At 37.4% G+C, this 139,176-nt stretch overlaps 1 non-coding gene across 1 annotated transcript; it reads left to right on the top strand.

Moving 5' to 3' along the window:
* The first annotated feature begins 5,251 nt into the window (after positions 1–5,251).
* LOC18429995 (uncharacterized) lies at positions 5,252–120,382 on the top strand. Its single transcript, XR_016058575.1, has 38 exons — positions 5,252–5,532; positions 5,642–5,876; positions 6,029–6,380; positions 6,473–6,586; positions 20,039–20,134; positions 20,267–20,340; positions 23,336–23,462; positions 23,540–23,763; positions 23,878–24,105; positions 28,546–28,651; positions 28,809–28,909; positions 31,082–31,180; positions 31,266–31,402; positions 31,573–31,641; positions 48,947–49,434; positions 49,555–49,894; positions 58,905–59,036; positions 59,332–59,445; positions 59,829–60,013; positions 64,207–64,315; positions 64,414–64,525; positions 67,870–67,901; positions 72,744–73,019; positions 73,225–73,914; positions 78,283–78,314; positions 78,488–78,783; positions 78,909–78,993; positions 86,359–86,682; positions 87,136–87,524; positions 87,620–87,938; positions 88,152–88,310; positions 88,382–88,545; positions 88,729–88,909; positions 89,002–89,271; positions 89,357–89,563; positions 92,825–92,879; positions 95,592–95,704; positions 120,064–120,382. It is a non-coding gene; the product is annotated as an uncharacterized LOC18429995 (transcript).
* Positions 120,383–139,176: the final 18,794 nt, after the last annotated feature.

Consider the following 139,176-nt stretch of genomic DNA (forward strand, 5'->3'; position numbering starts at 1 on the left):
CGTATGAGGGAGAGGAAGAGATTGGATGAGAGAAAGAGAGAGAAAGATTGGGTGAGGGAGTATGATTGGGGAGGTAGAGAGAGAGAAAAATTGGGGGAGAGACAAGTGTGACTGTGAGAAGAGAAAGAGAGAAGGTGAGATCTTGGGGACAGTTGCGTTATTTTGAATTGGGGGAGAGATGGAGAGCAATGAGAGTTTTGTGCAACAAAGAATTCCGTGAAAATAGAGACAGAGAGCGATTGAAAAGATTAAGGGAGAGATTAGTTAGAGAGGGGGAAAGAGAGACAGGGAAATTTCGGAGTGAGAGCATTAAGGGAGAGATAATAATAAGGGAGGTGAGTGAGAAAGAGAGAGAGGGCCTCAGGTCGGATCACTTGAGAGAGAGAGAAAGAGAGGGGAGGGCTGGAGCCTTTCCCTTAGCTCGATGTCGACCCTTAGGTGGTACATCATTGATAGTCCCTTGAATGCTCTTGAAAGAGGGCCCGAACATGAGGGTAGGGTCTAGGTTTGGGTGTGAGTGAGCCTAAGTGGGTTAGGTTAGATAGACTAGACTAGGGTATATGGGAGGATGATTGTATGTTTAAGTGAGTATGATGTATGAAATGATGTATTGTATGCAAGTAAAGGAGAGAACATATTATCTCGATTTGTGTTTATCAAGTATTTGAAATAAAACATTCAAAAAAATCCCAAAAACATTCTATATAACGTGTATAAAAAATTATATTTAATTTTTTAATTTTTGATAAAGATTTGTGAGTTTTTTGTTATAATCTTTATTTTTACATTTTTTTTTTGGATTTTTAAAATGTCCCTAATTATGAATTAATTGTTTGAGTCTATTTTTTTACACTTTTTTAATATTTGGAGTTTTTTAAGTTTCTCTTTAATTTTATATAAGTTTTGGTATCTCCATTTTATTTTTTAAATTTTTTGTTCTCTTTTCAATACATCTATAGGTTTTGGCCCACTCAGGCGAGTACACTCGGCTTAGTAACTCGTCTTGGCCAAGGGCGACCCAACCAATTAACTCATATCATCCAAGGCCTTGACTTATGTTCATTAATATTTCTCTTTCTAGACCCAGATGGACCTAGACCCAATGCAAGTCTAGATCGGGTCCCGAACCAACTGCGTAACATTCCTAATATGTATCCAAGGTCGGTTGAAACTATTTAGGGAAAAATAAAGAGATAAGCATGGGAAAGTTATTCATGGAAAAGATAATAAATGAGCTTCCTAGGAAAATTAACTCCCCATTATTTCACCATTCTAATCAGCGCATGTGGTATACATAAGTGGGGATTGGAATAACCAGGTTTTAATCTTCACAACTGAGACAGCCATGTCTGTTCTATTTCAATTTTCATCACACTGCTTTTTCCTCACCATCATCATCGCTTTCCAATGCTTTTACTCTATGTTAACAATGCCTGATGGTGCGGAGGTGTCGCGCTTTCCGGGCTTTGATGGCCAATTTCCTTCTAAACATTATGCAGGGTGGGTAATCATCAAAACTCTGGCAAAAAAACTCTTCTATTCTATTGTTTTGTATTTGGCCATGAGATGTTTTAGGAGTTATTTATTTTTGTGGACATGTTTTAGGGTACATTTGTTGGAAGTTGTGGACCGGCAATGAGTCAGGTGGCCCAGCCCTAAAAAGTAGGGCCTAAGCCATGGGCCAGGTCGGTCCAGCCCTCTGTTTTTTTTTCTCTTTTATTCATTTGTTCATAGCTCAGCCCAATTCCGCTTGGGGGCATGGGCCAGAGGCTGGCCACTCTTGGATTCTCCACAGAACCCTTGAGACCTTATTTTGTTGCATGAATAATGTTTTTAGAATAACGTTGATGCATAGTACGGTTGCATACTCTTGTGACAATGTTTGCATCTTTCAGCACCATTAGTGTAAAACAAAAAGGAAAAGTATATGAAGAGATCATGTACTTTTGGTAGAAGGAGGTCATAATCACGCTTGTCTATCAAATTTCAACTCGGATGGTTATAAGAGTGTCATTGACAAGACCCAAAGCTATATATATATATATATATATATATATATATAGATATTTGGATCGTTATAAGAGTGTCATGGACTAGATCCAATGTTAAAAAAAAAAAAATTCTGAACTTTGTGACATACCCATCTAATTTTACATCTAATACCTATGAGTAATTGTGACCATCTTGTAATAAATATAAATAGTCTTGTAATATACAATCCCAAAACAAAATTAAAAATATTTTGCACCTCTGTCTACCGGGGAAATGTTCAAATGCGGACCTATTCACATGCAATGCCCTTCCAAAAATTTGTGAATTTTCTTTTGTGAAGTACGGTTGCATAAAACATCCATGTTAGACATGGATTTAGGATCATTTTCAATCTGAAATGAATCTTAAGTCTAAATGTGTTTTAGCATTGGATCCATGATTCTGGATCTAAAAAAAAGGGAAGCTTTCTATGCTTCCCCTACAACATAAAACTTATATACTTCCCCTTATCCATTTGTCCATTCTGAATGGAGGGCTAAGATTGCCCCAATCACAATATCACGTCTCTACACTATTTTATTTTTAATTTTATTCTATAAACTATTTTGACATCAAATTTTGGACATCCATTCCTCTATTAAACTCGCACTTACGAATAATAATAATAATAATAATTTTTAATAAAATAAAATGACCAAAATACCTTTGAAAGTTTCAAGGGTATTTTGGTCATTATATTTATCGAAATATTTTTTTAAATATTTTTTATAAATGCGCCCCAATGAGAAGATGACACGTAAAAAATCTCATATTCATACAATTTTTATAAAAAAAAACTACAAATAAAATACTTTGAGACATCAGATCTAATATCAAATGGTGAGTGGCTCTCTTGATCAAAATTGAACGGTTGGATGGTAGAAGGAGTATAGAACTTCTATGCTGTAGGAGAAGTATAGAAACCTTTCTCCTAAAAAAAATATTATCAATTTTGTTATCTAGAAGAATTAAAAGGAACCGTCCAAAACAAAGTTCAAAATAAATTTTATTATTCTCTTTTTTTTTATATTCATGGGCCATAATTAAAATTATCAACCTATGAAATTTTCAATCCAAAATTCATCTCTACGAAAGATCTTCTCATGGAGATTGCATTTAGAAGGAGATGCATTGAAACCTCAAGTTTGCTAAAAAGTTGTTACCATGGACTATAGACCAACTTCAGCTTTACCACACAACTCTATATAATTTGTGCTGTACGCATGTAAGTTATTATGTTGACAGCATACTAAACAATGATCACATCACCCGACATATATGGACAAGTGTAGGGGACATCACCACAAAGCTCAATTAGGAATGTCCAGGAAATCTTAGGGCAATAGCTTTAAGAAATCTAAGGGCAATAGTTTTTGCACCAATTCCTTGGCAACCGCTACCATCCATTGTACACTGACCTATCCTGTGCTACTACTATTCTCTTAAAGGGAATGTTTTCATCATTCATGAGCGTGAATGAATGCTAAGGAGGTGGTTGTAAAAATTAGTCTTTATAATCTAATTAGGTAAAATGATTTATGCTGTTTGGTTAATGTATAATTTACAGCTGGCCATTGTTAATATGACAGCTGGACATTATGTAGAACTAGTAAGCAGCCCGTGTGTTGGAACCTTAGACGATATCATCTAATGGAATAATTTATGAAGTAAAATCTAATAAATTGATATATATATATATATATATATATATATATATATATATATATATATATATGTTATATTAAGAAAGTAATGTTGGTTATCAAGTTCAGATTTTGATACTACCTTACATTGTGTTTGGGAAATCCTGCATTGTGTTGCATTTGATACTGTTCCAAGGCAACTTGTGGCAGTTTTTCTACCTTACATGGTGTTGCATTCTTATTGTTGCTAAACAATTTTTATTTTTTATTTTTTTATATTTTAAATTGTTTAGCGACAATGAGAATGCACATGATAAACCTAAATCTGTCATGACATGGAAACAAACACGTATCAGATTTCTGCTCGTTATGAATAACAAGGAAAGAATTGTTCAAGAAAAAGCTGAACTTGATAACTACAGGTTGCCCCTGTAACAGTATCAAATGCAACACAATGCAGGATTTCCCAAACACAATATAAGGCAGTATCAAAATCTGAACTTGATAACCAACATGATCCAAGCTACTTGGTGGCCCACTAACCCTGATCAAGGCATGCACACAGGAAATTGTTTTAACATAGTAAGATTGGAAAGGAATGCATGTTCGATAAACCCTGCTTGAAAAACTAAAAGCCATCTATGAAACGAGCTAGGCTCGCTACATATGGACAATAAAATCATCCCCAAAACAAAGCTTTACAAGCATGATGTCTATCCACCTTTTTTCAAAATGTAGTATATAAATAGCCATCTATGAAACCAGCTAGACTCACTACATATGGACAATAAAATCATCCCCAAAACAAAGCTTTACAAGCATTATTTCTATCCACCTTTTTTCAAAATGTAGCATAAATATTTATTCATCTATTAGTATATATATTAAGCGAGATGGTGACCCCTTTTATTCTTGTGATGAGTGTCCTTTCAATGCCTCTTTTGCCCTCTTGCTTTTATATTATACTGATTTTGTTTATTTTTGTTGTCAGTTTTGCTCACTCTATCTTGATTCTCTTTCACTTGAATCTCTCTTTATCTCTATGGTCTTCCACGTAGATTTCCTTCCCTTTTCCTTTTCTACAATTTTGTCTTCTTGAATTTTGATTTTATTTCAATTAGTCCTTTTTGTCCATGTAGATTTCTCTTCCTATTCCTATGGGATTTTCTCTCTCTCCTAGCAATGAGTCTGTGTGTGTATGTGTGTGTCTATGCCCCCCACACCACCCCCCTTTCCCCCATACATACACACACCCACACATCTCACCTAAACCTATCTTATCACGACCAATTGAGGAATTCATTGACATTAAAATGATAGAAACTTATATCACCAATTCATTCATGTATTGATTCAGCCAATATGTACTTCCAAGGCCATGTAAGTCTTGCCTCTTACATTTTTTATTTTTATGCATATGTTTATTAGGAATAATCTATGAATTTGCTTTTAATGATGACTATTTTATTTCTTCATACTTCCGTTAAACAATTTTTATGTAGTTTTTCTTGAATGCATGCTAACCAATGAGGAAGAGTGGATGTGCTATATAACAATTTATTATCTTCATCATCATCAGAGCTTTTTCTTTTTAAGCATTTAAATTGAATTCTAGCATGCCGAGTGCTTCATTTCTAACATTCCATTGCCATCCCATCTCATTTTGATGTCTACGCTATCATGTTATTGCGGATTACAGCTACCGGTTTTCTTGGGATAGAGTTTGTCATTTTTGTCAACTCCGTCGATGTTACATTCAACTTTATGAAAGTTCACTACAACAGGCAGATGGTACTGTCAGCACACAATTGAGACAAATAGAGAGGGACCTCGACTCCAAAGTTATCCTTCTTTGAAGGTTTGCAGAGATTCTGTCCTTGCGTCATGATTTTCTATGCTTGACCACTGCTTTTCCTGTTTTAGGATTATCACTTTCCAATGTGATATTTGGAACCTTATTTTTCCAGATTAATTGCACATGCTAAGGTTGAGAGTGTGAAATCCAAGGAAGCAGCTCAAAGTAGGCGTCAGATGAAAAGAAGCTGGTGGCCTTTTGGGTGGTATGACAAAGCTGCTTTCCAGGAATTTTTTGGAACCTTATTTTTCCAGATTAATTGCACATGCTAAGGTTGAGAGTGTGAAATCCAAGGAAGCAGCTCAAAGTAGGCGTCAGATGAAAAGAAGCTGGTGGCCTTTTGGGTGGTATGACAAAGCTGCTTTCCAGGAATTTTTTCTTCTGACTAGTCTCTGCAGTTGCTAATTTGTTACCATTCACAAGCATTATATTTCACAATCTTTGTTAGCCAAGCAATGATTGGGAAGTCTAGATTGCTTATCTGCAAATACTTGTGCAGGCGCTCTTCTTCTGGAGATACACCGATTGTGGAATTTTCTAAAGAATCACATTTACTAGAAGACAGGCTAACTAAAGAAGAATGGCTCGCAATTAATAAAATTTTAAGTTACCAATCAGATGAAGAGATGAATTTTCCTTTTGGAAAGGACTCACAGAATACGATACATTTTCTTGTAAATATTTCAATTGGGCAGGCCGCAGCTCGGATAATTAATATCAGACAAACGGAAATTATCTGTGGTAGGTTTGAACATCTTCAAATCTGCACCAAGTTTTGTCCTAAAAGCATCCAGTGTAATATAAAGTTGAGATTCTATGGATTATCATCTCCGGAAGGCTCAATTGTGCAGGTTGGTTTTTCTTTTGTATTTAACTTGCCATAGTTAGATGCATGCTGGTGATATCAGGCATTGAAGTTAACACTGTGAGCTCTATGTTACAGAGTGTAATCAATGAGAAAAAGGCTGATGCTTTATCTGCAACTTTTGTACACTCACCTCATGGAGAAAATGTAGATTGGCAGCTCTCAGCGACTATTGCTCCATGCCATGTCACGGTGCTCATTTGTTTTTTGTTTGTTTGAGCTTTGTAGCCTAGCATCAATTCCTAATAACTATATTGAAGAATGGATTTATGCTATATTGAAACTGCTTATAACTGGAGATCAATGTTTGTTCAAGGTTGTGGTGACTTGTAGTTCACGAAACTGAAGTTTTTTTTCCTTGAATTTAATGTTGTCAATTCCATCTGACTTATGTAGTTATATGCTGTTCTCTGCTCCCATGTAATGACAATAAATCAATCGTCTTTATCAATGTTGGAGAAGTCACTAGGCGGTGCCTAGGCAATGGGGGTGCTTAGGCAGACGCAAGGGTAGCTCTGTGGAAATGAAGACAGAGAGAGTGCATTGTTTTTATTTGTTTTACTAATTTTAAATTGCTACTTGTATTGTCAATAAATTACTTGTTTTGTAATTCCTTTAGTTATATTTGTCTTGTGATAACTTGGATCATATTATATTATTAACTTTTGTTTTATGGTATCGATAGTCAACGATAGTTAATGTATTTGTATTATAGTATCAGTAGTATATTAGTTTTAAAGAGACATGATTGACCCATGTACTAATGACGTGACATTGATAACATTTATTTATATATTTGTTCTATAGTATTAATAATATTCTATTTTTTTAAGAAGCATTATTGGCACATGTTGACATTGATGCAAATAACAATAATATATTGATTTATTTGTACTAGGGTGCTATGACTATATGTAATATTATAAAGTAGTACCATATAATAATACTTTGGAGGGCAAAAATGATCCCCTAGATTCTCCCCATAGTTTTCAAACAAAAAAAATAAAAGCAAAATGATTAAAAACGACCTTAAGCATGGGGCATTTTAGCCCCATTCACCGTAATTCGTCATGGGCCGCCTAGGTGGGCGCCTCGCCTTAGCACCCACCTTGTGGACAACCCCTCTACCTGCCCGACTAGCCGCCTAGGCGGACCGTCTAGGCACTCGATTAAGCACCTTTTTCAACAAGGATTTTTATATGTACATACTCTCTGCAGGCTAGTGTCTTCCATTTGTTGATGCTTCTCTGTTGATCCTATCCTTCCTTAGCATGCACGAAGTAGTTTGCATAATTGTAATCATTTGTTTTAATTTTCTACAGAGAACAATGGATAAAGGGATATATTGTCTTTTATAAATAACTTTTAGAAAAGGCATAAATGAAGTTGCATCTGGCCTGCAACTAAGGGGCGAATTCTAAATGGAGAAGGTTGTGGGTGGGCAACAGCATCCTAATTGAAAAGAAGGTTTCTGCCTTTTTCTTCCCAGCAAGGGAATCAACCATGTCATTATCTTTAAGCACACTGAAGTAATAGAGGTTGGAACTCCCTTCACATTTCTGCTCAATAATATTGCTAGTATCCATGGCTACTTTGCTGCGTTCTGTGAGCATCTACATTTGTGAGACCTAATAAGAAACAAAATAAAACCTTTAGTCCTGTTGACAGGATTTGTACATCCATATTACTTACTGCCAGTGCTGCAAAGGTCTTTGAATGCCATAAGTTTGTCACACAGGTATCTCGAAAAACTGCAAAATATAAATGGGTTAAGATTCTCGAAGAAATTTTCATCAAAATTAGGATTAGGGTCTTTGACCATTTGGATACAAAGCCCTTGGTCTAAATGTTGGAGTCTTCCAGCTCAAACCCTTAACCAAATCCCTTTACTGAATTCAGCTATTGTAATGGAGTACGATATCTGCGATAGACACCTTTGTTGGAAGTACCACAAGGTATTTCTGTGATTTCATTAGAATTACATATGTTTTCTTGATTTGTCCTACATCTGTGGGAAGTGTTGCAGGCAACACTGCTTTGGAAGTGATAGACCTTCAGTTAGAAATTCCTAGAAATGTTTTCATATACAATATCTACATTTTTCAGTTGCTGTGTCAGACACTCGGACTTATTGAATGTGGATACTCATGGTAGTTACAATCATCTCATATATGAATAAACAAGTTCAAGTTTCTTCTTCATGTTTCTCACTATGCTTGGACATACATCCTTGTGTTAATGACCTGGAAATTCTAGTTTGTGACACTTCTGATTTCAATGCACTCTTTCTTCTTGCACGCTGATTGAGCATTCTCGTGTCACCCGACTCTCAGCACCTTGCTTGTGGTTTTCCTTGTTCCTCATACTTTCAGTTGTATTTCCTCACTCTCACTCGCCATTAGCTCTTCCGTTAGGAGGGAATATCTGCCTCCTCCAAACTACTTATGCTTCAGGAGCTCCTAGAACCTGAACATGGCTCATAATCTAGTGTTCCAGCTATCAAATACAATGCCATGCATTGCCAATAAGCATTCCTTATTCCTCGCATCCAACAAGTGAAGTTCTTGAAGTATACCATTTGTCCTAGCTTCTACGGATACTTCATTTGGATCTGATTCTCTTTCAACTGGTCTGCTTGTAGATTGATATCTTAATATTCCCTCTTCCTCCTTTTTCTGTTTTGTTCTTTCGTCGTTCTTTCATGGCTTCACTTTTGTTGTGAAAGGGCAAAAAACTGTATGCACTTTCGATTGCCTGAGTTTGATAGTAAAGTAGACACATCTGTAATGGAACAATGAACTCCAGTGGGAGTATGGTCCCAAGGGATCAACGTTGGCAGTATTGATGCCGAGACTCAAACTAGGCTTCTCGAGCTAGGCTAGTTGAGTAATAAAACCCTAAGATACCTGGGCATTGAGCACAACCGAGAAGGGCTATCAGGGTTACCCCTTGATGAGGTCGGAGATGCCCTGGGTAGTTTGCCAAGGGACTGTGTAACCCTTGTGTGTGATTGGTAGGCCTTAAGGGACAAGGGCTAAATCATCATCATAGAGTATCATACGACATGTAAAATGATTTCCACATCGGGAAGCAAAGCACCATTGAGGGTGTTGTGTGTACATGTGCAAGAGATAGCCCATATGCACCAAATTGCAACATGTGTGCAAAAGTCTGTGTGACCTAGACTTGTCCCTAGGGGGCGGAATCTGTAATCCATAGGCTAAGGATTGTGTACTGTTCCCTCACCTATTGGCCGACTTTGATAGCCCAATCAGGAATCCCTGTGGTTCATGGTCTCTAGTAGAAGGTGGAGTGCCTCAATATTTTCACGTTTTCCTTAAATCCTATCAAATTAATTTAAAAATAATTAATTGGACTATAAATGATTTTTAGATTGATAAGGCAAATTTTTAGAATTTTCTTTTATCGGTTTTTAAAAGTCTCTGGATATTTTATTCTCTCAAAGCTGATTTATAAATAGGCTCAAACTGAATTTTCAGAATTTAAATATTCGGAGAGAAAAATAAAATATTAAATGTTCTCTAAAAATCATTCATTAATTTTAAAATTGTTAATACACATGGGGGCCCATTATACTCCATGGGCCCTACCAATTTGAGCATGTGGGGAAGTGCGTGGGGCCCACTTGAGGCCCCATGGGTGGAACGTCCCACTTTGTGCACCTCCTTCCTATTTTGTTAAGGCATGTAATATGCCATTCATTTGGTTGAAATGAAAAAGGGATGTTTTTGAAATGAAAAAAGGGGCACGCCCCAACCATTGAGCCTAGAGGAGCACGCTACACCCACATAGTTTTTAGACTTAGTTTTTGTTCCACATTGCTCTCATCATTGAAGGGTTTCTAGCCAAGGATTCCCATAGTTGTGAGTTCTAAGAAAGACCTTGATCCAGTGCACCATTGAAGGAGGAGATCCTAGTGGGGTGTACCAAGTCCAATTAAGAAATTGTATTGATAGGTCTACAATCTTATTTCCCTGTGTGCTGAGTTGTAATCTGGAATACTCACTTTTTAAAGATCTCCAGGTGCTTTGCTTGTACACATGTCCATGGGTATGCTATGTTGTGGCAAATCTATCTAATGATATCGCGAATCACTTTCCATTTCCAAAGGCGCTGAGAAAATATTATAAAGCTGGTCCAGAATGTGCTCTCATCTGTCATTCTAGAATCACTTTGTAAGCTATCTTAGGAAGGTCAAATGAACTCGCTGTTTTAAATGTTCTACCTACATGTAAGGAACATATCGGAGGTCCCATCAAAAACTTAGTTTGAGGGCTCTTACAAGGAGTGGGGTCATATTTAGCAACAAGCTTGGGTGATTAGGCCCTGTGTCCTTGTGGGGATTGTGGCCCTTAAAGGTCGTGAGAGCATGTAAGTAGAGGATTATAGTGGATTGCACACTTTAGTGGGAGTGTGAGTATTGGTTGACTAACCTAGGGTTTGGTGGTCTATAGCCGTAGTCATGCACAAAACACTTACCCATGGTGATATGGCACTATTGATAAGGGTTTCTAGAAGGTCATCTCTTATTGAGGTCATAAAGATACCCAAAGGATGGTTTATAGGCCAGAAGAGCTTCTTGGTCTCCTGTATGTGGATGTAGGCTTGTGAGAGAGAGGGCTAAATCCTCGACAAACATTCGCACTGCATGAACTCATGACGAACACGATATTATGAACCAAACCTGCAAGGCTACGTGTACATGTGTATAGAGAGAGTCCCCCTTGCACTTTACTAATTTGTGCGTTTAACTTGGTCTTCATGGGGGACTTGTAATCCACATTCTAGGACTGTGGCTCCACTATTTATTGGCCACCTTTGATGTGACAATCATGAGCCCTTGCATGAGATTGTGGATAATGAGTCTCATTGGGTTGGTTTGAGAAGATAGTCAAGTATTACAATAACTTTTCTTGACCCATTGGTGCCAGTCCTCTTCTAGATATTTGTTTTTGTTTTAAGTGTACCAAATGTTTATGTGAAATGTAGGAAAAATTTCAGAATTTTTAAATTTATTCAGCTGTAGAAACCCATAAAAAGGGTTCTGAATTTTTTGTATTGTGGAGGGGGTTTCTGAATTTTTTGGATTGTGGAGGGGCTAGTAGGAACATGTGTGGGGGCGCCCCCCTCCTTGTTTTTTATTTTGAATAAGTGTTTGTTTTTAGTTGGAAAGCTTAAGGAAATCTTTTGAAAAAGATTGTGTCCATATTTTGTGGGAGCTCAGAATAATTTGTTTTTTGAAAATATTCGTCAAATCTTTGACCAAATCTTTTAACTTTTGAATTCCTAAAATCTTTGTGAGAGATAAGGGTGTTCCAGGAGATTTGTTTTTGGTTGGTCAAGGGATAAGGTTTCTAAATTTCTCCCAAAATCATGACGGCTGATCGTGGGTTGGATGGCTTGGATTTGTTGCTCTCTCACCTCACTGATTACCTGAAATCCTATTGGTCATGATGAGTCATAATTAGAAAAGGCATACCTAGGGCCCTTGAGGCATATATAAGGTTGGAAACCCCCCCCCCCCCCCCCCTTCTTTTGCCTCTCTCTTTTTCATTCTGTACATACAAGTTGCTGGTCTCTTTCTCCCTTTCCTTCTCTCTCCTCCCTAGTCTTTAGAGGGTGGCATGCACCAACCTAGTGTACTAGGTGTGGAATGCGACCTATACGTTAGAAAAGAGGGGCATACCTAGCTTTAGGAGGACTAAGGAAGGTGCCACTTGTGCATGTCCTGTAGAGGTCCGTAAGGGGCTCTAAGAAATCATAATTCTTATTTATGCTCTAAAAAACCCTAGACTTGAAAGTATTGCCTAATGAAGCTTCCTGACTTGAAGATTTCAGCAAGGCCAAGAGGATCAGAGTGCACCATCTGTTAGGTAATGGGGTGTAGGGTATACCGAGTCCTAAAGGTGTGACTGTAGGCAAACTCAAGTTAAGTCTGCCTGGCCTTAGTTTTATTCTTAGTTTTATTTTCAATCAATATTGCTCAGTTTATTTCCATTCCCGTAGACATTGTTTTCAATTTTCATGGACATTGTTTGCATTAGAGTTTATAGTTAAAGCTTGTTTTTCAGTCTAGTTAGGTTTATTTGGCCGTAAAAAGGAAGATCTTAGGTTATATTTTGGTTTTTGTTTCTTGCTTATTATAGTATATAGTGGCACTTGTAAGTGGAATTCAGATGCATTAATAAAAGAAAAAAAGGAAATTTTTATTTTACTACTTGGAGTTCCATAGAGCCACTACTTTCAAGCTTGCCATTGTCCTCAATGCTAAATACTTGGAGACAGTGTTTCAAAATGCGCTAGGCGGCTGGGCGTTCACCTAGAATTGCCTCCCTCACCTCCCCCTACTTATTCTTCAAGAAGTTAGTCTGCTGGAACATCAACAGTCTGGGTCAACCTTCGAAAAGAAAGGCCATTAAGGACCTCACTTCCAAACACTGTTCCACTATTCTAGCTTTAACGGAAACTAAGTGCCCTAACTCAAGTTCGTCAGGTTTGGGCTAGGAGACCATGCCAGCGGGTAGTCCTACCTGTGGTAGGAGCTTCAGGGGGTATCTGGGTTATTTGGGACCTTACCGATCATCTTTTGAAATCATCGCATCTAGGGGACTGCTCAGTCATCATTCTGCTGTCCAAACTCTCGGACGGCCTTGCTTGGAAATTCTCGACCATCTATTGCCCTTGTAACTCGACAGGTAAGCCGCGATTCTGGTCCGAATTGGATTATATCGCGAACCTACCTCACCCTACCTGGTGCTTGGGTGGGGATTTTAACATTACCAGGTGGTCCCATGAACGGAACACCAGCAGTCGGGTTTACCACATAATGTTGTACTTCTCTGATTTTATTTCTAGGACTAACCTCCTTGATATCCCTCTTCAAGGAAATAGATTCACCTGGTCCAGTCACTCTTCTCAACACTCTCTATCCAAGTTGGATAGATTTCTGTTTATTCCAGAATGGGAGGAAGAGTTCCGAGGCTCTTATGCGATGGCCTTGCCTAAGCCTTGTCTCTGACCATTGCCCTATTCTCTTGTCAACCTTACCTCTCCATAGGGGACCTAAACCCTTCAGATTTGAACTGGCCTGGCTGGAGGAAAGATCTCTCTCAACTCTGATCCCTACCTGGTGGAATTCTTTTTTTGCCCAAGTTAGAGGTAGAGCTGGGTTTAGACTGCAATTGAAAATTCAACTTCTTAAAGTCCTGGAGGTCGTCTGTTTCGGGAAACTATTCCCAGATAAAGTCTGACCTTCTTAAGACCCTGCAGGACCTAGACAACATTGAAGAATCACGCCTTCTATCTTCTTCTGAAGCTGAGCTCCGAACCCAAACCAAACTTAATTACTTGTCCACCTTGAAAAAGAAGAGATCTACTGGTACCAAAGGTCAAGAGTTAACTGGCTCAAAACTGGGGATAACAATACCCGTTTTTTCCATAGGATTGCCAACTGTCGCTGGAGGGACAATACAATCTCTACCATCAAAGTAAACAACCTTGTCTTAGACCAGCCGGAGGAGATTGAATCAGCAATCTTAAATTTTTTCATGAACCTATACTCATGTCCCTCTGGTCCTAGACCAGGTATGGCTGACCTAGATTTTCTGGCCCTCTCGGAAGAGTAAGCGACTTGGCTAGAATGCCCTTTCCTTGAAGACGAAATTCTTAAGGCTTTGGATGACCTAGCCAAAGGCAAAGCCACCCGTGGCACCATTTAAGATTTTTTGGGATACGTTTTGTGAGGATTTCTTAAATTTCCTTGCAGAATTTTTCTAGCGGGGTATTCTCAACAAATCTATCAATGCCACCTTCATCACTCTAATCCCTAAGGTCCAAGGGGCCGAGGAAATTAAAGATTTTAGTACCATAAGTTTTCTCAACTTGTGTTTATCCTTTCGATCAATACAAATGTTAAGAGTTATCAAAAAAAAAAACGCATTAGGCTGTTGGGGGGGTCCAAGCTGCTCAGCGCCTAGGCAGGCGCCCAGAACCTGGGCGGCCCAGTAGAAAGAAACATGTCTCAATAGTTTAACAGTTTAAGTATAAATGTATAACACATGAGAATTAGGGATTTAGGGCACATCAAATGTATAGTACACAAGTCCACATAGCACACATTCCTCCATACTCCATAACCATAATTCCATATCCAATTATCCATAGTCTGAGAGTTCATACTCTACAGTCCACACATAGTTAAAACTTAAAATTTACCAACCAAATTACCAAAGTTATCAAACCAGCGGACCACAAATCTGTAATACACAACCAATGAACCACAAATCTCCATAGCCTCATATATGTAGCCCATAGAAGCCTTGTTACTATCAACCATACAAAGGACTTTGACAAGAGGAAAAAATACCTTAAGAAAGCCTTTTAGCCCACACTAAAAAGCCTTAAAAAGGATAATATCTCTCACATTCTTTCCATCCTGATCCTTGGACCACTTTCATGCTTTCCACTCATCTGAGGTAAACATCTGGCTCAGCTGAACTGTCCTCGAATGTATGCTAACTAGGCATGAGTACCAGGTCGCAACTCTTGTGAGCCCAGGCCTCACAATCTTCTTCTTTGTAAATCTACACATCATGCTGAGGGTGAGAATGTGGCTACAAATAAAATTCGTAACTGACTTTGCCTTCTTCATTGCACCTAAAATTTCGCTCAAACCACCAATAGCCTTCAGCATGATGTCTATACACGTGGTGTCCAAACGATTCCAGGGTGTGAGATGCTCAACAAATTAGGAGCAACATTATCTATGACAACCTGTATAACATGCTGCTCCCAACCTCCTTGATTCCCTTCTCCTTAATTTGGAATATATAATGGGCATGACTATGATCAGAAGCATCAATAGACCTAAAAAAAAAGTCCTTAAAGGACAATTTACTAGTAAATTCATCGGACTTGTTCTCTTCCTATCACTCCAAGCATTAGTCATAATGGAAACTCCATATTGAACCCATGCATCCTTTTGAACTTCAATAGCATCCCTTGTGAGACTCACCGTTTTTTCAAAAGAGGCTTTGAAAGCTCATATAGGGTCGGGGGTTTCATCTAAGGCCCAAATTGGCCAATTGCCTCTACCAAGGCGTAGAAGTTGCTTAGGCAAGCGGTATTGAAAGGAATGCTCGCCTCATAAAACCATGGAGAAATATATTGTGCAGCTCTATCTCTCTCTACCTTCTTGATTTTATTTTTAATGGTGGTTTGCTTCTTTGTTTTCTCTCCTACAACCTCAGGGTCAGACTGGGGCAAAAAACAATCCATAGGGCCTCTAACCCAAGGCCTCTTAGGCCTTGAACTCCTAGAAGCCATTACAACTCCCTTTCCCTTCCCCCTAATCTTGGATTGTTGTGGTTCTACTTCTACCTTTTGAAATCCCTCCCCGTCCTCATCAATGTCATCGTCATCATAACTGACTCGAATCCCAAACCTTATCTCTATTATGGATGCATGTCTCCCATCTTTTTTTATTTTTACAAGACTCGAAAATATTTTTATCTCCTCTTTAATAACATCAGGAGATTTTTTACGTGGGACAACATCCCCCTAATACTGGCAAGATGTTTTTTGAACAGGTTTATGCCCCTTTTTGTATCCTTTTCACAAAACTTGCGTCTTATGCAATTTTTATTTAAAAGATTCAGGTTGTAGCCATATTTCCAACCCGGATCACCATTTCGATTAGATCTTGAAAAAGACATCTCAAAAGAAGACAAGCAATCAAAACAAAAATCACTAACTTTGATTGCTCGATCTCCAAACTTCTACCTCTAAGATGTTTCTAAAATCTCAAAATATTCTAAAAAACCTTCTAATATATTTATAAAACATCCAAAACTAAATCTAATATCAATAGGTGATTTTTAGATCAATTTCTCGTAACTTTGAGAAACCCTTCGATCATATAAAAATTACCGTTTTCGGTTTCAAATGAGCTAAAACCCACAATTTTGCCTCTTTAGTATTAAAAAACGAGCAAACAATGTCCTCAACGAGGGGCATTTCTGCCCCTGGGTGGCAGCCCTCCTTGACAGGTTCCCGAGTGCGTAGGTGGGCACCCAGGGATATCCCGCTTAATTTGGAGGCCATCGCCCAGGCCTTCTGGACTGCCTAAGCGTTGGGCGGTCTGCTTTTTAAGTCATCGCTTGGAGAATGAGGACCCATGGTTTTCCCCCTTCTCGAACTCTGTCTCTTACACTGCCTTGAAGTAGAGTATGACTTTGCAAGACTTTGCTAGTCTTTTCTTTTAGGATGTCATGAAGGATGATTAGAGGGCACTGACTCTAGATGATCCATCCCTTCCAATGAAAAGGAGATGGTGGTCATCGACATGAGAGCAAGCTAGGAGATGTTGCCTCACCCATGGAAGATCGAAGGCTTCTAGGAAAGAACTTCAAATGGTTCCTGTTAATGATGTTTAGTAACTCGCTGATGTAACTTGGGACTCGCCTGAGTTCACTTGGATGGTGCAGGTCCTTAGGATGTATGCGCCAACATTCTTTGGGGTCTTTTGTAATTAAATGCCCAAGTCCTGGACAAGCTTGGTGATTTTTTCAATCTAACTTTACTGTCCTGTGTCTCACCCATGTTGTCAGGGATTTGTGAAGTATGATTGTTTTTGTTTATCAGTTTTTCCTCTAGAACTTTCAATATTCCAACTTATTTGTGGTTTTGGATTGCAGGAGAGGTGCTAATACCATTTTTTCGACCCCTCTCAATTTTGACGATTTGGAAGAACTAATTGGCTAAAAACTTCAGAATGGATGATTTTCAGAGTCCGGTTTTTACTTGGAAAAGTTTGCTAGGGCCGGATCTTCAAAATGGATTTCTAATGGTTATAAAAGCTTGGGTGAGGGTTCTATGAGGATTTAGAGCTGCAAGACCTAAAAGGGGTACAAGTAACCTTTTGATTGGGTAAATCTAGAGATTGGCCACCATTGTTGACTTTGGGTACATACTATGTATTTGTTCGTGATCGTCTTTCGTTCAGGTACCATTTTCATGTTAGTTGTTTCTCGAGCTACAGTTGATCTCTGCGGATCTATGGACTTTTCCTCAGTAAACTAATTCTCAAGCTTCCTCAGCAGTCTTTTATTTTTTAAGATGAAAACTAGAAAATCACATTCACCCTTGGCCATTACATGAGAAATTGGACAAGTAGGGATGTGCTGTTAACCTCCCTCAAAGTCCAAAAATTTTCTCTAGCTTTATGACACACCCCTAGCTATTTGATTTCATTCCTAGCAGCTAGGAGAGATTGTGACACTCTTTTACCAAAAATAAATGGCCTAATAGTACACAATCAGAAAAACCATTTGTAATTATAATTTATTTCAAACATTGCTAACACACTACTAACAGTTGCATTAAAAAAAAACGAGTACTCTATTTCATTTTCTGATTGAAATATTTCGCCTCTCATCCCAATTTTCTCTTGGTTTTTTGAAATTTTTCAATTTTTCTTATTTTTTCTGTTTTCCCTTTTTATTATATTTTATATTTGAGCTTTTTAACACTGTTGTGACTTGCTCTATCAACTTTGGACTTGGTGAGTCAATGCTAGCTGGGGACGAGAGTCCAAGGGTGAGTCCATGTTCTAAAACATTGTCGACGGAAGATCAAGCATCCAAAAAAGGTATGCCGATAGCCAGACACCCCGTTCCTCGATACAGTCATATGTTGGAAATTGGAACTGTGATACCATGCATGGTCATAAGGACCTTATTAATTAACTGAAGGTTTGTTGAGAGAACTTCAGTGGCATATCCTCGTAACAGACTCAGGGCCTGTGGGCCATGGAGATGCAATCTTTTGCCTATTCCCTGACCCATCTGATTGGTCTGGGAAACTTAAGCTGCCAATGGGACGACAACTTGCACATCAAGGGCGATTTGTCGAACTTCATGACATGGGCCAGCAAAGAGACTAACCTTTCGATGGAGACATAACCCAATATTCGACAAAATCCATCACCTTTGCTCCTTGCTTAACCTTCTGACATGAGAAGCTATCTCCTCTTGGATGTGCTATCCAAAGAAGGTACTGCTGGCCTGTCCACATGCATTACCCCCCACCGCACCCAAATAGAGACTAAGATGGCGGGATACCTACTGCCACACTCTTGTGTGCCTTTTTCATTATCCTACCAAATTTTGCATGGAAAACTTAACACACAAATTTGTCCCTCTTGATCCCATTATTGTTACCTGACAGGCTTAAAAGGCCAAAACAGATATAGTTTTGCAGTGAAAAATAGAGAATTTTCAGTGGAGTTTGGATGAATCCAATGAATCTTGCAGGGATAAGTCATTCTCTGGTTGCTGCAACCATACAACAAATGACAAATGCTGTACCATGATATCTCTAGGTTAGAGCATCCTTTTGGACATAATGCTTCACCTCAACTGGCCGCCCCGTGGGCACCCCCACAATTGTCAGTTTGTTACATGACAATCCCTCACAGAAACACCTTATAAGCTAGTTCCATGAGTACTGGGAAATGAAAATGAAAAGAAGCTTCCTCATATTAAATGTCTTGCCAAAGATGAAATACGCCCCTCATCCACCCTTTGCCTAACTCATTTGAGAACTTCACATCAATTGCACTGTACCCCTTTCAAGATCCTATTGTTCCTATCCAGCTTTCTCAAGTTCTATCCCCAATTGAGTCTTCCAACCAACTGCTAGCAGATCCTATCCCAATAACTGAGCTTAATTGCTCGATCTTGGAAATGGAAAGAAGCTGGTAAGTGCGACGTCCATGATCATGCTTGAGACTCTTTGCCCCTTGGATGCAAGACATGCTGTATACAGAAGTATACTCCCGACACATAACTTAATTGCCTAACTAATGGTCTTTACTCTGTCAGTAAACCTCCGGCAACTCTACCTGTTGGGCAACATTTGATATGAGGAATGGATCTTCATATTTGACGAAGTGAAGACAGCTGACCATCATTCTACTGGAACATATTTCTCGCCCTTGTTTTGTCCAGTTTTAACTTTTTTTTTTTTGTTTTCATTTACATCTGCAATCAATCGAGTGCTGTTCTCTAGGTTGCTCCCGAATCATATAGAGCCATGCTAGTGTATGCCTCCACTGAATTTTTCCACATCATTTTTGAGCATGGCATCACCCTCTAGAGATGTGTAAGATCCCCTCTTTGCCTGCTAGTCACCTGCGTTTTTCATTGCATACAGGCGATAGATACTCTACACACTGACATTATCATTATCAATTTTCAGTGGTTTGATATGTCTAGTGGTCTAAGATAAGATTTTTTCATCGGTTTGTCCAAGACTTTCATCTATCTCTCTTTTTTTTATTTTTTCTGGTAATTATTTTAAAACACCTAACACCTGCCTTGATCTTCACCCTTTGAAGAACATCATACTAGAACCACGAAAAGGCTTGGGAAAATTGTTTTAAGTACCTTGAATTTCATATGAATTAGCTGACTATTTGTTATGCTTTACTTCATGGAAACTTACAAGTTTTGAAATTTTAAATTTTCATTGTGTTCTGTTCTTTGGATTTCATTAATGAGTTTGTGACTTGGTTCTGGTGCATTTTCCTTATCTGTATGTTTGACATTTCAATTTTATTTGTAGGTCCTGATGGCAAGTTATAATCGCTTTGTAGATTTTTTAAATAGGACTCATGCTGTGTGTCCCACTGTTGCATCTGAAACTGCCACAGCTTTACAGGTGACTGACCTGATTTCATTTGACTCCAAATATTTTATGTATACATGCTGATGTTTTAACTGCTATCCAATTTGATCTGTATTGAAAGTTTTTCTTTGTTAGTAACTTACTTTGGGATGCTCTCTGGTGCAGTTGAAGATAGAAAAAGTAACTCGGAAAGCTCAAGAGCAGTTTCAGTTTGTATTAGAAGAACAAAGCAGGTGTTTGTGTCATATTTGCTGCGTCTTAGGTTTACTGCTTTTATTCCTGTTTGATTATCTTGGATGATATTTTTCACTGTTTTGGCTTCCTCTATCGGATTGATTTTGGCTGTCTGTTGTGGTTTCCTTACAATGGAGTTGAGATGTCCAGATTTGGTACGTGCTAATCATTTTGTAAATGTTCAGATTTGGTATGTGCTAATCATTGTGTAAATTTTTTTATCAACTTGACCAGGTGGTCTTTTGCAATTTGTAGTATTATATAATGTCTATACTGAATTGCTAGTTGTAATTGCTTGTTGTAATGTCGCCGGAGTGGTTTATTGTTATTAAGTACTGGTTATTTACCTAGTAATTTTTGGATTTGGGAATTATGTGTCCTGAGTCTGGGATTAGGTGTGTAAGTGGGTCCGGCCTGAGCCGACCCGGCCCGGCCTTTTAAGGTCACGAGCCTTGTTTGCAGGCCCTGTTGGGCCAATGGGCCCTATGAAGGGCCATGGTTCCAGCCTATGACAGGATGGGAATTCAAGGTCTGTTGGGCCGGATTGGTCCTTTTTCATTATTTGGAACTACAGAAATTTTACCTTATACTAAGGCCTGGGCCCTTCATGTCTCAACGGTCCCTATGATGGGGCCCAGACCTGGCTCATGACAGGTCAGGCCTGGCGCAGCCCAGGTGCACCCCTATCTGGGATAAAGTGAGTCTGAAATGCTCTAAGCATTTGTGTTGGAGTCAGCAGGCTTATGTACGTGAGTGCAAGAGGGCAAAGACTTTTAATTGTATTCCAAATGGTGATGTAGAATCATGTAATGACCGGAATAGAACATTATTAGTAACTTTATTATGTACTGTGCATTCATGACTTAGTGAAATATTCAAGCATATGTACACTGTAGTCCATCTCAAACTGAAGAAGGCATGGCAGAAGTGTTTGATATGGGTCTTTGATCTTCTTCTGTTGTTCTTTTAACAAGTCATAGAGATTTAAAATTGTACACATAAATGACTTCTGTGCTTGGTCGGTTTCCTGGAAACAACAGATGGTTCATCTGATAGTGATTGCTTCCACCGTGTCATTGCTATTAAAAAGCAAACTGAAAACAGCATTGCTCGGTTTCTTGGTCCAGCTGGTCCTTCTTTTTACCTATATGCAAAACGTTTTTTTTATAAGCCCTTAATTTTACTTTGCTTTGCTATTTATTAAATGTAGGTGGTGGTTAGAACAAAAATCAGCAAGAAAAATATAGGTTATAAACTAATAACCTGTTTGTGTGCTCTCATTCTGTTTTGGGACATGTAGAAATGATTGTCCTAGTGAGAGTAAGGCTCCACATACAACTTTAGATGGATTTCTAGTATACATATAATAAAGTAATAAACATGCAATTCCCAACCCCACCCCCCCTCCTCTTCCCCTCTATATATATATATATATGTGCGTGTGTGTGTGTAATGCGTGCATGCATGTGGAAGAAGATTACACACACTAGAGAAACATGTACAAGTACTTCTGCAGGTGGAACCTACTTAGGGGTTTTCTGGTGACCTAAATTTTGGGGATGCTCTTTACTCATCCTATTGACCAACCTAAAAGAAAAAAAGTTGAATTCTTACCCTAAAATTGCCTGGAAATAATCTTTCCCCAGGATTGACCATCAATTTTTTCACACTAGCAGATCCAGGTGTTAGGGACTCAAAATAGTTTTTCAACTAATTCCTTTGACATTGTTCATTTGGTGACTTTAAGGTGTTGGGAAGGAGATGGGGCCAAACTCTTATCATTCCAGAATGACAAAGGTGCAAGGATTTTTGATAATTGTATCCTTGCAGTGGACAACCTTACTCCTCCTCGCCATTTTATCCCTTTGTAAAGTGGGCCACTGCTAGACTACAGGCAGCTAGAACAGATGCTTACTGCCCCACTCTCTTCCTTTGGGAAACCAGGCCTTCAATTTTAGCTTATCTTTCTTTACCTCTTCTAAATTTCTTTGGAGGTGTTATGTGAACTTCTCAAGCAGGACATTATTTTCCAAAAATAAAAATAAAATATAGAAAAGAAAAAAGAAAAGAAAAGAAAAGAAAAGAAAAGAAAAGAATGTCAAGCACAATTCTTAAGGTGATGAGATCTTGTCAATGGCTTTTAGAGTTTAAACTTGGGATTGGTTTGTAACTTGGGGCTTGGACTTGGCGTGTCTTGTTGGATAGCATTAAAATTACAAAAGCTAGAGCAAAGCCCAAAAAGGGAAAATAATAAAAAATAATAAAACTTAGTGGCTGAGTATGGGTTAATTTCCCATGTCCCTTGGTAGAAACCGAAGAAATTCATTTCTGTTTCCTGCAGATGAGAAACCTAGAAAAATATAGTACTTGCTGTGTCTCTGGATACTCACTTAGTCCTTCATGAAGCTTGGAGGAATTCTTTAAAATTCTTTTCCAGTATTATAATCCCATGGTACTCGGGATAGAGCCGAACTGAGTTGGTCTGTGTGAGTCCTAAGTCTCATGATGGAGTTTTGAATTTGTGATTGTTTCCCATGAACATACTTTCAACAAATGATGGAGTTACCTGAATGATGGAGTTACTTGCAACTTGGCTTCGTAGGTTTCTCCCATGACATTCTGGTATGGGAACACTTAGAACTGAGTCTTTATTCTAATAATTAGGGATGTATTTCTCTAAAGCTGATGTATTACGAATGCATTTACAGTTGAAGATGAGGTTGTAGAAATGATAGATGCATTTGGTATATTGGAGATCATGCTGATGTATGTGAAGCTCTAACCTTAGAAAACTGAACCACGTATGGACCCAAAGATGAATGTGATTATCATTTGGTTTTGTGGCCTTCTGATGCTTGTTATTGAAAATTGATTTTGCCTTTCACTGGAAGTAAGCTTCTCATTTGTGACTTCATTATTCACAATGGGTTAAATGATTTAGAATGTATGCTTTGAATTATATTATTCATTTTTTAAATATATATTATGCAATTATTCAAGCTTGAAATTTACGGTTGATATTGATTTTGATGCTCCCAAATTGAGGATCCCCCTTGAGACAAATGAAAATATACCATCAGATGGGAGTTTTATTTTAGATTTTGGTCATTTCACTTTGCATTCTAAAGTAAGTATCTTATGTTGGTGTTAACTATCTATTTTGTGTTGCTTTGGTTTTAACTAAGAATTAGTAACCTTCTGCAGAATCACTTTGATGAGCAAAGGCAAAGTCTGTATTCACGTTTTTATATATCGGGTAGAGACATTGCTGCTTTCTTCGTGACTGGATTTGAGAGTGCAGATAATAGAGATGTATATCTGAACCAAGCAATTTTGGAAGTCAAATCTGTTGCCTTCCTCTTCCTAAGAATGTTAGTCAGTTCTATCCACTAATTGACAGATGCGGAACATCAGTGATTGTTGACCAGGTAGATGTATAGCCAGTGGATAAGCTTGTTGGTTTTTTGTGTAAAATGTTTAAACTTGTCAAGTGGATTCCATGGCTTCTTCCTTCCTCATTTATCTTATGTTTTGATTACAAGATCAAAGTGCCGCATCCAAATTACCTATCAACCAGAGTTTCATTTCAAGTACCCAACCTTGGTATACACTTCTCACCAGCAAGATATGGACGAATTATGGAGTTATTAAGCATTTTGTATGGCACTCTTGAAACGAATGATCCAGCAGATACAAAAGACTTCCCAACCTGCCGAGTTTCTTGGCATCCTGCAGAATTGTCAGCTGATGCTCAGATTCTTGTTTGGCGGGTATGCTTTTTCCTTTTATACTATACGTGTGTTACTGGTAGTTGTCATTTTTAACGATTAGCAAATCACAAGAAGATGAATAAAAGAGAAGAAGAAAGGAAGAAGTGAGACGAGAGAAAGAGGAGAAACAAGCGAGAGAAGAAGATAGGAAGAAGTGAGATGAGAGAGAGAGAGAGAGAGAGAGAGAGAGAGAGAGAGAGTGAGAGAGAGGTGTGTGGAGGATTCCCTTATGGTTGAATACTGCTCCATGCACCTCGTAATATTTTATTTGTAATAAATAATTGTCAAAAAAAAACAAATCTATTTATAATAGATGATGTTTATACATATCACAAAAATTCCCTTTGTAAGTAATTTTGCTGTAAAGATGATATCATCAGCATAACACACCAGAACAATAACTCTAGTAGATTGTTTCCGGACAAATGCTGACTGTCACGGGACTCCGTTGAAACTCTTATGCTATAACAATTTCTCTAAACTTCTTATATGCATGTGGGGGTTGCTTAAGGCCATTACTTGCTTTCATCAACTTACATACTTTGTCTGACTACTCTTGAGCAACAAATCGTAGTGGTTGCTCCCTATACACCTGTTCTTGTGAATCATCATGTAGGACTGCATTCTTGATATCAAGTTGCCGCAATAGTGACCCCTTATTTTCTGCTACGGATATGAGCACTCGAATAGCATTAAGCTTGGCGACTGGAGCAAATGTCTCTGAATAGTTAATACCAAAGGTTTGTGTGTACCCCTTTTCCGTTAGCTTGGCTTTTAACCTCTCCAAATCCATTTAGCTGATATTTAACTATATACACCCAACGGTATCAAACTAGTCTCTTTCGTGCCGGCAGATCATTATGCTCCCACATGCCATTTGGTTGAACTACAGCCATCTCCTCGTCCATTGCTCTCTTCCATCTGGTATGTGAAAGAGCTTCCTAATAGGGCTTAAGTACATAGATGGAGGAAGTGCGAAAGCAAAGTTCCTATAGGAAGAAGGCATATTTTCAAATGTAACAAAATGAGGAATTGGATATTTAGTACAAGATCGCTGATCTTTACGAAGTTCTATCGAAAGATTAACATTATCATATGCCCAGGAGTGCATTGTGGGGCAAGAAGTGGACGTAAACAAAGATGAAGTTTGATTGGTTGGCTGAGCTGGTGGTGATGGCACTTCCTTCACTTTCCTTCTTGTATATGCTTTGAGGGGTGGGTCCTGTGGAACATTAACAATAGGAGGAAAGATAGACTCTACAAGAGTAGACACTTGAGGTGGTGAGAAGAGTCATCAATGGGAATAGGAATGGGGATAAGAATGGAAGAGGAAGAAGAAATGGGTTTTTCGTTGTGCAAATTCTCTCCTTGAGTGGGATCCCTTAAGTCAATTAGAAAAATATGGAGTATTTAAAAAAAAGGTAACATCCGCACAAACAAAGCTTTTCTTGAATATAGGATGATAGCATCAATAACCTTTTTGTCTATGAGAATATCTAAAAGACGCACACTTAACAATTGGAGGAGTACCAGGGCCCAGAACATGGACAAAACAAACTCACCCAAAAATTTGAGGGATCTTAAGCAAAGGTCCATTGGGAAAGAGTTTATGGTGTGGTGATATTCTATCTAAAACAGAGGAAGGCATGTGATTTATCAAATAATGAATAGTCAAATGCAACATCCCCCGCTATTATATGAGAAATTTTCCTCTATCTCCCATTCTGTTTTGAGGGGTGCGCACATGTGATATTTGATGCAAAATAATATGTGTGGCTAAATATTTCTAAGAATCTTAGGATAAACATTTCATTGAAAATATCCATGTCATCCAAGAGAAATCATCCACAAGAATTTAAAAAATACTTGTAACGTAACAAAATCTAAACTCTAGAAGGACACCAAATAACTGAATAAAAAATACCTGTAACGTAACAAAATCTAAACTCTAGAAGGACCCCCAAATAACTGAATAAACAATTATTAAAGGAACGTACCTGCGTGTATCGACTCTTGGGTGAAAAGGAATCCTATGATGCATGCCTAACTTTCAAGCCTCACAATCTAGGGTTGATACATATTCTATCAAAGGAATTAACAACTTTGAAATTATTGATAGATGGATGACCATACCGGCAATGCCTTGGAAGAGGGGAAACACTGGAATGAAGAGCAATACCAACAAAATTCGGTTGAAATAGTAGAGTCCACTAGACTCACGGCCACCACCAATCGTCTACTTCGCCTTTAGATCCTAAAAACCAAAGTATTAAGGATAGAAAGTCACTGAACACCAAACAGATTTGGTTAATTTTCCGACTGGCAACAAGCTGAATGGAAACTTTGGAAGATAGAGAACAAATGGCAATGAAAGTGAAGAAGAAAGACAAACAATGTCTTTACTAGACACACTAAATAAGGAACTAATGTAGCAAAAGTAGTAGAATCTGATGGCTTGAGAGAAGAAAACACAAAAGACTCACTCTAGTCATATGATTAGAGGCTTATGAAACAATGACCCGGGGAGATGGCCTCTGAGATGCAATAAGTGCAGTATCTATATTTGCCAGAGTGGCAGTGGAAGAAGAGGGATCAGTAGATAGCTGTTGACTTTTCATCGGCTTGTTGTATTCTTCACATTAGAGCAAAACTGTCACTAGCAGAATTAAGAGCTCGGTTTTGATCATTGGATCCAAGTAAATGCATATTATCACTCTTAGAATAGGTCGCCTGATTAGCTCAAGTGGGCTATTAAACTTATCCCTACATTTTTCAGCCGTTTGGTTGGTCCGTCCATAGAGAGTGCACTTCCTGTTACCTCGGCCTCTACTACGACCTTCCTCTGAATCACAACCACGTCCTCTATTTTCACCACCATGACCTCTACCGTCACCTCTGCCCATGGAGGAAGTCAAGGCAGATTCATCACTAGTACTGGCAGCTGTTGGAGGGGTAGATATGGTAACTTGTTGAAGACAGGAATGCACATTGTTGAGAGAGCTTATTGCTAGCTAAGATTTGCTCAAGAACAGAATGGTACTCACCCATATGGCCGGACAAGAATTTTGCAACTCTAAATTCTTCCCTTTTCTTGTTTAGGAGGTCTGTATCATTTGATAGGGGTGGATTCATGTTTAACTCTTCCCACGTACCTCGAAGAATATTGTAGTAGTCACTATGGCTCTTGTCACCTTGCTGTAAAAGAAATATGCTCTCATAGAGTTGATAAATTACAGAGATAAAATATCAGAAAACTATATCTCATGCATTGCCTCCAACATTTCCTTGACAGTATCAAAAAACATAAAATTAGCACTCTCGCATGGGTTCCATATTGTTCCATAACTAGGTCATAAGTTGATAATTTTCCTTAAGCCACTTTTCATACCAAGGATCTGACTCTTTCGCCCCATCTTTAGTTAAAAATTTCATCGTACTCCTTGCACTTGAAATAGCGTTATAGACTGGGCCCTTAGGAGGTAATTCTGCTCATTTAATTTCATATTAGTTGCTGGAATTCCTATCTTGTCATTTATGAGTAAAAAAAATCCATGCTTAATTTCTTCAGCCATAAGGGCAAGACAACCACTGGAAAAAAAAGGTGTGCAAGGATATATCAGGTCGAGCACACTATTAGAAGCCCTAAACCCTAAAACACTACTTGAACCTTATTATTCAATGAATCACAAAAAAAAAAAGGTTGCGTGGCAAAGGACTGAACAAACAACATTTCAGTAACTCATGGAGAGAATACTTATTATTCTGGTGTCAATAAATAAAGATCTCTCTGCTAGAACTCGCGGATGAACCCCAACATGCCTTCAACAGCTTCAGCCACTCACGTCGAGACATTTCAGCAACTATACCTCTTGGCTTTCGACATCCAAGAGAGGGAACCTCAGTAACACAAACATTCACAGCACCCACAGGCCAACATTCTGGCCTTGCACACACAAAAAAGGAAACTAGGTACCCATTGACGAAATCAACTCCAATGCATTTAGGGTATCCTTTTTTTCCCCCCTTTTGAAAGGAAAGGGGAAGACAAAATGAGAGGGGAAGATGAGAAAATCAGTTTAGATTTGCTCAGATACCATGTTGACAATCAACAAATCACAAGAAGATGAAGAAAAGAGAATAAGGAAGAAGTAAGACGAGAGAGAGAGAGATTGTGACATAATAGGGTGCATCGAGGAGATCTAATTCCCTTAGGTTTGAATACTCCTCTGTGCATCTAGTATTTTATTTATAATAGGATAGTGTTTATATATATTACAAAAAAAGTCGTTGTATGTAATTTAATGAAACCTAATTTCTTAAAGTTTATAAAAATGACAAAGATAACCACACTGCAGTGAGCACTAATAACCACAAAATAATTTAATCTTTAACAGTCTCCGACTTGTTTTGAAACTAAAAGTTTTTTGTGTGCTTTTCAAGGGAATAGGGAATTCAATGCCTGAGTGGCAGCCTTGTTTTGTTGTGCTTGCTGGGTTATACCTTTATGTTCTAGAGTCTGAAAAAGCTCAGACCTACCAACGCTGTTGCAGGAATGTGATCTTTTTTTCCTTAATTCAATTTGGTTTCTTGCTGTCACTGTGATCCTATGGCCAATGGTTTCACTTTTATCTGTCTTGATAGTTATCCAATTCCTTTTTTGCTCAAAAGTGACTTTCTCAATTTGGAATTACATTTCTCTTCTAACAGCATGGCTGGTCGACAAGTTTTCGAGGTTTCTCCTGCAAGTGTTGGAGGATCACAATTTTCAGTTGCTGTGAGTTTTAGGGGCCTGGATATGCAGAAGGTATTGTTTTCTCCAGGTTATGTTGCTTGAATGTGAATCTCTTTTTTATTCTTCAAAGCTATTAGTGGTAGAGAAAAATTGAAAAGTATTACATGCAGGGACAAGTAAATAAATGATTTAATGGATGGTGGAAATCCTACATCCAAATTTGCTACACTAACCTATAACCATTTACCCAGAAAACACCAACTAATAACCTATTTGCTTTTTTGACTATCATTCTCATTTCCGTGCAGGTGCCTTATTGTTTCTAAATATTATTGTCCTTCCTCTAGGGGACTTGACCAACATCTCTTGACATTGGGCCTCTCCCTTTTCAGTTAGAGCTTGTTCAAAATGCTGATACGAATTCTTACTCCACTTGCAGAACCTATGGCCAAGACTCTTCCGGGCTAGGTTCCTGTTGAGTAGCAGCACCTTCTCTCATAAACCAGGCTATTGCAATGTCTCACTTTGCATGTCCTTATGTTACCCTAGGAGAAAACAGTTGTTTCTTTATTTCTATACCCTGGATAACCAATATGCAGATCTTCCATAGAAATTTATCCCTTCTATTCCAAGCCAAGTCTGCCCATTCTTTCATTAAAGAACATTTTACCAAACAGTAAACCCATTAGTGATGAAACAGTCATAGTCATCATCGTAATCATCGAAGCCTTTTCCCAACTAATTGGGGTGGGTTACACGAATCTTGGTCCGCTATTCTGCTCTATTAAGGGCCAAACCCTCAATGAGGCCAAGTCTCTATATCTTTCTTCACTACTTCCAACCATGTCCTTTTGGGTCTACCCCTTGCCCTTTTTTATCCTTCTTCTTGAACTATTTCGCACCTCCTAACAAGTATTTTATTGAGTTTTTTCCACAAATGGCCAGCCCACCTAAGTTTACTCTCATCTTAGCGCGTATTGATATCACACTTAAATTCTCCTGAATGTATTCATTTTGAAATCTATCCCTAGTCTTTTTGCTTATCCATCTCAACATCCTCATCTGAACTACACTCATTCTATAGGGTTGTTGTTTCTTGATCTCCCAACATTGCACCCCATAAAGTAAATCTGGTCTGAAATATGTCCTATAGAACTTGCCCTTCAGCTTCACAGGTATGCAGTTATCACATAAAACTCCGGTTGTGCAGCACCACATTCCCCCACTCTGCTGTAATTCTATGTGCAACATCTTCCTTAATCTCTCCATTTTCTAGATTATCGACCCAAGATATCGATAGTGCACTCTACTACCACAAATTCCTTTTGAGAAAAGATCAGTTAATGTATACTTTCTTCCTATACTCTTCTCATTCTTGCAAATTCGTTTCTTCATTGGGATGAGCAGGGATCTGAAACCAAGCCTGCATGGATATTCAAACTTCTTTGGGAATTCTGCCTAACCGCAGGCTTTATTTTAAATTTTTGGTGCATGGTTATAATATGATCCTGTTTTTTCCCATTCTACCTTGATATTGCTTCTTTCTTTGTAATCTTTCCATGCAAACTCCAATTAATAGGGCTGGCACCAAAGAACGGTCGGTGAAAATGTTTAGCTGGAAGAGGGCAGTGTGAAAGTTAAAAATGAGTTATGCTTAAGGAGTTTATATTTTCTCAAAGAATTAGGCAATTCGCTGCCTAATTTTTTCTAGGCTTATATGTACCTTTTGTTGTATAATAGTGAAGAAGTTCATTCTTTTTGGCTGTTAATTGCATAAATTAAACAATTTTTTTAATGCTGTTTGTGATGATATTTGTTAATTTTCCTTTGTTGATCAATCCTTGAATGATTTCAACTATGTTAGCACCCATTGCCTCAAGTGTCAATTTTTTCATCACTGCGCATTGTAGTTTTTGGAAAATTGCTATTTTCTCCTTCACCCATTGCTTGTGAATTTGATTTGTCTTTGACTTCTACTTATTTGTGTTTCCTGTTTTTCTGGTTCGTCATGCTTATTTTCCCTTTGAAGTCATATCTTGTTCTACTTATTTTCTCAAAGAGAGTGTTTTGTGGATAGAATATAAATTATTTGGAGATACTTGTGGAACATTTGCAATATAGGTGAAATACTTTTCATCATTTTTTTTTTCTATTCATTTGATCAAATAAATTGTTGTTGATGTGAACAATTTTGATCTTTTGTTGTTCATTTACCATTTTGTTAACATTTTTTTGTGTTTCCAGGCTTTGGAGTCATCAAGTACTCTGATTATAGAGTTTACAGATGATGAGGAGAAGGCTCTTTGGATTAGAGGCCTTGTCCAAGAAACGTACAGAACTTCTGTAAGATTTAATCTGAGCTCTTTCTCAAGTCTCTCATATTCAAGTGCTTCCAGAGTCAGAGCTTCGTTTCTAATTTGGCATGTAGGCACCTCCTCCCATGGACATGCTTGGAGAACCTTCGCATGGCATATCTGACTTGAGTGGGCCCCCAACACTACTGAAGGAGCTGATCTTGTTGTCAATGGTACCCTGGTAGAAACAAAGCTATCTATATATGGAAAGGTACTAATTGATATGGCTATGACACCGAAAATGACATACTTCTTGTTGAAAAAATGCTGGAGTGAACTGGGATATCATTGGTGGTTGATTTCCTTACATATGGTGATAATAATATTGCAACAGGAGATCCTAAGCTGCCTTTTCTTTATTATTTCTGCAATTGTTTCCAGGTCCATGATGAAGATGGTGAAGCTCGTGGGGAAACTCTTGTGCTAGAAATCCTTGCAGGTGGAGGAAAGGTAAGAGTCATTTGTATGGATTTCTGAATGGATAATGTGTGTAATGTGTGAATCTTCCTAGTAGTTATGTTACTTGATTTCCTTAACCATGAACTGGTTTCCTTTGAGAGAAATTTAAAGTAATTAGCTTCTATAAGCTATGTTAAGAATTGAATCGACAATTGCTCCTCTCGGTAATCAAGTTTTTTTCATGTTTACCTCTGGTATTGAACTTTCTGTTTTCTACTGTCCATCACACCCTTCTTTCTATCCTTAATCCTCATATTAGCAAGTACCAAGTTGTTCGATATTTTATCTGTTTGTCATAATAGAATTAATACTTTAGTGTGGGCGTTGGAGACTTTGACCGTGAATATTCTATGACTTTGGTTGCCATAGCCTTAAGGGAAGTTTGTGTGATATGATGATAAGGACCATACTGGGACTCTCTCTGTCATCTTTGCCCTTCCTATACCAAACCTCTAATATATTCATTCAGGGAGGACAAATGAAAATCCAGGCACTCTTTTTAAATGAGATGGATCCCGTATGTAGGCTGCAGTTGATTTTGACCATCACTAGAGGCCATTTTCTTCTTTTTGAGATTGGTTTGTAAGTTCTAGCTGGTGAAAATGGAGGACAGTAAACTAGATGAGAGTTATACTATCTGATAATTTATGTGGGCAATTATTGTTAGTTATTTTTTTAAATAATCTTTAGCCTATTTTATTTTAGAGAAATGACCTTGTGAGACCCTCCCACACCCATGTGTGTAGGACCTCAAAGGATCATCATTAAATTTGACACATATCCCTAGAAAAGTCAAATCACACACTCATGTGATAACTTTTTTAGAGATGTGTGCCAAATTTCAGGGTGATCCTTTCGGATCCTATATACATGGGTGTGGGAGGGTCTCATAGGATCATCACTCTTTATTTTATAAACTATTCAATAAGCAATTAAGCATGACAGAATTATCTTATATATATATATATATATATATATATATATATATACATATATGGAAAAAGATGGGATTAGCCCACTAGCTCATATGAACGTATGAGCCCAACGTTCCAGATTGATTCTGGGCCGATCTGACGATCACAATTGTTCGGTAGTGCTTGAATTTTAGTTTTTTTTCTACAAATCCAAATCACTTGAAATTTTAGGCTTGTGTTCATAAAAAATAGATGAATCTTCGAAAAATATCAAAAAAATATTTTACATGAAATAAATTGACCAAAATAGCCCTGAAAATTTTGCGGGGGTAGTTTGGTTATTTGTTTTTGCGAATAATATTTTTTATATTTTTATTAGTTGCACCTTGATGAAAAGAACACACACCAAAAATTTCAAGTGATTTGGATTTGTAGAAAAAAAAAACTAAAATTCAAGCACTACCGGACACCCGTGATCGTCCGATTGCCCAAGATTCAATCTGGGCCGTTGGGCTCATATGTTCATATGAGCTAGGAAAACATTACGCAACGCCTGTAGGCGAAAATGAACAGTGATTTCTCCTACCCCCATCACCGTCCAAAGTTCATCGCGCGGTCACGATTGTCCTGTGGTGTTGCATTTTTCATTTTTTTTCTACAAATCTGAATGATTTGAAATTTGGAGTGTGTATACATCAAAAATAGGGAAATCTTTGAAAATTATAAAAAAAATATTTTATATGAAAAAAATGACCAATATACCCCAGAAAAGTTTCAGGGGTATTTTTGTCAATTTAGTTTTCACGAATAATATGTTTTATATTTTTATTAGATGTGCCTCAGTACGATGTACATACCCTCCAAATTTTAGGTCATTCCGACTCGTAGAAAAAAATTAAAAATAAAACCCTACCGAACAATCGTGACCTCGCAGTGAAATTTGTACGGTGATGAGGGCAGGCGAAATCACTATTCATTTTTGCCTATAGGCGTTGGAAAGACTTTTCCATATATATATATATATATATACTTGTGGTGTAGACCCTTAAAGTCCTGAACAGTTTTAGACATTTTGATACCCTTATCTTATAGTATAGTAACTTTTAATTTAGCGGTATTTTAAGTAATTAGTCAAAGGTAAACTAGAAATTCCTAATAGAAACAAAAATATTTATTAACAATAGTGGACAATGATATTATCGATATGGTGTGTGACGTCACCCACAAGATGCATTAATTATTTATAACTAACAATAGAATGCCACTATTTTCTAATAAAAATATCCATTCTAACCTTCTAAATGACAAAAAATGCTCCTACTTGAAAAATTTTGTATTACAAGGTATTTTTGTGTCTAAAAATGTAGAGCACCTTAAGGGTCTATACCACCAAGTGGTGTAGCCTAACAAAACCCATTTATATATATATATATATATATATATATATATATATATATATATATACAAGATCTACCCTATCTTATCCTACGGATTTTATCGTAAATAAGCAAAGATAACAGTTATAAGCTATTAGTTGTTGGAAAAGTGTAACATAATACAGAAAAGCACATATGAGAATTAAAGCAGAAATCCAAGATATATCAAGAACAATCCACGAAGTATGAGTAGGATTGCGAATTTTAAAAGTAAATACAAATTTCAACTGCATCATAGATTAAGAAAGAAACAACATAACTTACTGTTTACATGTACATAAACTGGCAAAGTGTTTCCACTCGGAGGGATAGTAAGAAGGTAGAGAGGAAATATTACAATCACACATTTAAAGTAGTAAGAAGTTACCGACTTGATGTACAGACGGCTAAAGGGAATAAACCTATTGTCTACAGAAAATAGAAGAAAGCAAAGTAGAAGAGAGAGGAAAGGGAGAAAGTATGAAACTATGAGTCCATATGCTGAGCTTGCTTCAGATGCTTTCTTTGTAGTCCTTGCGAAGTCTATTTTTCAATGAAGCGAGAAGAGGTATTTATAGGCATAAAGAGAAGCGGCGTGCCTTTGAGATGAAGGAAAGGATGTGGCTAAAGGAAGTGCTGTGAGGGAGGAGATAGCTGACGTGGGATGCGTGGCTAAGAGCGGTGCTGTAGTGAGGGAGGAGATAACTGACATGGGACGAGTGGCGGAGAGAAATGCCGTAATGAAGAGGGTAACCGATAGGGGACACGTGGTAGGAGAAGAGGGCGGCCGTGCGTCGGTGGCAAATCTTTTTGGCTTCATACGTGCGGGAGTAAAGGAGTTGGCTTCGTTTGTGCGAGAGTAAAAGGAATAAGAAGATGACACGTGGCTGTGATTGTGACCTTCTTACTGTCGTATGTCTATCCATGGAATCTTTTTACTGTAGGATGGCATCTGCGGCGCCGGATGAAGGAAAAAAGAAGAACAGGGAATCTTTTTGATTATGGGTCATGTCAGAGGATAAGGAGAATCTTTATTTGCTTTATGTCATATCTGTCGGGTTGTCAGATCATGCATTTGGATCTTGGCTGAAATCTTCTAGCATTGGATTTCCTGACTGGATTGTTTCTTCGGATGTAGTTGGTCCTGGATTTGAAGTGGCAAAGATTTGCAAGAGATGCTCTTCTAGCTCTTCGAGAGTAGCATTTGGATGGGATAGTCTCATCTTTTTGAGATATGCAGAAAATGTGGGAAGGCTGACAGTATTATTTTTTTGGGGTTGAATTATGTCAAATTGAGGAGGTATTTGTTTGAGTGTCAAAGAGGAGGGTTTAGTACTGTAAACATCCCACCATTTGATTTTGATGGTTTTACCAAGGCGAGGGACATATTCAAAATTATTGGTATTATTTTCAGAAAGGGAGTAATCCCATTTTAGAATCCATGGGATTTGATAGATAGCCATAAAGTATAGGTGATAATTATCTTGGGGAGTGCACGTATTATGAATGGCAAATTTTTCTTGAAAGGCTTGAAATTCATCTGGTAATATTTGAGTATGTGATCCCCATATTAGGAACCAATGTCGGAACCAGCTAGGGAACCGTTCCAAGATAGGGAATTTAAACTGGACATACTAAGAATGAGTATTATTTGGATTTTGATATACAAAGACATTATGCCAGGCCTCAATATACTCAGCATACTTATAATATTTGTATTGGAATTCAGGATTGGCTAACTTTTTGCCTTGCATAGGGTTATTACCCCAATCTTCATAAGATAATAATTTTTTAATTTGTAATTTAGAATATGCATATAGTTTAGTATTACCTTGATAGAAATGTACGATGGATACGGAACCAGTTTCCATGAGTACAGCCTCATACCATTCACGAGTCTTGGCTCCATTAGTAGGGTTCAAGTGATTAGTGAGATATAAGGGAGCTAATTTATTTGGGTCAATGTTTATATGCTTGTCGCATATGGGTATATCAGCCAGAAATGCGGTTTCAACATAAACTGACTTTGAAGCGGAGGAAGTTTGTCTATTTGGGTAGGCTGCTGAAGTAAATGCCGGACTAGGGGTTTGTATTGGACTTTGAGGAGGAGTCTAGATGAAATATTCTGGTACATTTGTCGATCGCATGGGTGACATGGGTGTTATTGGTAAAGAAGAACTGAGCATAAGAGGCCCAGATATGGGACAGGGTACCAAGTCCATTTTTTGTTTGCCATGAATGTTACCTTGAGATGTATTCATATTTGTATGAGTATTGTGCAAAAATAACTGTAAACCGTAAGGAATACTATCTGGTTCAGGTAGTGGTGGTAATATACGGCCCCCCCTGCAAAAATTCATGGGTAAGAAAGTCAGGTAACGAATTAGTAGAGCCAGGAAGATGTTCAATAGAAAAATCAAAAGCGGATAATATCGCTTGCCAACGGGCAAATATTTGTTTTGAAACAAGATTTTGAACATCCTTTTGCAGAATGTCCTTAGCAGCTTTACAATCAGTACGTATCAAGAAATGTTGGTTCAAAATATCACTTTGAAACTTAGTAACACAGTGTATAATGGCAAGTAATTCTTTTTTGATAGTAGAATAATTCTTTTGTGCAGGATTCCATGCTTTAGAAGTAAAGCGAATTAATTGCTCAGTAGAATCATACCTTTGTTTTAGTATGCCGCAGAGACCTAAGTCAGAGGCATCGCATTCAATGATTTTAAATGCAGTAGGATTGGGAAGTGTTAAACAAGGTAATTCTTTGGCTTTTTGCTTAAGTCGTTGAACAGCCAAAGTATGGATCTCAGTCCATGGTGGATGATTCTTTTTTAACCTATCATATAAATGTTTGGCTTCTATGGCAAGATTTAGATAGAAATTACTAATATAATTAAGACATCCTAGAAATCGTTGCAATTCGGTTTTGTCTACAATTTTATCAGAGAATTTATTAGTAAATAAAATTGATCTATCAATGGGGATAATTGTACCTTGGTTAATATTATGTTCTAAAAATTGGATTTTGGTTTGGAATAAATGAAGTTTTTTAGCAGAAACAACTAAACCAGCATGTTTGATAGTATTGATAAAAGTATGAAGATGTTTGAAATGTTGATCTAAATAATCAGAATAGACCAGTACATCATCTATATAAACAATCATAAATTTATAATAAGGATTGAAGACATCATTCATAATTTTCTGAAATTCAGATGGAGCATTTTTAAGACCAAATGACATTACATTCCATTCATATTGTCTGAATGGAACATTAAAAGCAGTTTTATATTTGTCTTCTTCTTTTATTTGAATCTGCCAGAATCCGGATTTTAAATCAAATTTTGAGAAGATAACGGCATGTACTAATCGATCCAATAAATCTTTATTATTGGGAATAGGATATCGAATCCATTGTAAGACTTTATTTAGAGGTTTATAGTTGATGACTAATCGTGGAACTCCTCGTTCTTGCTCAATATTTTTATTGACATAAAACGCAGAGCAGCTCCATGGGGATAAGCTTGGACGAATAAGCTTCTTTTGGAGGAGATTTTTGATTTCCGTATGACAAGTTTGGAGTAATTCCGTATTCATCTGAAGAGGACGAGCTTTTGTTGGAATTTTTGTTTCATTAAAATCGGGTTCATATGGTAATACAACAATATGCTGTTTTCTGTTCCAGAAAGCAGTTGGTAATTCATGACATATTTCTTGTTCAATAATACTTTTTAGTTGTATTTTTTGTATCATATCTTTCGTTTAGAGTTTTCAATAACAACCTTATGTTTGATTTCAAGTTGTAATGATCCTAGAAAATCCTCTTTTTGTTTGATATGATTTTTAACTGTATTGATCTCTTTGATTTTTGGTTTATCAAGAAAATCGAATTTTATATGAGTGTCATGAACAATTGTTTCAATTCCTGATTGAGTAATTTTCATTTGTACTTCATGTAGACACTCGAGGACAGACTATATTTTTCCAAACCAATATAGAAAAATCCAATACCATTATACCAAAAACAATATCCTGGTCAGATATTATCTTACCAGAATCATGGTCTATTCATAATGAAAACCAACCATCCCAAACATCTATACAAAATATTCCAGATAAAATTATAGAACATACAGATGGAAATATTGAGATCCAATTTACTAATAATAGAACTACTATTCCTACTGCCACAACAGATTCTATATCTTTTCCTCAATTTTTTCCTAAAATTGAACCGCCAAGACAATCTATTACCACATGCACCCATAGTCCACATCTAAAGATTCCTTCATCCACAAGTAGTACTCCTCGGAGACTACAAATTGATGGATTAAGAAAAACACCAGATAATATTACTATTCCACAATATAAATAGGCTCAACAAGAACCTGACGAATTTGACTTCCTTCAAGTCATACAACTTGAAGAATAATTCGATAATCAATATATCGAAAATGACTATTTATCTGTTGAAAACACAGATATAAGAGAATGGTATCTCGACTATTTTGAACCCAAATTAATATCTTTATTTCATAAAAAATATAACAAATTCTGCAAACAAGGAAACAAAAGTACTTGTTTTTTCACATGGTTAAAAGACATTTTACACCAATACTCTATTCCTATACTAGAATTTCATCTTCAAACACTTGAATCTCAATATACTGTATTTAATACAACAGAGGGAAAACCGATTACTTCAATCCATCCTCCTGAGAAAAGCCTCAAAATCAAGGGAGCACCTTCAAAAACTCCCACAGACACTGACAATGAAGATGAAGAATCAACCTCTAAAAACCAAATGGTCATTTATGAAACTGTAGCTACTCCTTATAAATTAAATAATGCAAATATGTCCCGTATTGAATTACTTCCCCATATAATTGAACAAAACAATTATACAAACTTTTATCTTCAAACTCTTGGAAAACAAACGGTTAGAATCGAGAATTTGTTAACTCCCACACGACAAAATGAACCAAAGAAAATTCTCTTTAAACCTCCTCCTAAAATAAATAAAGACAAATTCTTTATAGGAGATGATGATAAAACTCTCATGGATCAGTTAATATCCAAATTAGAACTCAAAGAACCCAAGAGAACACTTATGGAGACAAGCGCTAGAGTCACTTCAGAAGACCGAGGAAAAGCTAAAATTCCCGTCCATGATAATATGGCTCTTCAAGAAGAAGACCCTGAACCTCAAATTAAAATACTCTATCGAATATGCACAAGGCTTCACAGAACATAGTATTTCTTCAGACAATATTTATCAAATCAATTATAGTAAAAATTGGCAGCCAATAAATGCTAAACCATATTATAAGAGACCAACTCCTGTTAATATACAATTAGAAAAAGATCTAGTTAGCCATACATCGACTTATACTGGTAGGACCATCAGCAATTGGAGTATTGATGGAATTTCAGATCACCAAATACTAGATACTATGCGACATATGACAATGTACGCATCAGCATGTAAGATGGCTGGAAGCCATGACCAGGAAATAGCAAAAGCCATTGTATTTGGATTTACTGGTTGGCTTAGAGGATGGTGGGATTTCCACCTCAATGATCAAACAAAACAACAGATTTTGACAAATACCCGAAATTGGACAGCAAAGAATGAACACAACCAAGCAGTGTTATACACTGAAAGTGATGTTGTTAATACTTTAATATATACCATCGCCCTACATTTTATAGGCAATACTGCTATCTTAGCAGCAAGATCCGCTGATCTTTTATCAAACCTTAGATGTCCTAGATTATCCCATTATAAATGGTATAAAGACGTTTTCTTCTCTCGTTTACTTATACGAGAAGATAGTCATTTAGATCATTGGAAAGAAAAATTCGTAGCCAGTTTACCTTATCTATTTGTTGAAAAGGTAAAAGAACGCTTGAAAAATAAGCATGGAGGTACAATCACCTACTCCCAATACACCTTAGGAGAATTATCAGCCGAAATTTGGGCGGAAGGATTAGCCTTATGCACAGATATGAAATTAAAGAAACAAATCGATAAACAAAATATAAGTGGTAAAAAAGAATTAGGGGAATTCTGTGAACAGTTTGGTTAAAAATCATATCAAACAAAAAGAGGATTTTCTAGGATCATTACAACTTGAAATCAATCATAAGGTTGTTACTGAAAAACTCCAAACGAAAGATATGATACAAAAAATACAACAACTAAAAAGTATTATTGAACAAGAAATATGTCATGAATTACCAACTGCTTTCTGGAACAGAAAACAACATATTGTTGTATTACCATATGAACCCGATTTTAATGAAACAAAAATTCCAACAAAAGCTTGTTCTATTCAGATGAATACGGAATTACTCCAAACTTGTCATACGGAAATCAAAGATCTCCTCCAAAAGAAGCTTATTCGTCCAAGCTTATCCCCATGGAGTTGCTTTGTGTTTTATGTCAATAAAAATGCTGAGCAAGAACGAGGAGTTCGACGATTAGTCATCAACTATAAACCTCTAAATAAAGTCTTAGGATTCGATATCCTATTCCCAATAAAAAAGATTTATTGGATCGATTAGCACATGCCGTTATCTTCTCAAAATTTGATTTTAAATCCGGATTATGGCAGATTCAGATAAAAGAAGAAGACAAATATAAAACTGCTTTTAATGTTCCATTCGGACAATATGAATGGAATGGAATGTAATGCCATTTGGTCTTAAAAATGCTCTATCTGAATTTCAGAAAATTATGAATGATGTCTTCAATCCTTATTATAAATTTATGATTGTTTATATAGATGATGTACTGGTCTATTCTGATTCTTTAGATCAACATTTCAAACATCTTCATACTTTTATCAATACTATCAAACATGCTGGTTTAGTTGTTTCTGCTAAAAAACTTAATTTATTCCAAACCAAAATCCGATTTTTAGGACATAGTATTAACCAAGGTACAATTATCCCCATTGATAGATCAATTTTATTTACTGATAAATTCCCTCATAAAATTGTAGACAAAATCGAATTACAACGATTTCTAGGATGTCTTAATTATATTAGTAATTTCTATCAAAATCTTGCCATAGAAGCCAAAATTATATTCATCTGAAGGTTTGATTAATGGAATAGGTTTTGATTTTGTTTTAGCTAGATTGATAAACTGTGTAATTACTTCTCGTTTTTCATCAGAGTCAGAAATTTTCTCTATTAAATCTAATATGAGATTATCTTCTTTTGTCAAAGTATGAATATTAGAAGTAGGAATAGGACATTTACATATGTCATCATCATTTTCGGAACTACTAGATGTATTTGACCAATAAAGGTCTTCATCATGGATATTACCAAGAAAAGATGTATTATTACTGGATGAAGTAGTATCTGAATCTGAACTAGATGGAGAATCGTAGATTTGGATAATATCATATATTTTATTTCTTATTTCTTCATCTAAGATTACAGCAGCAATTTTCTTTTTGACTTTACATTAGCTTTTGTAATGACCAACTTTTCCACATTTAAAACAGACAGGTAATTTTTTATCCTTTCTTTGGGAAGATTTATTAGAAGCAAATCTTTTTGTAAATTTCTTTTTCTTTTTGGAAACACTTGGCGGTTTATCTTGCTTTTGTTTAGATTTAAATTTATGTTTGCGTTTATGGAATTTATGTAACTCATGAGGTTTATTTTTATCAATGTAATAACCAAACTGTTCACAGAAATCCCCTAACCCCTTTTACCACTTATATTTTGTTTATCTATTTGTTTCTTTATGTCATATCTGTCGGGTTGTCAGATCATGCATTTGGATCTTGGCTGAAATCTTCTAGCAGTAGATTTCCTGACTGGATTGTTTCTTCGGATGTAGTTGGTCCTGGATTTGAAGTGGTAAAGATTTGCAAGAGATGCTCTTCTAGTTCTTCGAGAGTAGCATTTGGATGGGATAGTCTCATCTTTTTGAGATATGCAGAAAATGTGGGAAGGCTGACAGTATTATTTTTTTGGGGTTGAATTATGTCAAATTGAGGAGGTATTTGTTTGAGTGTCAAAGAGGAGGGTTTAGTACTGTAAATATCCCACCATTTGATTTTGATGGTTTTACCAAGGCGAGGGACATATTCAAAATTATTGATATTATTTTCAGAAAGGGAGTAATCCCATTTTAGAATCCATGGGATTTGATAGACAGCCATAAAGTATAGGTGATAATCATCTTGGGGAGTGCACGTATTATGAATGGCAAATTTTTCTTGAAAGGCTTGAAATTCATCTGGTAATATTTGAGTATGTGATCCCCATATTAGGAACCAATGTCGGAACCAGCTAGGGAACCGTTCCAAGATAGGGAATTTAAACTGGACATACTAAGAATGAGTATTATTTGGATTTTGATATGCAAAGACGTTATGCCAGGCCTCAATATACTCAGCATACTTATAATATTTGTATTGGAATTCAGGATTGGCTAACTTTTTGCCTTGCATAGGGTTATTACCCCAATCTTCATAAGATAATAATTTTTTAATTTGTAATTTAGAATATGCATATAGTTTAGTCTTACCTTGATAGAAATGTACGATGGATACGGAACCAGTTTCCATGAGTACAGCCTCATACCATTCACGAGTCTTGGCTCCATTAGTAGGGTTCAAGTGATTAGTGAGATAAAAGGGAGCTAATTTATTTGAGTCAATGTTTATATGCTTGTCTCATATGGGTATATCAGCCAGAAATGCGATTTCAACATAAACTGACTTTGAAGCGGAGGAAGTTTGTCTATTTGGGTAGGCGGCTGAAGTAAATGCCGGACTAGGGGTTTGTATTGGACTTTGAGGAGGAGTCTGGATGAAATATTCTGGTACATTTGTCGATCGCATGGGTGACATGGGTGTTATTGGTAAAGAAGAACTGGGCATAAGAGGCCCAGATATGAGACAAGGTACCAAGTCCATTTTTTTTTTGCCATGAATGTTACCTTGAGATGTATTCATATTTGTATGAGTAATGTGCAAAAATAACTGTAAACTGTAAGGAATACTATCTGGTTCAGGTAGTGGTGGTAATATACGGCCCCCTTGTAAAAATTCACGGGTAAGAAAGTCAGGTAACGAATTAGTAGAGCCGGGAAGATGTTCAATAGAAAATTCAAAAGCGGATAATATCGTCTGCCAACGGGCAAATTTTCGTTTTGAAACAAGATTTTGAACATCCTTTTGCAAAATGTCTTTAGCAGCTTTACAATCAGTACGTATCAAGAAATGTTGATTCAAAATATCACTTTGAAACTTAGTAACATGGCAAGTAATTCTTTTTTGATAGTAGAATAATTCTTTTGTGTAGGATTCCATGCTTTAGAAGTAAAGCGAATTAATTGCTGAGTAGAATCATACATTTGTTTTTGTATGCCGCCGAGACCTAAGTCAGAGGCATCGCATTCAATGATTTTAAATGCAGTAGGATTGGGAAGTGTTAAACAAGGTAATTCTTTGTCTTTTTGCAGCCAAAGTTTGGATCTCAGTCCATGGTGGAGGATTCTTTTTTAACCTATCATATAAAGGTTTGGCTTCTATGGCAAGATTTTGATAGAAATTACTAATATAATTAAGACATCCTAGAAATCGTTGCAATTTGGTTTTGTCTACAATTTTATCAGGGAATTTATCAGCAAATAAAATTGATCTATCAATGGGGATAATTGTACCTTGGTTAATATTGTCTTAAAAATCGGATTTTGGTTTGGAATAAATTAAGTTTTTTAGCAGAAACAATTAAACCAGCATGTTTGATAGTATTGATAAAAGTATGAAGATGTTTGAAATGTTGATCTAAAGAATCAGAATAGACCAGTACATCATCTATATAAACAATCATAAATTTATAATAAGAATTGAAGACATCATTCATAATTTTCTGAAATTCAGATAGAGCATTTTTAAGACCAAATGGCATTACATTCCATTCCATTCATATTGTCCGAATGGAACATTAAAAGCAGTTTTATATTTGTCTTCTTCTTTTATCTGAATCTGCCAGAATCCAGATTTAAAATCAAATTTTGAGAAGATAACGGCATTTGCTAATCGATCCAATAAATCTTTTTTATTGGGAATAGGATATCGAATCCGTTGTAAGACTTTATTTAGAGGTTTATAGTTGATGACTAATCGTCGAACTCCTCGTTCTTGCTCAGCATTTTTATTGACATAAAACACAGAGTAACTCCATGGGGATAAGCTTGGACGAATAAGCTTCTTTTGGAGGAGATCTTTGATTTCCGTATGACAAGTTTGGAGTAATTCCGTATTCATCTGAATAGAATGAGCTTTTGTTGGAATTTTTGTTTCATTAAAATCGGGTTCATATGGTAATACAACAATATGTTGTTTTCTGTTCCAGAAAGCAGTTGGTAATTCATGACATATTTCTTGTTCAATAATACCTTTTAGTTGTTGTATTTTTTGTATCATATCTTTCGTTTGGAGTTTTTCAGTAACAACCTTATGATTGATTTCAAGTTATAATGATCCTAGAAAATCCTCTTTTTGTTTGATATGATTTTTAACTGTATTGATCTCTTTGATTTTTGGTTTATCAAGAAAATTGAATTTTATATGAGTGTCATGAACAATTGTTTCAATTCCTGATTGAGTAATTTTCATTGGATATAAAAGGGTGAGAAATGGTACTCCAAGGATTACAGCTTGGCTGAGTCCTTTGACCATTATGAAAGTAGTTGGGAAGCAGTGGCCTTCATTGCAGATTTTTGCATTTGACAGTTTGTATTTGATAAACAATCTGCTTCCATCAACAGTATTCAAGATTTGGGTTGTTTTATCAAAATATTTTGTAGGAACTGGTCCTTCATTTAGGCAGTTGAGATCTGCCCCTGAATCTACTAATGCTAAAGATTGAAATTCATATTCATCACTTATGACTATTGTTACTAAGATAAACCATTTTTGTGTAATGACTTTATTCAAAACATTTACAGATTTACTTGTTGATATTGATACAGATTCAATAATATATATATATATATATATATATATATATGTGGAAGATACTTCAAAACGCCTATAGGCGAAAATGAACAGTGATGTCGCCTACCCTCATCACCATCCAAACTTCATCACACTGTCACAGTTGTCAAGTAATGTTTCAATATTTATTTTTATTTTACTACTGGAAATGAATCGAAATTTGGAGTGTGTATACATCTTATTGAGGCATACTTAATAAAAATATGAAAAAAAATAATTCGCAAAATAGAAATTGACCAAAAAAATGAAAATTGAAACACTATTGGACAACTGTGACCGTGCGATGAAATTTAGATGGTGATGAGGGTAGGCGAAATCACTGTTCATTTTTGCCTATCGGCGTTTGAAAGAGTTTTCTTATATATATATATATATATATATATATATATATATATATATATATATATATTTATATATCTTTGGCTATTCAAAGTTATACTATCTGGTAATTTATGTGGGCAATTATTGTTAGTTATTTCTTAAAATAATCTTTAGCCTATTTTATTTGATATACTATTCAATAAACAATTAAGCATGACAAAATTACCGTGTATATATATATATATATATATATATATATATATATATGGAAAATGATCTTGTTAGCCAGTGGGCTCAGAAGTAAAATGAGCCCATTGACCCAGATTCTATCTGGGCTGATCTGACGATCACAGATGCCCGATAGTGTTTGAATTTTAAGTTTTTTTCTACAAATCCAAATCACTTGAAATTTTAGGCCCATGTTCTTAAAATATAGGTGAATCTTCGAAAAATATCAAAAAACTATTTAACATGAAAAAAATTGACCAAAATACACCCATAAAGTTTCGGGGTTATTTTTGTCAATTGTTTTTTTGCAGATTATTTTTTTTATGTTTTTATTAGGTGTGGCTTGAAATTTTAGGCTTGTGTTCTTCTCATCAAGCGTTTTGGATTTATAAAAAAAAAATTAAAGTAAAAAAAAAATTAAAATTCAAATACTACCGAACATCCGTGATTGTCAAATCGGCCGAGATTCAATCTGGGCTGTTGGGCTCATGTTTTCTTTTGAGCCCACTGGCTCAGAGGATCATTTATATATATATATATATATATATATATATATATATGTATAGAAAAAGTCTTCCCAATGCCTATAGGCGAAAATGAATAGTGATTTCGCCTATGCTCATCACCGTTCAAAGTTAATCGCACAGTCATGATTGTCCGGTAGTGTTTCAATTTTCATTTTTCTTTTTATATATCGCAATGTTTTGAAATTTGGAGCGTGTGTACATCTTAGTGAGGCGCACGTAATAAAAATATGAAAAAAATATTTCACAAAATATAAATTGACCAAAATGCCGCTATAAATTTTCAGGGGTAGGTCGATCAATTTATATTTTGCGAATCACTTTTTTTATATTTTTATTAGATTGTCCTTTCAGACAATTCCGATTTGTAGAAAAAAAATGACAAGTGAAACACTGCCGGACAACTGTGACTGTGCGATGAACTTTGGACGGTGATGAGCATAGGCGAAATCATTGTTCATTCTTCCCTATAGGCGTTGCGTAGTGTTTATGTATTTTGGCTATTCAATGTGGTCTGATTCTCCATGTTTCTGAAATATATGTTATGATATTTATATAAATGAAACTTCATCATATTCTATCATATTTATTTCAGCAGTTTAGATGTGCATATCATCGAATTCGAAAAAATTGGCATATATTGTTAAAAAGTTTACTGAAAAGGCTATAGTCATCTATATTCTTTTTTGATATGTAACTAACATGGAGGCATGCATGAGGGAGAAAGAAAATGTATGATTTTTTTAATTTATTTTTGGCGGGGATTAAGGGGGAGGCGACGCGAAGGCGATGGAAGGGAACATTGAGAGACCAGGGACAAGAGGGTATACAGGTCATAAAGGGAAGTGGGGTGGTGAGGAACAAATAGGAGAGGGGGGGAGCAAAGATAGAAGAGGGGTGGAGGGGAACAAAGGGAGAAGAGGAAATCCTGCATGCTATAAAGAAGACAGATGAACAACTTGGATTGGTTTCATTCCAACTCCTCCCTTGGTGATGGAGGGAAAAATTATATGTATTTTTAATTTCTATTGAATTTTAAAGGTTGTATATTTTGCTTTTAGTTTTAGAATTTATTTTTTAAAATTTTAAGTTTTTTTGGGGATTCTAGGGTTTTCTTATATATTTTTTATTTACTATTTACAATTACTATTCTTGGTATTGTTCACCATTACTGCTCACATGTTATTGTTCACTTGTTACTGTTCGCGAGGTTAGTTTTGAAATTTTTGTATTTTTTAAGGGTATTTTATAGTCTTAAATGATTTCTTGAATCTCAAGTTAAATTAGGGTTCCATAGGCTTAGCAAATATTGAATGTCATATTTTGGGCGGCATATGTTATGGGAGTGAATTTTATTTTTTGAAAAAGGAAAGTTCTTCTCTTGGCTTGATTAACAATCATGTTCTTTCTCCATTATTTCTGAATTTACTTGTTTAAGGTTTGGGAAAAAGGTGGATTCAATTTTTGACCTTTCCTTCCTGCATCATTGGGCCAATGCGCCAGGCTCTATATTGGCTTTACAAAGGATGTGGTGAAAGGAAATTGAAATGCTGTGCTATCTCACTTATCTCCTCCGTATTGTATATCATCCCCCAAAGGTATGGGAGGTGCCGTTGGGCCATCTGATTACATTTGAGGTATCATCTTCAACAATTAGGGGACCCGTCCTGTAAGAAGTGACATGGCTTTTTCATTTGTCAAGTCTTCCACTCCAATCAATCCAGAGAAAGTAGATGGTGTATCGTCTCATGAAATCCCTCCAATTCTATAAGGTCATTGATCAAACCATTAAGCTCATTGAGGATAATATATTTGCGAGACTAATGGGGGAGGTGACAAAGGAGGCACAATTCTATCTCCTTGGTTAATCTCACTGTTAGGCACAACAAACTCTTAGACTAAAGAGTTTTGTGATACCATTGAACTCCCCAAGAGCTAAATGCAAGGAAATCAATGTCTTGCAAATCCTCTCTTGCAGGGCTGCATTCCTACGTAGTTTTAGATCATGTTGTCCTTTACAGGCATCGTCATCATGATCATTTGAGCCTTATCACAACTATTTGAGGTCGGCTAAATCCTATTCTGCCATTTCGCTCTATCAAAAGCCATACCCTTAGTCAGACCATAAGTCACCATATTTCTTCTCACTATTTTTATCCATGTTTTTTTTGACCTTCCCATTGCTCTTTTAGAGCCTTTCACTTGAAAAATCGAATCTTACCTTCCTACATAGTGCTGTTCGAGGTTGACTTTGCACATGGCCAGCTACTTAAGTCTACTTTCCCTTATCGTATCACCTATTGTAGCCAGCCCCAAGTTCCCTCAGATGTATTACTTCCGAATTCTATTCTTTAATGTCTTGCTACTCATCTATCTCAACATCTTCATCTTAGCTACACATTCTATGGATATATTGTTCCTTTCTAGGCAAATACTCCATTATATAACTGAGGAGCATATACCCTCAAGGACTTTTCCAAGCCGAAATACTGCAACTTGGCATCCTGAATTGTGAAAAATACGAACTTTGGCAATGCCCGTTTGACTTTGAAGGATGCTGTGGTTTTTCTTCATGAGTTGTTCGATTCGTTATTGTACAGATGTGTCGTGTTTTGCAGTTTCTAGTGAAATGAAATACTACTGTTTGCATTGTAAACTTGTCTGTTGTTACTTGTGATTTATATTATTCAAGGTGTACATTTTCTTGTGAATGCTACTCTTTTTGAGTTCACTTTCCATATATTTAGTTTTTCTATTCTAATCCTTCTATTGTTTGAAGAATACAATTAATTTAGTTTGCAGGCGATAGCTTTGAACTGTTGCGATCTTGTTCTGAACAAGGTTTTGGCTGTCTGCAGTTAAATCTTGTTCATTGGGGAGGTGACCTAACTGTAAAAATGAAGCTGCATTCTTTGAAAATCAAAGATGAGCTTCAAGGCCGTTTCTCAGGATCTATAAAGTATTTAGCATGTTCCGTATTGAAAGATGACACTGTTAATGCCCACTGTGGCTCACCGAGAGGAGCAGAGTTGTCCAAGCCAATGTTGGAAGATGATGATAATTTTAAGGACGCATTGCCGGAATTTTCCATACCGAATCTGGGCTTTAACTCACTGAATAATCTTGAGATGCCCTCTAGCGAATTTTCTGATCCCATTGACATCTCTGGGTGCTGTGGTACAAGTAGTCCCATGAACAGTTTCATATTTCATGACAGTGGTCAGGTGTGTGGAAAGTATATTAGCGGATTTATGAGGCTCAGGACAGTGATATATCTGATTTTGTGTCTGTTACCCTTTTGACAAGGCATCCTGGTTCTCCTAAATACAGTGGGACAGATATGCAGGTATTCTATTGACCTTTAGATTCTGTACCGCTTATTTGACAAGGCTATCTGTGTTATTTACATCAGTGTGCTATCTTCATATACTGGAATATTGATTTTGTTTTGATTAAAACATGTCAGATGAACATTCGAATGTCAAGGTTGGACTTCTTTTGCAATAGGCCCACACTTGTTGCTCTTATTGAGTTTGGGTTGGATTTGAGTATCTTGAATGCTGGATTGGATTCTGCAAGTGATGCAAATGCTACGGGCAGAACTGCTTCTACTGAATCAACTCAAGATGCGGAAAGTGTGGAAGCAACTGAGCGTACATTTGTTAAAGGGTTTGCTGGGTTATGGCAAAGATCGAGTTGTTTTCTATTTGATTATGAATGTTGACAGTGTTCTTATATTTCTCAACAAGGAGGATGATTCAGCTCTTGCAATGTTTGTACAAGAAAGCTTTCGGCTGGATTTGAAAGTAAGGAATGCTTTTCAGATCACTGTTGCTTTGTTTATAATGTTTGTTATCTCAAATAAATGTCAACATCCTTAGGCACCATCTCCATTTGTATGTGCAGTTAACTTAAGGTGGAAAGCATAACATATGAAGTTACGTAGTGTTATTATTTTTCTGCATTAATTTACATGAGTTGTTATTTGACTACATAAATTTTTGATATTATTTTAATCTGAATAAAAGAAGTTCGTCTCGCTAAGTGTCATAATGTCACACTATTGATAAAATATACTCGGATGGATTTGTGGCTGAGGTTTATTGAGTTTATATTATTGTTTCATTGGTGTGATAGATTGTGTGCAGGAAATCTTTGTGCCTCTAGGCATTTGGATCTTGGTATGCTTTGTTCATGTGATCTCGGGTGTCCGATTAAGTGCAACATGTGCAGAGGTTATATGTGTCTACATGGTTATCTTTGTCAGTTTGCATGAATGCACTGAATATTTGTGTGAGTGGAGATTGTGATATCTTGTTCGCCATATATGTTGTCCATATGGTGTTGTTGCTTGTGTGTAGGCATTAGAATATTCTCACACTGAAAATCATTGATATATTCATGTAGGTTTGGTGTGCAAATAATATTAAATTATTGATCGAAACAGAGATGTTAGAAGGCAAGGAAGGCTGAGAAATCAACAAGGAAAAAATCTCAACTTGGGTTTGTAAAGAATGAATTTCAATTGTGCAAAATTTCAGCCAACAGCTACTCTCAAATGCTCATTAAGTACTTTTACTGGTCTTGCAGTGGAGCCCATGGCTCTTTAAATCTGACATAATGACTCATCTCCCCAATGTTTTGACTAAATTGGGATTATAAACCCGAATTCTCAATACTCTCATGTTAAGCTACCATAGACCTGGAAAAAGTGGCAATATTTAAATAATTTAGAGACCAGAAAGATGTACATGCTCACTCGATGATCTCCACTCATGCTGTTGCTTTCCTGATGTTTTATGGCCAAGTTTGACCAATGTTGTGTGTAGTTGGTATTCGCAGTTGTGCTTGGAACTTTGGTGGCATCGATTCTATTTGTAGTTTTATTTCCATACCTCATAACAATCTCAATGGTGTTGGTCATAACAATAGGCTCATCATGGATAGTTCATTTGAGATGATATGGCAAGCGTAATCTTGTTCTTGATGGTTCTGTTGATGGAGTTTCATCATTTAACATTTGACGTGATACTTATTGTATTACTGGCTATACACTTTCTAGCATTCTGCGTATCCTCATAAGGGGAAAACTCATTCATGCTTGCTCACTCTTTTAACATCAATCATCTTCATCATCATGTATGATGCATCTGTTTACTTCCTTTTTGGTAGCAGCTTTCGTCTCTGCAGTAATCAATCAAAGATTACTTATCTGTGTGATCTTGACTAGACCCTCTGACGGTATTTTCATTTGTCAAAACCAATTTGTCTGTTCATTTGCTTCCACATTTTATTGTGTTTTTTTTTGTCCCAGTCATGTAACTCTTGGAAGGGTAAGTCCTGCATAAGAGCTGAGTAGTTTGCTTTGCCTTGTGCCTCTCTCGAGATTGTTTGGGTGTAGTGTCCCATTGGTGATCTCTGTTTCCTATGCCTATGCGTATGACAAAATATTGAGATGGCTTGTACTCCAATGCAAAGTTATTGGAATCTCTTTGCAGAGGTTGCGATTCAGGTTCGGATTCCTGATTCAGTGATTCTGACATGGGATCTTTATAGAAACCGTATCCTGGAATTTAGGATATAGATTCCATAAGTTAGGAATCTAGTTTCATACCTTTTTAGGAATCTCGATGCCATTATTTGTTGAATTTCGGCCCCAAAATTTTTCATCTCGATATCATTATTTGTGGAATTTCTGCCCCAAAATTTTTCGAACATCGATTCCAACATTTATTGAATCTTGATACCATGTTTGTTGATTCCTGATTCCACATGTCATGAATCTGGATTCATTATGGTTTTGAATCTAGAATTTACAACATATAGAGTGCGAAGATGCTACACTACACATCAAAGCACTTGCGAGTATGGCAGAGGTAGCATGCATATAACGGAGCAACCACCACCATTCATAGGAGCAGGGAACTGTGATTCAATCACCATGATAGTTTGCTTCGACCACCATAAGATACCTGCTTGATGTCAAAATCTCTCTCTATCCATGTGTTGTTTTTTAATTCAGGCAATAATGTATCCATGTGTGTTCTTGATGCTTACACTGAATTTCTCCCCTACCACAATGGCATAATGTGAATGCAAGCAAAATAATAATAATGATAAATACGAAATAAATAAAAAACAATTCGAATTACATAATGTCCAATTTCCTAAATGGTTACTACTTTTTAAAGGTAATTGGAGTAGAAAATGCTTCTAATAGTGCGAAGGCTGGTTCGAATCACATTTATAATAGTGCTTCTTTAAACTATAATTGGTAACTACAACACATACAATAAATACCATAGCACAGAGAAAATCCTTTTTTGTCTGTATAATAATGAAGTCAAGATCACAATTTCGAAATACCAAGGTTCAAAAAATGCTAGGTGGTCCGCCCGGGGCCCAGTGCCCAAGCGGGCACCCAAAACCACGGGTCCCCTGTAGTACATGTTTTTAAGATATATACATGTATTTGTTCAAACGCATATGAATAGATTTGTGCTAATTTTGTAATTTATTGCATTTGAAAATATTGTAACATACGTTTTTATAACAAACATATGACATATCGGCATATCGCATGTTGAGAATAAACTTGTTCAAAATTTCAAAAATCAAACCATAATAAATTAACTCTCCAATGCTCCATATTCCATATCCATAAAATAAACCATAATAACAATCAAGTCTCCAACACTCCAAGTCTTCAACAAACTGACTTTCAAAAGTATAAAACGACACAACAAAATAGTACAAAACGACAAAAAAAGTCTATCTAACATCCACAATCCAAATGTCTAAAGCCCAAACCAAAATGGCACAATAAAGATACTACAAGAGAAGAGAGAGGAATCAATAAGAATCAGAGTCATTATCGTTATTCCTTGCATCATTTGCATCAAATCGAGGCCGTTATCATGAAAATCATTGCCCTCTTCAACATATTCCTCTTTTTCGACAGATTCTTTTGAATCTGCCTCCTCTTTCTCTCTCTTCCTCTGTGAGTGTTAACGATCAACATAAGTCATTGCTCGAGTGGCCCTCTTAAGATCAGAAGCTCGTCCCAAAGTCTCCTCGACCATTTCCCAGGTCAAACCCTCTTCGAGGAAGACCTTATTAGTACCAAGGTCCCCAACCAACCAATTTGATGCATTCTCCATGCTTTTCGAAGCGACGAGATCCTTCTTTGGCTTGTTTTTCTTCTCCTTGAGCCTTTGATTCTCTCTAACATAAACCAAGTCATTGAGCTTCCTTTGCTCTAACCTATTTCTTTTGCAGCTATAAGAAAACATGCATGAGTACTAGACTATTATGATCTTCTTATCTTCTCTGAATGTTTATTAGAAAGATGAACTTGTAAACAAGAAAAGCATATAAAATAGAAAAATACCATCTCAAACGAACTTTAATTGCGCTCACAACCCGAAGAAGTAGTTGTCAAACTCAGGATCTGATTAGCCATCTTCTAGAGGTGTGGAGCGCTATTGTCATGTTGTCTCTACCATTGGGCTGCAATATGTGGACAAATTTTATAATTAATTTACGTATTTAACATTATCATATATAATTTTAGGAGCCTAAAAGTTGAAAGAAAACTAGACAACTAGGCAGCAAAAGTACAAAATATATTACCTGGTTCGTCTTTTTTTCTCTGTATTAGTGCCATATCTTTCCCAAATGACATCAAAGCACACTTATACAAAATGAGCTCTTATGTTGATATCTTATCTTGGATATGTGGATCGGAAACTAGTCTCTCAAGGCATTCGTTAAAACTATCTATAATTGTAGCTTTTGCCTCAATATCTTCATCTTCATATAAGAATTTGGGGTTCAAGTAGAACCCCACTACATGCAATGGTCTATGGAGCTGGCTATCCCACTTGGCATCTATAATCTCCCAAATTGGGTCGTACTTGGCCTCATCATTGCCCAAATTCTCTGCAATTTCATTCTTAGCCCTTTCAAGTGCATTATATATAAAGCCCATGGAAGGCTTATCAACATCAATCGAGCCCAAGGCCTTCACCAAGGGAAGAAATACTACTATATCATGCTTTACGCCACGCTAAAAATATTTAGAAAGAATAATATCCCATGAAGAATAATATCCTGTGCTTTCTTTGCCTTGGCATCTCTAGACCACTTACACCTACTCCACTCCTTTGAAGCAAACATAGACCTCAATGGGATCCTCCTGCTATACATGCTCTTTAGACTAAGGTAGGCAGTGGCAAATCTAGTGACCCTGGGCCTCGCTAGCTCTCTCTTCTTTGTAAACTTGAGCATCGTGCTAAGGGTAATTGTGTGACTGTATATGAAGACTATAACCTCCTTAACTTTAGAAAGAACTCCTTTAATAATAGTTAACTCGCCAATAACCTCAATTATAAGATGTACGTAATGTGTACAACAATGAGTCCAAAATATGCGAGGCTTCTTCTGTTGAAACAAATGACCTGCAGCTAGATTGGGAGCAGCATTTTCTATGACCACTTGAATTACAAATTCTTCCCCGACCTCTTCAATGCCCTTATCAATGAAAGAAAATATATAATAAGCAATGAATATCACTAGAAGCCTCAACGGATCTCAAACAAACTATACCTAAGGGACAATTTACTAACAAATTCTTGGTACTCCTCCTATCACTATACCTAAGGGACAATTTACTAACAAATTCATGGTACTCCTCCTATCACTATACCTAAGGGACAATTTACTAACAAATTCATGGTACTTCTCCTATCACTATACCTAAGGGACAATTTACTAACAAATTCATGGTACTCCTATCACTCTTCTGTTGAAGCAAATGACCTGTAGCTAGATTGGGAGCAGCATTTTCTGTGACCACTTGAATTGCAAGTTCCTCCCCGACCTCTTCAATGCCCTTATCAATGAAAGAAATCATATAATAAGCAATGAATATCACTAGAAGCATCAACAGATCGCAAACAAACTATACCTAAGGGACAATTTACTAACAAATTCATGGTACTCCTTCTATCACTCTACATATCAGTCATTAAAAGAACCCCAAATTTAGCCTACTCCTCTTTATGGGGCTTGAGATATTCCTGAGTAACCTCAACTTCTTTCTTCAGTAGCAGCTCGCCAATCTCATATGGAGTTGAGCTTTTCAAACCTGGCCTAAATTGCCCTATTGCCTCCAACATTGTATGGAAGCTACTCAAGCGAGTGGTGTTAAAAGAAATGCCCGCATGGTATAACCATCGAGCAATATACTGAATCTCCGGCCCCTGTCTTCCTTCTTAAATCTATTTTCAAGTGTCACCTGTTTTTCCCCCTTTCCCTTCCTTTTTTCAATTACTGTCTCGGGGTTAGGTGTAGAAAAAACTATCATTGGGCCATCTCATACAAGGCTTCTTAGACCCATAAGTCCTCTTACCCTTAGAGCTTGGAGTACCAACCATGGCTACCTCCTCTTCTTCATCCTCTTCAGTGTTAATACCATCATAAAAAACATAGACCCTGCCTTTAATTCTGCCATATCCTTTGATTTTATTTTATTTTAGCCTTTTCACCTTAAATAGGTTCTAAGTCCATAAAGCGCGAGATACCGTTGATATAGGAAACTTGTTTCTATGGGGCTTCGCACTTGACTCTATAGAGTTACAAATCTTGATTGCCAGTTGGGATCAAGCTCAATTCTAAACTAATATGAATCCCATTTCCAAACTGACATGAATCTCAGTTCCATATACATCAGAAACTATTTCAAATATGTCGGAATCTAGATTCTAAACTGGTGAGAATATCGGTTCCACATACATTGGAAATTTGATTCCTATGATTTCAGAATCTCGATCCCTTGCGGTCGATTTCAAGGAGGTAGGAATCTCAGTTCCACATAGGTCAGAATCTTGATTCCATATGTGGCGGAATGTCAATTCAATTTTGGTCGTTTCTCGATTCCCCAAAAAAAATAGGAATCTCATTCCCTGCGATTCCCATTGTACGAACAATGATTCCAAAAACAGGAATTTTCTAGACCGCTGCAATCCCGCGATTTCGATTCCTAAAACAATTTGGGTTCTTTGGGATTTTCAGCAACTATGCTTCAATGTTGTTTGATTGCTCTAAACACTATGAGGTTGAAATTTCTCATGGAAGAAAATCAAATAATTTATTGATTGAGAAATTAAGGAGGAAGAGTACAGTACGGGCTTCCATTATCTATTGTAAATTCTCTACATTGACCACTTTGTATAAGAAAATACCTTATTAAGAGCCCAAAAACTTTGTATAAGAAAATACCTTATTAAGAGCCCAAAAACTCCTAGTTCTAATTGAAACAAGTTGTAATTGAAATAAAAGTTCTAATTGAAACAAGTTCTAATTGAAATAAAAGTTCTAATTGAAACAAAATTCATAATGACATTTTTCACTCGCAATAAAACAAAATATTTTACTTAGTACACTAACTGCTCTAAATAACTCCTGAAATACTAAAATTTTTAAAAACCCTAGGATCTCTAAAAAAATTTTAAAACTCTAAAAATAATTTCGAAAATGAAAATTTAAATTTAAATATAGATCCTTTGAAGTTAAACAAAATTTAAGGTATGGATCTTTTTGTCCTGCATTAGTCTTCCCTGGTTGGAGAAAACTCGGCATTTTGAAGTGTCATAAGATGAATTCATAATCAAAACCACCTTCTTCGGCCTTCTTTGTTGGTTCAATGATTATTAGTGGTAAAAGAAATCCTCAGGAAACAGATTCTGATATATATATTGAGGAATTGATGCACATTTAACAAATTCAGCTATCCTTGAACTCGCATTGAAAATCATGTAGGAAACTGGCAACTCTTATTATCTGGGAATTTAGTGTCTTCTTAACATCTATTTCATTACTCTCTAAATCCAAGTCCACAATTTACAGTTTATGAGTCGACCACGCTTCCTTTGTGCTACTTTGATTCAAATGCTCTATATCTCTCGAATGCTCCACCTCTTTAATATACTTGAAATCTTCATCTTAAATCTTATCATAGACCAGGTCTCTTAAGAGATTTTTCTTGTTCATCTGGGCATGTATTGAAGATTTGACTTGAATCCCAATCTACAACCTGCTGATTTTAAAGTAACCTGAGTCAAAATTAAGAATGTCCACCCCCATATTGAAAACTCTAGATTGATGTCCCCCATGTTGGTCTGCTATCACTTTCCTATTCATTAGACTCCTCATACGGAGCACACGGTGAAAAGTGTTGTATCCGATGTCCTCTTGAGCCAAAAGATCGTCTTGCTTATGATTGATACTCGTGACTTGTTGTGCAAGCTGCTGAACCTGTCCCCAGAGATCTTGAATCTCTTCAACTCTAGCATCACGGGGCAAATCCATTAGAGCTCCCTTTCCACGTCTCCTTGCTGCAATAGTCGTGACTTGTTGTGCAAGCTGCTGAACCTGTCCCCAGAGATCTTCAATCTCTTCAACTCTAGCATCACGGGGCAAATCCATTAGAGCTCCCTTTCCATGTCTCCTTGCTGCAATAGGTTCACTGAAATCACAAACCTGAGGCTGAAAACCAATAACCCTAGGTTGAATTCATTAAGTTCTAGGCTAAAATTAGTAAACCCTGGCCTAATTTGAGCAAACCATGGACTTGATCGAGGATTTCCACCCCTGCTGCTCAAGAATCACGTGTTTTGATACCAATTGATGCAGAAAGAATTCCTAAGGAGGAAGCGTACAAGTCTGGGTTTAATGAGGCTGCATTGGATCATATTTGGCATGCGAGCCCTAGGGGATGGACATCGTTACTAAGGCTCTGCATCACTTTCTAGCTTACAAACTGATGTTGTTGAATTTCACCACATCTTTGAGTGGAATTTTGATTAGGAGTGTCCCTTTAATTGCTTCTTAATACCATTTGTGGATTTTGCAATGGCTACGTTACGAACTAGTCATTGTTCCATATTATGTTCATGTAAGTCATTTTGTGGAGGCCCATTGGTATTTTAGTCAATGCACCTGTACTTGTAAGCATAAAAAGGATTCATGACCCTGAAGTTAGAGTATTTCGTTCTTTCAGCTCTTCATATTTCTTGCATCTGCTCTTCTCATGCTCATTCTCCACATGCCTTGGACGACTGTGTCATGACATAGTTTATGTTAGCACATCATTTACATGACTTGTTACAAAAATTTGAGGCTGTTAGGCATTTTCAATTTTTGGGTAATGTTAGGTAGTTCTATTGTCTTTTATTCTGTTGTGCTATTTATATGTTTTATTTGTTTGGGCATTTTTCTTTGCACTTGTCTTTAATCTTGTACAAAAGTTACAGACATTTCCAGTTTCCAATATCTATACCTGTATTGATATGTATTGTAAGCGTCATGCCATAAGTTTTAGGCTCTTATGAGAACCTAAGTCTTGTATTTTAGAATATTATGGCAACATTATTCTGTTTTCCCTTGGTGGACCTTTTTGCATTTTCTTATACTTGTTTTGTATGTGTCTCCGAATCATTTGTTGCATGTTGTACACCTAGTATCATATTGTTGTACACCTAGTATCATATTTAATTTTTTTTTTTACTTGAGCCCGGGCTAGGTCAATTACTTCTAGTTAAGAAAATGGTTGAAGTATGGATTGTTTGAAGTTCTGTTTTACTAGTGTTTTTAGTCCTCACCTCATGACGTGATTTTCAATTTACAAGGCCATTGTCTTTCTACCACCCAAATCTTTAGTAGCAATATTCAAAACATGGGGGACAATTGGAATTCCCTATTTTAAATTTGTGTTTACTGTCAATGTTATTGCTTAATTGTTATATGCTTTTCTAGGTTCATCCGGGCTCTCTTTCAATTGAAGGGACCTTGGGTAATTTGAGACTTTGTGGTATGTCTCTCGGTCCAGATCATTGGTGGGGATGGCTTTGTGACATACGTGATCAGGGAGCTGAGTCACTTATTAAGGTACTCTGTTTTGGTTCTAGAGCTTTTATGGTTGGTGAATTTTGATAAGATCAATAATGCATAAAATAATGCATACATGATTGGATGTCTGATTTATAGTTTGGTAATTTTGGGCTCTTGTACTATGAGTGCTTATTTTCCCCTAAATCCAACTACATATGAAGTGTCAGCATTCCACTTGGGGGTGACGAGTGTTTCGCATCTGAATTTCTTAGTATTTAACTTGGGTCAATTTTTTCTTTGGAGCATTTCATTTAATTGTCTTGAGGCTAAGTTGTTTTGTTATTTTCTGTAGTTCACATTTCAGTCATACAATGTTGAAGATGATGATTATGCTGGATATGACTATAGCTTGAGTGGACGACTTTCTGCAGTGCGTATTGTTTTCCTCTACAGATTTGTTCAGGAGGTATGTTATTTACCGTGCCATCGATGTAAATCATTTTTTGATAAGCTGCTGCTTAATCGCAGTTCATTTTCTCATGATGAGATTTATTCATTGTTTATGGATGCGAGATTGCTTTATGAGGAGATTATTGACAGTGTTATTTATGATTCAACATTTTAAAACGATTGACATTTTGTCTTGGGAAATGTTTTGGTGTGGCAGCCAGAATGGTGCTATCCACTGCCCTATATTAATTGGACTGCGGCCGCACTCTAAACAGACACTTTATTTTGTTGAGGCTATAAGAATTTCTTCTTCCTTTTGAGTTTTGGATTGTTAAGATTAATGAGTAGTTTTATATCCAAAGATTTAATCATAGACTTCTGGAAAAATGCGATCTACAGATAACAGCATACTTCATGGAACTCGCCAATCCACAAACTCAGGAAGCTATTCGACTTGTGGATAAAGTTGGTGGTGTGGAATGGCTGATTCAGAAATACGAGATAGATGGTGCCACAGCTGTAAAGCTGGACTTGTCACTGGACACACCAATAATAATTGTGCCACGAAATTCCAAGAGCAAAGAGTGCGTATCCCTTTATGTAGATATTCCTGGGCCATATTATTGTTACCGTTGGTTTTGTTGTTGTTGCTGCTGCCGCTGTTTTTGTTGTTATTGTTCTGGATTTGTATGCAACGAATGCCAATAACGGATGGCTACGGTGTTGTCAAATTGAAGGAAATTAATGCTTTACAGGTTTCCATTATTATTGTTATTTTTTTTAGAAAGATTGTTGTTTGTCATTGTTGTTGTTTTTGGTGGTGGTGGTGTTGGTGGTGGTGTTACTATTATTTGCATTATTATCCTGTTAGAAAATCTTACTTATGTTAATCATTTGTTTCTTTCTATCATGCTTGACCTAAATAGTTGAATCCTTACTCCCACTAGTTTGCATCTACCTTTGCGCTAGACTGTTCCAATATTATGTTTGATTCATTACTCTGATTAAATTCCTTTTTTATCAGTTTGATGAAGTTAGAGTCATTATGTTGGTTTGTTGTTTGACAGCCAGTAATTATCTTTTATATGCTTAAACCAGCAGTAGGCTTGTTTTGGAGTTTGGTATCTCTGATGATTCTATGCTCCTGTTGGAGCATTTCATAAATTCACTCCCTTGGGTAAAACCCTACCTTTTCTCCTCAGCCAAGCAACCAACATCATATATGTATGTATGTATGTATCTATATATAATGTATGTATGTATATATATATATATATATATATATATATATATATATATATATATATATATATATATATATATATATTGAATAGAGATTATTCAATTGTTGGACAGTGAAATGTAAGTATTTAGGAACTCATAATTCGTTTTCTTTTTATTTGGGAATGCTTCTCTGGTGATTCTAATGTGGATCCTGAAGTTTCAGCGTAAAAATTTGTGGTAAAATACCGGAGGGAGTAAACGTACAGTATGCTCTTGCGGGAGCATGATATACACCTTCTTTTAGAATATTATTGTGACATAGGTTATTGAGAATCAGCTGTAGTTTTTGGAAAACCCAGTCTGATTATTGTTGATATGTAACAACCTTAGGAGGAGGCCTTTTTAAGCATTCTCTTGGTTTTAAGTGTTGGTATTGGATATTTTGTATGAGTGGTTTCTGCAGACATCCTGTTTTGATATTGTAACTGTATAGTTTTTGGAAAACCCACTCTGAAGGCCTTTTTACCTGGAAATTCTCCCTTGGAGATGGATTATGTGAGCTGTCTAGTGTACATTGATTTCCTTATGTTTTCTTTTGTTATCATTGATTTACGAGCGTCTTTTTCTTCTTCTTCTCCCCCATTAAGTTAGGAGTTTCTTCTTTCTCACGATATCTTAAAACATAATTTCATCATTTGAATTTGTTGATTGTTTTGTGGCATATAGAGTCTTGAATTACAATTATGTTATATAGTAGTAAACCTATAGTTACCTGAATCGCCCATTGGGGTAGCGATTCCGTTTCGGATTCTCGATTCTGCGTTTCCCAAGACGAAACTCGATTCTGAAAGAAAAGAATCACGTTTCCAACTTTCTCGAAATGCAATTCAATGTAGCTTATGAATCTCGGTTCTTGGAAGCCTGGAATCAAGATTCCATGTCACAGACTTTGTGATTCTTAGCTACACAACAATGCGATTTTGCTAGTGCGAAACATTGATTCCAAATTTTGGGAATTGCGAATCCATTTTGTTTGGAATAAAGATTCTATATCGCAAATATCTTGATTCTTAGCTACACAACAATGCGATTCTACTTGTGCGAAACGTTGATTCAAAATTTTTAGGAATTGTGAATTTGAAGTTGTTGTACATGGCATTAAAATCGAAGTTTTAAATATGGGGAATATGTGAAATTTTTTATTTCTTGTTTTCTAATTTCTATCCTTGTTTTCAAATTCCATCTTACTTTTCTTACCGGGTATAAATATTACTAAAAAATTTTTTACTTCAAATTTAATAATTTTTGGTAAATGATGTGGGTACTAATGTAATATTGTTTAATATATGATGGGTACCAAGGATAGAAATGATGGTCTTTATAGAAATATGGTAAATGATGGTCTTTATTGATCTTGAGAACGCTTATGATAGAGTACTTTGAAATTTGATTTGGCGGGCGTTAGAAAAGAAAGGTGTCTCTAAACACTACATCGACTTGGTAAGAGACATGTACGATGGAGCGTTAACTAGTGTACGAACAACTAGTGGAGAAACGAGTGAGTTTTCAGTGACAATAGGTCTACGTCACGGGCCTGCATTGAGCCCGTACATGTTTGTCTTAGTTATGGACGACTTACTTGGCACCTATCGGATGAGGTACCGTGGTGCATGTTGTTCGTAGATGACATAGTTTTGATTGACCCGAAACGGCATCAACACAAAGTTAGAACTTTGCAGGGATGCTTTAGAATCCAAATGTTTTAAAATTAGTTGGACTAAGACAGAGTATATGGAGTGCAACTTCAGTATTCATAGGAGTAGAGACGAGGAAGTAGTTAAGATTGACGGCCAGGAAGTACAAAAAAGATTACACTGTTGATATCATGGGTCAATAATTCAAGAAAATGAAGAGATCGAGGAAGATGTCACACACAGAATGAGAGCTGGGTGGGCAAAGTGGAGATGTGCAACTGGAATTTTATGTGATTGCTACATACCAATGAGGCTGAAGGGCAAGTTATATAGGACAACAGTAAGATTAGCTTTGCTCTATGGGCGGAATGTTGGGTAGACAAAAAGAAATATACCCATAGAATGAGTGTAGCAAAGATGAGGATGTTGAGATGGATGAGTGGTAAGACAAGAAGGGATAGAATTCGAAATGAATCTATTCGAGAGAATTTAGGCATGGCACCAATACGCGATAAAACGAGAGAGAGTAGACTTAAGAGGGCTGGCCCTGTGTGGTGTTGACCAAGTACATCACTTGTTAGGAGGTGCGAGTTAGTTCAAGTGAAAAGACTGAAAATGGCAAGGGCAAGGCCAAAAGGATGTGGTTGAAAGTAGTCCGAAAAGATATGGGAACTTATGGCCTCATTGAGGATATGACCTTTAATAGAGCCGAATGGAGAACTAGGATTTATGTAGCCGACCCCAAATAATTGGAAAAAGGCTAAAATGATGATGATGATGATATGATGGGTACCAAGATATACTATCACTGCTTTTCTTCAAGTAGAATAAGAGGATAAGAATATGAGCGAAGTGCCCTATGGTGTTTTAGGGTAAATTAATCATTAAATATCAGAAATTGACTTAAATTGAATAACTCAATTTTCAAAAGTCAAAAGTAGCAAAGAAGAATTTCTATGTCATCTACTTATTTAAAATTCAAGGAAAAGCGATAGAGGGAGCTCGTCCTTGTTCTCACTAGTTGTATGTCGTAGATCCGCTCCAGGTCTTGTAGGTGAATGGCTGTTGGTAGACCAAGTCTATTGTATGGAGTTGTTGACAAAGATATCATAAAGGTTGACATTGGTAATTGGACTAAATATATGCAGACCAAAATTCAATCTATTAATAGTTGATAAAATTTAAATATTTTTTGAATACTTCTTTCATATACTGGAGGGGATTGGTGCGCAAGTCCAGTATACAGAGAATCTCGATTCCTAAATGGTGAGAATCTTGATTCCAAGTTGAAGGGAACAACGATTCCAGAATTTTAGGAATCACGATTTTATATTTGTAGGAATCACGATTCCAATCTCATTGGATCGCGATTCTATAATCCACTAAACTATGTGGGGTCAGGTGTGATTCCATATAGGTATGAAACTTGATTCCAACATGAAGGGACATCGATTCTCACAAATAGGAAACAAGATTCCTATTTTATTGGATCACAATTCCGATATAGTGCGAATCACGATTTGTAATTCTGAATCGTACAAACAATGATTCCAAGTTTAAGAAACATCTGATACACGCGATTTCGACTCCTGAGATGATTCCGAATCATAGGTGTTTCCAACAACTTTAAGTAAAACCATGTATCACTTCCTTTTAAAAACATAAGTTTGCTAGTGTCTTCTGTTATGTATGGGCATGGATATCAAATTCTCAAAGTAATGTGATGGTTACACAAAAAAGACGAAATACTGTTTTGGCTTATTTATTCCTATACAACTTCGAAGTTGCTTATGGTAACTTTTATTCAGGTAGTGTTCTAAGTTTGTCTTTGTTCATAGTTTAAGTACCCCAGAATTCAGTTTCATGCAGCTTGATCTGGGCCATCTTCAAGTGAGGAACAGTTTCAGTTGGCATGGATGCCAGGAAAAAGATCCTTCTGCAGTTCATCTTGATGTTCTTCATGCGGAGGTTAGTATTGCACATGTTTTGTGTGTTATGTCTTTCTTCTCTCTCTCTCTCTCTCACGAATTAGTGGCTTTATGGCTTCCTTCTTGTTGTAATTGCAGATTCAGGGTATTAATATGGCTGTCGGAATCGACGGGGTGCTAGGGAAGCCTATGATAAGGCAAGGCCAAGGACTTCAAATCCAAGTGCGCCGTAGTTTGAGGGATGTTTTTCAGAGCCAATTCAGATTGTGTTTGTGATGATACTTTTATGGACTCCTATAGATCACTATGAACTGGAACATATAAGTATTTTTGCCTTTGGAATGCAAATGAACACATATGCGAATGTAGTTTGTTCTAAGTTGTCAGGTCTTGTTGGGATAACGAGAACCTCATGATGTCCTCCACTTGTAATGAGAACGTCCTCTTTCATTCTCACTTCTTTAACCTTGTGAACCGTGATGTTCTTTGTGTCACATTTTTGGGGCTGACCCCAGTATAATCGTAATTGAATTCAATCTTGTCTTTCACTATGGGGGCAAAAAAAGATAAAGAAAGAAAAAAAACGATTGAACTGGTTGCCATTATATTCATATGATGCTCTATATAGTTTAATTGTGTTATATTGCTAAGGCGTGGAGCTGGCAGATGGTGTGCGGAATCTGTGGGGAAAAATGTTGTGTTCATCTCATTGATTAATTATGATTTGTGGTCTTATATAGTTTAATCGGTAAGTGTTTTGTGTTAATACTACAGATAGTTTTGGGGCCTTTTGAGTTTATTTATCTTGTTGAGTTTTCCGTTAGTTTTCTCTTAGTTGTTGCCCCGATCTGACTTTGATCTTTGATTATCCTTAAATCATTTCTTTGGGGCTAAGCTACACATGTGAGTGAGATTCAATATTTGACCTTGTTTATAAGTAATTCAGTGTTATTTTACATTTTATTTGTGATTCTTTTACAATTTGGCAGATCCCAGGTACCTTCAAAGAGTGACATGTATTCTCTTTGTAGTGACTGTTATGGGACCCCTGCACATTAAGCATACAATAATTATTATGGATTCTTTTTGTAACAGTCATGTATTTCTTTACTGTAACAATCATGGGGTAATCATACATAATGGGCTGTAATAGTCATGCATAACGGTTGCAACTCCTATAGATATTCATCTACACGTGATTAACTCCCATAGGGATCTATGTATATATATAGGGCACATTGCCCCACGATTTGTAGAGAGTGAAAAAAAACATCTATATTTTCTTTCTCTTGTGCTTGAATATTACGTTCTCTCTCTTCTCTCTCAATCTTAACATGGTATCAGAGCAAGGAGTGAAAACCTAGGATATCCATTATTTCCGGTGACCTACTACTTGAGCTTGAAGTTGTGGTGTATCATTAACCTTGTATTTCGAACGTGATCATTTAGCTTTCCTCTACCAGTAAGTAAGTTTTTACCCCAAACTCCTCCTTTTTCAGCAACCGAATATTTCTGGCAACACCATATTTCTAGCAACCTCATATTTCCAACAACCTCACATTTCCAACAATCTCACATTTGAAACTAAGGAATTAGTACCTTGAAAAAGAGCCTTAGGGATCCTAGTTTGATAGAGAAGGAAAATGTTAGAAATCGGGCACAATATTTCCTTGGGAAGCAGTTAATCTGACCACCCAAGATTGATGATTACTACGGTTAAGCTCGATGGGACTAACTACTTAGAATGGTCCCAATTTGCCAAAATGTTCATAAGAAGCCGGAGGAAATTGGGTTATATCATAGGAGTCGTGAAAGAGCTTCCCATAAGAGATTCATGCCATGATGAATGGGAAAGTGAGACAATAATGGCATTGCTCCTTCATTCCTTGTAGTCAACTATCCGCAGGGGGCTGCTGTTTCTTAAGGCTACAAAGAATATATGGAAAGTAGTAATCAAGACATACTCGCAACGTGATGATATGGCTAAGATTTACCAATTGCATTGTGAAAGAGCCAATTTGCGGCAAGGACAAATGACTGTGGAAGAGTACGTAGGGATATTAAGGCGATATTGAGCTAAACTAGACCCCTGTCAGCCAATTAATCCCACTGTTGAAGACATTATAAAACAAGCCAAGCAATGAATGATCTTTGAGTTCTTAATAGGTTTACATCCTGACTTTGAACTTTAGAGAGGGAAAGTTCTAAGAAAGGACAAATTGCCTTTCTTGTGTCAGTGTATAATTATTTAAGAGGGGAGGCTAGTTAGAAAGGCTATTACAGAAGGGCTAAACTCAAGCATCCATCTTGAACGATCAGCTGTTGCAATAAGCTTCATGCAAGGAAAATGGGTACAAAATGACCAAATTGTTTCCCCCTCTCTCCTGCTGAAAAGGAGATTCATAATTGCTCCCATTGTTGTTAAAGGTCACACCCAAGAGCACTGACTTGCATCCACACTTGATGCTGAAACCAAGGAATGCAAGTGCCCATAATGTATCGAGTGAGGGGGAAGAAACCTCAGTCACACAATTAAATGTATCCAATCCAAGAGATCGGGCCATCAATGATTTACAACACTAGTTGACTGCCCTCAAGGCTTCACTCAGGTCTAAGACTCTAGTAGAGCATTCAGGTACATGTGCAATTGCAAACCATGCCTCCAACTCTACCTCTTATACACCCTAGTTTATTGATTCTGGGACTAATAACCATATGACTTGTAAGACCAGTGCCTTTGGGAGTGGTAAGTATAAATTTTCATAATCCTCGTCCTTACCCTTTGTAATACATGTGCCTTCTTTTCCTTCTATTAGCATCCTGACAAAAAAAAACTAAACTGCAGTGTCACATTTTACCGACATTGTGTTTTTCAAGACCTGAAAACGAGGAAAGGCGATTGGTGGTGGTTGTGACGACAATGGGCTGTACTTGTTCAACGCGGGATACACTTCTAATACACTTAGCTCTGAGTCTCGATGTCATGAGCAAGTCCTTATGGTGCACTCGATTAGGCCATGTCTCTAAAATCTTTAAAAGTATTATTTCCTGATAATTTTTGTCTCTTTGAATGTTCCTCAGTTACAACTGTCAATTATTTAAACGTTGTGCAAGATCTTCTTCTTCTAGTGAAAATTGAAGTTCTAAGCCTTTCCATCTTGTTCATTCTAATGTTTTGGGCCCTACTCCTATAATTTCTATATGTAGATAACGGTATTTTATCTCATTAGTCAATGACTACTCTCCTTATACTTGGATCTATCTTATGAAAAGTAGAGATGAAGTACCTTCAGTAGTTAAAATATTTCTTAAAATGTTCCAAGTTTGAGACTTAAATAATTTTTTTTGGTTTTGATAGTGCATGAGATTATCTATACAATGGATAAAAAAATATTTTCTTGAATATGATATATAAACTCAAACATCATGTTTCTATACACCATAACAAAATGGTGTAGTAGAATGGCAAAATACGCTTGTTAGAAGTTGTAAGAGAAATCTTAATAAGAATGAAGATTTCTAAGACATATTGGGATGAAGCAGTTTTTGTTGCTGCCTATATGATCAATAGAATGGCTACACTTATTCTCGATTGCACACTTCCTCTGTTTTCTCTCCCACTAAAAGCCTTTGGTTGTGTCTGCTTTGTGCATACCCTGGGGCTGGGGCCGGGGCCGGGGTTGGGGCTGGGGCTGAGGCCGGGGCCGAGGCCGAGGCCGACCTAGATTAAATTAGGGATCAGTCTACTAGATGTGTGCTCCTAGGATACTCGAAGTCTCAGAAAGGATCATCATCAGCATCATCATCATCATGTTAGCCTTTTCCCAATTAATTGAGGTCGGTTACATGAATCCTGGTTCTCCATTTTTCTCTATTAAAAGCCATGTCCTCAGTGAGGCCATTAGTCCCTATATCCCTTACCCTTTTTCTGTCCTTCCACTTGAACTAATTCGCACCTCCTAACAGGTGCTGTACTTGGTTGACGCCACACATGGCCAGCCCACCTAAGTCTACTCTTTCTCATTTTATCACCTATTAGTGCCTCGCCTAAATTCTCTCGCCACTCATCCATCTCACCATCCTCATCTCTGTTACACTCATTCTATGGGTATATTGTTTTTTGCTCAACCAACATTCCACCCCATAGTCTCAAAAAATTATACAAGAGTTATTATTTGGAAACTAAAGAAAATATTTCTCAAAGTATGTTACCTTCCATGTGAATATACTCCATTTTTCTTTCAAAACAAATCTGGTATTCAATATGCCATCCGATAATCCTATTCCTCTTCCAATGATCACATAGTTCCGGTAATCTAACTAATGAACATGTGAAATCTACTAAGAAACAACTTAAGGTGTACACCTGGAAAACGAACGATCAAGGGAATGTTTGTTGTAAACGATCAACCCAACTTGTTGACTCGTTAGGTACTTCTTCTTCTTCTACCCATATGCCTAATCAACTCAATTTACCTATTGCCATAAGAAGAAAAAAGGACTCTACTTCTCATCCAATCAGTAAGTTTGTTTCTTATGCTTTACTTCCATCTTCCTTTTGTGCATACCTGTGCTCTACTTCCTTTGTTTTTATTCGCATCAAAGTTGCAGATGCAATGGCTCATCCACAATGGAAATGACCCATGATTAAGGAAATGATTGCCTTAGAGAAGTACCGAACTTGGGATGTAATTGCTCAGCTAGAAGGACAACATATTTGGATGCTGGTGGGTGTATACCCTGAAGCACGAACCAGATGGTTCAATTAAGAGATACAAAGCTCGTCTGGTAGCTAAGGGTTTTATATAATTTTATGGGATTGACTATGAGGAGATCAGTGCAAGTACTTTTGTCTATTGCAGTAAGCAAGAAATGGCCACTCCACCAATTAGGCGTGAAGAAGCCTTTCTTCATGCAATCTGCAAGAGGAAATGTATGTGGCATTACCTCCTCGAATTTATCTTTGGGAGAAAGGGAAGGTCTATAAATTGAGAAAAGCCATATATGGACTCAAACAATCACCTCGGGCGTGGTTCAAAAAATTTAGTATGGCAGTATGTCAGTTTGGATTTTAAAGAACTGTTTCAGATCATTTTGTATTTGTTGAAATAGATTCTTCTTCTACCACTATTAGCGATGACAAGTAGACCACCTAGGTGGCCTCGTCGACTAATCGGCTAGGCTACACGCCCATGCCTAAGATGGGGGCCTAGCTCGCCTAGATGGGTTCAAGGTGGGTGTTTAGCAGGCCTGTGCCACCCCTTTGAAAATAAAATAACATTAAATGCACCCAAACAAAAATTCAACCCTGTGTAGTGTCCTCTCTCTCTCTCTCTCTCTAGGGCCCATGTGCTCTCTCTACTTATAGAAAGAAGAATATGGCCTTAAAGTGTTCAGTGTTTGGCCCCTCTCTCTATCACACACACAAAGATACACCTGATCCCATATGCTTCCACTTTATTTGTGAGAAGAAGAATAAGAAGAAGATGACCTCCAAGTGTTTGATGCGAAGTCCCTCTCTCTCATAGACTCTCTCTCTCTCCCTCTCTCTTTCTCTCTGTCTCTCCCCCTCTCTCTCTCTCTCTCTCTCGACCAGTGTTTTAAAAAACGCCGAGTCGAACCGGACTCGCCCGGTTCGACTCGGAAATCGTCCGGTTCTAGAGAGAACAGGACAATTCTGTACAGTGAATCGCCGATTTACTGTACGGAATCGGCGAGTCCGAACAGTGAATCGGCGAGTCCGTACAGAATTTTTTTTTTTTTTTTTTTTTTTTTTTTTTTTTTTTTTTTTTTTTTTTTTTTTTTTTTTTTTGTGTAATCCATGATAGATTTTTTTGTAATACTTGATCGATTTTTTTGTAATCCATGATCGAATTGTTTTTGTTTTTTTGTAATCCATGATCGAATTTTTTGGTTTTTTGTAACCCATAATAGAATTTTTTGTAATCCATGATCGAAATGTTTGTTTTCTTTTCTTGTAATCCATGATCGACTTTTTTTTTTTTTTTTTTTTTTTTGTAACCCATGATAGAATTTTTTGTAATCCATGATCGAATGTTTTGTAATACATGATCGAAATGTTTGTTTTTTTTTTGTAATCCATGATCGAAATGTTTGTTTTTTTTTTTGTAATCCATGATTGAATTTTTTGTTTTTTGCTTTTTTTGTATCCCATGATAGAGTTTTTTGTAATCCATGATTGAATTTTTTGTAATCCATGATCGAACTGTTTTTTTCTTTTTTTGTAATCCACGATTGAATTTTTTGTTTTTTTTTGTTTGTTTTTTTCTGTAATCCATGATCGAATTTTATGTAATCCATGATCGAATTTTATGTAATCCATGATCGAGTTTTATGTAATCCATGATTGAATTTTTTGAAAATTTGTGATTTTTTTTTTTTAATCCATGATCGAATTTTTTTTTGTAATCCATGATAGAATTTTTTGAAAATTTGTGATTTTTTTTTTAATCCATGATCGATTTTTTTGAAAATTTGTTATTATTTTTTTTTAATCCATATTATTCAAAGAGAAAATGAGAGAGATGATGATTCTGAGGCCACCCTATCCCAGCCATATTATTCACATATCGAGTCCCAACAGCAACAGTGTAGGGATGAGCACGAAATACTGTAAATTAAATGTTGAATGGCGGTTCATGCAGGGAAAGAACATATCAATATTCGCATATTCATTCAAAAACATGAAAATTATTAATGGAGTACCCTCATTTTTTATTGAATTCCTAAAAAACAATATTTATAATGAATTTTAATAATTTTTTCAAATTTTTTTTAAGCTTTATTCTGACCGATTCACCCGATTTCTAATCCGGATCGCCGATTCGCCGATCCGGATCGGTTTTTTGAAAGCCCGATCCGGGTCACCGATCCGTTTTTTAAACCATTGCTCTCGACGTATTAGAAGAAGAAAAAGAAGAACATCCTCCAAGTGTTTGAGCTTTCTCTCTCACAAATATAGATCTAAAAGAAAAGAAAGATGATGATCTTTAAGAATATCATGCGAGGCCTCACTCACACATACGCGAACACGCACACACATTCCCAAAAGCCCCCTACCCCAACCCTTGCCCTTAGGGCTACCTAGATTTCTAGGCACCCGCCTAGGCGGCAGTTAAAGCCCCTGATCGCCTCCACCTTTTTTAGCATTGACTACAACATATTCAAAAAAAATGTGGAAGATTTCTTAGGTGGTGTTTTTGACATCAAGAATCTTGGTCTATTGAAATACTTCCTTGGAATAAATGTGGCTAGGTCTAAACAAGGAGCTTTTTTTTGCTCTCAAAGAAAGTATACTCTCTATCTCCTCAAGGACACAAGAATGCTTGGAGCCAAACCAGCAGAATCTCCTTGTGAGGTTTACCACAAATTGTATGATCAATAGTCATAGCCTCTAAGTAACCCTAGTCTATATCAGAGATTAGTGGGTACTCTTATTTGCTTGACTATTACACAGCCATACATTGCATATACTGTAAGCGTGACAAGTTAGTTTATGCACACACCATGCTCCCATCACTTGGATGTTGTTTATAGCATTATACGATATTTGAAATTTACTCCAGAGAGAGAGCTACTTTTTACCAATCATAGTCACCTTGATGTATAATGTTTCTGTGATGTAGATTGGGCTAGGTGTTCTCTTGATCGATGATCCACCAGTGACTACTTTATGATAGTAGGTGGTAATTTGGTCACCTAGAAGAGTAAGAAGCAAGGTGTTATAGCTCAATCTTCAGTAGAAGGTATTGAGCAATGGCAAGTGCTACTTGTGAAATAATTTGTCTTTGTTCTCGTCTTAAAAAGATGGGGGTTAATGTATCATCTCTTGTTCCTCTACATCGTGATAATCAAGCGGCAATTCATGTTGCTTCCAATCCTGTATTTCATGAAAGAACAAAGCATATTGAAGTTGACTGTCACTTCGTTAGAGAAAAGGTTGCACTCTATTTGTTTGATTATAGAATCAATTGTTAGATATACTAAGGCCTTGAGTCGAGTTTGACTAAATGATACTTTGGACAAGCTAACCATCCATGATAGTTGTGCTCTGGCTTGAGGGGGAGTGTAGTGACCTATGGGCCCCACACCTCTTAAGCCTACAATAATTTTTATGGATTATTGCTGAAACAGTCATGCTTTTTTTGCTGTAGCAGTCATGTAATAGTCATGCATAATGGGCTGTAATGATCATGTAACAATAAATGTTTTTGTTATGCATGTTGACCTACCTGTATTGTAACTCTCATAGGGATTTGTGTATATATCGGGCACATTGCCCCATGATTTCTAGAGAGTGAAAAAAGACATCTATATTTTCTTTCTTGTGCTTGAATACTACGTTCTCTCTCCTCTTTCAATCTTAACAGTTTTTAATATCCTTCTTTGATGCTTTCTGAGCATAAAGAACAAGTAGTTGCTGATTTTAGTTCGATAGTTTTCAACAGGTTGGTGTACTACATGGAGTGATCAACGATAAGGAGTAGATTGTTATCCTTGATTGTGCATATATGAATATCTCTGAAGAGCCACAGCTCCCTCCAAGCTTCAGGGGCAGCTCAACTGGCCCTAATGGATCCATACGCTTGCTTGTTGATAAAGTAAATTTCAACAGTCAAATCTTTCTATCTCGTACAGTAACAGTTGTCACTGTTGAAGTTAACTATGCATTGCTGGAGTTGTGCAATGGCATTGTTGAAGAATCACCTCTTGCTCATATTGCTGTAAGTTTTCAATTCTTCAAGATTCAGATTTAAATAGTTAAAATTACTAAAACTGAGATGGATGGCCATGGAAATTCAATTTTTTTTATATTAGTAATATATATTGTTGTTTGCTGTTATTTGTGTATATTTACCATGTTCGCTTTTGAACTGCTTGGAAGTGATTAATCTCTCCTAAGTTTTTTCCATTTCATATTTTCTACAGCTTCAAGGGCTTTGGTTATCATACCGCACAACTTCCCTGTCAGAATCGGATCTCTATGTTACTATTCCTAAATTTTCTATTCTGGACATCCGTCCTGATATAAAGCCTGAGATGTGTTTAATGCTTGGTTCTTCTTTTGATGCTGAGAAATTAGGCCTTTACAATATTTCTGGTTCAATTGGAGATACAAAGATGTCATATCTTGATGATCTTAATGAAAAGAAGATGTTAGAGGGTTTTGTTGCAGATCCTCCCAGTGTAACCATGCTCTTGTTGGACTACAGAGTCCGTGCACACTCCCAATCCTTTGTCGTTCGGATTCAGCAGCCTCGCGTACTAGTTGTTCTAGACTTTCTTCTTGCTGTGGGGGAATTTTTTGTGCCTGCTTTGGGTTCCATTACTGGGAAGGAGGAAACTTTGAATCCTCACAATGATCCAATGATAAAGAATGATCACATTGTTCTTTCAGCAGCCTATTATGAACAGAGAGATGACATTGTGTACCTTTCTCATGACCGACAATTGATCGTGGATGTTTTTGATATTGATGAATTCACTTATGATGGGTTTGGTGGAACAATATGTTTGAGAGAAGCTTTTGATTTACAAGGAAATCCATTGGTTGGCCTGAATCCCATTATCTTCATCAGATGTAGGAAGAAGTTGCGGTTTAAGAATGTGAAAATTGAGGTACTTTTTTTGCTTGTAATTCACTTTGTTTTTCTGTGCATAAAGCTTTTCCTTATTTCTCAATACGTGCTTCTCTTCTCATATGGAAGTTTCTTTACGTGTACTCTCTTAGTAGACTGAAATGTTCTCTAACAATGTCAAATGGCCCAAATGACTTGTGAAAACTGTCACTGTGAGGTAAAGCAACATATTTGAAATACACCAATGGAAAAATTCGATATGCAATTGAGAAAGCTCATTGATGTGATGGGTTAGTAACGTTCGAAAACACTATGAATGTGCTTTGTAAATTTGGAAAGCTTTCTTCCTTTTCTAGCTTTCTTCCTTTTCTTTTACTCGTACATTTTCATCTAAATGAAAGCAACAAAATCTAGAGGGAAAGAAGGGTAGAGAAAGGAGAAGGATTTAACCACACAGACAACCTAAAAAATCCATTAGAAGCTTTGAGTCATGAGAGAGAAGTAAGCAAATTATGAGCCTCATGTTGGGCCCTTTGTTTCTTCAAATAAGTTCTCTGATTAATCGGAAACGATCCACCTCCTTATGACGGTTCATGTCTCCCCCTTACATATATAGAAACAAAGAAGAAAAAGTAACATGGACTCTGTCCTTTACATGACTTCCTAACTCTGTAAATTCAAGGACTCCTAAACCCATCACCTTCTCCTCTTTCCTTAATTTATACGTCGCCTCATCTTCCTCTCTGTCCATACAAACACTCCCCACTCAAAATCCCCCAAAATTATGAACTCCATGTCTACCCTCAAAGATGATTCCACCACTTCCTTAATAACCCTTTAGAATAAAATAATGATTTCTCATCCCATTGAATAAAATAAAAAAATAAAAATAAAAAATTAAAATTCACTGAAATAAGAAATAAATGAAGGAAATATTAAGTAAGAAAATAATCATGCCTTGGCTGTATTAAAAGATAATGCCATTACTACCATTTTAAGCTCTCAAACTCAAAAAACAGTCAATGGAAAGGGGAAACTGGATGGCTTCTTCTGCTCCTGCCCCTAGACTTCGTCTTCCTCCCCCACCTCCTGCTCGCCGTTTCCCCCCGCCCCCTCCCTCTTCGAGATACTGGAAGGCTATTTACAACCTTTATCCTTAAACTCTTCCCCCGCCTTCTCGGCCTATTTCTTCTCCTTCTCCGTCCGACCATCACGAGTCTTCTCTTCCCACCTCCTCTTCGCAACCTAGGGCCTCTTACTCTCAAGTAGTGGCCTCCACCAAGACGACTCCCACCACCCCGCTTAGCCCTTCTTTGCATTCACAGAAGGAACCCAGTGTTACCAACAGGTCTCCCTCCCTTCCTCAATGCATTTGAATCCCTCACGATGTGACTGAGAAAACTAAGCCTAAGCTTCTGGCGTCCTTGATCGGTTGCTTCAAGTTGGGACGTCACGATATCAGAGGGATTGAAAGGACCGCTCAAAAACACTGGGGGGAGCCTAACCTTAGCTGTAGACGCCTCTCGTCTGGTGATATTCTCTTTTCTTTCCCTTCCTTGAATGGTGCACGTCTTGCATTACAAGATTCCAATGCTCTCTCCTTCCATGGGGCTTCTTTCCTCCTTCGGCCTTGGTCGCCTTCAGAGGGCACTTTTAGGAAACAGAGGGTGTGGATTATTTTTAATCATATCCCATTACATGCGTGGTCCACTGATTTCTATTCATTGAATCTCGATTGAACCTCTCCCCTTGGGGTTTATACGCGTTTTGGTGGAAATGCTGGATCCCAAGTTCATCCCTAAAATCTTATGGATCGAAGTGGAAGACTTTTTCTTCCCCATTTCTGTCTCCTGGGATTTGGCCTCCCCCCCTTCCCCTCACTTCCTCCATATGGTGTCCTTGCCAAATCCCCAGACTCTCTCTGCCCAGTGGACCTTTGTTTCCAAGAAACCTCGTCCTAAGAAGAGTCGTCGTCAAGCCTCGGACCTGGCCGCCAGCAAAGGGCGGCACCTGAACTGTCCTCTACCGTCGCTTGCAACCTCTCTGCCTTTTCCTTACCCGAACCGTTGTGAGCTTGCTACCCAAAGCCCGACCTCAATTGCCCCCCCTTACCTTTGGTATACGACCCGGGTTTGAGGCCCGACCTGACCCGATCATTTCGACTTTTTCCTCTCCTCCATCTGTCCCTGCCTCATTGTTCCCGCCTTCCCCTCCCTCCCTCTTACCTCACACGTGTCCTCATCCCTCGACCTCCTCTGCACAGATGTTCGTCCAAGCGGCCTCCCTGGGCCATGTGCTACCCCTTCAACGGTCATATCCTGGCTGCTTGACGCATGCACCACCTTTCTACAGTCCTTGGTCTATCTCGCCATCAAAGTCACCTGTTCCTCTTGACAGGGCTAAGTGGAAGGACCGACCCATGATTTCAACGGCAGAGTTAGGTAGCACCCTAGATGGCCCGTCTCATCGGCCTGGTAAGGAACCAGTTGGCCCTGACGAAGAGTGGGTGTGGTCCTCGGGCCCTCTCCTTAAGCCCGGCCTCGCTCCACCTCTGCTACCCTGGACGGACATTGTGTGTCCCGGCCCACTATCCTCCATCCCCTTTCCCCCTCGTGATGCTTGTTCGTCCTCTCGAGAAGCTCTCGCCGCCTTGAGGTGCGACTTGTCACTCCCAGCTGTTGTTCGAGCTACCGCCCATCCACTAGTCAGTTGCGTCGCTGCCCTCTACCTTCTGTCTTGTCGCCTTCCCTCCCTTCCCTACCGTGCGTTACGGTGCCCCGCTCTGCGTCCCCCCACCTGGCTGCCCCTTGACCTTCTGATCTTCCGCGGGGTGACGCGTGTCACCCAACTCCCCCTCTTCCCTCCTTCCTTCTCTCCCTTCTTCCTGGCCTTTTCATAGCCTCTCCTCCCCCTTCTTCCTCTTCCTCTTCTTTTGCTTCCCCCTGTTTCTTCTTCTCCCTCTTTGGTTGAGCCTCTGCCCTCCTCCTCTCGGTTTAACCCTCTGCTTTCTCTGATTCTTCTTCCCCCCTTCGCCCCTCGCCTGACTCCCCTATTCTCCTCCATGGACCACTCCTCTCCTTCTTTACCCCATAGTTCCCCCTTTGCCTACTCTCTTAAAACTCCTTCGCCACCCCCCTTGACCCTTTCTCCATGTTTAATCATTGTTAATTGGATCTTTTTCTCCCAACATTTTCTGGGCAACCCACCATTTTGTTTCTACTGCGCAATTTTATGCGCTTGTGCATTATCCTGATCCTTCTGGCTTCCCCTGCTCCCTCCTATGGTTGTCGCTTACTTGCCGTCTACGCATAACTCCCCCGTGGTCTCTTCGGGGGAACAATTTTACCACTCTGTGCCTGTTGTCCCTTTACCCCCTCCTCCTACCCCCTCTCTTCCCTTGTCTCCTTCGCCCTCTAACCCTGCCCCCCTCCCCCCCCCCCCTCCCGCTCACCCCCTTTGGCTTCCTTCCCTCCCCTCCCCAATAACCTCTATCCTCTGCTTTAGGACTTCTCTCAAGACGTTTGTAGGCTCATCTCTCCCCCCTTGCCTTGTGCGTCTGACGAGGGGGTCGACGGGGATGGGGACAACGGTATACCCGAAGCGTCGGTTGCAGCTTTCGCCCGTTCCTCATTACACTTCAAGGTGGTTATTGAAGAAGAAGGTCAAGAACAAGAACGGCTACAACGTCACAAAGAAATTGAAAAAATGAAGGATATTTTTCAAACCATGGGCTTCTAGTACGATGGGCTTGAAGGACCAGCCCATTGCTTTATGCTCGCGGATGGCCAAAGTCAATAGCATGAGGGATTTAAAGGCAAATGGGAGCCTATGAATCTTTTCCCCACTCTCTCTATTGAGGCCCCCACCACTTCGAGTTGTCCTGCCTCTTTGTCTTCCTCTCCTTCCTTGAGGCGATCTGCTTGATTAGTCTTACTCTCTTCTTCCCCTTGTAAACCATGAAGATCACAACTCCTAAAACCACACACGCACGCACACACACATAAAGAATCCATAGAAAACTTAAAAATCCTAATCCCTAAAATTCAAATTAGAACACACATCCTTTGAAATTAAATAATTGAAAACAAGAATATTTTTGTCCTCTGTCAAATTTGGTTTTGGTCCAAAACATCTTAGGGAAAAAAACCAGGGGGGAAAGATAACGATTGACTCCATGTGACTTTGGAGCTTTCATAGCTACAGATTTTATATAGCAAAATTTATAGCACCTGTTTGGTGTATGTTCGTTTGTTTTGTGTTTTACTACATGTCAAAGATGTTGATGTAGTCATTCTTGGCATGGCATTTTTATATCAATTTCATCAGTTCTGTAGTTGAACTAGTGCTACTTTCAAGATTCGTGGGCTACTACAGATGTGCTTTATTTGCTTTCTGTTGTTTACTGAAGTACATCATGAATTTGAGTTCTTCTTTCATTTTGTAAGTTTCCTTAAAATATTATTTTAGATGGTAAATGCTTCCATTGAAACAGCTTATATAATAAGAAGAATTCCCTTTAACAATGATTATTTTCTCGATAATAATGGGTATTGCTCCCCTGTATGTTTCTATGCATTCGCTGATATGAATGAATTTGTCTGTCCTATGTGCAGGTTTGCTGCAAAAGGGAAAGATACTTGGGTACGAGCACTTATTAAAGATTTGACAATTGAAGCTGGTTCTGGTCTTGTGATCCTTGATCCAGTAGATATTTGGGGAGGATACACTTGTTTGAAAGATAAGACCAATATCTCTGTGGTATCTTCTGATATTTATATCCGTCTTTCTTTGAGTGCGATTTCTCTAGTACTTCACTTGCAAAATCAGGCAGCTGCAGCACTGCAATTTGGCAATGCAAGTCCAGTTGCTTCATGTACCAACTTTGTTCGAGTTTGGACATCACGGAAAGGTTTTCTCCCTTAATTTGATACTTCGTATGACTTGGAAAGTTTTTAATTTTTTACTATTGAAAAATTGTTGCAATATGCAGTAATGCTTCATTTTAGTTCTTTAACAAGAAGCTTATTATTGCAGGTAATAGAACTTGGCAAGGTCTGACCATTTGAAGACCCCAAGCTCCTTCAGGTTATGTCATTCTTGGTGACTGTATGACATCTGGGTAGTTTCTATTCTTAACTCCAACAGAATGTCTCAAAACTACTTTAAGTTATTAACTTATATTTTCTATGTTGAATGACACTTTTCTTTCTTAAATTTCCTTATATTTACTTTTGTTTCCTGTTCTTGTATAAATCTGTGGCAGGTACATACTTATGCTTTCCCAATAAACTTGATATCGTCTCTGCGACTAATCAGGAAATCATAGATATTGTTTTCTTTTATATGAGGCGCCCTTTTCTTTAGTGTAATTCAACTGCTAACTTTGATGGAATGTGGTATCTATTTTGTACTTGCCATTTTGTATGTCGTAAATATGAGGAAACTGAATATTCTAATAGAGAGGTGAGAAGCATGTTGCTGTTGGGTTGCATCAAAGTTAAAGATTGTTCTAGGAAATTTAATACATCTGCATGCATCTTGATAACTACTGTAGCACTTAAGTATTGGGTTCGCTCCTCTTTTGGTCGAAACGTTTCACTGTGTGGTGTATATATATAATCCTGATCATCATCACCATAATCAATATTCACTCCTCATCCCTATTTGGGGTCGGCTATACAAATCTTGTTTCACTATTCCGCTGTACTAAGGGCCATACCCTCAGTCAGACTAGAAGTCACCGTATTTCTTTTCACTACTGCCATCCTCATCATTTTGGGCCTTCTCCTTGCCCTTTAAGAACCTGCCACTTCGATCAAGTCATTCCTCCTAACCAAGTGTTGTATTAGGCCTACGTTGCACATGGTCAGCCCACCTAAGTCTATTCCCCTTTATCTATTCGCCTATTGGAGCCACCCTTAAGTTCCCTCTGATGTATCCATTCTGAATTTTATCACTTCTTATCTTGCCGCTCATCTATCCCATCATCCTCATCTAAGCTAAACTCATCATATGGATATGTTGTTTTTGACCACTCTAACATTTTGTCCCATAAACCATGGCTGTTATTACAGTCGTCCTATAGAACTTCCCCTTCAACTCCTTTGGTATGTGGTAATCACATAAAACTTTGGATGCACATCTCCACTTCACCTACCCAACTCTAATTCTATACACGACATCTTCCTCAATCTCTCCATTTTCTTGGATTATTAACCTAAGATATCGACAATAATCTCGTTTAGGTGGCCATCAATCTTAACTATTTCTTTGTTTCTACGCTTACTACTACTAAACTAGCATTCCACATATTCTTCATCATCATCGTTAAATCCTTTTCCCAACTAATTGGGGTCCATTATGCGAATCCTAGTCCGTCATTATGCTTTATTAAGGGCCATACCCTCAATGAGGCCATAAGTCCCCATATCTTTTTCTCACTACTTCCAACCATGTCCTTTTGGGCCTACCCCTTGCCCTTTTTGAGCCTTCCACTTGAGCTAACTCGCACCTCCCAACAGGTGTTGTACTAGGTCTGCGCCACACATGGCCAACCCATTTAAGTCTATTATCTCTCGTGTTATCGCATATTGGTGCTACACTCAAATTTTCTCGAATGTATTAATTTTGAATTCTATCTTGTCTTGCCACACATCCACCTCAACATCCTTATCTCCGTTACTCTCATTCTATTGGTATATTAATTTTTGATCGCCCAACATTTTGTCCCATAAAGCTGGTCTCATAGTTGTCCTATAAAACTTGTCCTTCAGCTTCATTGGTATGTGGCGATCACATAAAATTCCGGTTGCACATCTCCATTTCGCTCACCCATCTCTAATTCCATGGGTGACATCTTACCTAAGATATCGAAAGTACGCTCTTTTTTTGGTATTTTTGGCCGTCTATCTTAACTACCTCCTCGTCTCTACTTCTATTATTACTAAACTTGCATTCCATGGGCTCTGTGTTAGTCCGGCTAATTTTAAAAACTTTAGATTCTAGAGCATCCCTCTAAAGTTTCAACTTTGCGTTTTCGCCATTTTGGGTCTCATTGATCAAAACTATGTCACTTGCGATTAGCATACACCACGGCACCTCATCTTGTAGGTACCTAGTTAAGTCGTCCTTAATTAAGACAAAGAGGTATGGCCTCAATGCTGACCGTTGATGTAGACCTATTGTAATTGAGAACTCACTTGTGTCTCCACTAGTTGTTCGTACACTAGTTAGCGCTCCATCGTATATATCTCTCACCAAGTTGATGTAGTTTCTGCAGACTTTTTTCGTTTTCAACACCCATCAAATCATATCTCAAGGTACTTCATCATAAGTTTTCTCTAGATCAATAAAGACCATGTGGTGTTCTTTTCTCTGTCCTAAACTTCTCAATCAGCTGCTTAAGTTGGAAAATGGCCTCAGTTGTTGACCTCCTTGACATAAAACCGATTTGGTTTTCTGAAGCGCTCGTTTCATGCCTTAGTCATTGTTCAATCACTCTCTCTTAGAGCTGTGGCTCATAAGTTTGATCCCTCGATAGTTCGCACTCGTTTGTTCTTGTAAATAGGTACCATAATACTTTTCCTCCATTAGACTTGTATTTTCCTTGTTCTCAACAACTTTTTGAACAACTTGGTCGAAAATGCGCTCTTTTTCGTATTTCCTGGCCGTCGATCTTAACTACCTCCTTGATTCTACTCCTATTATTGGTAAACTTGCAATCCATATACTCTGTCTTAGTTTAGCGAATTTTAAAACCTTTAGATTCTGGAGCATCCATTCAAAGTTTTAACTTTGCATTTACATTAACTCTAATTGCATCAATCAAAACTATGTCATATGCGAACAAGATACGTCATAATAGCTCATCCTATAGGTACCTAGTCCAATGATCCATAACGAAAACAAAGAGATATGGGCTCAATGCTCACACCTAATGTTGGCTACTGTGACAAAAAACTCACTAGTATCTCCACTAGTTGTCCTCACACTAATTACCAATCCTTTGTACATATCTCTCACCATATCCATATGTCCTCTAGAGACTCCTTTCTTTTTCAACATCCACCAAATTAGCTCTCTAGGTACCTTTTTGTATGTTTCCTCTAAATCAATAAGGACCATGTAGAGGTCCCTTCTCCCTGAAATTCTCAATCAGTTGCCTAAGTAGCAAATGTATACATTCCCGACACAACTTATTATTCGCGACTCACTATTCTTCTACTACTAGACCTGCAAATACGTTTGGAGAACTGTATAAATATAAACATCGCTAAAAATCGATAATTTCAGTGAGTAATCATCTAGAAAAGTAAATAAGCAATCTTTAGCGAATCAAAAATCTAGGAATTTGCCTCAATGTCTAGGAGGTGAGATTTTTAATTTGGAATGATTTGAAATTTGTCCTTAAGCAAAATTATCCAAAATGAAATTTCTTATCAAATTATAGACCAGCGAACAGCCCAGAGGGAAGATGAGGGCATAAAAGAGATTTAAATTTTGGAAGGAATCCCACAATTTAGTCTAGGATTTTGGGGTTAATGGGATGTAAGAAATTAAGATTTGAGTTTAGGGAGGGAATTAGGGTTTAGGGTTTGCCAAATGAATGTCTGAGCCATATATTCAAAGTAATAATCAGCCTCATTGTTCGTGGTTCTTTCATGGAATATGGGGTTTGGAGTGGATTTTATGATTAATTAATAAATGGATTTTACTTTATCCAACAAGGGTGGGTGTCTAGACTCCTAAATCTTACCTGTAGTACTTAAAGAATTCTAGTTAAGGGCACTCGATGACCTTGATTCCATTACTTGTGGGCAACCGTGGTTAAGGGCACTCAATACAACCAATGTTTAAAAAAGCGGTGGCACGAATCGGTCACACCCATCCCCGTGTCGGATCAATGGATCACATCGGAGAATCAGCCAAATCAGCAATTTTTGTCTAAACAAATCCTCAAAAAATCACTATAAATCTCTAAAAATAGTGTTCTTTTAGTTTTTAAAAGAAATTAATAGTGGTGCATTATGTACTTTCATTACTTTGTAAAAATAGATGAATACTAAGATATTTTTCTGCCTGATATCTATATAATTGTTAATTATAATATAATATTATAATATTGCATCAAAATACTTCCATATTATAAGATTAAAACAATAATTTCCCATATAAAGTGGGATTAGTATCGCATCAAACATTTATTAATTCTCTTTACTTGTCCAAAATTATCACAACCTAGCTAACTATTTATATTATACATTGAAGTTGGAATTATTAGTTTATATTTTATAATCATTTTACTATTCAAATAAGAATAAATTTTACAATTTGTCTAATAATATCATCTAATTTTAAAATTTTAATTTACAATTATAACAAAAACTAGTATATTATATAATTTATAATGTAAATAAATTAATACATAAAAATATAAGACTTGGTAATCAATGTAATTAGTATAATTATTAATTATATTATTGTAATAAACTTGATTCAAAAAACAAGGATATGACCCTCAAAAATAAATAAATCTTGTGTGTAATAATTAATGTGAACAAAATATATAATTTAGAATATTTTAATAAAATTAAGATAATAAATAAATAAGTTCATATTTGTATTGTGTGATAATTGATAAAACAACTTGAAAATAAATTCTAAAGTTGTATGGGCTAGTGTTATATTTTTCTCTTAGAATATCCTGTAAAGTATAAACTAGTTTTTTAATGGTCAATAAAGTAGAATTACTATTACTTTTTGTGTTTTTAATATCCTATGAGCTAGTATTTTTTTGTTTTTAATCCCAATTAGCTAAAGATAGTAGCCTATAGTAAGTATAATCCCATGCGCTTTTTTTTTTATAAGTATAAGCTCATAGTCAATAACGCTAGAGTGAGCCATGCTAATATGGACAATGATGATATATCCCACATCAAAGAGATGTGGGCGAAATGGTCGTATAAAAGAGTTTAACCCATCGTAAAAGGCACCATGTGAGGGGATGCAGGAAAGTAGGCCATGTGAGAGGTTCAAGCCCAAAGATGCTGGTGATGCCACGTGATGGAATGGGGTCCCCCACACTTAATTTTTAATAAGAAAAATCAACAAACAGGTGGAACTGGTGGAGATTTCCGGGTTTTTATGACAAAACCGGCACGGACCTTCTGTTCAGGAGGGGATCCGGCCGGATCCCGTTTTATTTCAAAATTCAGAACGGCGTGGTCGATACCCTATCCGGATCGGGCAATTTTGGATCGGATCACCAATTTTTTAAACACTAAATACAACGATTCCAATGCCAGGGGAACCTTTGTTTAGGGAAGTTGAGGACCTCTATTCCAATACTAGGGAGTCGTGGTTAAGCGTACTCCTTACATTGATTCCAGTACCAAGGGATTCTTGGTTGAGGATACTCTAGAGCCTTGAACCTTTTTGTCTTATGGAACTTGTTCCTTGATAATTACTTGCGAGGTTCCAAGTGGTTGAATATGATTCCCAACAGGTAGAAATCTTGGTTCCTGAGATGTGCATTGTACGGGTGGTGCTACCTACCATCAGAAGCTTCTAGGGTTTTGTGATTCCCCACATCCAACTCATAAAATGCTCCCAGAATGTCATGCTTCCAACAACTACGATCATAAAAGCCTTTTATAGCATGGATGTGACTGTTATAAGCATGTTCTTTCCATAGAGCTTTTAACTACTCTAAATTGCGATAAAGGGTCCCTTGGTGATGGGAGCATGGCGCATGCATAAACTAACTTGCCATGCTTATGAATGTTTCATGTCTGGCTATGTAAGTCTAGTAGATAAGTCTACCAACCAAAACTCTGATGTATACCACGTTTACTCCGACGCTTTGACTGCAGATCATAAAATTTATTATTAGCCTTTATGGGAGATTTTGTTGGTTTGGCTCTAAGCGCTTCTGTCATTGAGTGAAGCATTATTTCAATGGACCAATATCTTTGATGTCAAAAACTGTCCTCAACAAATCTCTAACTTTTTGAATTTTGTGAAGGTATTTCCTATGAGCATGATATCATCCACGTACATTATTAGTGTCGTTGTAGAATAGGAATCTCTTTTGACAAATACAAAGTGATTAGAGAGACTTCTTTGAAACCTAATTTGATCATATTGCCATATTGAATTTTTTAAGCCTAGACCGTGGTGATTCTTGGTCAATCTGCCTTAATATCACATGCTCCTTCACAGGAAGTTCCTTAAATAGCAGCTAGGGGCCATAATATTTACCACAGGGTTAATTTTGAGGGACTTGGTGGATTTTTGGATGGAGTACATGTGTTGTTTAGAGGACTATGGTAAGACAACGCTAGAGGAAAAGAAGGGAGTAGAGAATAAGAGAATAAAATGGAAAAAAGAAAAGGAAAGGGGAGAACAAAAATTGGAGGAAAAAGATAGAGAAATGGGAAGTTTGTGAGAGAGGAGAAGGGAAAAGAAATAAGGACAAGAGGAAGGAGAAAAAAAGATAACAATTAAAGAATACTGATGGAGGGCAAAATTATTGTTATTTTTTGTTTTTATTCAACTTTAAAGGATGTATATTATAGTTTCAGTTTTAGCCTTTATTACTTGAGTTTTTCAGTTTTTAAGGGATTCTAGGGTTTTTATATTTTTATATTTACTTCATAAGTTCTATTCACAAGTGTCATTCATGATTACTATTCATGGTACTGTTCAGAGGGACAAAACTGTCATTACGAAATTTAAGTTTAAGTTAAGATATGTAGGCCATTTTAATCATTGTATGGAGATATAATGTCTTTGAACATTAAATTATAATATATAAGAGGTGTGTAGGGCCTTGAGAGGGTCAATTCCATATGATTTTTAAATATTGAAAGAGAGAGAAGCTTAAGTTTTTGGAACCCTAGCTTGGGGTATGGAGAAAAAATAAAAAATCTATGGTTTCTTCGACTTGTTCTTGTGTTTAGCTTTGTTTCTTGCTGATTTTATTGTTCCTTCAATTTTCTTTGCATCAAATACCTTGGAACTTTGGTACCTTGATTGGTGCTACGAAGCCTTTAGACCTTTTCATTGGGTTTTCAATTAATGAAACGAGGAAACCCTTTTTTTCTCTTTTTATTCTCAATTTTTTTTTCAAAAGCAATCACCAAGGCACTGGAAGTCCCACCATTTTGTCCCAAAAGAAAAGACTTAACTGTTCCTACTTTAAGAAATTAAAAAGGACTTAACTACCCGTTAATTTTCTACTACAAAAAAGGGCATAAATTACCCTGAGATAACTAAATAAAATCAAAAGACCAAATGACTATAATAAACTTGTCCCAAGCAATTTAATGAAATATAATAAGAAAAACAATAAAAATCCTTCATTGCGTCATTAAATAAGTTTTCTTTTTCCACCAATAGAATATATAAAAAATTAAATAATCTAATCCAATGGAAGGCCACAATTTCGTCATCAATTCTAATTTTGATTTCCTCTTTGTTTCAGGCCAACGACCCCTTCTCAAGTTGTAATGGCTGTGAGTAATACTTATGGCTGTGTAAGGAAGCCTATAAGTTTCCAGCTCCTCGGTTTATTCTCCAAAATCCAGGGATTGGAAGGGGATGCTACCCAGTCAGATGATCAGTCAGATGGTGACAGTGATTGCTCTCTATAGATGCCAATTGCACCTTTGGGCTACTGTGCTTTAGGATGCATAGGTCAAATTGGCGGCAGACCACCACCAAACCACATTGTTTATTGCATTCGTTCTGATCTTGTGACGTCTGCAGCCTTTTCAGATTGCATTTTGTATGTCCCCCCAGACCAAAGGTATTGTCTCCCCTTCACTTGGCACTTCACGTTTTACTGCTTTCAATGATTTTGGTTATTTAACTTGGGATGGAATGGATGTAATTAGTAAAAGATAACTAGGGTTGGGGGATCATTGTAATGCATGTGCTCATGTTTCGATTCATATTACTCATTATTATATATGTTCATGTGAGTGCATGCTGCCATGTATCAATGCACTGCACATATGCATACGAACATGTACCATTCACGGCCACTGACACTCCCACACGTACATGAAGGCACATACATACGAATCCACTGCACATATGCATCTCTCTCTCTCTCTCTCTCTCTCTCTCTCTCTCTGTGCGTGTGTGCATGCGCTGCGTGCGTGCATATGTGTATATTTGTAGATAGATGATAATATTTGAGGCTGCTTTGTTTATCCATTATGTTAATATATGGTTTATTTTTGTTTGATCCTTTCAGGTTTTCTTCAGGATTTAGCATCTGGCGCCTTGAGAATTGTCTGCATTTTATGCACATGCTTCCACTGAATGCCCTCCGAAAACTGTTCTCTGCGATTTGCGTGATATTTTACGTCGTAGCCCAACGCAGCAATCAAATTCGATCAATATTCCCAGCCTAGATATTTCCATGAAAAATAATAATGATATACGAGAGGCTGATCTGGGTGTGACTTCCTATGGGTGGGATATGCTTAGGTCGATTTCAAAATCCAGTAGTTACTACATGTCCACCCCGCATTTTGAAAGAATTTGGTGGGATAAGGGCTCTGATCATAGAAAACCTGTTTCGATATGGCGACCGCTTCCACGTCCTGGTTTTACCATTCTTGGTGATTGTATAACTGTAGGGTGAGATTGGTATTTGTGGATATAATTTCTTTTTTCTTCTTATCAGTTTTGAATCTTCTGAATCAAACAATCTCTTGTATTTTCTTGTTTCTCAGATTGGAACCTCCTACTTTAGGCTTAATGTTTAGGAACGATACTAGTGGGCTTTCTGCTAAGCCTGTGCAGTTTACCAGAATTGCTCATGTAGTGGGGAAAGGGATTGAAGAAGCTTTCTTTTGGTTCCCCATCTCTCCTCCTGGTTATGCTTCTATGGGTTGCATAGTGTCAAGGACAGATGCCATGCCATGTGTGGAATCCCTCTGCTGCCTACGAATGGATCTTGTTAATCAGGCGAACATTTCTGATGAAGCCATTAGTAAGGGTTCTAGTTCTAGCGGTTCCAACAACTGGAGCATTTGGAAAGTTCAAAATCAGGTGTTTATTAATATATTCTCACTCTAGTTTTGCCTCTTTCATTAGGATGGTGCTTCATACATCGTTGGGTTTTAATTGGAATCCATGTGTTGTGTGTTCTTAGTTTATTCATTGTCTTTTGATTGTTGTAGGATTCCTTGTATCCATCTGATTGCTGCTTCATAAATAGCACTTGACATACATTGTGATTGGAGCTTACATCTTCTTTTGCAGGCTAGCACATTCCTTGCAAGATCTGACCTGAGGAAACCATCTAGCCGTTTGGCTTATAGCATAGCTGATTGTGTGAAACCCAAGTCTCGACAGAATATCAGTGCTGAAATGAAGTTAAGATGCTTTTCTTTGACAGTCCTTGATGGCCTCTATGGGATGGTATGTCCCTTCATAATAAATGATTCCGTATCTATATGTAGGGAACTCCTTTTGACATTTAAACTTTGCAGATGACACCACTATTCTACGCAACAGTTTCGAATCTTAACCTTGTGACAACTGGCCGCTTAGAGGCCATGAATGCAGTATCGATCTCTTCCATAGGTGCATGAACATTCAATTCTCAATTGGAAGCATGGGAGCCTCTTGTTGAACCATTTGATGGCATATTCAAGTAAGGGTTACCTGTGGCCATATCATGATTTTTGTGTTTTCTTTTGCTATCGTGTGTAATGCCAGTTACATTTCTCATCATTTCTTTTAAGTATTGTCTTGCAATCTTGTTTATGATGAGCCATTTTAGGTCTAGCATTCACTTAATTTCCTAAATTGTTTTTCCTTCTTTTGTCCTTTGGAGGTATGAATCATATGAAAGCAATATTCATATGCCTTCCAGAGTTGGAAAACGAGTGCGGATTGCTGCAACAAGCACTGTGAATCTTAATATCACTGCTGCTAATCTTGAAACTTGTGTGGGGTCTGTAGTTTCTTGGAGAAGACAAGTTGAGTTAGAGGAAAAGTTGATGAAAGCCACTGAGGTTAGCTATGGCATATAGGTTTTCAACTTTTGTCTTCTGATTTGTATCATTCTACTGAATGATAGTGAATTCATGGTTGTATGTAATTGCAGGAAGCAGATAATGGTCAAGGACAGTTAGATGGTTCAACTTGTTTTGCATTGGAAGAAGATGATTTTGGGAAAGTAATTATAGAGAATAAGCTTGGATTTGATATTTATGTTAAAAAATATGTTCAAAACTCAAAGGAAATTGAATCATTAAAGCATGAAGAGAGTACTTCAGCTTGGCTACCACCACCCAGGTTCTCAGATAGGTTTAATTTTGCGACAGAGATGAGGGAAAACCACCACTATGTGACCGTGCATATCCTTGACTCTAAGGTCATATATTTTGAAATTGTTGATGATCTCTTTATCCATTTTGAGAATCTGTTTGAATCTATATTTTTCTGTGATATATCTGCAGGGCTTGACTTTATTGGATGATGGTAATAAACATGACTTCTTCTGTGCTTTACGCTTGGTGTCTGCTAGTCAAGCTATGGATCAGCAAAAGCTATTTCCTCAGAGTGCAAGAACTCGATGTGTCAAGCCTCTGATCTCAGAGAACAAGAGTGAACTCCAAGGAACTGTTAGGTGGAATGAACTATTCATCTTTGAAGTTCCTCAAAAGGTATGTACATGAGTTTAATGATCTCTTATAGGTTGCCACAATTTGATTTTTGGGTTCTTTCTCATTTTCCTGTTGTCATCATTTGTCTGTTACCATTTTTTGTGTTTTAGGATTCACTGAACTGAGGCATGTCAGAAGCCAAATAAATAGACCACTGGAATTTGTGTGGACTGCTATGTGTTCAGAAGCTGAACAGATCATAGAAATAACTGGACACTACATAAAAACGGTTTCAAGAAACTGTTATTTCTGAGGTTTACTGACCTGTTCACTAGTTAAGTGGATTGTAGATATGTCTGGGAAAATGAAATTGACTTTCACGATCTGATATCTGCATTGATCTAAATCCTGGGGCATAAGATTAGTGAAGGCAATATTTGATATAAATGGAAAACCATCTATGTGAGCCTTATGAAATGCATTGATAAAACTTTAAGGAGTTTGAAATTATATTGAATGCATATACCATGGTCATGCAAGATCGAATTGTACACTTACTTCCTCAAGCCAAAAAAAAACCTAGTTGCGAGGCTTCGTTTTATCAGAAATTTTGTGATCCACCTAAGAATCACCATATGATTACTTTTTGGAAAAAAATGAATTTTGAGTTCTTCAATACTTAAATCTGACCCTCCCAAAATTGGACAGTCTCAATTCAACCTTGGGACCATTTTTTTAGGCACATAAACAAGTGCAGCCAGAATTTTTTTTTTTTTTTTTTTTCTCCCTTTTCAGGTTAGTCACTAGGTTAAAGAGGCCACATCACCAAAATGTTTTGGTCCTAAAAGTATTTCTAGATTGGGTTTTACATGAGGGAGTAAATGGACAGTATGCTCCCACCGGAGCACGAAATGACAGTTACTGGAGTTTCTGCCAATCCATGTGATATCTAGAAAGCTTATGCCCTGACATGGTGGTGTCAATGAATCTTTAGGTTTGAAATATTTAGTCAAGTGAATCTGAAAAACGATACATTTAAATAATACTTAGTTACTTCTTCCAAGGAAAATCAGAGATAGGCCACACACATGACCCATACTTTGCAAATAAAATTAAATAAGGAAAATTTGATATAAGGTTGCAATCTATATCATAAATTTGAAAAATCCATCATAAAAAAATTCATCGTAAAAAACTTTGAAATACCCTTTTTATCATAAATTTTGTGATCCAGCTTAGAATTACTATATGATTTCTTTTTGGAAAAAAATGAATTTTGAGATGTTCAATACTTAAATATGCTTTTTCAAATATAGGATAGTCTCAGTCAATCTTGGGGCTCTTTTTTTAGGCACATAAGAAAGTGCGACCTGAATTTTTTTTTTGTCCTTTTCAGGTTAGTACTAGGTTAAAGAGGTCAGTCACCAAATATTTTGGTCCTAAAAGTACTTGTAGATTGAGTGTTACTTGAGGGAGTAGATGGAGAGTATGCCCCTGTCGGAGCACGAAATGGTAGTTATATTTACCTGGAGTTTCTACCAATCCATGTGATATTTAAAAACTACATGTCCTAACATGCTGGTCTCAATAAATCTTTAGGTTTTAAATATTTAGTCGAGTCAATCAAAAAACGATACATTTAAATCACAGGTAGTTACTTCTTCCAAGGAAAATAAGAGATAGAGCACACACTTGATCCTCAATTAGCAAATAAAATTAAATAAGGAAAACATTTATATAAGGTTGCAACCTTAAAATGTAGAATTAAGGTGCATCTAAAAATCCATCATAAAAGACTCTTTTGAAGTTGGAAAATCCTATAGTTGATCATCTCGACATCGAGATGTATGAACATGGAAAAATAAAATAAAATGATTATGTTCAAAAAATAGTGTAGTTTGCAACATATTATCTAAACTGTCGATTTTCACGATTTTCTTATGTTTATAGATCTACTTCATTTGAGTCAATTTTGGAGACTAAAATTTTGTAATTAGTGATGAAAATGGATTCTAGACTTCAGTGGGCTAGCCATGTGTGGCGCCGACCTAGTACAACAATTGTTAGGAGGTGCGAGTTAGTTCAAGTGGAAGACCAATCCATGTGATATCTAAAAAGCATATGTCCTAACATGCTGGTCTCAATAAATCTTTAGGTTTGAAATATTTAGTCGAGTCAATCTAAAAACGATACATTTAAATAACAGGTAGTTACTTCTTCCAAGGAAAATAAGAGATAGAGCACACACGTGATCCTCAATTAGCAAATAAAATTATATAAGGAAGACATTTATATAAGGTTGCAACCTTAAAATGTAGAATTAAGGTGCATCTAAAAATCCATCGTAAAAGACTGTTTTGAAATTGGAAAATCCTATAATTGATCATATCGACATCGAGATGTATGAACATGGAAAAATAAAATCAAATGATTATGTTCAGAAAATAGTGTAGTTTGCAACATATTATCTAAACCGTCGATTTTCAGGATTTTCTTATGTTGATAGATCAACTTCATTTGAGTCATTTTTGGAGACTAAAATTTTGTAATTAGTGATGAAAATGGATTCTAGACTTCAGTGGGCTGGCCATGTGTGGCACCGACCCAGTATAACAATTGTTAGGAGGTACGAGTTAGTTCAAGTGGAAGGACTGAAGAGGGCAAGGGGGGGGCCCAAAAAGATGTGGTTAGAAGTAGTCTTTTCAAAGCAAGGGGTAGGCCCAAAAAGAGGTGGTTGGAAGTAATCCGAAAAATATGGGAACTTATGGCTTCACTGAGGGTATGGCATTTAATTGAGCAAACTGGCGGACCAGGATTTGTGTAGCCGACCCCAAATAATTGGAAAAAGGCTATGATGATTATGAGCGATGAAAATGGATTCTTAGTTCATCCTAAGAATCTTCTACACCAAAATTACATCTTATGATAAAATTTGTGGTGCACCTTACTTGATTGTTTAAGGTTGCAACCTTGTGCAAACCCCACCCATTAAATAAAGCATGCCAAAGATTTGCACATATAGTCGCAACCTTTTACACATGGAATTATGGATTGCTGACTTCCAATTCTTGATGACCTCTAACATCTGTAGCGAAAGTCTTCCAAATTATTCTACCATACCTATGCTGATTACCTTCCTAAACTTTCTTTATAATTATGTTTTCTTACTAAGTAGGGAAATACAAACCCAACAATTTTGTTGTATAGAATTTGTGTTGATTATATCCGTGTTCCGCGGTCCATGATAAATTAGTTCATTTCCAGCTGGGGATGTCGTGGAGCAGATTGTAACATCTGATAACTCTGATTGAAAATATGCAGGGACCACCAAATTTAGAGGTAGAAGTCACAAATCTTGCTTCAAAGGCAGGGAAGGGTATGTATTATTTGAAGTTACATTGCTTTACCAAATGAAGAATGAGTTTCATGCATGTACAATTTGTTTGTTGCTTTTATTTGAGAATGAGTTTTCTTATTTCTTTTTTCGTAATTTGTTATACTGGTCCTCACCATTTGTATACTAGTTCTTTACATTTATAAGTAGATTGCTCTAGGATGGAGGGCGATAAATTCTGCCTTTCATTGAACTTGCAGACTTTGATTTCTTAAAAGGAGTTTTAGAGCTTCAAGGATGCATGTACACATGTGCACACACTTGTTTGTGTATGTATAAATATATTTATATACAGCCATTCATGCTTACATTCAACCGCATACTCTGGCGTGCACAAACACCTGAGAGCATGCGAATGATTGCTGTCCACAAAATTGCCCATTCTATTCCGTGTTTGTGTATGTAGCTTGTCATGGTTATCTATGTTTTCTTCATTTATTGACTTACTTTTCGCATTATTATACTCTATGTGGGTATCATCAAATTCATTGAGAATCCATCCATTCCAAGAATATATTCTTCACTCATTGAGTGGGAGACAAATCGTAATCATAGGTTTCGATTCAAATTGTGCAGCGGATCAACAACAGTTGATGAAAACCAATGTTCTTGTTGGAACTTGGAAACACTTAATCAAGTTTTGAAATTATGATCTCCATGCCTGTTCTTTTTGTAAAATATGATAGGTACAACTTTTAGTAAATCATCATCAAGGCCTTATCCGAACTATTTGGGGCCGGCTACATGAATCTTGTTCCATCAATAACATAGGTTTAGGATTCATGAAAAGATGTGGCAAACTTTTGCTCTGGCTTCTTTGCCTAATACAACCCTCCTCCTTTAACCAGGCTTGGGACCGGCCATGGCGGGGTTTACATCTTTCGGTAATTATATGATGCAATTCCTGTAAAATTGTGACAAATGTGATGTATACAACTCTTATCAGAATTATACAACTCATCTGAAATACTACCCTATCTGTAAAATTATGTAAGTAAAGCTCAATCCAGTTAAAGAGCTCCATAATATAACTATATTTTGATGACACCAAAAGGCATCGAACTTACATGATCCCTCTGTTTGATAATCCGTAGTTTTCTTGGCTGTCCTTTATTTCATTTGCTTCTTTTGACCTCCCCTCTTCCATATTCATTGACAATGTCCATTGCTTTCTTAGAACCCCTTCAATCTCAGTGTGTAGTTTTTTATGATTTTATGTGATACTTTTATCATTACATTTGGCTGCCCTTGTTCATTATCTCTTCCATTATCCTTCATAAAGACTTCCACATTGCAAGCGTGAGTGAAGTCTAAAGACATGCATATATCTCTCAGATCATTATGGGTTCACATTTTTGCACAACCACCTATTAGTGCTAGTAATTTCTTCCTATTATTCTTCTTCACTTCCAAAATCAACTTTTATTGACTTGCCACCATGAATTTTTAATCTCTGCCAATTTATGTGTGTTTCTTTGAGAAGCTTATGCTATGTTTAGTTCCTTAATAAACTGCAGATTTTTTTCCATCAATGCACTGAAAATGACATCCTTCCATGAGTCAGAAGATCGAACATGGGAGAGCAGGTAATTCGCAAATTGCAATGTATTCTTAGCATACTTTATAGAGTCAATTAACCATGGCACAATAATGGGCCAAACAAACCCCTCCTTGTATTGATGTAGCAGTGAATTCCTAAAGATGTTGGGTGTTGGGCTCTTCTCCCGAAGGACTTCCCCATGCTTCTAATGGAAATTCCCTTCCTTGGACCATTGCGGATCTTCCTTTTCCGTAAGGGCTTCTCTTTCCTATGTGAATTTTTGCGTAGATAACTTGTTTCCTTTTGGCTTTCTTCCTATCTCCTTGTGTCGTAGCTTGTTTGCTATTAAAAACCTGCTCCTTTAGTATCAGCTTTTGTTGAAGGTACAAAATTTAGAAGTCCATCATAGAGACTTAAGACACCATGTCTATTTGCTAGCTTGTGAAGAAACCTAAGATGAGAAACATTCGCTAATCTTTTATTACAATACTCTAGAACATGTTTGGAGAACATTTAGGATTAAACTAAGGCTAGTTATCTATAAATTCAGCAGGTATCCATCCATAAAACGGAGTAAACAAACTTGCAAAAATCAAACTATTCCGAAATTTATTTTAAGAGAGAATATATAATGAGACCATTTACCTTTGGCACAAGGTGGTCACAATTAATCTTGACCATTGGATGTGAAATTGGGGGCTGCATTTATTTCATTGACCAAGCTCAAAGTTCGAAAGAAATTTTCTCAAACTTTGCAAAACACCCGAGCTATCAGATTTCACATTGGATGGTTATACGTAATTGTGACCTCCTTGTACCAAAAGCAAATGGTCTCATTGTATACAATCCCTTATTTTAATGTCTGAGATATTGAATCCATAATGGATTGAAATATGTCCTTGAAGTGAAATCTCAACAGGCTTTTCATTGCATTTCCAACTGGAAATTTGATGGTGACAAGTAATGCCAAGTTACCAACATAATCTTGTGTTATTTCAGGTGTGTGTGCTTTTTCTTGTATTTTGTTCTATGAAACTAACGAACAGATTCTCCATTAATACCATTGACATCAGATGCATGACTGTAGTTTTCACCTTGCAATCTTGACTTTCTGAAAATTAAGTACCACTTTAAGGCTTTGTTTTTAATGCTAGATCTTCTGATGGACCCACATTTGCTTAGTACTTCACACAATTGTTGGAACATATTCAGCCAATGTTGAAGGCCTGCTCAACGACAAGATCTCCTTCAAGGGGTTCGTACGCAGGTATGCAAATTGATTGATTCTTCGCTCACCGTCAAACCTAGCATGTTTTGTAATTAGAAATTGTTCTTTACTGTCAGCTCTACATGTAAAGTGTAAATATTTATCGAACCTTTCGAGGCTAGGCTACTCATTTATTGTCAATTCAAACGGGTCCATTTTGATTATTCTTCATGCACATGATTGCTTATTGCCCCACAACATATGCATGAGATAATGATTTTGTGGCTAGTTGTATTTATTGCTTGCACTGAATACTCATAGAGGGGAACCATGTCCGCTCCTCTCAAACCCAAACTAGACACTTAAAATGGTTGGTTGATCCTCACTTTGAGGTGGCATTTCATTTAGGGACGGTCGCCGCTAGTCATGGGAAGAAGAGGGAAGCATCTCCAGTAAGAAACAAAGTCTGTCTTTTTGACAGAGAGAGAGAGTGCTGATCAGGGACGCTTTAGGATCTCATAAATTTGGTCTATGTTGGCATTGGTGTGTGGTGAGTGGGGAAGAAAACATGCAAAGTGGTATTTTAATGGAAAAGTAATTGACATGGCAGGGCATCAGCCTAGAAGGAGTGGTGCTTCATTTCTTTACGGTTGGTCAGTCGTCCACATTGGAGTTTGAGGACACTACTTAGGAAATGTAGCTCCGAGATAGTGAACCCACCGTATAGCTCCGAGATAGTGGACCCCCGGTATATGGCGATCTGATAGAGATTGGGGAAAATTGAATGGATGGGATCATAGTGAAGCCATTTATCTTTCTTTAACGTATCATCGAAGCTTCCTTAGTAGGAATCTCATGGTCAAAACGTGGGTCGGTATTTTTAAATTTTTAAAAGAAAAGATCGTTAAATATAAAAGTTATTAATGCACATAGCAATTTTTATCTTTACCATAATATAAAGAATATTAAAAAATACATTATAAATTAAATTCTTTGAAAATTTATATATATTTTTTTGAATTTTTTTTTGAAATACCGGTCGATCACCAAAACCACCCAAAATCCGAATCGGCACTTGGCCGGTTACAATCTAACCAGATGATTAACGGTTAGATTGCCTTATTTTTTTTACAATGGTTTACAACCATGCACGAAGTAGAGCCATGTTCATATCTTATAGGCCTTTGGATTCATTATTCTTTTGATTTGCATAATCTCCCAATTCGCTAGATGGAATTTGTTCCTCAATCTAGCCTGGCCTAAAGGAAGTTCTTCATGAGCCTTTTATTTAGAAACGCATGCTTTCGGCATAGGCAAAAGTGACCTAGTACGTTGTGCAATTTACTTGCCTGCAGTGAACTTCTTTGTCGAAGCCATCGCTTCGAACCCTAGGCTTCCATTTGAAATAAGAAGAATCTCCCTCACAGTGTTGTGACATGAGCTAGGCGATCAATTAGAAACTCCCTTCTTGTTAGAGGAGATCAATGTGGCAGTCCTTACCTATAGATAAATCTCTTGGAACGGCCTCCTCATGACTTTTTTCCACCTCTTTTGGGACTTGATCAGTGATTTTGTCTACCCTCATCACCGTTCAAAGTTTATCGTGCGGTTACGATTGTCTGGTAATGTTTCATTTTTCATTTTTTTTCTACAAATCAGAATGACCTGAAATTTGGAACCTATATTCATCAAAAATAGGGGAATCTTTGAAAAATATAAAAAGAACGAAAAAATTGACCAAAATGCTCCCAAAAAGTTTCGGAGGTATTTTGGTACTTTTTTTACGGATAATTTTTTTTTATATTTTTATTAGATGTGCCTCAATAAGATGTATATACCTTCCAAATTTTAGGTCATTCCGATTTGTTAAAAAAAAATGAAAAATAAAAACTATCGAACAATCGTGACCACGCGATGAAATTTGGATAGTGATGAGGGTAGGCGAAATCACTATTCATTTTTGCCTATAGATGTTGAGAACACTATCGGACATCTGTGATCGTCAGATCGGCCCAAATTTAATATGAGTCGTTGGGCTCATATGTTCATATGAGCTAGTGGGTTAATCCCATTATTTCTTTTATATATATATATATATATGCGCGTTTGTGCCTTGCCCATGTAAAATGGAAAAAGGAAAAGTTGTTCATATGAATTAAACAAAATGCAATGGTTAATTAAATACAATACTTACTTATTTCCTAATGTTCAATTAAACTAACTTAATGCCCAAATATCCTCAAATTGGTCATCGTGATACATGGGCATGAGAGAAAAAAATGGATTTCAACTTTTGGTGCAACTTGTAATGCATTTTTTGACCGTCAATTTTCAAGTTTTTTAAGTTTTCATAGATTTGCTCAATCTACATTGTTTTTTAAGCTTTTCATAGATTTGCTCGATCCAAGAAAGTGTAGAAATCCATTGTAATTTTTATTGTGATAGTGGATTTCTACTTGTCAAGGCCATGGATGTAATCCTACAGGGTGAATCACGTAAATACTAAATAGAAGTTTTTGATAAAATATAATAACCAAAATACCCTTTCAAACTTTCAAGGGTATTTTGATCATTTTAATATTTTATACAAGTGCGAGTTTAAGAGAGAAGTGGATGCCCAAAATTCGGTGTATAAATATTTTGTAGAAGAAATTAAAAATAAAATAATGTAGAGATGTGATATTGTGATTAGGGCCATCTCAACCGTCTAGAATGGACGATTGGATAAGAGGAAGTATATAAGTTTTATGTTGTGGAGGAAACATAGCTAGAAAGAAATAACTAAAATAAAGTGGAGGGCATATTGAATCACCCCAATTAGTTGGAAAAAAGCTTTGAAGATGACGATAGTAAATTGAGTCAAGATGATAGATACATCAAATCTAGCTTCCCCTTAAACTTAATACTCAATTTAAAAATGTGCTAGTTATGTTCACAAAGAAAACCGTGGAAAATGATTTATTTTATCAATGGCCACATTAGCTTTTTAAATGTCGAAATCAGAATTTCCCCTTATTATGAGAGAGACTGTAAGCAAGGGAATATGTCTTTGTAGATAGAGATTGCAGGCCGGAGACGAAAGCTTTGGAGTTAGAAAGAAAAAAGGGAAAAAAAAGGTCTTTAATAGTATAAAAAGTGACACGATATATTGATTACTCACCCGATCATTTCCCTAAAGGCAATTGTACCATGTTCCAAGTCCAACAGTCGTTTTTAGTGTCATCGTTTGAACAACTCCAAAATTTTTCGAATAGGGTTTGTACCATCTTCCAAATCCTGTCAATTCCATAGAAGAGGCGGAATCCGAAATTGCAAACAACTTACCCCGAGCTAACCTTCTTTTCATTTTTTCCCCACAACCACCTTTCTTCGCAAATACCCCTCAAGTAAAAAAAAAAGAAAAAAGAGACTAAACTACCCCTCTCTCTCCTCGTGACTTTTATCCATGACTCTCTCCCCATGCGTTTTACCCATGCGCTCCAGCAATGCGGAGATTTACTCCGGCAATGAAGACACACGCTCTAAGTCGCTTCGGCAATGAAGACACGCGCTCCATCAATGCAGAGGGTCGCTCCGGCAATGAAGACACGTGCTCTAGCAATGGAGAGGGTCACTTTGGCAATGAAGATACATGCTCTAGCAATGCAGAGGGTCGCTCCGACAATGAAGACATACGGTTTAGCGGTTGAATAGGTCGCTCTGACAATGAAGACAAGCGCTCCGGCAATACAAAGATGCGCTCCAGCAGTACACCTTCTAGAGCCACATCGCTCCGGCGGTTGAATTGGTCGCTCCAACAATATGCTACTTGGGATTGCCAATTGACTTTTTTTATACTGGAAGGGCATTTCCATCCAAAAAATATCAACTTTTTATCTTGGAGGGTTTTTGCGAGGAAAGGTAGTTGTGGGGAAAAAAGTGAGAGGAAAGGTTAGCTGGGGTAAGTTGCATAGATAATATACTTGGGGGAGGGGGTTTTATAATTTTCCCTTTTAATTTAAAAAATGCGTCTTACTTTTTGTTTATATGGGAAAATATCTTCATATCCCCTATTTTTAGGTTTCATTTCTTGATAAACCCAAGATGTCAAAAGATATCTTCAAATCTCTTAGTCACTTTAAACCTATTTTTTAACCTAAACAAATGTGAGGAAGACATACTCTTTCTAAACCCAATCTTTTCTCTCTCTTCACTTATCTACCCCAAATTTATCTCTTTATCTCTCTTCATGCATGTCTCACTTCTCTCCTCTCGTGTTCTTCCAAACACATCTCTCTCCTCTTGGTCCTCTCCCGCAGCCCTTCTCTCCCTCTAGAATTTTGGGAGGATGGCTTTTATAAAAAAAAGGGAAAATATCTCCTTATCCCCCATTTTTAACTTTCATATCTCATGAGACCCAATAATTGAAAATATTACTTATAAGCAAAAGGTCTCCATCTTTTCTATCTTACAACCCCGTAGACCCTTTTGACCATAAATTTTTGACCCAAACAAAAATGACACCCTATTTAAAATATACTTATGCTCCAAGATATCTTTTAAAACCTTGGATCTATTGTGAAATGAAAGGGAATATGAAGATATTTTCTCTTCTTTTAAATTTTTTTTATTTTTTATGATCTATAGGGTAGTACAATACCTCAAAAATGTGTATTTTTGATGTGCTGATATCTAATCGCCTCACATGTCAAGATCTATTTTAAGGAAGGTTTAAAAAAAAATAGATTGGTGATCCGGATCGGCCATTTCAAAAACTATGTTGGATTGGTGGATCGACAATTTGGATCAGAGAATAGGCCGGATTTGGCTTCAAAATTTTAAAAAAAAAAATCACTATAAATTCCTAAAAATAGCGTTCTTTGAGTTTCAAAAAAACTTTATAGTTGTTTTTTTTTTTTTTTTTGGACAGAAATTAGATATTATATTAAAAATCTAAAAAGATATTACAGAGTCAAAGACCAAAGTCTCAGATAAAAAGGTACTCCCTTTTGCAAGAAATCTGTCAACCCATAAACATGCACAAAGAAACTAGCAATGTCTCAAATTTGTACCAACACCGATCTCAACTCGCAAGAAGACTTATGCTTCATGTTACACCAATTGATGACGTTTAGTGGAGAATCCCCTTTAATGATATAGTAATGACCTAGATTCTTAGCCACCAAAAATTTTAAACCATAAAGTATTGTAGAGTAGAGAATTTTCCGGATCGGGTTCGTATCCACCCAGATCTAAATCTGGATCCGAATAGTATACATCCAATCTTGACTATTTGGATTTGGATCGGAATCCAAAATTTTATAAAAATCCAGATCCAAATCCGAACCCTAATTTATTCCATTTGAATTCCATTTTTATTCCATTTGAATTTTATTGTGGCCCCTGAATGGACAAACAAACAGTTGGCTATCACTAAATTTTGACTAGTGTCGGGAATCCAATCTCCCCAAAAATATCCAAACCCATAAAGACCTCAAAAAATCAAAATTTATCCAAATTTGAGGTAAAAATATCCAAACCCAACAAGAAGACCTCAAAAAAATCAAAATTTATCCAAACTTGAGATATTATCGCCTAGGAGCCTAAAATACGAAAAAAATGATAAATGACAAAAGTCAATGAGGGAAACCAAAAAAGTGTTTGAATTTGATACAACGCGCTTAGAAGCAATGAAACGTGTTTGAATTTGACACAAAACCCCTTCTTGCAAAATAAGAAAAACTCAGTGATAAAAATTATTACATGTTTGAACTCTCTTTCTCTCTCTAGCAAAAAAAAAAAAAAAAAAACCAAATATAAATGAACTCTCTTTCTCTCTCTAGCAAAATGAAAAAAAAAAAAAAAAAACCAATTAGAAAAGACGACATCTTTAATATCCATACACAGCCCTTTACTTCCACCATCTACACTCTTACCCTCTCCCCAACTCCAAAACTGAATTTAGTGGAATTTTATATAAAAAGGGGGACCACAAAACTCTAGCCGGGACGAAGTGGAAATCAAGGGAAAATCACATGGCTTTCAACTAAAAAACTTGAAAGTTTTTGTATTGACATTAACTCAAGGGGATCGCCTACATTGATGTAGAAAGAATGAGGATCACAAAGAATTGAGGCGCAATCCAAAAAAAATCCGGATCGGATCCGAATCTTCTCTGTCATGTTGCTAACATGAATGACAAGACAAAATAAAATTGGAAAATATATAGTAAATTTTATACAATTAAGTCACATGACTTATGATTGTTAGATTTGATATCAAAAGGTTGGGAGTGTATGATTGATCAAGTTCAAAGTTCAAAATCTTTTTTTTCGAATTCCATTACATACTTTAAGTTGACCGATTTGACATTTGATAGCTAGGATTAATTATGACCTCTTAATTCTAAAAATATAATAGTATTATAACATACAATCCCAATAAAATCAGGAAAATTACATATATATCCGTTATAGTTTATGTTATTACCAAAATATCAAATGCTTCCGTTATTACTTAAATATCCGTTTTTTTCATTTCATAACGATTTTTTTATAAAAAAAATCATTTTTACCCTTTTTCGGTTTTTGAACACCGAAAAGGTTGGAATTTCGGTTGTTCAAAAACCAAAAATCAATGTCGAGAAGATCAATCAAAGGGTTTTTCAACATTAAAACTACTTTCTCCGATGGATTTTTGAGGTGCATCCGTACTTCTACATTATAAGGTTACATCCTTATATAAACTTTTTCCTTAATATAATGAGTTCAATTCATGAGTAGTGTTATTCACAACACATTCATTTATAAATTGAATATTGGCCTCAAAATTTATAAATTGATTTATACAAATCCAATTTTATGTCTGTCCATCATCATCATTATCATCTAAGCCATTACAATAACCTTTCTAACAGAGGGCTAATTAAATAAATAAAAATAATAAATTGCATGTACACAAACTCAAAACACTCAAATATTGCCAAAAAAACCATTACATTGCTGGAGAGTTCGTTACAATATGATAACATTACAATGGCCAAAAAGACCATTACATTGCCAGAAAGACCATTACATTACTCGTCTTTTCTTGGGCTGATACTACTTCTTTCGCGTATTATGCCTTCTGGGCTTCTCAACCGCAAGTTGTGTGGATGGAGCCAGGTCTTCTGCAGCATGACTACTTTCACCCACTACACCACTTCTGGGCTCGTCATATGCAACTTCATCATTAACTTGATGTTGTAAATGTTCCTTCCAGACTTCTATATCATCTATGTCCACAGGCACAAACTTAGATAACATTTCAAACACGTTGTTAACATGATTATAAACTTCAGGATACTACTTATGTCTAAGTACAAGTGCCTTTGCTAACATGACTGTACTAGCCTGAACTGCATAGTGAGCAGTAATCAAGAATGTTGGCTCAGACTCTTCATGATGAAGTATCATAAATGTGAAGTTTATCAAAAAAAAAAGTATCATATATGTGAAAAGCTTATGGAGTGTGAGAATTATTCCTTTAAATCAAGACCCACGAACATTTGGAGAAAACTAAACACTGTTTCTTTTTCATTAAAGTGGAAATGAACATCTATTCTTGTATAACCTCGATTATATGTGATTTATGAGCACATTAATTGTAGAACTAGAAATCCCAAATACTAGGATACCATCCAAGATCATATACATAATCGGCTAGATACGATGCGAATACAACCATAAAACAAGTGCAAGACATACAGTAGACCAAGAGCACATACTACATGTTCAGGGGTGTTTCCTGACACACTGAACAAAAATTGTGAAATGGCCATATAGTCCCTAGCCCAGAAATATGCGATGATTGTTTCCAAATGGGCCAAAATCTTGGCAATGTTGTTCATAGGATCAAATATGGCTGTGTTAAAAATCAAGTCATTTGATGTGTAAAATTAAGGGTTAAGCTGAGGTGCCAGGGATAGTGCCTTGCAGTGGACATGACATGTTGGACAAAAGGTGTCCAAATGGTCTAATCTTTGGTAAAGATGTTTGAATTACCATTTTACGATGTTTTCCTTGATCTTAGGGGAGTTAGAGGTGCCTATAGAGAGATCTTCTAAATGATATGGTAACATCCCATAATATTGTGAAATTTGGACATGCATACAGTGATGGAGCCAAGTTCACCATGAGCGGTACATTGGCATGTTGCCTCCCTAGGTGAACTTGCAATTTGGGTCCAAATGTGGTCCAAAAGCAATTAAACTTGTATTACGAGTTTGTACTGAGTGGTTAAGTGACCAAAGTGAAATTCATGGTATTTGGATCATATTTTACTGTTAAAATCAAGTTCGCGTGAGCAAAAAGTCACGCGGTGATCCTGACGAGGGGGAGCCTTTGATGAGGAAATAGTTTGGTAATCTAGTGAGATACCATATGTAGTTATTCCCAAGGCATGGAGAAGCATTAGGATGATGAATTGAGGATTTGCATGCTTTCAATTATGATGTGTTCCAAGAAGTGAATGATAAGTTCAAGCTTCAATGAGCTATAGGGAAGCTTGTAGTGGTGATTCACTAAATTCTTGATGGCTGAAGATCTCAGAATCAAGAGAATGGCAAAGGTGGGAAACCGTTGTTATTTCTGCAACTGAAATTTAAAAAGTCGAGGAAAAAGGGGACATTCTTGCTCAAAGAAGGCATGGAATGATGTCAGAAGAGGATTCTTGAGGAAAATATCACAAACATAGCAGGCACAATTGAGATAGAATCACAAAACAAAAACTTTCCAAAAGTTTGAACAAGTTTTGGAGAGTTCCTCGATCTTTCAATTTCTTTCGATATTCAATTTGTTTTGGGTAGATATCCCCGATGAGAGAACGAGTTATGGTTCATCATGCCGAATCCTCTTATAGGGCTATTTGACAGATAGGTTCTATAGGAACTGGATGATATTCATCAATACTTCGAGATTGGGTCGGTCTTAAGTTATCCCTATTGTACTATATGTATTAATTGAAAGCACTTCGATCTTTTATTGATCTGTCGAGCGAGCTCTTATTTGATTTTAATTGATGAAGCGTTGGGTCAATCATCCGCTTACACATGGATTTTGGGATTTTTGTTTGCTCAAGGACTAGAATACTAAATTTTCATGGAAATTAACTCTTGGAAAATAACCTGACTTTTCCACGATTTCATTTTCACACCAAAACCTGTTTTTTTCCATATTGTGAAACCAACGGGCATTGAATTACATATTGCATGAGACTTAATATGCTACCTTATGATATAGGCATAAGAATGTTGAGAATATATGTTATATGTGCAATAATTGAGTGGAGCTGCTACAGTCCCACATTTCTTTTAGCTGCTTGGATATTTAGATGTACATATGCAAGCTATTTCATGTATCCAGATAATGCGAAGCTATTTCATGTATCCATATCTATTTCATGGATATGTGTTCATGCTTGTAGGGGGTACAGTTTCTTAGAAATCAAAGAAACATGAAATGGTGGAATTGTCCACCATAGAGGCAGAGTACGTGGCATGTTGTTTGGCAGCCAAGGAGGCCGTATGGATTAAGAAATTTCTTAATCGACTTGATTTTCACCCTGTACGTTATGAGGCAGTAAGGATTTTCTTTGACAACATGACGGCGATATATGTGTCAAATGAGCCACGATTCCATAGGACTCCAAACATATAAAATCGTGTTTCCATCATCTAAGGAATGAGGTGAGATTAATAAAGATTCAGATAAACTAAATATTCCAGTAGGAGCACCCCCTAATATTTGACAGGTCAATGGGAACAACAGACTATAATGTTGTTTACCCATAGTACCCAGACGTGTGGCACTGGTTGTATGGCTATAGAAGGGAGCCGCTTGTTTGAAGAACTCCTTTGAGCCCATAAACATACGACCCCCATACGATGAAGGTACATAATAATCTTCTGTGACAATAGGTTTATGATTCGCGATGCAATATGAAATATGAACTATGACCACTTTTGGGATGAGATCCGAGTAGTAAAGAGAAAAAAGGTATTGCCTCAAAAAGTTCTATTGTGAAAGCATTGAAGGCAAAAGCCATAATTAATATATTGAGAGAGAATAAGTGAAAAATACTTGAGAAAGAGATTATAATTGGGAGAGAAAGATGGAGATGAGAGAAAGTGAAGAAGAGAGAATGTAAGGCCTCAAAGGCCAAGTGGGAGATGTTAGGTGAGTGTGGTCATAAAAGTCCTTATGAGTGCTTGTAAAATGAAATGATATAGTAGAACATGGACTCAATGCGAGTGTGGTCCCTCTTGGATCATACTAAGAAAACGATGTTTGCAGATACCAGACTGAGCTTGACGAGCTAGGCCAATCGGTTGAGAAAAACCTATATTATCTGGGTATATAAAACTATCTGATAAAGGTTATAATAAGTCATCCATTGATGAGGTCGGAGTATGCCCGGATGAGTGAGCTAAGGGACTGTATGACCCTTGTGTGTGATGGTGGCCTTAAAAAACGGGGGCCAAAGTCTCATTCGCGAACTATCACACGGCATGCACATATGATAATCATTTCGGGATAGCAAACCACCTTCAGGATAAAGCTTATGTATGTATGAGAGATATTCCTATGCGTCGTAGGCGCTGTAGTCACATCAGATATATGTGACATTGGTATGTCTCTAGGGGAGAACTTGAAATCCACAAATCTGGATTACGACCCCCTTGGCTTATTGGCCTGACTTTAGTGACCCACTAATGAACCCCTGCAAAGACTATGGGTCATGTAAAATACTGGGTTGGTTTGATAAAGCAAGTGTAGATCGCAGTCTACAGTTGAAGGTGGAGTGCCTCAACATTTATTTATTTAATTCGTATAACATATGAATCATTTTTTCATCTAATGAATTTAATTATATATTTTTTAATGATATATGATTTTTAGAATTACTATTTGAATTTTTCTAGTTCTCTGGATATTTTATTTATCAAATTTGGATTTATAAAACCATAGATATTGATTTTAGATTGATTTAAATATTCCAATTTGATTTTATGGATTTTTAAAAATCATTTAATTAATTTTAATCATTGTAATATTGCATGGGAGGCCTAATATGTTAATGGGCACACTATTGCATGCAAGTGGGGCCCATGAAGTACCACCTAGGGTGGCACACCCCAAAAGTAAATGATATTAGCTTTGCAAGGTACTTTATTTTCTTTATTTTTTAATTCATTTTTTGTTTTTCATCTGCCCATATTTTATGTTAAAATGCATTATTAATTTATTTTTCTCTAAAGTGTTTTTATCATTCTTCTATCTTATTAGATTTATATGTGTAACACATGTTAATTTACTAGTCCTATATCAAGGGATCTTTAAGAAAAGAGCCCTATATGAGGTTTGTATTAAGATACAGGACCTTCTAGGTTATTGTCTTTGACATTGGCTTTATAGAGGCAAATGACCAATTTGCCCCTTTTTTTCTTATAAAGGTGAAAATTGCTCTTTAACCACTCTTTATTTTGTTATTTTTGTTGCATGTGCGTGTATAAAACTTGAGTTTCATTTATTTATATTTACTAAGTCTTGTAAGCTCCCATATATAAGGGCTTCTTTCCTCATTATTTGGAGAGACAAAAAAGGAAGGCAGGAAAAGAGAGCTTCTCATGTTGGGTCTGCCCACTTTCATTATCTACTTAAGTTTTGCCCAAGAAAGTAATGAACAAAATGCTCCCTTAGGAGCATGAAATCTTTTGGATAACTAGCAGCAATGCTCACCTCGAAAATGACCGTTGGAAAGATATGACCGTTGGATTATGACCGTTAGAAGGATATGACCGTTGGATTATGACTGTTAGAGGATATGACCATTGGACGATATGACCGTTGGATCATAATCGATAGATCGGGCCTTATAAAATTCCCTTTCGAGTCTTTCTTTCATTCTTGTATGCTTTCTCTCAGCTAACCTCTCTCTCTCTCTCTCTGTAACGCCGGCGAACCGTGTTCTGCAAGCCTTGAAAACCAAGGTAAGTTACCTAAGAGTGTCTTATTTCTTTATCAGTGTTGCATTTGAACTTATTATTGTTGATGGTTTCTGCAATCATGTTAGGAACTCATGAAACATCTCATGGGAATATCCTTTTGGGAGACAAATTTGATTTCTTTAGCTGAATGTTGCAATTAAACTGCCACTTTTATATAGGCAAAAGTTGGGGTATCATTCTGATGATGCAAATTAGGGTTGATTCTTTCATGGCTGCATCACTTTTATACAGGGAAAAGTAGGGGTATCATTCTGATGAAAATTAGGGTTGATTCTTTTATGGCTACATTCCTAAGTATTATTAAGCTAGGAATTATTATCCTTTTCTTTTAGTTTCTACCATCATGTTAGGAACTCAAGAACATCTCATGGGAATATCCTTTTGGGTGACAAATTCGATTTATTTAGCTGACTGTTACGATGAAACTGCCACTTTATAGGCAAAAGTTGGGGTATCATTCTGATGCAAATTAGGGTTGATTCTTTCATGGCTGAATCTCTTTTATATAGGCAAAAGTTGGGGTATCATTCTGATGCAAATTAGGGTGATTCTTTCATGGCCGCATCACATTCCTAAATATTATTAAAGCTAGAAATTATTATTCATTTTCTTTTAGTTTTATTTTTTTGAGAATAAATTCAAGGAAATGGATCAAGTTGCTTCTGGAGGTGCAGACAAAGGAAAGGAAGGCACAAAGTACAAGGAGAACGGAAGGTGAAATGGGAGGGGCAGTCTTGCATTGGGTCAATCCCCGTGAAAATGCATGACTTGAATTGCTCCAGTATTGCTTGAGATACGATTTGAATTAACTACTAATTTTATGTAGAGAAACATAAGCCCTGGAATGGGCCAAAGTCTACATTTTAAAAGGGAGACAAATTACGGATTATATTTTGTGTGCTCATGAGTGTATTAGCTCAAGTAAAGCTAGGGGCACCAGCTTAATATGTAAAATCAATTTGGAAAAGGCCCATGTCAAGGTGGACTGGGATGTTCTTATGAAAGTGATGGATGCAAATGGGTTTTGTGGTTAAATGGATAAGTTGGATTGAGGAGTGTTTGAGTTCTGTCTGTTTTATCAATTTTGATAAACGGGCAACCCAAGGGCTTTTTCAAAGCAACAAGCGTGTAAGACAAGGTGATCCACTGTCGCCTTTTTGTTTACCTTAATGGTTGAGACATGTAGTGTGATGCTTAGAAACTTAGTGGAGGTTGGACTATTGAAGGGATTTAAAGTGAGTGATAGAGGAAGCCAGATATTACAGTTTTGGTATGCAGATGACACACTAACTTTTTGTAGTGCACAAGAGTGTGAAATAATAACTTTGAGGAGATTCTTGTGTTGTCTTAGAGTGAATTGAAACAAGACTAACCTTATAGGGGTGTGTTGAAATGATGAAGAGCGGGAAAAATTGCTGCAGATGTGGTGTATGGATGTTTCCTGTTAATAGGGTCAAGGGCTTCTAGATCTGTATGGAATCCTTTGATCCAAAGTGTGCAATTTTAAGATAGACTTATGAAAAGCTAAATTTTTAATCCTTGGGAGGGAGATGGACTTCAATTAGGTCGACTTTAATTAGATGTGCAGTTTAAGCTTGACTTATGGAAAACTAAATTTGTAATCCTTGGGAGGGGGAGATTGAAGTCAAGGGCTTCTAGATCTGTATGGAATCCTGTGATCCAAAGTGTGCAATTTTAAGATTGACTTATGAAAAGCTAAATTTTTAATCCTTGGGAGGGAGATTGACTTTAATTAGGTCGACTTTAATTAGATGTGCAGTTTAATCTTGACTTATGGAAAACTAAATTTGTAATCCTTGGGAGGGAGATCGACTTTAACTAGGTCAATTTTAATTGGATGTAGTGTGATGCTTAGAGACTTACTGGAGGTTTGGACTGTTGAAGAGATTTAAAGTGAGTGATAGAGGAAAACAGATATTACATTTTTGGTATGCAGATGACACACTAACTTTTCGTAGTGCAGTGACTTTAATTACGTCAACTTTAATTGGATGTAGTGTGAGACTTATAGACTTAGTGGAGGTTTGGACTGTTGAAGAGATTTAAAGTGAGTGATAGAGGAATGCATATATCACATTTTTGGTTTGCAGAGATGACACTAACTTTTCGTAGTGCACAAGAGTGTGAAATAATAACTTTGAGGAGATTCTTGTGTTGTTTTGAGGCGGTTACTGGTCTTAGAGTGAATTGGAACAAAACCAACCTTATAGGAGACCCTGTGATCCAAAGTGTGCAGTGTAAGCTTGACTTATGGAAAGTTAAGTTTGTTTAATCCTTGTGAGGGAGATTAACTTTAATTAGGTCAACCTTAATTAGATGTGCAGTTTAAGCTTAACTGTTGGAAAGCTAAATTTTTAATCCTTGGTAGGGAGATTGACTTTAATTAGGTCGACTTTAATTAGATGCAGTGTGATGCAGACTTTGTGGAGGCTGGACTGTTGAAGAGATTTAAAGTGAGTGATAGAGGAAGTCAGATATTACATTTTTGGTATGCAGATGACACACTAACTTTTCGTAGTGCACAAATAGTGTGAAATAATAACTTTGAGGAGTTTCTTGTGTTGTTTTGAGGTGGTTACTAGTCTTAGAGTGAATTGGAACAAGACCAACCTTATTATAGGGTTTCCTGCAGTTCTTAGATGTGGTGTAGGGAAGGTTCCTGTTATAGGTTCAATGGCTTCTAGATCTATATGGGACCCTGTGATCCAAAATGTGCAGTTTAAGCTTGACTTATGGAAATTGACTTTATAGGGAGATTTTTATCCTAGATAGGGAGATTGACTTTAATTAGGTTAACTTTGTCAAACTCTAGTTTACTTTTGTGTCCAAGAGAGGTTTTTGTGGGGAGAAAATGAAGATAAAACAGAATTTCTGTTTGGTAGCTTGGGATAAGGTTTGTACCTATGAAGCTAGAGGTGGAATGGATGTGAAAAGCTTGACTAGTGCTTTACTTAACAAATGGTGCTGAATGAAAGGTGATCAGTTATGGAAAAGGATATTGTTAGAGAAATGTGGGAAATACCGATGGCATATGAGAGCTTAAACAAGAAAGGCTTTACTCAGATTTAGATGGGGGTTGTTGCACAAAATGAGGTATTTTAAGGAATATGAGAGTATCGGCGGGAGATGGAACAAACCAGATTCTAGCAACAGAATTGGGTGGGGACAGATCTCTAAAGGTACAGTTCCCAACTTCGTTTGCAAAAGTGACTTCATAAATTCAAATATGAAAGAAATGGTCAATGCATATGGGTATAATGCCATCTGGAATATTACTTGGATTGGTGAAGAGGTGGTGAAAGGTTCTATTATCTAAGGAAAAGATATCATTTGGAACCAAATTCTCAAGGGGCTTTTATTGTTACATATGACTTGCTCTTTAATGATAGAAGACGATGGCAAGAGACGAGGTGGGTCAGAATTTGGAAGTTGCCCAACACCAATGAAAGTAAAATATTGTATTTTGGTTGCTTAGCATGAACAAGCGGTTGACCATTGATGTGCTTAGAAAAAGGGGGAAAAGTTTTTAGCAAATACATGTATTCTGTGTAAAGGTTGACCATCTGTTTTTGCATTGTGGAAGTGGGTGCAGTACATGTTACAGAGCATGTGTGTGATATTTTCACATTGTGGGAGTTGTCAAATGTTAGGTTGGAGAAAGTTCACTTTGGAAGATCACTAAAGGGGTTGCGTGGGGCATCTAGTAGAAAATAATTTTTGGCGATGGCAATGATTGATCGAATGTATCAGTTGCATCACTTGATAAGGAGGACATGTAGTACCCATCAAGCAAGCGTCTGGGAACCCCTTGATAAATTTTTATGGAATCTCGATGGGAAATCCTGGCAGAGGAGGTGGTATTGGAGGTGCAGTTAAGGATCATAAAACAAGATATTGTGGGCCTGTTGGGTGTTAACAGAAAATGAGGCTGAAATGATATGAGTGTTCCAAGGGATTAGAGTAGCAGATTGGTGATAATGGATCATTGTGGGTGATTCCATGAACGTGACTCATTGGTGTACGAAGGAAATGTGACAATTTTATAGAGATAATTGTGGTATATTGGAGGGCTGGTTAGGGATTATATTGGGACAATTTTAAAGAGATATTGTGGGCTTTGTGTATTATTAACATAGCAAATGGAGCTGAGATAAGATCAGTGCTGCAAGGGATTAGAGTAGCAGATTGGTGATAATGGATCATTGTGGGTGATTCCATGAACGTGACTCATTGGTGTACGAAGGAAATGTGACAATTTTATAGAGATAATTGTGGCATATTGGAGGGCTGGTTAGGGATCATATTGGGACAATTTTAAAGAGATATTGTGGGCTTTATGTATTATTAATAAAACAAATGGAGCTGAGATAAAGGTCAGTGCTGCAAGGGATTAAGGTGGCTGAGCAATTTGGTGGATCATTGAGGATGACACCTCATGAATGTGATTCACTGCAAGGGATTAAGGTGGCTGAGCAATTTGGTGGATCATTGAGGATGACACCCCATGAATGTGATTCATTGGTGTAAGAAGAAAATGGAGGTGCCTTTGACGCTCTGGGAGGAGGTTATGGTTCATTTCCTGATAATTGGTTCATTTGCATATAGAGAGAAAAACTCAGCAGCAGATGCCTTGGATAAAGATAAAGTCTAGATGGAAGTGTTAGGGGGAAAGATTGAATGTATATATAGAGAGAAAAACTCAGCAGCAGATGCTTTGGATAAAGATGCAGTCTAGATGCAAGTGTTAACTATGATATTAAAGATGGGCCCATGAGTTAGTGGGAAAGATTGAATGTATATATAGAGAGAAAAATTCAGCAGCAAATGTTTTGGCTCAAGATGCGGTCTAGATGCAAGTGTTAACTGCGATATTAAAGATGGGCCCAGAGTTAGGGGTAAAGATTGAATGTATATAGAGAGAAAAACTCAGCAGCAGATGCAAGTGTTAACTGTGATATTAAAGATGGGCCTAGAGTTAGGAAGTAAATTGAATGTATATAGAGAGAAAAACTCAGCAGCAGATGCTTTGGATAAAGATGTACTCTAGATGCAAGTGTTGGGGGGAAAGATTGAATGTATATAGAGAGAAAAACTCAGCAGCAGATGTTTTGCAGTATAGATACAAGTGTTAACTGCGATATTAAAGATGGGCGAGTTAGGGGGAAAGATTGAATGTATATAGAGAGAGAAACTCAGCAGAAGATGCTTTGGCTTAAAGATGCAGTCTAGATGCAAGTGTTAACTGTGATATTAAAGATGGGCCCAGAGTTAGGGGGAAAGATTGAATGTATATAGAGAGAAAAACTCAGCAGCAGATGCTTTGGCTTAAAGATGCAGTCTAGATGCAAGTGTTAACAGTGATATAAAGATGGGCCCAGAGTTAGGGGGAAGGATTGAATGTAAATAGTTGGAGTTTTTCTATAATGTTGTATATTGTGTGATGGCAATTTTTATAAATTGCATTGCTGCTGCATTTTGTTGATGTACTTATGTTATTTTCATTTTTTTTGGGGAAAAGTACTTGTGTTATTTTTTGAATGAATAAATGAATGAAGAAATAAAGATGTTATTTTGTGAATGAATGAAGAAGTAATGCTACCTTTGTTTAAACAAAAAAAAACCCTGATATTATATATAAGGTTACTTTGACAAAGTATCTTGTATGCTAACAAAGTATGTTCGACTCTTCTTTTATTTTAAATAACCATTAGTACATATTGAACAAAGTATGTTTGACTCTTCTTTTATTTTAAATAACCATTAGTACATATTGAACAAAATGGGCTATTACTTTGTAGAGAATTTTTTTAATCATTACCCCCATCCATAGTGCGTTCTATATTCTCAATAAGGTAATATCTGAATTCATGTCAACAAAATAAAAAAAAAGGTATAATATCTGAAATCCATTTGCATATAACGTTTGTGAAGTATATGTAATGATTTTACATAGTCGTGCTTTTGAGTTTTGAAAAGCACAACCTAGAGTTTTTATGATTCGTGTACTTAACTTCTATTGACTTGGGGTGATTTCATTGTAAGTACATCCCTCTCTTGACAAATTCTCTCTCTCTAAAAGCTATCTCTCTCTCATCCACTTTCTCTAACCTAGTAATTTCTATAGTAATTTCTATTCTCTCTCACGATGGGTTCTCTGTCAGGCAGTTTGCTTGATGACCCCTTATTTTGCACGGGTCCTCTCTCTTGCCCCTTATTCTCCCTCTCAATCCTGTGCCATCTTCCTCCCAGTCTCCCACCATGAAAAATCTTCAATTTTCCACTATCTCCCTCAAACATGATAGCATCATGCAACTTCATGACCTCTCCCATAATGAATTATGCTCTTCTTGACAAATTGGGGTGATTTCATTGTAAGTAAATCCCTCTCTTGACAAATTATCTCTCTCTCTCTCTATAATCTATACCTTTTATTCTCTCTCTCATCCACTCTCTCTGACCTGGTAATTTCTATTCTCTCTCACGATGGGTTCTCTGTCAGGCAGTTTGCTTGATGACCCCTTATTTTGCACGGGTCCACTCTCGCGCCCCTTATTCTCCCTGTCAATTATGTGCCATCTTCCTCCCATCCCACCACGAAAAATCTCCAATTTTCCACCATCTCCCTCAACCATGATGCATCATACAACTTCATGACGTCTCCCATAATGAATTATGCTCTTCTTGGATGCCTAGAAAACCGTACATGTCTCTCGCCCCTTATTCTCCTTCTCAATCATGTGTCATCTTCCTCCCATTCTCCCACCCAAAAAATCTCCAATTTTCACCATCTCCCTCAAACATGATAGCATCATGCAAATTCATGATCTCCTCCAATAATGAATTATGCTCTTCTTGGATGCCCAGAAAACCGGACATGAGGGTGGGATGCAGCAATGGCATCCTTTGTACCCATGTTTTATTTGATTGCTTAGTAGCATGACCATTAATGTGCTTAGAAAAAGGAGGAAAAGTTTTTTAACAAATACATGTGTAAAAGGTTGAAGAGAAACGTGACCATCTTTCTGTTTTTGCATTGTGGGTATACAAGGAAAAATATGGAATTGGATAATATATGGAAGTGGGTGCTGCAGTACATGTTACAAATATTTTCGCATTGAGGAAGTTCACTTTGGAAGATCACTAAAGAGCCTGCGTGGGCAATGATTGATCAAATGTATCAGTTGCATCCCTTGATAAGGATGACATGATTAATCAAGAAAGCGTATGGGAACCCCCCAGATAAATTTTTATGGAATCTCCATGGGAAATCCTGGCAGAGGTGGTATTGGAGATGGGCGTATGGGAACCCCCAGATAAATTTTTATGGAATCTCCTGGCAGAGGTGGTATTAGAGGTGCGCAGTAAGGATCATAAAAAAAAATATCGTGGGCCTGTGCGTATCAGTGTTGCAAGGGATGAGGCTGAAATGATATCAGTGTTGCAAGGGATTAGAGTAGCAGATTGGTGATAATTGATCATTGGTGTAAGAAGAAAATGGAGGTTCCTTTGATACGTTGGGAGGAGCTTATGGTTAACGGTTCATATGCATGTATATAGAGAGAAAACTCATTGGTGTACGAAGGAAATGTGACAATTTTATAGAGATATTGTGGTATTGGAGGGCTAGTTAGGGATCATATTGGGACAATTTTAAAAAGATATTAAGGGCCTTTGTGTATTATTATATAGAGCTGAGATAAGATCAGTGCTGCAAGGGATTAATGTGATTCGTTGGAATAAGAAGAAAATGGAGGTTCCTTTGATGCTTTGGGAGGAGGTTATGGTTCATTGTCCTGATATGTTAGGTTCATATGCATGTATATAGAGAGAAAAACTCATTGGTGAACGAAGGAAATGTGACAATTTTATAGAGATATTGTGAGCCTTTGTGTATTTATTTTATAGAAAATGGAGCAAGGGATTAAAGTGGCCGAGCAATTTGGTGGTAAATTGATCATTGGGGGACTCCATGAATGTGATCCGTTGGTGTAAGAAGAAAATGGAGGTTCCTTTGATGCTTTGGTTATGGTTCATTGGCCTGATATGTTAGGTTCATATGGCATGTATATAGAGAGAAAAACTCAGCAGCAGCAGATGCTTTGGCTAAAGATCAGTGCTGCAAGGGATTAATGTGATTCGTTGGAATAAGAAGAAAATGAAGGTTCCTTTGATGCTTTGGGAGGAGGTTATGGTTCATTGTCCTGATATGTTAGGTTCATATGCATGTATATAGAGAGAAAAACTCATTGGTAAACGAAAGAAATGTGACAATTTTATAGAGATATTGTGGTATTGGAGGGCTAGTTAGGGGTCATATTGGGACAATTTTAAAGAGATATTGTGGGCCTTTGTGTATAACTAATGGAGCAAGGGATTAAAGTGATTCGTTGGAATAAGAAGAAAATGAAGGTTCCTTTGATGCTTTGGGAGGAGGTTAAGGTTCATTGGCCTGATATGTTAGGTTCATATGCATGTATATAGAGAGAAAAACTCATTGGTGAACGAAAGAAATGTGACAATTTTATAGAGATATTGTGGTATTGGAGGGCTAGTTAGGAGGTTATGGTTCATTGTCCTCATATTCATATGGCATGTATATAGAGAGAAAAACTCAGCAGCAGCAGATGCTTTGGCTAAAGATGCAGTCTAGATGTGTTAACTGTGATATAAAGATAGGCCCAGAGTTTGGGGGAGAGATTGAATGTAAGTAGTTGGAGTTTTTCAATGTTGTATATTGTGTGATGGCAATTTTTATAAATTGCATTGCTGCCGCATTATGTTTTTTTTTTTTTTTGGAAAAGTACTTGTGTTATTTTTGTGAATGAATGAAGAAGTAAAATGTTACCATTCTTAAGAAAAAAAATAGGGTTTTTTTTGGGGTAAGTACTTATGTTATTTTGTGAATGAATGATGAAGTAACCTTTGTTAAAAAAAATAAAAAATAAAAAAAAATAAAAATAAAAATAAAAAAACCCTGATAATAACCAATTACTACGCATATTTCAAATGGGCTATGTTTCTTTAAATGCAAAAAAAAAAAAACCCTGATAATAACCATTAGTACGCATATTTCAAATGGGCATATCTTTGTTAAAAAAAAAAAAAAAAAACCCTGATAATAATAACCATTATTATTATAGTACGCATATTTCAAATGGGCTATATGTTTCTCTAAATGCAAAAAAAAAAACCCTGATAATAACCATTAGTACGCATATTTCTAAATGCTATATGTTCAATATGCGTATTAATATCTGAATGCATATTGACTCTTCTTTTATTTAAATAACCACTAGTACGCATATTAATCATTACCCCATCCATAGTGCGTTCTATTTCATTTCAGCAAAAATAATAAATAGTTGAATTAAAAAAAAAGAAAAGAAAAAGATTGAATTTGCGTGTGGGCCCCACACGCAAAATATCAAATGGTCAAGAATGCTACTAGTGGAGAATATGCGAATGTGATGCAGAATGCTATATTGATAGTTTAGTGCGGCTAGTTTGTCTGTTGCATCGTGAATTTTCACACTGAAATTGTAGAATACATTTTCGAACGTAATGAAAATTTTATTTCAGAATAATGGTACAGATGAAAGTATATGGCCCTAGAATCAAAACCGTTCTATAAAGCTTCCATGACATATCAGGATTACATAAAATAATGGATGGTATCCCACCCTTAATAGAAACAGGACGTCCATATTTGATATGCGCCTCAAACTTATGTTGTGAGCCAATTAATTCTTTCTTGTTGATAAATGGCGAAATTCGATATTGTCAATGACAGGGTATTGCATCATTCGAATAACCACTGAAGTCCATCCATCCACTAAAATAATTGTGCGGGGCTAAGCTTCTTGCCTGTTGAGTTCCCAGTCCGACTCAGACCTTCTATGACAATGCTTATAGGTCTGTCAGGTATTGCTTGCGCAAGCAACACATTCATCCAATTGAATAATTCATCTGGAAGATTAGGGAATTCTAGTTGTGTTGCAAAAATAATAGGTTGTTGTTCACATCGGGACAAGAAATCCTCCGCGGACATAGATGATGATATATGCCTATATGTCATCCTTTGTTGTGTGTTTGATCTGTGTCGTTCATGGAATTCTCCATAATCAACGAAAGATCCCTCTTTAGAGATGTAAGCACGCACTGCGGCAGGATCCTTTGCTGTTTGGACGTTTGAATGATAGGTGGTGGACTCATGAGTGATCTGCCATCTTTTGGGATCGTATATGTCGATAACTTTGAAAAATTGAAGGAGATGATGGAGATGGGGCGTTCCATCCTGATGATGTTCTCCTGATGATGTAGAATTATTGTGGATGAATTTGAGCCGTTCAAGTACTACTGATGACGGTAGAGAACAACGCGCATAAGTTATGAAAATGGCTTTGGCATTAATGTGAAATCCCGTTGGTGCCCTTGGCATTGTATATGAAGACCTTTAGGTTCCTCCGCGACGATGATAGGAAATGAAAACTTCTCTTAGCATCATTGTCGCAGCGTCTTCTTGCCGTTTATATAGTGTTTCTTGGTGGAATTCCATGTCATCCAATTCAAATTTTTTTGAATTCAAATTACACACCAGGCCGTAAATCTATTTGGTTTTAGGTTGTTAGCTATGTTTCTGCTTCATTTATAGCAACAACCAGCACATAACATTTGTGAAGTATTTTAATGATTTTACATAGTCGTGTTTTTAAGTTTTGAAAAGCACAACCTAGAGTTTTTATAATTCGTGTATTTGACTTCTATTGACTTGGGATGATTTTGTAAACCCCAAAGAGCCTAGTATTGTTTGTCATTCATTCCAAACTCTCTCTCTCGCTCTTTTTTTTTTTTTACTAGGTATCTCTCTCTCTCTCATCGAAGGTGACTTTGCTTTTCTGTCAGTCTCTTCTCCCCCTCTCGCACCTCTGTTTTCTCTCACCTAGTCTCTTGTTAACCAGTTACCACTCTCTCTCTTGACAAACTCTCTCTCTCTCTCTCTAAAAGCTGTACCTTTCATTCTCTCTCTTTCATCCACTCTCTTTGACCTGGTAATTTCTATTCTCTCTCACAATGGGAGAATTTTGCTTGATGACTTAGTAGAAGAAATCCTACTCAAGTGGCTTGTCCCTTGTATGGTCTCAAGATTGTCTCAAGATCTTGGAATGAACTCTTATCCTCCCCTTCCTTATTTGGTACAGGTCCACTCTCTCGCCCCTTATTCTCCCACTCTCTCGGCCCTTATTCTCCCTCTCAATCCTGTGCCTTCTTCCTCCCATTCTCCCACCACGAAAAATCTCCGGCCAATCTGCCTGCCTTCCTGCAGTTCCCTGATCCTCAGCATACTATTTTGGATTCTATTTCGACCCCCAGCATTGGAAATTCAGGGTTTTGACTACAGTATCGAATGTGTTGGCATGGAGGAAGCCCATTCTGGAATACTAGCTGTTTGACTCATTGATGGGACAATGGAGGCTTGCATGCCAAAAAAACCTCTAATCTTTGGCACGAAGAATCTTATATCGATTGGCCATACATGCTATGATGGACTGCAGGTTGATCAGCTTCGACATGGTGAGAGAGGCAGTTGAGATAGTGCACCCTCGGTGTGGGTTGGCCATGTTGCTCTTGGATAGGAATGGCCATGTTTCTCTTGTGGCTGTAGTAGGGCTTGATCTAAAAAGTTAATGGTGTGGTTTTGCAAAACTGAAGACAAAGTGGGAGGAGATAATCAACGTACATCTTGCCCGAGTTGGGGTTCGAATATGATAGTGAAAATGTGCTGAAGGAAGGTGATAGGCATCCCTCTCCAGTGCTTGTATGTGGAGGCCAAATTTTTATGATTTACGGTAAAAAGATTATGAGTTATGGCAGTAGTGGGAGGCTGCATGCCTTTTTTCCAAGTGATAGAGATTGTTTGATGGTGAGTATATATGCTACAAACCCACCCTGTTTCTTTGGATTTTTATGGTGGTGAGAGAGGAATGGGGAGATGTGTGGTAAGAAGCGGGGTCTCTCTCAGCCAAGCTTACCGGCAAGAAAAAGAGGAACCTTAAAACTCCGTGCAACTCTCTCCCATGACAACAGTTTGGTGGTCCCCAAGACATCTTGAATGGGGTTGTTTCTCTCCCATGACAATAGTTTGGTGGTCCCCAAGACATCTTGAATGGGGTTGTTCAGTTTGTTGAGGGACTACATTGTCTTGTCGATTGTTTTTTATTATGTTCCATTAATCTTTGTCGATTATTACACTTGTAATATTTTATGCTCCATTATATTTACCTAAATGCATGTCTGTAATTGATCTTTTTTCTCTCTCTCCCCCATGCCAATGCCCATGCCGCGCTGAACTTCAACAATTAAAATGTGGATAAAGCTTGCTGGCATACGAGCAAAAAGGGGTGTTACTCTTGAAGCCATAGCCATCTGCTCTCCCTCCCTCTCTAGAACTTGTCCATTGCTGTTTGCAGGAACTCGTCAAGGAATCTGTCCTCTAAAGCTGCCAAAAAACGCTCATATCGAGCTGATAATTGCCAGAAATCTCAGGTGTTCGGCATTCCGGATTTTGCGGGCATTGTTGTTTGGCTTCTGCATCATTTTCTTGACATTTTTTCCTTTTTGAGGACAATTTGGAGCTGTGTCCTTTGTTACATATGTAGCAGCGGCATTTTCTTAATAAAAAGTTTGTTCTCTGATGCAGATTATACGAATTTTGAAGTATTTGCTCAAAATCCCCAAGTAATTGAATTGTTTTATATCCTAATAATGGTTTGGGTGTTATAATAGATTTTTGTTTTGGATCTAGTTGATCAAAACTTAACTCTTATCTTCAAAAAGATTTACCGGTTTGTCAAGACTTAACCTTCTGTTAAAGAATCTTTGATCGAAAAATATATATTATTTCCTGATGCTTAGAAAGTTACAGGATGTACTTCTTTTTTAGAAAGTTTTATCTGTAGAATTTTCTGTGAACCTGTTTGCAGGTATTTCCAAATCTCGCCAATTTAGTTTTGGTTGTATCTCTGTATCAAAATTGCGAGGTTCAAAAACTTCTACAATTTGATTATTTAAATCTTTTAGTTATACTAGTTAATTCATGGATGACTTTCCATTCGATAGCTAAATCGACACTATCTTCTTTCATACGGACATTTTTGTCTAGATAATTATTTTAACTGTATCTCATGCGCAACTTCGGTTTAGAGTTCATATTTTGTTTCTGGTACTGGGTTTGAAAATGACGGTGAAGGTTTTTCTTCTTCATTTGGAAAAAATCTTCTTGTTTTTTTAAATAATTTTCGAAACTATCAGGGGTCTAGAGTCTGGTTTTTGGATTAGAATCCAAATGATCCGGTTTTTCAATTTATCTTTTTCCCTTAATTTCAGACGACTTTTCGAAGTGTCATTTACTTCATTTGCAGTATATTTTCTGATTCTACGTCCACTATCGTCTAAATTGACTGTTCGATGATAATTATTTCTTAACATGGATTCTTCATGTTATGCTAACAACCTTTGTATGTTGTAAATACGATGGTTTTTCTTGTTTCAAAGTCTATTTCCTTTATGTATCTTGATTTCTAATAATCTATAATTTCTTTGATGACTTCAAAATTTTGAGATTCATTTTCTTCTAAAACGCATTTCAGCTCCATAAAATAACATTTTTTTAGGTTTATATGGATTTTTCGAGTCTGTGATTAGGGAAAAGCCCATTTTTTGAAAACTCTAGACTTTGAAGGCTCACTTTCAGGGCTGCAGGACCCAGACCCACTTTCAGCTGGATGTCGGGCGTCATCTTTGAGATGCTTCGAACGGGCCTCCGGAAGCTGAAGGAGGTGCCCCTCGAAGAGCTTGGAACAACAATCCAACAGTTGAGGGGGATCACCTTAGGGAGTGAGCCCGAAGTCCTCCCTTACTTTGATAGCATCGCCAACGAGTTGGAGGGATGGAGGGTGAAAGCTCTGCAGGCGGAAGAAACGATGATAGCCCCTTTTGGTCGGGAAACAACGATAGCCTGCTAGTGGTGAGGCGGTGATAACCCCATAGTGGTGAACCCATGTGGCCTTTGAGAGTCGCTTTTGTGAGCGACCCCATCTAGTTTGGGGTGAGAGAAGACAACGACAACAATGTGAGGGTAGAGAAAGGGGTAGGCCTCCTACATTGCCTGCACCGAAAAGGGGTAGGCCTCCTACATTGCCTGCACCGGAATATAGCCTTGAGCCGGGACTTGCCGACTCTAAGCAAGAGGATGGTAAAAACCCCAGGCATGAAATGGTCCTCTGCTGGCCTGCGAGTGCAAGGGGAGCAGCACCAGTATTTGAAGGGTTACTTATCATGGACCATGAGAGTATTGAGTCGTTTCAGAGCTATTTTGAGATGGGCTTCCCTATTGGCCGTCATTCAGTGCTCGGCGGGCTATTATGATCATTGCTCAAACACGGTCAAAGTATTACTGAAAACTTGGGTCCATGTCAGCAATACATGGCTACTTGGTCATGGGGATGCAGGGATATTACTGATGGACCTGCACTTCATTGGTGGGCTTTCGCTCCTCGGCGCTATGTATGACGAGTTTGTACCCTCGAACTCTAGCATCTTTGGAGGGGAAAGAGTAGGGAAAAAAGCCCCACCGATTGGGCTTCAGAAACTGTTTGGGATCTACTAACTACTATGCGGTGAGTCCAAAAGTGGACGGGTCTCCTTCGTCGAATGGATAGCATTTTTCTACAACCAGCACCGAGGAAAAGGAAGAAGGGGAAGGCACCCCTCAAGGAGGCCCCGTCAATTTTTGAGCTGCGGAAGGAGAATGGGTATATATTCCTATCAGCTTATCTGGTACTTTTCTTATGCAAGTTTGCTCTGCCAGGTGAGGCATACACCATTCGTCCAAGCACGTTGTATGTTGTATGTGACATGGCACGGGGGAAAGAGTATGCACTTGTACAGCCAGCCCTGTGCAACATCTATTATGGCCTGGGAGCCATTTCTTGAGGGAGACTACATCAAGGAGAGGAAGGAGGGAACGACATAGTAGATGATGAGGCCTTCCCAAGGGATTTCAAGACTCCTTTCCCAATCCATTATGTTTATGGCTGCAGTGGGGCTTACTCCCCCAACACGTATATCAAAAATAGGGTGTTGGAAGATACCATGTGCCCATTCTTTTTGAAGATTACCGGGCATAAAGCAATTTTCTACACACCTGGTCATGCGAACAACTTGTTCTATAATGACCATCTTCACATGACCCGGGTTGCATTCCCAATTGGGGGCCTTACAGAGCATGCATTCGTTGACGAGCTTGGCCACCACCTAGACGGTGATTTCACAGCCATAATCCATAACGTAAAAAGCTTGACGGATACTTCCCTCATCGATTCGCCCGGCAGCATGGGCTAGATCAAGGATGCCCATCATCAGAAGCCCTATACTCCTCCCTGCTCTGATTCTCCAGAGGAAACGGTCAGCGTCATGGTCATTAACGATCCTAGTGACGCTCAAGAGGAGCGCATGAACAGGTTTGAAGCCATAATACAGTCTATCATCGAAAAGATGGAGCGCCTAGAAGCCGCCTGGTCACCTCCCTCTTCTTCCCACCTTGAGGCCAACTCCCCTCCTGTTGAGGACACAACTCCCAAGCAGCCTCCTCTAATAGCCTCTCAAGATGGTTCTGCTCCCCGGGTATACTCCCAAGCCGACATAGATGCCATGGTGACCCATAGCCTCAAGAACAAGATCCCGGGTATGCAAGGGGCACTGCTTTACCAAAAGCCATATCCCTCTCATATTGATCGGGTATCGTTCCCCCCAAACTACCAAAAGGGGAAGCTGCTCTTGTTCAACGGTACGACATCACTGCACCAGCACATCGCCCATTTCAAAGTAGCCTATCGAGAGTTGGCAACTGACAAATAGCTCCTCCTTTAGTTTGTCGAGACCCTTGAAGAACTAGCTTTCCAGTGGTATGCTCGGATACCTCCAAGCTCGGTACACACCTGACAGGAAATGAAGCAGCTCTTCTATCAGCATTTCTCTGAAGTGCAAAAAAACGTTTAAACCACCGAGCTCCTCACCTTGATGCAAGAACCTGGCGAGTCGATCGACAAGTTTGTAGCCCAGTTGATAGAGTTGGCAACCTACCACTCTACTCCCATGATAGAATGAGAAGTAGTCCAAACCTGCATTCGGAACATGCTGCCGGAGATAGCCCTGCATGTTGAGGCTTCCAACCCTTCCTCCATGTAGGAGCTCATCTCTAAAGAAGTGCATATTGAGGGTCTATCCAAGCACCACGGTAATTTCCGTCAACAATCCTTTAGCTCGAGAAACGGCAGGGGCAATGGCAATTCTCGCTCCAGTAATCGGGGTAACTAGCAAAAAGGGGTGATTAGTGCAACCGTCACTGTGACGGACACTAAGAAAGCACCCTTCAGACCTTGGACCTCAGACCTCTCTATAGGGGTAGTCACTACTAAGGCACAAACAGCACCTCAGACCGAAGATAAGCAGAAGCAGACCTACAACCAGATCCACCTCCCAAGAACTCCAATCAAAATGACTACTGGGCTCGGCATCGAAACAAGGTGTACCCCCTTGAGAAAGAGTGGGTTCCTGCGCTGCTCTGATTACTCCTAGAGCAGGGTATGATTCAGCTGCCTGAGGTTAAGTCTCTTGAGCAGCACACTCAAGAGACCCATAAGAAGTATTGTTCCTATCACATAAGGGTAAACCATCCCACCGAAGACTGCTTTGTGCTCAAAGAAATTATCGAGGCGCTCATTAATAAGGGTCAGATAATGCTCGAAGAGCTAAAGAAAGCATTCGGGGCAACTGAGGCTTCCCATGTGGTGACAATCCAAGCAGATGATGAGGCACCCTCTGTCCTTTACACAGTGTTCGCTGTGATGCTCGAAGAGGGTCTCATCACGCCCAAGCCGTCAAGGCAGCCCAAGCTCTTGGCTCCCTGGACTGAAAAACCTTTGGTGTCCGTACTACGGGATACGAGGCTATGACCTGAGTGAGTGCATTGGGTTCCTTACACTCCTTGCAAAGAAGATGCAATAATGCCAGGAAGTTCATGAAAACACAGGGGGAACCCCCAAGTCCTCGCGCAACCGGGACAAGGAGACCGCTCACCGCAAGAGCCGAGTCATAATGATTCAGACCAATTCTAGGTCTTGTTCGAAGCTATGCTCCAGCAAGGACTTATCACTCCCAAGCCCGCCAGGAAACCCAGGCGCCTTGCCCAGGGAACAGAAAATCTCTAGTGCCCATACCACCAGGAATGAGGCCATGAGTTGAGCGAGTGCTTTGGCTTCGAAGCAGTACTCGCAGAAAAGGTACAGAAGGGCCAGATCGTTTGTGTTGTCCTCCCGAAATGCTTCCAAACCAGCACCCCCATCCAGGAAGAAGATCCAGCACAGGTCCCCTATGAGTACACCTTAGGCCCGTCTGAGCCGTTGACTTCTCAGCCCTAGGAAGTCTACCATGGGCAAAGCAGGCTCAAGTCCTTGAAGCGTGAGGCAGTCCGCCAGGCTAGGGCTACTCATTGGCCTGATAGGACGGACCAAATCCCGCCCGCTAAAAGGAGACGAGCTCCTAGGTCAGCTCGTCGAGGGAATCATATTCCTCAGCCCCCACTAGAGGAAGAATTCCTAAGGCCTCTCCCTCCATTTCCAACCCTATAGGACTTCATCCCAGGCGCATCTCGCCTTACTTCTTCGTCCAATCAAGACGACGTCCCTAAGTCATCAACTGCCCAGGGTACGCTCAACAAGGGTGACAACACTAAAAGCATCCCTCAATGGTTAGAGATAGGGCAAGGCCCAAAATACTCCATGCATGCATCCGATAAGGGTGACAACGTTAAAAGTACCTCTCAACGGGCAGAGACGGGGCAGAACCTAAAGTACCCCCTACTTATGTCCAACTCTTATGACGATGTAAAAAGCTACCCAAAACCCTCTGACTCTTCTTCTCCCTCCTCTTCTACCTCTCTCGCAGGTACAACTCTGTAGTGCCCAGACTTCAAGGCCTTGAACAAGGAACTCGAAGGCACTAACATTAGCAAGTCCCATCGAAAGCGTTTGAGAAAAATACAAGCCCAAGCGGCGGGATTCCAAACAGTTGCTAACGCCATGGTGGCTCAAGCCAAATTCGAGCTACCCTTAAGCTCCTACTCCCACGAGGCCTGTCACGTGCTTCAGGTCCATGAGGTGTCACCCAACTCGGGGCAGGTACCGAGTAATTTTTGCCATGATGTCAAGGACTCCACGCTCGAGGTTGACCCTCTCATCCCCTACAACAGCAATGCACCGAAATGGCCTCCCACACTCTGGCCCTCCTAGAATCAGAAATGTTAGGATCATGGGTCTCTGCATTCCAGACCGATAAGAAGCCTCTTGAGTCCCCTGACGAGGAGTTGCAAGAAGCTCCTGAAGAATGGGAAGAAGGTGGCCAGGCCACGGTGGACGAGCTCTAGGAGATAAACTTAGGTGACGAGGCCGACACAAGGCCAACCTTCATAACAGCAAAAATGTCCCCAGAGAAGAAAGAAGGCTTCATTTCTTTTCTCCGAGCAAAAAGGGATTGTTCGCTTGGCATTATCATGAGATGCTCGGTCTTGACCACCAAATTGCAGTTCACCGGCTCTGCATTGACCCATCTATCAAGCCCGTGAAGCAAAAATCTAGAAGGTTCAGGCCGGACCTCGAAATGCAGATTGATGCGAAAGTTAACAAGCTCAGACAGGCAGGATTCATACGTGAAGTCAAATACCCAAAGTGGCTGGTGAACGTTGTCGCAATCAAGAAGAAGAATGGCCAAATCAGGGTCTGTATTGACTTCCGTGATCTAAACACCGCCTTCCCAAAGGATGACTTTCCTTTGCCATTCACCGAGATTCTCATTGACTCCAATGGCTACTCTCCCCTTTCCAAGGGTGGTCCATGTCCCAATACCCCTTACTGGTGATCCGCCACCAGCATTCGTGGGCTTCTGTCTCCCGCATTGTTCTGCCAAAATGGGGCAACACATACTTGTTGATCTTTGTGGCCTCCAAGCATGTGGCCCAAGAAGTGTGAATATGCCTCGGGAGCCAACTCTCTCGGTGGATTCCCAACTGGTCTTCTTTCAGCGAGCAGCCTTGCTATGCCGCTTCTCGATGAACACTGAGAACAGGCATCCTTGATCTAGCCCATGCTGTAGGGTGAATCGATGAGGGAAGTATCCCTCAAGATTCGCGGGAGGCAAGGACTTCGCCCCTAACGCTCAGCATAAACATCAGCCCCTTCTGGCTGGTAAAATCACCGTCTAGGTGGTGGCCCAGCTCGTCAATATATGCACTCTCTGTAAAGCCTCCAATTGAGAATGCAATTCAGGGCATGTGAAGATGGTCGTTATAGGACAACCTGCACGCATGACCAGGTGTGTGGAAAATTGCTTTCTACTTGGAAATCTTCAAAAGGAATGGGCACATGGTATCTTCCAACATCCTATTTTTGAGGTAGGTGTTGGGGAAGTAAGCCCCGAGCTAGCCAAAAACATAATGGATTGGGAAAGGGGTCTTGAAATCCCTTGGGAAGGCCTCCCCATCTACTATGTCGTTCCCTCTTGCCTCTCCTTGGTATAGTCTCCCCGTAGAAATGGGGCCAGGCCATAATAGATGCTGCACAGGACTGGCTGTGCGAGTGCATACTCTTTCCCCCACTACATGTCACAGGCCACATAGAACGTGCCTGAACGAATGGTGTCTGCCCCACCTGGCAAAGCAAACTTGCGTAAGTACCGGGTAAGCTGCCAGGAAGATATGCCCAATCTCCTTCCGCAGCTCAAAAACTGGTGGGGCATCCTTAGGGGTGCCTTTCCCTTCTTCTTTTTCCTCGGTGTTGCACCAGCGTCATCAGTGGAGTCACTGTAGAAAAGTGCTATCCATTTGGCGAAGAAGACCCGTCCACTTTTGAACTTACTGCGGAGTAGCTGGTAGATCCCAAACAGTTCCTAAAGCCCAGCCAGTGGGGCTTCTTTCCCTACTCTTTCCTCTCCAAAGATGACTGAGTTCGGGGGTACAAATTAGTCATACATAGCGTTGACGAGCGGAAGGGCACCAATGAAATGCAGGTCCATCAGTGATATCCCTACCTCCCCATGACCAAGCAGCCACGTGTTGCTGACATGGCTCCAAGTTTCCAGCAATACTTTGACCGTGTTTGAGCAACAATCATAATAGCCCGCCCAGCACTGGATGGCGGCTAGTAAGGAAGCCCATCTCAAAATAGCTTTGAAACCGGTCAACACTCTCATGGTCCATGATGAGTAACCCTTCAAATACTGGTTAGATTTTTTGTTTTTGTTTTCCTTTTTTCTTTGGGGTAGGAGGGGAGCGGAAGATTGAGAGAGAATTGGGTTTTAGTTTGGGGATATTTGAGGCTTGTCTTAGAGAGAGATTTGGATTTTGGTTGGGGCTGGTTTGAGAGAGAGATTCAGTAGAGAAGAGCTGGGAAGCAAGGGCATGAAGAGAGTTGCAGAAGGGGCGAGAGAGAGATTCAATACGTGTGACAGGGAATGAGCATACCTCTTTCTTTGGGACAAATGCAGCAAGCCTCTCTATCTTTACCCAGGAAGGGCGTATGCGGTGAAGGCAACTCGTGCATCCCATCGAATCTCCTGCTAATTCTGCTTTTTAGACATTTTTCTTCCCTATGAAGGACGTATGCGGTGAAGGAAACTCGTACGGCCTATCGAATCCCCTGTTGATTCTGCTTTTTAGACATTTTTCTTCCCTAGGAAGGGCGTATGCGTTGAAGCCAACTCGTACAGCCTATCGAATCCCCTGTTGATTCTACTTTTTAGACATATTTCTTCCCCCAACAACTTTGTTAGGCTAATTCCTAATAGGACAAATGCATCAAGCCTCTCTATATTTACCTAGGAAGGGTGTATGAGGTGAAGGCAACTCGTACGGCCTATCGAATCCCCTATTGATTCTACTTTTTAGACATTTTTCTTCCCCCCAACAACTTTGTTAGGCTAATTCCAAATATGGAGTATTGGGTATGGGTAGTCATTTCATGCAACGGTAAATATAGTAATCGAACGCAACATTCTTTAAAAACAATGTTATAGCCATTTGTTTAATCCAAATTCTAAATTATACACTCTTTTAAAAAACAATCACAAAAAAAAAAAGGAAAATTTGAAAACACAATTTAAAAAGTATTTTTTTAGTCCACTTAACATAGGCTGTCCATTTTGATAAGATGCTTAGATCTAGGACTTAGAAGGATTTTTCTTTTCCAATTTGTTTAGATGGCTTTATTATCATTAGATGAACAATGTTAAAAAAGGAAAAAATGATTTTGAGTTCATAGAGGCTAAGATCTTAAAGTTCATCAAATGAATGGTCTAAATTCGTTGTTGGAGGGAACTCATTTTCACCATAACTAGGGTTCAAATTAAACGTATGTCTATTGCTACTTATTTTTCTACTCTCAAAATAATGTGAGATGAGCTAGGCTCATACTCCAAAATACCCACATGTACCTGTGGCTCCTTCAAACAACTTCAAGAGTGTCAACAAACAGAGAAAGTTTATCAATTTCTCATGGGTTTGAATGAATCCTTTGGAACCATTCGTACCCAAATCTTAGCAATGGGCCTTTGCCAAATATTAGGAAAGTGTACTCACTTGTTCTTCAAGAAGAGAAGCACAAAAGGTTGCAAGTAAATCAGCTAGCATCTTCTAATGCTGCAGCACTCGTCGTTAACAAGCAAGAAGGGCACAGGCAACGAGATGCTTCACGTCCAACAGGGAGACCATATTGCACTCATTGCTGCAAACATGGTCACACTCAAGAGACATGCTATGATCTACACGGCTACCCTGAGGGTATTCCAAAACGAAATCCTAATGGGCGTTTCAACCGTCAAAAAGAAGGCAAACGTGCTAACAATGTCATTTCCAATGCCAACTCTGCTGCTAGCCTATCTCTTGATACTTCCCAACAAGGAGGACTACCATCCTTGCCACCCCCTCACTACAAATCAGTACTAGCAACTTCTTTCCTTATTAAACACAGATTCTCAACCTTCAAATGCCAACTTTGCGGGTATGAAAACATGTTTTTCAATTTCTCAACCATCCAAAATTTCATGGGTGATAGATTCGGGAGCTTCCCACCATTTTACGCCCTGTCTATCACCTCTCATGAAACCAATCACCAAGAATCATGATAAACCAGTTTGTTTACCAGATGGAAGCAACACAATTGTCACACACATTGGTAAAAACATTTTGTCTTCCTCCATTTCTCTAGACGATGTTCTATGTGTACCTAGTTTCTCTTTCAACTTGTTGTCTGTGAGTAAAATTACCAACTCTCTTAATTGTGCAGTCATCTTCTTTCCCACTTTTTGTGTCTTTCAGGACTTGGCCACGAGGAAAGTGATTGGAATGGGGGAAATGCGTGATGGATTGTACCATTTCGCTCATTCACCTGTTGCAGCTGCTATAACCAATTCAACCACCACCTCAACTGAAATATGGCACAAAAGGCTTGGTCACCCATCTGGAAATAAATCATCTAGTTTTAAATTGAATAATGCTGAAATTTCATGTTCCATTCCTTTTTGTGACATTTGCACTATTGCCAAACAATCCCATTTACCTTTTTATTTTAGTTCAAATAAATGTGATGCCCCTTTTGAATTAATTCATTGTGATATATGGGGCCCATATGCCACTGCTTCTTATTTTGGCACAGACTATTTCCTCACCATTGTTGATGATTGCTCACGTTGCACGTGGACTTATTTGATGATATTTAAATCTGAAACATACAAATTTTTATCTTATTTCTTTAACATGATCAAAACTCAGTTCAAATATTATATTCGACAAATTAGAGCGGATAATGGAACTGAATTTTTGTCTTATGCCATGCAAAGCCTATTCAATGAGTTTGGAATTATGCATCAAAAGACCTGTGTCATACCCCACAACAAAATGGTATTGCTGAACACAAACACCGGCATCTATTTGAAGTTGCATGGGCATTGCGATTCCAAGCAAATCTTCCTATAAAGTTTGACCGTGAATGTATTTTAACAGCATGTTATCTCATTAACCGAATGCCAACACAAATTCTCTCTAGGAAAACACCTTATGAAATCCTCATGCAAAAACAACCCACCTATGATCACCTTCGCGTATTTGGGTGCCTTTGTTATGTACATAACAATGATACTCAACGCCACAAGTTTGCTCCACATTCTAGAAGATTCATCTTTGTTGGATACCTAATTGGTCAACGAGGGTACAAAGTATTTGATCTTGAAACCATAACTATTTACACCAATAGAGATGTTATTTTTCGAGAGGAAGAGTTTCCATTCAAAAACCCATCATCAATCCCAACTCATACACATGTTGTTATACCAAATCCAGTGCAATACATTGTTGATACCCCGCCTTTAAATTTTGAAGCATGTCATGAATATTTTTCTCAAATTCCCAACTCACCTCAAATCTCTCATACTCAGCCACCATCTCACAATATTGCCCCTTCATCACCACTTTCGAATGGAACATCATCACCGCCCATGCCATGTCGGTCCACTTGACCGCATCTCAAGCCACATAAACTCCAGGACTACATATGCTCCATTGTTGATTACAATTCATCATGACAAGAAACCTCCTCCATCACGGCATCCTCTGGTAAAGCTTACCCTATCTAACCATTCTCACTCTGTTTAATTTTTCCGAAACTTACCGTGCTTTTGTTTCCACCATATGTTCACATGAAGAACCCAAAAGTTTCTCTCAAGCAGTTAAAAATCCTCTTTGGCGTGAAGCTATGCAAGCAGAAATAACGGCTCTTGAATTAAACAAGACCTAGACTATTGAATCACTGCCTCCTGAAAAACGACCCATTGGTTGCAAATGGGTATTCAAAATAAAATACTTAGCAGATGGGACAGTAGAACGATATAAAACACGTTTGGTTGCGAAGGAGTTTACTCAAAAGGAGGGTTTAGACAATCATAAAACCTTCGCACCTATTGCCAAGTTGGTCACAGTCAAGTGTCTACTTGCTGTTGCAACCTCCAAGAATTGGAACCTCTATCAGCTTGATGTCAACAATGCATTCTTGCACGGAGATTTAGATGAATAAGTGTATATGTCAATACCTCCAGGATTTGCTAGAGAGGGAGAGAACAAAGTATGTCATCTCCGTAAATCCCTATATGGGCTGAAACAAGCCTCCAGGAATTGGTTCCAAAAGTTCTCATATGCTATCCTTGACGCTGGTTTCAAGCAATCATCTGCAGATTATTATTCACTTTCAAGTCTAGTATATTTATCACTGTCGTGTTAGTGTACGTTAATGACATTGTTGTTACAGGAAACAACGAGGACCATATTCAAAAGGTCAAACAATTTCTCAAACAAAAGTTTCACATCAAAGATCTTGGCAAGCTCAAGTACTTCTTTGGAATTGAAGTAGGAAGGTCACCCCAAGGAATTCTGCTCACTCAACAAAAATATACTCTTGATATTTTAAAAGAAACATGTTTCCTAGGCTCAAAACCTGTTTCTTTTCCTATGGAGCATAATCTAAAACTCTCTTCTAAGGATAGAAAGTTACTCTCTAATCCAGAAACTTACAGAAGACTTGTTGGGCGATTAATTTATCTCACCATTACCTCCTGACATCAATTTTGTTGTTCACATTCTCAGTCAATATATGCATGATCAACAAGAGCCTCACCTTGCTACTGCCCAAAGAGTTCTACGGTACCTTAAACGGTCACCTAGCCAAGGACTTGTCTTATCCTTAATCAGCTCCTTACAAATATCGGCCTACTATGACTCAGATTGGGCCAGCTGTCCAACTACACGGCGCTTCACCACGGGATACATCACTTTCCAAGGATCCAGCCCACTATCCTGGCGAGCAAAGAAACAATCCACTATATCTCGTTCATCAGCAGAGGCTGAGTATCGTTCCATGGCCACCACCGCCTGTGAGTTGACAGGGCTAAAAATACTATTTTTCGATTTGGGAATTCTTCACCCACAACCAATGCATCTCTACTATGATAATCAGGCAGTCCTCCACATCACCGACAATCGAGTTTTTCACGAGAGGACAAAATATATTGAGATTGATTGTCATTTCAATAGAGAAAATATCCAAGTTGGGCTTATTCGCACTTCACATGTCTCCACCAAGCTTCAACTTGCAGATATTTTAACTAAGGCTCCACGCGAAGATCAATTTTATTTTCTACTTAACAAGCTGGGTGTTCTTTACACTAACACTTCAGCTTGAGGGGGAGTGTTACGATATATACAACTCAGCACCTTGACCCATTCAAATTCAAATCCAAATTCAAATTCAAATGAGGAAGACTCCTCTTATGCTGTATTTTTTGTTGTAACTGTATTGTTAGAATCCCAACTATTCAGGGAACAATTTTGTTAGTTCCTTCTTGTATGTATTTCAGAGGCTGTTGGTTAATGAAGCAAGTTTTTATTTTCTTCTCAAAATTCTTTGATTTGTCAAGATCTTTTTTAGTTGGTAGTGGATTTGTTTGTGCAAAAGCATTCTTGGTTGATGCTATGAAGGACAAACTAATAAGTTCAGGAATATGCCGCCATTAACTGTGATGAACTTGTTCAGGAATATTATTCCTCTATCTTTGACACTTTGGATGTGCGCCCGCTTCTTATTTTCGTTTTGGGGACTTCGGGTTCAAACCTTAACAATAGCAAAGAAATTATTAATGGTGGCCTAGTATATTGAGAAGAGAAATCAATTGGGAAATTTGGGGTATTAGATAGCTGTACTGGACAGCAAAAAACTAGGAAAACACAAAAACCCCACGTTAGGTTTACGGGACAGGGGGTAACTTGGAAAAAAAAATGCCGAGGGGGCACCCGTAAATTGGGACAAATGTGTTCCTATTTTGAAATTGACCCCAATATTGTCGATAATTTTTTTAATATTTATAACCTTTTATAAACTAATAAAAAATATAAGCATGATAGAAATGACTTGACTTGCATCCTAGTTTTGCAGGTGCTACATTTATTTTTGTTAGCATTTGGTAAGTCTTGATGTTCTCTATTTATTTTTGTTGTACGCATTTAGTGAGTCATGATGTTCTCTATTTATTTTTGTTGTACGCATTTGGTGAGTCTTGATGTTCTCTTGTAGGCATTTGGTGAGTCTTGATGTTCTCTATTTATTTTTGTTTTAGGCATTTGGTGAGTCATGATGTTCTCTAAAGCCACTCCTTTGAATAGCTCAAACCCAGGTGAGTCGAACTCGTCCGAGTCGACACGGGAATGGGTCACCCGTGTCGATTCCATTGAATTACGTAAATTCGTCTGGTTTTAGAGATAGAAACTATCTCAATTTTCAATTTTTAGATAGCGAAACTATCTCAAGAGTTTTAGAGAGAGAAACTACATTAAAAAAAATTTAGAGAGAGAAACTATCTAAAAGTTTTTAGAAAGAGAAAGTATATCGAATTTCAAACTTTTAAAGAGAGAAAGTCTCTCTAAACTTAAATCTTAGCTAGATCAACTAACTCAAATTTTAATTTTTAGAGAGAGAAACTATATCAAAAATTTTAGAAAGAAAAACTATATCAAAATTTTTAGAAAGAGAAACTATATCAAAAATTTTAGAGAGAGAAACTATATTAAAATTTTTGAAGAGGGAAATTTTTTCAAAATTTTTTAGAGAGAGAAGCTATTTCAAATTTTTTGATTGAGCAGTTTATCAATTTAAAAATTTTTAGAGAGAGAAACTATCCAAAAATTCAAGTTTTAGAGAGAGGAACTATTTCAAAATTTTAGAGAGAGACTTTATCAAATTTCAAATTTTAGTGAGAGAAACTATTTCTCAAAAATTTTAAAAAGACAAACTATCTCAAGATTTCAAGTTTGCAGTGCAGTCTCTCTTTCTTTATCTCTTTGCGTGTTTCCAACTGTCTATCAAACATGGAAAAAAACATGCTTGGATAATTTTTTCCACTAGATTGTTTGCACATGTAAATATTTTTCTAGTAAACATTTTTCTATCAAAACTATTTCACATGAACCAAATAACCCCTAAGACTCGAAAGTGCAAGTAAGAAGTGTAATTTATAAATTAATAATGATAATAATAATAATAATATATAAAAAATGAAGACAACTTAGGGCAAAGCCTAGTTCAAAATGGGCACATTAGACATTCGCATCCTTCATAAATAATGCACCCAATGCTTTTGTCTGGCCAAATTATGCTTAACCACGACTGGGGTAAAGTAAAATAGCATCCCGATCTCTGTTAGAGTCATGGACACGGTTAGCATGCAGCCGGCCCGTATATTGTAGTAATGAGGGCTTTGACTATAAATAATTTTTTTGAAGAGAGTATATATAATGAAATAATTTACTTTTGATACAAGGTGGTCACAATTATTTACAACCATTTGATGTGAAATTTGATAGTTTGGATGTGTCCTAAAGTTGGAAAAAATTTATTTTGAAGTTTGAGCTTGGTCAATTGAATAATTGCGGCTACCTAACTTCACATCCAATAGTCAAGATTATTGTGACCTTCTTGTATCAAAAGTAAAAAGTCTCATTCAATACTTTTTATTTTTTAAAATATAATTTGATCATAATTTTTAAAAAATATATATTGTTTAACATAAAGATTATGAATATGAAAAATAAAATAAAATTTAAAAACTAGAAATAATAATTATATTAAAAAAACACTTGGACCGTTAGTTATAATTGTTTTTAAATGGATAATCTATTTGTATTTATGTTTAAGATGGATGCTTTATACCTCTAAAGCGCATATTCAGAGCCCATGAAACAATTGTTCTATAGTGAACGTAGTGGAGCAATGACAAGGACAATTGATGGAACAAAACACGAAAATGTTCTTTTTTTGAGTGGCTATGCTACGCTCTCGGGGGAGTAAAGCTATTCATCTACTCCCTTGGACAGAAGACCCACTTGGGAGGCTTTTTTTAATTCAAAACTTTTGAAATTAAATAAGAAGTTATTTTCGAAAGAGAAAATCTGGTTTTTGAGTTTTCTAATGCATTATTATTTTTAAGTATATAGAAATTATGATTTGCAATTTTTCTTTTTCAAGTATTGTTTATGGGTTGACAATGTTATTTCCTTAAATTTTAGAATCCTAAACTTAATTTTAGATTGGGTTTTACCCGAGGAAGTAAATGCATGGTGTGCTCCCATGGGAGCATTAAATCTTCTGGCTTTCTTTTTCCCGGGTGAGATTTGTTTATGGTACTGTCGTGGTGCACCTCTAAAATTTGTTTAGAGACATAGTTTCGGTGTTGAAAATCTTACCGAGTGCTTGAAAATGTCTTTTTATCTCTAGTTATAAAATTTGAAATTTAAAAAATAGTACCGATCAAGAAGATCTATAAACACTTGAAAATCTAAAAAATAGACTGTCTGAAAAAATCGTTACAAGATGCACTATTTTTTAGGAGTTGAAATTCTTTTTTGATTTATATCCACATATCTTAAGGGTAAGATGACTGATTGGAGTATTTTCTAATTTTGGAACATTTCTAAAGGATTTTTGATGTGCATCTTACTTTAACTTAAAGGTTACATTCTTATATAACCTTCTTTTTTTTTTTTTTTTAATACAAGCAATCAGGCAGGGTTCATTTGTTACGAAAATTATATAAAGAGACTATTTACTTTTAATACAAAGAGGTCACAATCACTCTAGTCCGTCTGATTTCAATTTGAGTGTTTGTCAATGTATCATTGACTAGACTCAAAATTTAAAAAAAAAATCTCAAACTTTGTATCACATTCCAAACCATCCGATTTGACGTCTAACGACTAATAAAAATAAAATTCAAGAATCATAGTTTTAGAAAGGCAACAATAAAAATATTATTCATCCTAGTTTTAGAAAGACAATAATAAAAATATTACTCTTTCTTTTTGAGAGAATGTAGCAAAATAGAAAAGTGTATATTACATATAATAAGATAGAAAAGTGTCCATTATACCATTATATCATTATTATATATTATTATATACACAATGAAAGAGAGCACAATTATTTTATCAAAAAGTTCCTCTCACTCCAAAATTTTTTCTATGGTATCAATGCAAACATCGATCCCAATCTCAGTGTTTCATGTTATAAGATGTTTCTCAATCGAAAGTTAAGTCTCTCACTCTCCTTTCATTACATGTGTAGTTTTGAAAATTGTCATGGAAATTTCGTGCAAATTCTTTTCTCTATCTCCTGTTTTTCACTTCGCCATTGTCTTCGCATCTCTTTAAAAGATTTATTCTCCTTTTTATTCATCCCAATTCTCATAAATCCATGAAACCCATTTTCTATATCCTCTTAAACCATAGCATCATTCCTTCTTCTTTCTCATTAAAATCCAACTCCCTCCTTTCCATCTTTTTCTTTTCTCAAGACATCTAATACCCTTCTCTCTACCTTTTAAGCTATCTTAGATAAAGATAGATAGATAGGTTATCTCTTCTTCTCTGAGATTTTTTCAAGCCCTAACTCATATACGTCATTAATCCATATTATTTCTCACGTTTGTTTAAACCAAGTCTTTCTTAGTTGATCCATTTCTTTATTAGAACATTGTTGGTGCACTTCAATATATCATCATAACACGGTCTGACCTTTTCAATAGTGTTAATACAATGTGTTAATTTATACATATGCCGTTGTATTAATACGATGTTAGCGTGGGGCACAATTATTTTATCAAAAAGTTCCTCTCTCTTTCTCTAAAATTTCTTTAATGACTAATACATAATCTCATGTATACAATCTACATTTATTAAATGAATTCATTAGAAAATTTGGTTAGAAAATGGACTCAGTCGAGTCACATATGATAAAAACAACTTTAAAAAATGGGATTTTTTTTTAAATGGTTAAAGATAATAGCATTAGAAGACTAAATAAATGAAAAAAATCTATAAAAAATAAATTATTTGTTCAAAAAATCAACTCAGCTAAAGTACTCTGCCCTTGGCCGAGCTGATCTACTTGGACGAGTCTGATTAACTCGCCCAAGTAGAGTTCGAGTTTAAAAACTAAAAATTAACTCATAAATTAGAATATATGGTATATCCTTCCAACTGTATAACATTAAACGCTGAATGTGTGATACTTCTTGGGTTCGAACCCTTCTTTATGTTAAAAAAATAAGATAATATAACGATAGATATATGAAGCATTGGACTTTTTTGACAATTATTTAACGCTCATTCAATGTTCTTTATAAGGGCAATGTTTGCTGAACATTCCGGGTATGTTGATACGGCAAAGAATCAGGCGTTAAACTGCTGAATGACCACTTCCTTTATTTTATCTGAGCATTTCAGATGCAATGGTAGACGATGAACAACTCTATGCTTAGGCCTGAATCACCGCTTCCTTTATTTTATTTGACCAATTTGGACGCAACGGAAGACGATGAACGACCAGATCTATATCTAGGCCTGAATCACCACCTCTTTTATTTTATCGGACCAATTCGGACGCAACGGTAAACGATGAACAACCGGATCTATGTCTAGGCCTGGCATGTCTTGGTGTGACTAAGCGAAAACATCTACGTAGCTCTGAATAAAACTTATCATGGCGAACCTCTGCTCTCAAGATAATGCAGTTCCGATCTTCACCTCCTCTTCTTTGGACTTCCATTGACAAATTATTTAGTGGTGTGTTGGGTAGGGCGCACGCTCATCCAATGTTCACAAGAGTTCTTGGTATCAAATTCCCTTTTCTTGTTTTTTTTTTTTTTTTGTCACTTATGTTTTCTCTTTAAAAGAAAAAATAAAAGAAGAGTAGGATTCAAACCCTACCTATCCAAGACAAGAAGCCGGCACAATACCCAACGTGCCATTTGAGTTCTTCTCTTTAAAAATGGAACATTATTATATAGAAAATTGTTTCATGGTCTGGACCGTATTTCTACATATAAGGTCGATAAAGTGTAAAGCATCGGTGTTCCATCTAAAACACAAAGGAAACTAATGGTTCTGATGTTTTTTTACTAGAATTGTTATTTTTACTTTTAATTTTTTATTTTTTTATTTCTTCATTTCATGATCTTCATGTTAAAGATTCCATATCTTTAAAAATTAAGTCTTAAAATCCATCTCAAAAATAAATTTATTAAGAGGCCCACATTTCTACATATGCGAGCTTGGCCGCATAGAAACCGCATCCTTATATATATAACCATCAAGCATATATGTACAGCGTACCCGGGGCAAACTGCCACACCCATAGGACAAGTCCAAGTATACCTAGATGAGTCTCGAAACACTGGATTATTTAAAATTTTAATTTTGATTTGAAGATTTCAAGAAATATCTGAAAAAAAAGAAAATAAATTATCTTGAAAACTACCAAAATCATCTAAAATCTTATTTCTAACT

The sequence above is a fragment of the Amborella trichopoda genome, chromosome 6 (assembly GCF_054954075.1).
Source record: "Amborella trichopoda isolate Santa Cruz 75 chromosome 6, AtrichopodaSantaCruz75HAP2 v2.0, whole genome shotgun sequence".
In the NCBI taxonomy this organism is placed as follows: domain Eukaryota; kingdom Viridiplantae; phylum Streptophyta; class Magnoliopsida; order Amborellales; family Amborellaceae; genus Amborella; species Amborella trichopoda.